At 38.9% G+C, this 144,179-nt stretch overlaps 3 protein-coding genes and 1 long non-coding RNA gene across 15 annotated transcripts; 2 read left to right on the forward strand and 2 right to left on the reverse strand.

Moving 5' to 3' along the window:
* Positions 1 to 1,202: 1,202 nt before the first annotated feature.
* ZBED4 (zinc finger BED-type containing 4) lies at positions 1,203 to 27,227 on the forward strand. Of its 6 annotated transcripts, XM_040549171.1 has the most exons (4): positions 1,224 to 1,432; positions 7,125 to 7,202; positions 16,387 to 16,636; positions 21,923 to 27,227. In XM_040549171.1, the coding sequence occupies exon 4, from the start codon at positions 22,329 to 22,331 to the stop codon at positions 25,845 to 25,847; it is 3,519 nt and encodes a 1,172-aa protein (XP_040405105.1). In that variant the 5' UTR covers positions 1,224 to 1,432; positions 7,125 to 7,202; positions 16,387 to 16,636; positions 21,923 to 22,328; the 3' UTR covers positions 25,848 to 27,227. The 6 variants fall into 6 exon arrangements, with proteins under 6 accessions (XP_040405090.1, XP_040405105.1, XP_040405111.1 ...); XM_040549177.1 differs by lacking the exon at positions 16,387 to 16,636; XM_040549165.1 differs by lacking the exon at positions 7,125 to 7,202.
* Positions 27,228 to 29,758: 2,531 nt separating this feature from the next.
* On the reverse strand, positions 29,759 to 48,125 carry ALG12 (ALG12 alpha-1,6-mannosyltransferase). Of its 7 annotated transcripts, XR_005817451.1 has the most exons (12): positions 47,846 to 48,036; positions 47,253 to 47,403; positions 43,583 to 43,772; positions 43,298 to 43,430; positions 42,606 to 42,779; positions 40,855 to 41,049; positions 39,470 to 39,573; positions 38,756 to 38,979; positions 37,855 to 38,024; positions 37,598 to 37,673; positions 33,944 to 34,277; positions 29,759 to 32,871 (listed from the first exon to the last, which is right to left on the reverse strand). XR_005817451.1 is itself a non-coding variant. In XM_040549209.1 (11 exons), exons 3-11 carry the CDS (start codon positions 43,745 to 43,747, stop codon positions 34,046 to 34,048), a joined length of 1,473 nt encoding a protein of 490 aa, XP_040405143.1. In that variant the 5' UTR covers positions 43,748 to 43,772; positions 47,253 to 47,403; positions 47,846 to 48,125; the 3' UTR covers positions 31,986 to 34,045. The 7 variants fall into 7 exon arrangements, 5 of the variants coding, with proteins under 5 accessions (XP_040405143.1, XP_040405192.1, XP_040405181.1 ...); XR_005817450.1 differs by having other exon boundaries at positions 47,253 to 48,036; XM_040549209.1 differs by having other exon boundaries at positions 31,986 to 34,277; positions 47,846 to 48,125.
* A 71-nt stretch (positions 48,126 to 48,196) lies between these two features.
* CRELD2 (cysteine rich with EGF like domains 2) lies at positions 48,197 to 60,191 on the forward strand. Its single transcript, XM_040549274.1, has 10 exons — positions 48,197 to 48,535; positions 49,759 to 49,841; positions 50,752 to 50,862; positions 52,878 to 52,969; positions 53,969 to 54,145; positions 55,338 to 55,436; positions 56,751 to 56,828; positions 57,083 to 57,178; positions 58,052 to 58,192; positions 59,618 to 60,191. Exons 1-10 carry the CDS (start codon positions 48,377 to 48,379, stop codon positions 59,674 to 59,676), a joined length of 1,095 nt encoding a protein of 364 aa, XP_040405208.1. The 5' UTR covers positions 48,197 to 48,376; the 3' UTR covers positions 59,677 to 60,191.
* A 50,317-nt stretch (positions 60,192 to 110,508) lies between these two features.
* On the reverse strand, positions 110,509 to 117,150 carry LOC121064101. The gene is made up of 3 exons (XR_005816339.1): positions 117,054 to 117,150; positions 116,015 to 116,118; positions 110,509 to 110,671 (listed from the first exon to the last, which is right to left on the reverse strand). It is a non-coding gene; the product is annotated as an uncharacterized LOC121064101 (long non-coding RNA).
* Between the last annotated feature and the right edge of the window lie 27,029 nt (positions 117,151 to 144,179).

Below are 144,179 nucleotides of genomic sequence, written 5' to 3' on the forward strand. Positions count from 1 at the left end.
GACAGCTGTATCCATATAAATGCATTCTTGTAACAGTGGAAACTGGGCAAGCTAGAGTAACTTTGTCTCAAATTACTTTGGCCTCAAAGTTACTTGGCCTCAATTTTCTATAGTAGCAGCTCAACTGCAAAAACATAAGTTAAAAAGTTATACTATGGAATGAAGAAAGACTGTCAGCACACTCTAATACCTACTTTATTTCAAGTCTGAGTAGCGTATGAACTTTGCAAGAGATTTCCCAAGGAAGCACTAACTATAACAGATCATTTACTTTATGCTGACCAGCAACATCCACTTAGAAGGCTGTGCAAATACTACAGAAGCCATACAAAGAGTGAAGAAAAATGATCAAGAGCTCCACTGTTTCAAATTGAAAAAAGATCGTCTGTTCCCCCCCCCCCCCCATATGCAGACATACATCCACTCAGACATTATTGCCTCAATTTGTTCATTTAAAAAAAAAATATAAAAAAAATCAGTTAACTGATGAAGACAGTTCAGATCAAGAAAGAGATTCTTGCTTAAATATAATGGTTGAAGAAAATAAATTTCTCTCTCTAAACACTGTCTCAATTTAAAACAAAGCATTGCTTTAAAAAACAGAACAACAACAACAAAAAAGGATTTTACCATCAGTGGTGCTACTGTTTTTCTCCTGCCAAAGGTAAGATGCGAGTTATCGTGACTGATGACACTGAAGTCAAAGTAATAGATGCCTATGACTGCCACCAGGAATCTGACAACAAATGCGAAAGCCTCACCAGACCATGTCTTCACTCTGCTCTCCATACATTAAAAACCAGCACCCACCCCACTTTACCCCCTGCCCCGAACAAAAAGCGTGGGCCACTCGGTCCACCTGGGGACCTTCACCAATCCTTCCCAACCACGGAAGGCAGCAAGCCAGCAACAACCAGACACCAGAACCGCAGAAGCTTCATCCAGGAGAGCGCTAGGATCCCAAGCCAGCGGGAACTGACACCACGGACACCATCGATCCTGAACGCCTCTCCTTGCGGTGGCCACACAGGAGCTCAGATCCAAACCCCCTGCCAGGCGCAGGCAGCAGACACAGCAGCGGCCCCGTCCCCGCCGCCTTCGCAGCCGCCCCGCCGCCGCCACCCGCGCGGGGGCGGCCATTTTGCGGCGCGGTGACATGTTGTGCGTCGTGCGTGCCGCCGCTCGGCGGGCGGGCGGGCAGCGGCGGCGGCCGCGGTGCCGCCCCTCGGAGCCCGGCGCCTGCGCAGCGCGCCCTGTGGCGGCCGAGCCGGGGCAGGCTGCTGAGCGCCGCGGCGACGGCGGCGGCAGCTGGAGACAAAGCGCCCGGCTAATGAATGGGACGGGCCCGCCCGGCCCTTCCTTTTAACCCCTTCGGGCCCGGCCGGGCGGCGGCGGCGACCTCCGGCTTCCCCTGCGGCGGCCGCCCGGGGAGGTGAGTGGCCCCGTTCCGGCACCGGGAGGGGGCCGGGCTGGGCCGGCCGGGGCGGGCCGGCTCTCCCCGCCCCGCTCCCCTCCGCCGCCCGGTGCCGGTGCCGGTGCCTGCGCGCCGTAGCTCCGCGCCCCGGGCCCGGCGGTGGCGGTGCCGCCGGTGCCCCCCCCCCGTCCCGGCCGGGAGCGCCAGCGGGACAGCGCCGCCAGGCCGGGCAGGGGGCGTGTGGCGGCGGCGGGGCGGCGCAGGAAGCCGGGGACTAGGCCCGCGGTGCGGGCTCCATTGTCTGCGAGGCCCTGGGAGGGGGCTCCGCCGGGCGGGGGCTGCGCCGGGGGTCGCCGCTCCCCGGGGGCTCGGCGGCTGGGGGGGGCCGGAGGCGGCCGGCTTTGTGTGCGGGCTGGGCCGGGCCGGGCCGGGCTGGGCCGGTGGCACCCGGTGGGGCTCGGTCCCCGCTCGCACCGGGCCGGGGCCTCGCCATGTGGCTGCCGCCGCCGTCCCCATCCCGGAGGGCCCGGGGCGTGTGGGCTGCAGGAGGGCTCCTCCGCCAGGGCTTCGTCCGCGGGGCCCCGGGGCCGAAAAGGCCGGGCAGTCCCAGGAGATGTCCCCCCCCCCGGGACCGGGGAGGCGTCCGCCGCTGGCTTCGGTGGCAGTGTAAACAGCGCATCTCTTCCTGTGAAGTTCGCAGCCCCGTCCTTCCTCGGCAGAGCCGGTGTTGGCTCAGGGGAGGTGTGTGTGGAGAGTCTGCAGGGCTGAACTGCTCTGCTCTCCGCTTTTTTTTTTTTTTTTTTTTTTTTTTTTTTTTACTTTTGGGGCCCTGGTTTTGTTTAAAAATGTCTTCTGTAACTCCTAGGGCTGCACCGAGACAGCTGCTGACAGCAGGCGCCGGTTGTGTTACGGTGCTCACTGGGTGCTGGAGGGTGCCGTGCGCGCTAGAGCTGTCTGCTGCACATGCTGTCTGCTAAAAGTGTAAAAACACTTATTAATCCCAGAGAAGTTAAAACAGTCAAAGACCTGTTTTGCTTTAATAACGATTCCGTATATTATCGTGAAGTTTAAGCGTTTGGCTTTGCAGCGTAGAAGGTCTGCTCTCCCCCATCCTTCTCCCTGGCACTTCTGTGTTAGAAGCGGCTGTGTGCTGTTTCTGGGGTGTATCTTTGAGAGGTTTCAGGAATTCAGCATGAGCTGTCATGCTGCAACTGTAAGCCAAGCAGAGAAAGTCTTTCAAGCCCCTCTAACATAAACATACTCCTCAGGCTTTCCTTGTGTGCTGTCTTCCGCATGGCCCATGGTGTATGTGCATGTTTTGCTTTTAAAGAGAGGGAACACAGTTGTTTCCTTCTGAAGGTTACCTTCAGGAATGCAACATTTCCCTTCAAACACAGGCACCCTTTGGGGGGACATTTGTGGAGTATGTGCTGGGGGTAGTGAAGCCTGGAAGACTTTATCAAGCATCCCCAAGATACCAACTTGCTTTTAAAAGTCCTATGCAAATACTGGGCAGGGGCTTTCTAGTTATTATTTACTATGGAGTTTGGTTTGGGGGAGGAAAAAAATCTTCTGTCACTTTATTGTCTGTTAAAAGCAGGAGGAATCCTTTTGTGGACTCTTAGAAATGTGAGTGCTGTCTGCTACAGATGAGACCCACAGTCAAGGAGCTGCAAGTTCCTCTATCTTCGGATATCTCTGTCCCTTGGGATTTACAGTGTTGCTGGTGTCTTCCTACTTTAACAGATGTTGAGGAATTTATGCTGTAGAAGTTCTCTGGATTAAGAATTGGTTGAGAATATGTGAAATGAAATAACTCAGCTGAGCATCTCAGAGGAAAGTGTTTCCTAAACATTTGTACTTTCTAACACCTGTCATCATTTACTGGTACTCTGTATCAAGCAAAATTCTTGCGGATGCAGCATCCCGAATGGTAAGGTGAAAGTCCAAGCCTGCAGTGGTGGAAGGCTAGAAGGTGATCAGCTTAAGAGTAGCGTCGTGCTACTGGTACCTGGCATGCTATGGCTTCTGTTTCTGTTTGGCTGTTCTGACACACCTTAAACATAGTCCGCAAATATCCTGAGCGAGAATTGTGTTTGCAGAACAGCCGGTATCGTGGGGTCATGGCTGGTTAGGGAAGGGGGGTAGCTACTTTAGTATGCACAGTACATCACTAAAACTTATAATTTGGGAATGTAAGAGGGCAGCTGAATTCCACAGATGTTTATTTAATATTATGTATGTCTTAACGTCTTATACGTAATGTAGAATGAATTACATCATTCTATCCATCAATTCTTAAGAACTAGGTATTGCCGGAGGAAGTCCTGGCAAACTCTTGGGCCGTAAGGAATAGTTGCTATTTTATGTGGCCTTTGAGCCTGCTGTATCTTTTTACCCCTTCCCTTTTTCTTGGAAGTTGTTTGATTCAAATTTTCTACAACCCTAACCGTAGTAACTTCGTTGAGATTTGTTTGTGGCTCTGAGAAATTTTAAATTAAGGAATGCAAATGTTTTGGGCCATATCTCTGAACACTTAGCTACATTTTACCACTATTCACCATAGAGTCTCTATAAGGGAGCATTTTGTAAATCCTATCTTTTGAGGCTTGCCTTTCATTTGCAGGAGTTCTCATCTTCGAAAGGAGCATATTGTGTTATGGGCTTGCCACTGTAATGTACAATTAAGATCTGCTTTATGCAAATAAATATGATTATACATGTATATTAGCTTACTTTTAGGCAGGAAGCACTATTATAGGCAGTTTAGTTGTGGATTTTGCACAGTGTAGGCCATAGTGTTTAATTCATCATTATCTGACTTTCTCTTAAATAAGGAGAGTTTAAGTGTTTTTATTAGTATCATCAGAAACAAATGTGATTTGCATAATGTTTGCTGTTCTGGTGCACGCTTTCCAAATAGGCTTCACAGAAAGGTGTCCTCTTGCATGTGGCAAAAGGACATTGTTTTCTGTACAGCTTCGGCTGCTTATTTTGTATTTGCTACTGGCATCTTCAATTTCTTTCAGCATTTCTCAACTGTGAGATTGTTTAATTTCATCCAATTGCTGAAAAAATGCTGTAGTTTCTGTGGCCTAAAGGTAGCTTTTAAGTGAAATATGGAATCTTAAGCACACAGAAGGACTAAGAACAATTAAAACTTTTATAATTTTTTCCCAAAGTGTAGAAACTGCTATCCTAAATTATGTAGTGATAAATAGTTTAAACACGGTAACAGAATTTTGTTTCTTTTGTGATGAGGCAGAGCATAATGTGATGGTCTGTTAAAATAAAAGCAGGAAAGGACCCTGTTTTTTAAGGTCCTCATTTCTGTTCAAATGTAATCATTCAGAACAAATTGTGAATTTTTGATATTGAACAACATGTTAGAGAGTGCAGCATCAGTCTTTCCTGTAACCTGTGTAATACTAATTTTCAGTGGATGTTGACATAAGAGGTATTACTTACCATTATCTTTATTTAAACTTGGAAGCTGTGTGCTCTTTAGCCACTACTGCACACTTGCCTACTGTCTCTCTCCTCTTTCCCCTCCCACTTTGCTTTGTAATGACAAAGCAACAAACAATCATTCGTTGAAGGTTTAGAGGTTTGCTACTTCATTTTTATGGCTTTCTGTAAGCTTGTCGAATATTTCATTTTTTCAAGTCATGCCTGGTAGTTTGCAGTCACTACATATATAACATACCTGCCATACAGGTATATTTTTCCCTCGGTGTGGTGGAGTCATTGTAGCTCCAAGTGCTCTGATTTTCTGTACATCTAATACAAAAGTCAGTTCTGGATTTCAGTAGTCGATAGCCTGAAGTTTCTGGCTGAAAATAGGCATGTTTTGGCCCATGTGATATATTCTAGAAATACTTCTTTGCAATTCTATACAAAATGTATGGAAAAAGGTATTTTAAGTTAAATATACTAGTAATTGTCTTGTATGACAGTGATCAAAGAATTTGTACTGGTTTTGCCTCAACTGTCTTCATTTCATTAGCATTTCAATAATTATGCTGTTTACCTGTTGCTGTGGTTCTGTATGCGGTTTTCTAAATTTGTGTTCTGTGCACAGAAAAGAAGAGCAGATCTAGCTACAATGACTTTTTCTTTGTTATTCTTTTTGCTAGAAAAAACAATGAAGAGAACCCAAATATTAATTTGAATTTAATGAAATGTTTGACCCAGCTTGAAACTTTTTTACAGGCATCTTTAACAAATGAAAGAATGAGAGGGGAAGGGGGTGGCTTTTTTTTTTTTTTAAAGACACAAGGAAGGATAAAGACACGTTATTTGTACCCTTTCTTGCCTGTAGCACGATGGCAGTGGCACTTGCGAGGAATGTGGGAGAGCCAGGTTAGCTTCCCTTCTTTGCCCTGAGGAGCTGAATCCACATCTCTGGAGAGTTCCCTAACCCTGCCTGATGAGCCTTGGGAATGGGGTGGGTCCTGGTCACCTTGGCTGACACTTTCTACCTCATGTACATTATTTAAATGTTTGCTGTAGAAGGGACAGCCAAAGTGTCTCTTCTTAACAGTCAAATTAGCTGGCCACAGAGCTCTGGAGATGTTTTCACTTGCTTAATAGGGAGTATGGACGTATTTTTAAATGGAAAATGTCAGTAAAAGAGGTTACGTGTAATTCATCTGCTAATGCACTGTAAGCAAGCAATCAGGACTTTCCTTCCTCTGAGAGGTGTTCTGCTTACCAAGAAATATAAATCTGTAGGCATGTGTTTCTGCCTAACGATCTGAACATGTGCAGGAAGCATTGACTGTTGGGAAAAGTGCTTTGCTGGCTTGAACCCTGTTGATGCTTGGTCCATATCATCTTTAGAAGAAAAGGACAAAGCATCTTCGTGGCCATTAAACTGCAGAATCCAGCTTTTTTTTTTTTTGGTGTTCAGATTTTGAGTAGAAGTTGCTGTACTGGATTTTCAAAGATAGCAAAAAGATGTCCTGGTGTTTTTTAATGCACTGGGGCAGTGAAACAGCCAGGGGGGTACTCTGGCACAAAGATGCTCAGGTCTGTGTAGTCAGTGGGGCTAGAGAAGCAAAACTCCAAAAATATGTCCTGTGTTGGACTGTTTTGGCGGGTTTTGGTTCTAAGCCAAAATACCTGACTTAATGTGCTCCACTTCTAGTCATTCCTTTCTTATACATGGGGAATGATAATCTTGTGCTCACCCTGTGTTATTGCATGTTGGTTAATACACATGCTGGGTGCAGTGTGTAAGCAGTGTGTTTAGCTCACGAAAGGAAGGCATAACGAGCTGCCAGATGAATCCCGTAGTGCATTAACAGGTGCCTACAAGCTACCTTGAAATGTAGTGTAGCTCTGACCACTTCAGTGTGAAGTGAGTATATTGCCTTGGTTTCTTTCATTCCGGAGAGTGAAATGCCACACAGTCACCTCTAAGCCTAAAAATAAAAATAAAATATCTATGGATCAACACCAAGACGTGTACAATAAATGACTTTTAATGTCGTTATTATTTTTTGCTTTGGTGCTCTAGAGTTGAAAATGTCTAACTTTTCTTGACAACTATGAAGACTAGAGATCTTGAAAAAAGGGGAGAGCTATTCGTATAAGTGCAGCTCCTGGAGCTATGACCTAAACTTGAAACATCCTGTGACTTGCCACTGTGACAGTTAACGTGACTAAAAAATTCTATTAAAAAGAGTTACCTTCTTCTTTTCCTTAGATACAATCATCATCTTTAAGTTTGAGTAACAAGTATTTAACTTGAAATGAATCCTCCTGCATGCAGTGGAACAGATGTGTAAGTTTTTGTTTTTTTTTTCCCCTCAGTGAACTAATTGACAGTTTGTTTGTTTAGGGTCTTGCGTGATTGTTGTTATTAGTATTAATTTAGAGTAAGCCGATGGATAAAGTGTATGAATAATCATATATATAAATTAGTTTGTATGGAATTTAGTAATTTAGCAGGCAGCTTGTGTGAGTATCTGAGATTTAAAAAATAAGTTTGGAAGCCTGGCTATCTTTACAGTGTTACAATAATAGTAACCAGCTTATGATTTATGGTGCACCTTCTACTCTGTGGTAACAGCTGGTTATATATACATCCTTATCCTCCAGACTACCCCTTAAAAAAGGGGGAAGTAACTTGTATGCCCTACATCCATCCTGTACCCCAGTTATACTTGCTTTGTTCACGTTTTTGCATCTTCGTAGATAGAATAAACTTCAGTATTTTCTTTACGGTTTTTGTCACAAACGTTTTTTTCTTTATATATTCAGTTTGAGCTGTGACTAAATATTTTTGGAAGTGTAAGATTATTTTTATGCATGAAAAAATCGTTTATATTAATGTTTATATGTAGCCTAACAATAGGTGTTATTCTTTTATAGTGTTTCAGATAATGCTCTTCCCTTGATTTGAACTGTTTTTTTGTTTTGTTTTGTTTTGTTTTTGTTTAAACTTTTAAGCTGTCTGTATCATTGGCTAACATGCCTGTTAGCAACAGGTCGACAAAAGGTTTAAGACAGGTAGAACACTGAGCTACAAAGTCTCGGTGGGGTCATCCAAGACTCTGGCTTCCATAGGAAAAGAAAAATAAAAGTATGATTCACATTCATTTCTTGAAGGAAAGTTTTTCTAGGTGACACATACAGAAGATGTGGGGAATTTTGTTACATACTAAGTCTGCTTGTGGATCTTTCATTGTCAAGTATAAGCAAAAATTAATTATTAGTGCTTTCCAAGCCAATAGCATAGCCAAATAACAGGAAAGTGTAGTCACCATTTGCAGCACCATCTCAAGTCAGTTTTTGGCCACTGTAAAGCAATCTGATAAAAGAAGCTATGTCGCTTTTGCCAGAATATCCAAAAGTTCACTCACGTATTTGACGATGAATCCTGATACGCTCATCGAAGGGTCGTTTCATGCTTTGCACTGTTCCATTATATGATGTCAAGCACTGTAGCTTTTTATAGTTCTACCTAAAGTGTCTTTCTAATGTGGCCCTCAAGGTTAAAAGCCTCCAATGAGAATATCCCCTTTAGTACTACTTGTCAACTGAAAATTAGTATCTTGTCTTAGCATCTTCAAGCACTGTTTTTTGAACTATAATCCAGTTGAAGTAAGCTGCATTGTTCTGGTAGGTAATAAAATCTGTAAGTAGTTGCTCTTAAAGAAGATAAATGCCAATATGAGCTCCAATAGAAAGGCATATACATTCTATTACCTACATATTGTCATATTTATGTAGTTCTTTGAAGTTCATATTGTGAACACTGTGGAATAGAGTGTAGGTAATTTTAGTCGGCCTAAAAGAGCATTCATACAGCATAGTCTGAGTTCCTTGCAACAAAGTGTTTGTTTTTCTTTATTTTGTTAAGGGTTAATAGAAGGCAGTCACTTTTGCATGATTATTTTGGGGATCATAAAATATATCAAATACATAATGTGTTAAGCGGTCTCATACTACTTTTTGCTGGGGATTGCTTTTCTGCTCTATCAAATTAGCTTGCACATAAAAAGATTTCTGCTTCCTGGCATGGTAGTCATAGGCTGACTTTGCTTTTCCTTTGCGTTTCAGCATATCAATATGTGATATCTGATGTGATTTACCGCTGCAGATTGCCCCATACAGCATATCGTGAACGAATTAGTTATTGCATACTAGTTCCTGGAGCTGAGTAGCATGGCCTGGAGAGCTAGCACTTTGCAAGTGTTTTTTTTGTTGATGATGTTTTCTTCATTAGTGATTCATTAGGCACTCTTAGAAGGATGGGTACTTAACACAGAGCTGAAGAGTTTCCTGAGAACAAAGATGGAAGTATTAATCTGTCCAGATGTTAAAATTTTGTTTCAGTAGGTTGGAAATATTACAGGTCTTCTGCATCCTTTAACATGCAGTATAAGAATTATAGCCTTTGAGCACATTTTCAATGCAGTAGCTTTTATGTGCAGTTTAGATCATTGAAGAAGATCTAGTTCCTGATTAAAGGGATCTCATAGATCCCTTGATGTGTCATGAGAAGGTGGAGAGGAAAAGGGCAGTTCTGAATACGCTGCCTATTTAGAGCTCCCGCCAAATTTTTGGCTCCTAGCTTCTGGCAGCCTTTCTTATTTAAGAAATTTAATTATTGACTGCAAAGACATGCTGAAATAGGTGATGGCAATCATATTGTATTTTCTTTTTTTCTTCTGCATTAGAGGTGGGAACATGATATGCTGATAACACTGTTGGAGGATATCCACAGGCAGAAAGAGAAAACAGAAGGCAATGGGGTAATCCTCATTACATGGAAGGTTTTTGTTTATTGTGACTCGCATCAGTAGCCACTTGAATGAAGTGTGGGCCAACTTTCAGAGAGCCGAGCAGTGGGCAAACCATGCTGTTGGCAGTATGTTTGCATTTGGTGCTGGGAAATCGGAGAAATTGAGGATGCTTTCTTCTTTTCCCTTCCTAGTAACGTGAAGTTGTCCTCTGTGATTTCGTGTGCTGTGGGGAGACTGTAATCTGTTTATGGCAGGAAACACAGTGATGCTCATAAAGAACAAAGAGCTTCCCCATCCTTCCCCTTGCTCTAAATGTTTTTATTAATTTCCCTTTTGCATATCTTACAAAACATTGGGTTTATTGAAATGATTATTTTGGCTTTTGTGTAATGGTAGAAATTAAGCAAATGGAAACAGCAGGGGCTGTTTTTCTTTACCTGCTCCTGTACTAAAAATGTCTTAGATTGTGCTCTGGAAAAAACACTCACGTATCTGTATTCTGTAAAACTTATTTAAATTACAGGTTGCATTACAGAAATTAAAGCTTTGCATTTGTTAGGGTAAGTTCTACAAAAAGCTTTATTTTTAATTAAAATTGTATTTCTCATTAGCTCCCTGAGCAAAATCCTGTTTGCTCAAATTAAAATCTGAGTCTACAGCAACAGTATAGCTCTTCTATAAACCATTTCTTTTGGGGGAAGAAGACTAAGCTATTTGTTTGCCAGGGACAGGAGTGTCTTTTTGGACTTCCTGCTAGTGCTCAATGTGGTGCTAGTGGAAACAATGCCGGCTTTCCTGGCTGGTTTGCCTGTCAGCTGCATCTTTGCAGCAAAATATCACCTTGTCTGGAAGAAGGCAAAGAGAACTGCAAAGAGGCTGAGGAGGAAAAGACCCTTTGTCACGGAGGCTAGGCGCAGGCTGGTTGGCAAGCGAACGGAAGGCCTCTGCACACTTCTCTCTCTTTCTCCCCCATGTTATGAATTGGAATGCCTGCTCTAAGAGGGTCAGAGTTGAAGTTACTGGGTTTTTAAACCAGGATATCAGATGGATATGTCAGTTCCTAATGGTGTTCATACAGTTTCCTTAGAAACACTGAATGACAAAAAATACTTAAAAGTAGCTTTAAAAAGTTCACCCCAATCATGGGTATGGTCAACTATGCCCGCACGTGTTATGGGACTTATTCCTGTTCTTGTGCTCATTGGCAAAACAGTACTTCTAAACTCATCTTGTAAAATTATCTTGGATGGTATTGTGATTGTTATTTTCTGTTATACTTAGTAAAGTAGATGGGTTTTTCTTTGCATCAAGTGAAAACTAGATGTATTTCTTCAAATCGTCATTTGAGGAAGAAAAAAGAATTTTTACATGTTTTTAAATGTTTCTTCAGAGAAGCATTTGCAATTTAGGGTAACTTGATTTGAAATAAAATTTTGTGACAAAAGAATGATTAAACGTGGCTGTAAAAATCCTTATGAAGTATGTAAACTACTGTTTGAAAATATTTTCTGTCTTTTCAGGGACTGTGAATTGTCCTCTTACTAACCTGCCTTGATAAGCGGAAGCTAACAGTTCTAGGATACACCTGTATGTTAAAAACATAGTACTGTGTCTTATTACATGTATACAAATAGGATGTAAGTAAATAATGGAAAACCTCTCCATAGCACAAGTGAAACTATCTGAGGACGTGTAGCTAACTGGCATTAATATGAACAGAAAGTTGCATTAATGGGTAGTTATATGTTCTGTTAAAGATCGTATTTATATTTTTTGAGGCTTTATTTCTCTTAATACTTAGATGTTTTCAGCAAGAGTTCCATGAAGTCTTACCCTACTCTAGGCATGGCATACATCTCCAAACTTCTCTCTCATTCTCTGCTATTCTACTTGTTCAGCTTTGTAACCGTCAGTTTTCTCCCTTTCAGATGTCTCATTTTTAACTCTTTGGAATAGTCCTTAAAGTTCTTAAGGTTTCACTCTTGCTGGGCTTCAAGATAGACATCCTAAAATATATATATATATATATATATATATATATATATATATATATATAACAAAAGCATATGTACCTTGCAAAATAGGAAGATAAACTTATCAGGAGGAAGAAAAAAAAAAAGAATACTGTCCTAATCCTATCTCACTTGTTTTCTCAGCTGTATACTGCACAGAAGGAGGAAGAGTAGAGACCTACGGGCTAGACGGAGGAATTGATCACTTGGGGGGAAAGAAGTGTCAGAGGAGCTTTGCTTTGAATTTTCTGATGCTTTTCTGAAAGCAGATTGCTCTTCTCTAGCAACACGGAATAAATGTTTTGTCTTTTGTCTTTAATTCTTTCAGAACTTATCTCTTTTTCCTATGTTTTTGGTTGTGCTTTGTTTCCTGTTCCACGATAATACTGATGCATGTTCCCTACTTCTGTTCTTATTTTATCTTCTGAGTTTTAACCCCATATTTTGTTGTTGGAACCTTCATTCGTCTTCCCTCCCTTCAGCCCCAAATTGTACAACATGAGATACTGAAAGCATCTCTGATGTCCTACACTAAAAAATACTACAGGCTAAACAGCACATACTTCAGCTGTTTAAAAAAAAAAAAAAAAAAAAAAAAAACACCAAAACTTTTTTTCTTAATGAAACTTTCTCCTAGCATTGTTTAAGAATTACCCCCATTTTATTAGCATGTAATACTTATTTGTCTTAAAATACAAATGATAATATCAAAAGAGAAGCAAAATCTGTTGTTTTCACTTGAAGCAACATTGAACTGATGCGTAAGACTTATGAAAATTCTGTTAAAATTATTGAAATCAGTACTTAAAGCATCAGCATTTTAACAAGTGACAGGCAGATCTGCCATTTGGTAGGTGTGAACAGTAGCATAGAAATGGATCCTGAAAGCATTGCTTCAGTAGCATCACACCAGATAATGAGAAAGAAGGTTCTTCAACTCGAGAGACAGTTTCGATCATAGACAAATATTGACATAATTTACTTACCATGACAAATCTGTCTTTTTTTTTAATGAGCAATCTCATAGTAAAAGCTGTGACAGAAATTATTAGCATATGTACAACCTACTTTTTTCTTATAGTGTGCAGCTATGGAAAGTTAGCAAAGGACATGTGAAGGAAGATAGCCCCATTTGAGATCCATTGGTATTTTTAGTGCACTAAGGAAAAAAAATAGCAACAATTATAGGCATATCAGGTGGTTGTAGGTATAAGTAGTGTTACTGTGTGTGGTGATGTGCAATATTATGTATGGTGGTACATACAACAAGGTGATATTTATTTTTTATATATAAATTTGGAATGGGATTGTTTAGACAGAGATGAAATTTGATGTTTTTGTTATTGTTAGTCTTAGCTGTGTGTTTTTATTTTGTTTTTGAAGTAAATGCTTTTTGAAATCATGGAATATGGATTTCTGTGCTATGGGCTTTATAGTGTTTAAAACATGGTGTTGCTTAAAGCTAGGTAATGGAGGCTGAGTGTTCAAATAGATGAATATTTAATAAATTGACAAATACGTGACGAAGACTGATGTTTTCCATAAGTCAATTTGATTTTTGGCCTATATCTGATGCTTGTTTTATCCTGAAATATGCTGAGCAGTCAGCCTGTGCCATTGAGGTCAGATGAAATATTTGGGTACTGCGCATGTTTAACAAATCTGGCTGGGCGCTTAACAGGGATGCAAGAACTAACGTCAGCTGTAAGTGAGTAATGTGCACACTAGCACAAACACCCACGTTTATATCAGACTTCAAAAATAATGAATAGCAAATGTATAGTATTAGAAAAACAATATCCCTATCTTTTGTAAAGGTAGTGTGATTGAGGATATGCTGGTACGAGAAGAGTAAGAAGAACTTTTTTTTTAATTGTATTTTTGAGAATGAAACCTTACTTCATTTCTGCTTTACGTATATTTTGAAGTATTTTTAAAAATGGTTGTAACATTGATCTGTTACCATACTCATACTGTTTGTTCTTTAGCTTTGCTGTTTTAATGAATTATTTTCACATCTTTTACGCATCAGTGTAGAGCAGGTATAGTTCTTTGAAGGGGGAGCTGGTGCTCACATCTTTCTCCTTACACTGAGATACAGATAATTTAGGGTTTGCGATGGAGATACATGTACAAAACTGGGGCAGGGGGAGCTATGGCAGAAACAGAGTTCCACTTCTTGAATCTTTCCCGAGGTTTCAGGGAATATCTGAAAATGATGGGTAAACAGAGTTCCATGGACATTCCATGAAATGTTACCTGCCTTCCATGTGCTGTTTAGATTTTAACTTGACACTGTCCCTTTAGCAAGAGCCTGAGACAAAAAGTGTCAATTCTGAGCTGTGCTGCTGATTATTATCTTCGTGCATTACTTTGCATTTAGTAGTGGCAGGAAAAATAGAGGGGAGAGAGAGGAGTCCAGAAACTTCTAAACCAAGAAGTGTGACTTGACGCTAGCTGGTCTATCATTAGGCTAAATATAAAATAATCCATATTCCCAGTAAAATTGCTTAATGTTTTGTGGGGTGGGAGGCAAGTAAAGGGGGAGTATTTACACGTAGCTGATAGTCTCTGTAACTTTTCAGTCTCTGTGCTTTAGGTAAATTCTTGCCTTTCTAATTAGGGTTGCGTACCTAGCTCTCATGATGATAGTTACGACTCTCCACAACATGTTTTTTCTCTGACAGGGTTGAATGACTGCTTTAGGCCGCAGCTTACACCAAGCACTGAGGATTTTATCCATGTGAAGAGGCATGAATGGTCTTTATGCATTGAGAAATCAGAGGTCTCTGTTTTGTGTCAGGACAGGGAGCACTGGAGCTCACATACCTTCCTTGGAGGGCTCTCATTCTTTCTGCCTTGTATCCCGAGCCCCTAAGCATGTACCTTTGTCCCATGACTTTCCGGAGCATATTTTCGTCTCCCTCCTTGTGCACTACTCTGGATATGTTACTTTCTCTTTGAATTGTCCTGGCTTCTCTTCTCTTCAGGGATGTGGGAGTTAAGGGCATCAGCTGCATTGCCAGGATGCTGTCCTGTTCTGTCCAGCAGGAGCTGCCTGGTTCCTGCCTTCAAGCCTGGTACAGCTCCTACGTGTTGCATCCTGCTTGGCCACCACCCAGAAAATCCTCAGTCTTGGGAAGTAATTGGGAGTTAACTGCATGTTTTTTTTTCCCCAACACCAGCCCCAGTCTGAGAGCTGAAACAGTCTTTTCTTATTTACGCAAGCATATAAAACTGTTTGTGAATGTCCCGTAGGACATAATAGGATTTTTCTATACCAAAATGTTTGTCTCAATCCAAAATAGAATTTGAAAAATATTTACAAAAACTTTTTTTATTATTATTTTTTGTCTTTTTTTTAAAGAATTGTATCTGGAGTACTTGAGTACTTAGAGACCCTTAGTGAGAATGAGACCTTGATGGATGAGCCATGTGATAAGGTGACTTCGTAAAATTCGAAATTCATGGTGGAATAGACAGAAGAGAAAAGAAAGATGGAAGATAAAGTATTACAGGCATCCTAAGTAGATTAGGGTTATGTAGGGAAAAATTTAAACTTTTGCAAGACCAAGTAGCTTGTGCCTGAACAAGAGCTAAACCTAGATACTATTATTTCTCAGCAGGGCTGGAAGGCTGCCCAGTGGAAAGGGACCTGGGGATACTGGTCAATAGCTGGCTGAACATGAGCCAGCAGTGTGCCCAGGTGGCCAAGAAGGCCAACAGCATCCTGGCTTGTATCAGGATTAGTGTAGCCAGCAGGACCAGAGAGGTGATCATCCCCTTGTATTCTGCTCTGGTGAGGCTGCACCTCGAGTACTGTGTCCAGCTTTGGGCCCCTCAGTACAAGAAGGACATCGAGGCCCTGGAGCATGTCCAGAGAAGGGCTACAGAGCTGGTGAAGGGCCTGGAACACAAGTCCTGTGAGGAGCGGCTGAGGGAACTGGGGTTGCTTAGTCTGGAGGAGAAGAGGAGGCTCAGGGGAGACCTTATTGCTCTCTACAACTACCTGAAAGGAAGGTGTGGGGAGCTGGGGGTCAGCCTCTTCTCACAGGTAACTAGCGATAGGACTAGAGGGAATGGGCTCAAGTTGCACCAGGGGAGATTCAGGTTGGTAATCAGGAGAAATTTCTTCATTGAAAGGGTTGTGAGGCATTGGAACAGGCTGCCCAAGGAGGGTAGCTGAGTCACCATCCCTGGAGGTACTCAAAAAATGTGTAGACATAGAGCTTAGTGACACAGCTTAATGGTGGACTTGTCAGTGCTAGGTTAAAGGTCAGACTAGATAAGCTTAGAGGTCTTTTCCAAATGAAGTGATTCTATGAATATTCAAAAAGGTTATATTTTCACTACTTCCATATATCAATCTTAAAGATAAAAGTAGAGGAAAAAAAAGTATACGTTGTTAAAACTTTCAATAAAAATACTTTGTTTTGACCACAGGGTGGTTGTCTTTTCCTCCAGAAAGAGTGCTTTTAAGAGTAATAGCTTCCATCATTTTTTTTCTGTTTATACTTTTTTTTTTTTAATTGACTTGGATACGAATTTGGTGATTGTTTCCCATTACATTAACATACACTGGATTTTTTTTACATAGTTTCTGTGAAGTACACAAATTTGAAGTAAACTTCAAATCTTTGATATGAAGTTAATAAAAATTTATAATATTATTTGTCCTAATTGTTATATTCTGTTTCAATAATAGGTTAGGGTGAAGAGTATTCCTGTCAACAAGGAACATTATGCAGCATCGATGGTGCTATTTCCACACTTTACTCTTTTGCGTCCAGATGGAGCATTTGGGGTTGCAGACATGAGAGGGTATTTTGCAAGCTGGAGAGAATACCTTCATAAAACCACAGAAGTTATGGGTTAATGTAACTTGGAGTGCAGCTCATAGACATTCTGGATTAAAGGAAGTAGCTGCAGTCTCCGGCTTTCAGGTGTCTAGAAAGGTAATGGAATAGTAAAGCTAGCTTTACTTCCTCTTTTTTTTCTCTCCCAACAATCCTCTACAAATCATTAGATCCAGAACAACTTGTTTCTTTTATTAAGTCTAACTTTCTCTACTTTGATCCTAATTATTCAGCTGCATCCACTAGTTCATGCTTGTATTTCTGTGCAGGTGCCTGTGAACTTCAGTGAGACCTGAGCGTAGGACCCACCTCCTGGCAGAGTATAACTAACATGTTAATTTTGCAGTCTCTTCTAATACCATGTCTTAATCACTCAGCATCTTGCAAACTGTATGTATGGGTGAGCTGTGACTGATTGTCAGAGTAAGTTGCTGTAGAAAAAAATCTCTTGCTGTTCTTGTTTCCCTACTTCAAGGGGTTTGTAATATGAAAGGCCAGTAAGGTTTCTCTAGGCTATACATTTATAAAAATTTGTTAGCTTATTTTTACGGGTTTTTGGTTAGTTGTTTTTTTTATCAAATATTCTTTAATTAGCATAGTACCTGGCATTGAAGTGTAAGCTAATAATAATTTATTAAACTGTCTCCTCCTCACTGCTTGTATGCTTTTAAGGATTTTCCTTTTATTTGACACTCTTAATGATGATGCCTGTACATTTCTAAAAATAAACAAGATCAGCACCATTTATTCCAAAACTGCCATCCATTTCTTCAAATTGTTTTTAATACATTTTTATCTATTTCTGACTCCCAAAAATCTATCGCTGCTTTTGATCTTTGAAACTAGTAAATAGTTTTGCTTTCACTTTGTCTCCACTTTTTGCATCTTTCTTGAAACCTCTACCCTTGCATTTTACAGGTGCACGCGTGTCTATATTTACATTACGCACTTAGGTAATAATTTGAAGTTCGTAGTTTTAAACTATTTTCTCTAGACAACTACTTTCAGTTAGTTGCATTCTGTAATGTAATCAAGTCCATGATTTAGCACCTGACTACTCAGTCTGAAATTGTTTTAAACTTGCAGGGCATGGTCTGCTTTACAAATAATCTGCTCATAGTTCAGTGTTCTTGTACGCTTTTCATACTTCTCTGTACAGTAACATGTAGACATATTAACACAATCCCAAGACACCAATGTTTTTCTTTTTTTGCCCCCCTTCCTTCAGTAGTGATTTCTTCAGGTCACGGCATTCTGATGTGGCACTCCTTAGATCAGTGACATTCTCCTGACATTTCTTGTCAACCACTGTACACTCTAAGTAATCCAATTTTGAATGGAAAATCCTATAAAATGTTGCTGCAGGCTTCTGACCACAGCAAGCCACTGACTGTCTACTGCCATTTCAGAACTAATAGTCTGAGAGCAGATTTGAGTAGATAATTGTTCTGTATATTTTCTTTCCATTTATTTTCTTTGAAGATTTTTGTTGCAAGGGGACTCTTAATTCTTTTTTTTTATTGCTTGCCTGTATCTAATTGAGGAGATTTCAAAGACATAAATCCATTCTAATTTTGAGCTGATTGCCTGTAGCCTTCTGTACCTTTGAAGAAATTTTCCTTCTCCTCGAATATCCTGTTTGTTTAACAGCAGTTCTTAACTTTGAGTAGTTTGTGTCCAATGATAATTAAGCTACTGAAGGTGGTAATAAGCAAATTCATACTTTATTCTAGGGTACTATAAAATTTTAAAATAGGATGGAGTGTTGTGTTTGTTTTTAAAACAGATCGATCCTTGCAAGGAATAGGCATGGGAGGCAGAGATTCTTTCTACACCTGCAAGTCCTGAGGACTATATTCTAAAGAAAATTTGGTTTGAAATACCCTCAGGGGTGTTTGAGGGGAGGGAGTTTGGCTTAATTTTACAGTCTGATGTAGTAACACTCAAAGTAACAGAGATCAGACTTAGGTGTTTGAAAGAAGATAGAAGACTTTGCATGTATTTTTTCCAAGGGGCATCCAACTTTGAGGATTTCCTGGGAAGGGATATAGCAGCCCTAACTGATCTCATCTAATAATCTTAGCTGTTCTGCAGACCTAGAAGGCAGCAATCGTGTCCAGAAAACTATGCAGAGACCTGTAACACATACATGAATTAGACTGGATATAACTAATTACTTCTTGCCTTAAACATAGACATAACTACACTACAGTAGTGTAACCAGCCACAGTACGCAAGTACTTTGTGACAGTGCTGATAGCCTAGCCCTCCTAATATCATGAAAGCATTTTACATCACAGATAAGCATAAGTATAGAAATAATATATAGCTGCAAACGGAGAGCCATGTTTAATTGCACAAACGGGACAGAAGAACATGTAAATCAACAATTCAAGAAGTAAAATCTTCAGATAAAACCAAAGGGTTCTGAATAAGCAGTAAGGATTTCTGGTGGAACCAGAACAGTTTCTGGTACTAAAGAAAATGAGATAAGTCATGCCAGGAGCAGATGGGATTGCTTTCCACACCGTTTTTTTGGTAAAGGAGATGACAAGCATTAGAAACCACAAGCAACAGGAAGGAACATTTGAGAAGAAAGATGTCTACCACGGTGATTATGATTCCTGCTTTGAGTCTAAATAGCTGCCTTGCCTGTCTACCTCTGCTTCAGCAAATGATCAGACCATCAGGTACCATAGCCATCAGTGTTTAACTGCCTGGCATCATCTCAGTGGTATTGTGTACTCAATGCTAATGTAGGATAAGATGATTAGGACCTAACTGTTTGAATATGTAGTGATAATGATTGCTAGTGATTAAGAACCAACCATTGCCAATGTTTATTGTTAATGAATGTCAATCTAGTAAGGTATTGTTACGAACCTTGCAGTTGGTCTCCTTTATCAGTCTTCCAAATCTTCCCATTACAGCTACCTTATGTTTAACTGTGTTAAGCAGTAAGTGGTTATCAGGACAAGTGAAGTATCTACATGGATTTATCTGTTAAAAGTCTAGAACTGTGTTTTTTGTTGTATTTTTTTTTTCCTCATACGAAAGAAATTACAAGCTAGAGATACCAGTACCTGTTCTTAGGCAAAGAAATTGTGCTCTACTTCTTCAGCATCAGCTTCTGGTGGATACTTGTTTTCTGTGGATCTAGCTAAAGATTTGTAATGTGCTTGCTGTAGCTTGGTGCTTGATGCATAATTTACGTTCTGTAAGCTCTGCATGGAGTGAATGGTTTGTAAGCCTTTCTGTTCTGTGATCCCATGTAACAACAATTTCCTATATATTCATGATTTTGCATGTTTGCAGTACAAGTTCCAGGTTCAAAAAATAGATCCAAATTCAGATAAAAAATATAAAAATCCTGTTTGATTTCTATTCAAAATGTTGACTGTCGTACACTGTCTCCCTCATCCCAGATGCACCTGCTTCCATATCATCAACATGTGTGATTACTAGCTTCAGTTTCAGTCATTATTATACTGAGTGATGTCAATTTAATCTCTGCTGCTGGGACTGTTCTTAAATGTAATTTTACAAACCTGTGGAGAGTATCAGGTAGTGTGATAGTGAGATAGATCTTCTTAGAAATGTAAGAAGGTTCTTCTTTAGGTCTCTTCCTTTACTTTTCCCAGAATTAGAGTTCTCTTTTGGTGTCTGAATATATGTGTTTTTTCTTTCCTTCCCCCGAGAAAGGCAGAGCAGAAACTCTAAAACTTTCACAGAAAGAAAAGGCAGAGTGGCTGTTTTCCTCTTTGCGAAAGTTTTGATGGCTCCATCTCCCTTTTCTTAAGATAACTGTAATAAGCTGATTGTTCCTCCTTTTCCCAGCCCCTTCTACTGCACAGGAAAAGAGAGAATGTTATTACTACAATAGGTTTTACAGAAGTCTGAAATCCACGGAAAACCAGAGTTCCTAGCTGTTCTTTTTGACCTCTCATGCAAACAGACCGTAGAGAATTACAAAGCTGATATGACATAGGTCTTGACACAAAGGAAAAAACTCTGTGCGAGTACAACCTCGATCTACGTATCGTGTCTTGTAGCTGTGACTAATCTCACCTTTTGTCTGTTGAAATCCTCCTTGTGTTTGAGTAACACATGAAAATTGTGCAAGAATTTTAAAATATCCAATTTAAATTTGTGTGTTTGATCTTCAGTTTAGGTGAAAGTCCCATAAAATCCATTTTGTACAAATTGGACTGGATAGTGTAGCATCGGCTGTGTGGTGAAAAAAATATTTGCCATCATTAATAAAGATATCAATAACTATGTTAATGATGCAAAGAATAAGTGAGGGTTTGGCAAAATTTAGAATCCTGGTAAAACTGTAGTAAAAAAAATCAAGAAAAGAAGGGTCTGACAACAGCAGACATCTTCGGGCTTGTGTGGGGCTGGTGGGGGTTGTTTGTTTTTTGAGTCTCAGTGATTGATTTTATACATATATATAAAATATGCATCTTCAATACCAGCTCTTTGTACTGGAATTGTTGGTGGGGGAAATCCTTGCCCATGAGGGAAATTAGCTGTTTTGGTGTCTTGGTGTAAATGGGATTTCTCCTATTAGATACATAGGGAACTTGAGCTGGCAGTGCTGCACTGGACAGCAGCATATGCACCTGTATGTATCTTTGCTTCTGAGTGATGTTGTTGCTATTGGGTGACCTCAGTGTGTATATATAGCATTTGCATAGCCCAGTTATCGTAAATTAAGCATTTCAGTTTTTAATCCTGAAAGTCAAAAAGTAGCTCGTTTCTATGCTATGGTGTTGTTTGGGAGCATTATGGCGTGAATATAACCATGTGGACCATGTCAGAGGAACAGAGATGAGTATAACTAAATGCTGGACACCCTTACAAAGGTTTATTGCAAAAGATTGTATTTTCTTAGACACAGCTGTTAACAGTGAAGGGTTCACATGTACCAGAGAACATTTACATTTGTTCTTAAGTGCATATTTTGTTGCTAACATGACTAAATGCCTGCTTGTCTTTCTATATGTATCTATGGATATAGTTGGCTGTATGGATATATGCGTGTATACGTATGTATTACACAGCGGTTGAATTAGGATGTAGGGTGAGGTGTATGTATGTACAAGCAAATGCAAAAGTGATGCTTGGACTCTAGATTTTGACAAAGTTGGTCCAGTGCTGTGTGTGTAGACATGCATTTGCCCACAATAGATTCATTGAATAAATTGTTTTGTTTTAGGGGGGAGGGGAAGGTGAATAGCATTTGGCTGAATTCTTTTTACCTTAAAGAAAGTGCGGGGAAAAAAAACACACAGAACATCTAGTGCATGTTTTCAGCTGATGTTTACAATAGTTATTTAGAATGTGTTAGTCAACTTTGTCTTCTGATTATTTTATTTCTAGATGGTGCAAAGGAATCAGAGTTGTCCAACCAAGATGAACAGAATGGCTTCCTTGACCAAGAAAATAGAACATTCATTCTTTAGGATTATGTCTACAACATGAAGCATTTAACAGTAGCTGTCTTTGAGAACAGTCATCTATGACCTGAAATGTCCTGATCCTGGGGAAAAAAATGAGATTCCATTAATTAAGTCTATAATTTTTTAATGCAATCTTATGACTAATCGTATTTGCTTGTGTACAACACGGATACAGAATTCATAAACCAGAGATTATTTTAACACGCACATTTGTGTCTGTGCACTCAGTATACAAGATATATTACTTTAATCAAAGTTTAAATAATCTTTTTAAATTATCTATATTTATTAATAAATGAAGACTTGGCAAGAAGAATTTGTCAGGCATGGAAAACAGTAAATCAGGTTGCCCCCAGATGGATGGTAATTTTGTCTTGGGTAAAATCAATAACTTAAAAGTAGAGCAAGAGGAAGACACCATTAACTGTACTCTAGAACGAATGGATATAAAGACAGAACAAGATGATTTCAAACATGCAGACAGCAGTGATGAACAAGAAGACAAAGAAAAGAACTTTATTAGCAACAACCCTAGCAAATATTTATCCACAGAAAACGAAGATGATTATGGATCTCTTTTTTCTCAGTATAGTAGTACGCTGTATGATGTAGCAATGGAAGCTGTGACACAAAGCCTTCTTTCCAGCAGAAACATAAGCTCCAGAAAAAAGTCACCTGCTTGGAATCATTTTTTTATATCTCCTAGAGATAGCACTAAAGCAATATGTATGTACTGTATGAAAGAATTTAGTCGGGGTAAAAATGAAAAGGACCTAAGTACAAGTTGTCTCATGAGGCACGTGAGGAGAGCCCATCCTACTGTACTAATTCAAGAAAATGGAAGTATGCCAGGTATATCCTCCTTTCCTTCACCTACGTTGTTACTGCCTCCTCAGTCCACAGATGTTGGAGATCTGAGCTCTATGTTATCCCCTATAAAGCTGGTCAAGAAAATGGCTTCTAAAATACCATCTCCAGATCGAATAATTGAGGAATCTGTTTCTATTGTTTCTTCTGAAGAAATAGCAGATCTCTCAGTTTCTGAAAAATGCAACAAAGAAGAAGTCATGGTTGGGTCATCTCCGCAGCTACCCAACAACCAGTATGATGAAACTGTGGAGAACGTAGCAGAAAAAACTGTTGTAATTCCAAAGAGCACATCGGGTTCTAGGAGGAGATCTGCTGTCTGGAAACACTTTTATTTATCACCTCTAGATAATTCTAAAGCTGTTTGCATCCACTGCATGAATGAATTCAGTAGAGGAAAAAATGGAAAAGACCTGGGAACAAGTTGTTTGATAAGACACATGTGGAGAGCCCATCGTTCCATTGTCCTGCAAGAGAATGGAGGTGGTACCAGCATACCACCTCTCTACACTGCACCACCAACTCTGTTGCCTTCTTTACTACCCTCAGATAGTGATCTGAATTCTATGTCATCCTCTCCTGGAAAACTAATGAAAGAACCAACTTCTGTTTGTTCTTCTCCAGACAGAATCTCTGAGGAGATCCATACTAATCTCTCTTCTGGAGATGCTCTAGTGGAAGACTCAATGCTGTCATCTTCTGATGATATAGGTGAAGTCTCCTTTGTTTCCTCACCTGAGAAACAGTGTGAGGGATTAGGTCCATTAATATTTGAACCTACTGCTGTATTTCAGCAAAATAAAAGGATAATGAAAAGACTTAAATCAGAAGTCTGGCATCACTTTTCACTGTCACCTGCAGACAGTCTAAAAGCAGTATGTAGATACTGCAGTTGTATGATAAGTCGTGGTAAAAAAGGAGATGTGGGCACAAGCTGCTTGATGAGACATCTATATAGACGCCATCCCGATATAATTGGAAACCAAAAGAGCTGTCTTGATGTTAGTTTGGCAAATTCTCCTTATGCCACTCTGGCTTCTGCAGAATGTTCATCCTCAAAGTTGACTGACTTGCCCACGATGGTTACACATGATAATCAAATTATATTTCCTGTTACTAGCAAGAAGACCTCAAAACTGTGGAATCATTTTTCAATTTGTTCTGCAGATTCAACAAAAGTAATATGTATGCACTGTGGACGTACAATAAGTAGGGGGAAAAAGCCAACAAATCTAGGCACAAGTTGCCTTCTTAGACATTTGCAGCGGTTTCATAACAATGTATTAAAAACTGATGTCTCGGAGACTGTATTATCCTCATCTACGGATAATCACATGCCACTGAGCACAGAATTATTAGCATCTTCAACTTTTGATGAAACCAATGACAAATTTTGTGACTCTCACCCAGTTGCCAAAAAAATCACAAGTCTTGTAGCTGAAATGATTGCACTTGACCTTCAGCCATATTCTTTTGTAGACAACATTGGCTTTAACAGGCTGCTTGAATACTTGCAACCTCAGTATTCTTTACCTTCTCCATCTTACTTTTCTAGGACAGCAATTCCCAATATGTATGATAATGTAAAACAAATAATTATTTCACATCTTAAAGAAGCTGAAAGTGGAGTGATCCATTTTACATCCGGAATATGGATGAGCAACCAAACACGAGAATATCTAACCCTTACAGCTCATTGGGTAACGTTTGAGTCTTCATTTCGACCACAGTGTGAGGATTACCATTGTTCAGCACTATTAAATGTATCACAGATTGATTGTGACTACAATGGAATCAGTATTCAAAAGCAGTTAGAGTATTGGTGGGAAACATGGATTACTTCCATTGGTCTTCAGATTGGGATTACTGTTACTGATAATCAGAGTATAGAAAAAACTTTAAATGAAGGTGATCATTCAAGTGTACAATGTTTTAGTCACACTGTTAACGTCATAGTAAATGAGGCTATTAAAAGCCAGAGAATGGTTCAGAATTTGCTTAGTATTGCAAGAAAGATCTGTGAACGTGTTCATCGGTCAGCAAAAGCAAAAGAGAAGTTAGCTGAGCTGCAAAAAGAGTACGAGTTGCCTCAGCATCAGCTTATACAAGATGTTCCATCCAAGTGGAATACATCATTTCATATGCTTGAACGTCTTATCGAACAGAAAAGAGCAATTGATGAAATGTCAATAGAGTGCAGCTTTCGGGAGCTAATAAGCTGTGATCAGTGGGAAGTTATGCAGTCAGTGTGTCATGCTCTCAAGCCTTTCGAAGCTGCAAGTAGGGAGATGAGTACACACATGTCTACTTTAAGCCAGGTGATTCCAATGATTCACATACTTAACAGGAAAATAGAAATGCTATTTGAGGAAACAATGGGCATAGATACCATGCTGAAATCTTTGAAAGAGGCTATGGTGAGTAGATTGTCCTCCACACTTCATGATCCAAGGTACATTTTTGCGACGCTTCTGGATCCCCGCTATAAAACATCCTTATTTACAGAAGAGGAGGCTGAACAATATAAACAAGACTTAATCAGGGAGCTGGAAATAATGAGTTCTACCTCAGAAGATGATAAACCTGTTTCCAATGGATGTGATATAGGTTCACCATCTACAAATTCATATGGGGAAGATAATCTTTGGTCACTCATGGGTGACATGAAGAAAACGAAAGACCTAAAAGAGAGAGCAAAGTTACCAGAAGACATGGTGCTTTCTTACTTGGAGGAAGAAGTGCTTGAGCATAACTGTGATCCTCTAACTTACTGGAACTTTAAGAAATCATCTTGGCCAGTACTGTCAAAATTGGCTGTCAGGTTCTTGGGTTGCCCACCGAGCATTGTTCCTTCAGAGAGATTGTTCAATACATCCAATGAAAGCAACAACTTTAGTCAATCAAGGTTAATGATTGAACACTTCGAAAAACTTATCTTTTTGAAAGTGAATCTTCCTTTAATATACTTCCAGTATTGAAAATAATGAACAAACTGCTAGACTAAATCTATTGTTGCTCACTGGATATTAACTATCTGTAACTTGGATTGTTAAATTGCTCCAATAGGGGCCATGTATGACATCTAATCAGTGACTATAATTCCAAATTTTAGTTCCTTTTTTTTTTTTCAGCTTTCAATATGTCTACATGTGCCTTATTCATAGTACTTCAGGCCAGATATTGTATATATGTTTTTTAAAAGTTCATACTAGAGATAGCCTGTCTTGTCAAATTATACAAAGTTATGTAGGTTTTAATCCATAATTGTAAATGAACTTTAAAAAAGCTCAGTCATTTGTTTTAATAGAATGGCAAAAAAAAAAAAAGATGTAAACAGTTCTATTCTGTAGTTTTTTATTCAATTATTATGTAAAAACCATAAACCAGGTACTGTATTTTAGTTGAACATTGCTTTAATTGCAACAAAACAGCTTTTGTAGTTGTCGAAAGAAAGCTGTAGATGAAAGATGGGGTTCGAGCCATCTTTTTATTATGTAATGTTCTTAACTGCAAGCCCAAAAGTACTTATAAAATTAAGAAGTGTTATGGACGAAGGTGTTTTTACAGGAGACTATTGACTTAGTATCTGAAAACAAATCTTAGATTTGAGATGATATGGAACATCGGTTATCCAGCAGTCTGTAGTAAAGCTTCCCATCCTGGCTTCTCCTGTTCAGGTTTTACATTTTAAATGAACTAAAAAAAAATCTCATTATTTATAAAAGCTCTTTGGAAGGTTTATCGAAGTTTATGAATCAATGCTTGTTATTTAATGCCATGTACAAAAAAAAAAAAAGCAAGGAATTTATGATGAAGACTGTAATGTCATTCTAAAACCTTTTCTAATCTGTAGTGCATCGAAACTTTAAGGTTCCCGATTGTAAAAATTGAGCTCTTATTCTTAAAGTAATTTCAGTTGTGTAGAACAGCCCATCTTAAAGCTCTTAGTACAGAAATAACTGATCTTCTGATTTTCAGTAATAGCCTTATGGATACGGTGCACTGCTTAGAATTTCATGTAGTAGGGTTGGTTCTTAACTGTCACAGTCCATCAGGCAAATGGGACATAGAGCCCTCAAAACTTCAAATAAGGTGGGAAAAAGAATAGCCAGCATTTTAATTTGAAAGGAATGTTCTCCAATGTTTTTTTTAACTCTAGAAAGATTAATCTCCTCATTTCAGTTTTCATTACTTTTTGGGAAACAAGTCATCATTTGTCTATGACCTTTTAGAAAAGTTGTAGCTTTGTTAAAATACTGTACCTATGCCTAATCTAATTTTGCATTTACTATGTTTTAGTGTATTTATAAATGGTGAACTCAGTTTCTGAAATTAAACATTTTATTTGCAATTTTCTAGTGGTAGTCAACACTGCCTTTTTTTTTTTTAAAAGGATTAAAGACAACCATTGAATAATTTAATTGTAATCATAAATATATAATCAGACCGTGCTATGTGAAAAGATTGGTTTTCCATGTATCTCTTTGGATATAAACACATAGATTCAAGTTCTCTTAATTTCACTCAAGGTAATCAACAAACTTATTGAATTCTTTCCCAGGTGACTTTTGGCTTTCCAAGATGTTCCTCTAAGCATTCTGTAGTTTCAAGTATTTTAATTGTTACTCAGTCAGTTACATTTAGACCTGAACTATTTCAGTAAATTATATAGTGCGCTTAGGAAGAACTAATACTGCATTTTGTCTTCAGTATTTTAAAAGGTAATTTGTAATACTGTCAATAGCCAGCATTTTTCTATTCTTGTAGGGTTACATGAGAACAGGTACAAGTTTTTTGTGCAGTAATAAAACAACTTGTTCTAGTTTATGTATAGCTTGAACTAGGTGAGTTTGAAGCAGTTTATTGAGAAACACGTTTAAATGGCTACTGGTTAATTATTATCTCAATTTTTTCCCCCTACATTTTAACTGTGAATACAGCCTTGACCTTTGTAAGATGTTTAATCTCTTCAAACCAGGAGAGAGGTAGGTAGAGGGTGAAGGAACTTTTTTTTTTTTAAACAAGGGATAATTTTCACTCAAGGCTCGAGTATGACTATGAATACAGCCTTAGGCTTAAAGCATTGTAGAGCCACGTCATACCAGCAGGAGCTTACCTGAAAGTCCCAGTTCTCTGGTAAGGAGTATCTTGGCTCCCGTGCTTTAAAGCAGACTTTACTGCACCTCCTGTGTTACTCTTGTGTGGAAAGCTGTAATGATGGCATTCTGAGATAGCCCTCAATTTGCATCTTCTCCTTCTTAGGGATACTTAATTGTATAGCCATGGGTTTTGTCAAAACTTCTCCTGAGAGCATGAAAACTAGTGACTATTTTAAGAAGCAAAACTTAGTCTACTTCATTTGCAAGTGCAATTTACTTTTTTGAAGGGCATTAGCTCTTAAAAATGTACTGTTTCAGTATCAGCTTGGTTATGAATGAATATTAAGCTTATGTTAGAACTTTTTAAAATACACAGGTGTAAAAAAAAATCCAGAGATGGAATCTCTCAAAACCAGGACAGAGTGAAAGCACAAAGCTGCTATTTTTTGGATGTAAGTCTTGATTCTTCTGTACAAGCTATTTCCATCTCCAGTTCAAGCAATGACTTTGAGAAATGAATGACTTCAAAAGCAGTGCTGAAAGCTTTAATTAAAGTATTGAGGTAAGTTGTTGTATGCATGGGTTTTGTATTGATTTTTACTTTATAAAGATTATTTTTAATCTTAGTGATTGCTAAGCTTTCATATATTCCAACTTTTTAAATATTTGTGATGAAACTATTAGAAAACTCCCTTATTTTTACATCATACTCTCCCTGACAGTAAGAAAGTGCAAGCTCTGTTAAGTGGGAGCTTTCATCAAGCTGAGTTTTTTGCTGGATCAATCCCTGCAGCAGCATAGTTCCCTAATGCATAATGACTTGGTGGATCTGCAACGGTGATACAAACTTTATTTAAACAGTTAATTTCAGTACATTAGCAACTTCCAAAATAAATTTGGAGCAGATGGTACTGGAGTTGTCATTATAAGGATCCTAATAGCTTCTGTGTCTTCTAAGAGTAGGCAGGTGTAACCACTAACTACATACTGCAGCAAGAAATATTTTGTAGTACTAAATGTAGGAAGGGGAAGAAGTAGATGTGTAATGGTCTTTCAAAAAAACTCAAGTCTTGCAAAGGTGTATAATGTATTTATTGATATATAATGCACAAGTAACCTGTGAATAATGCTCCTCCCATACTGCCATTTCCATTTGGCCTCTTTTCCTACCGAAGTAAAAATGAAGTAACCTGCTTGACTGCAGAATTTGGCCAGTGACCATTTACTAGGAATGTTCGTGGCTTCTCCCCACCATCCAAGAATACCTTCTCAATTTACAAAGAATAGAAATCTCAATCTAGAACAGTTTAATTGTAGCATAAGGATGCGATTAATAAAACGTAGATAGAAATGACAAGCTCAAAGCAGATGTGTACAGTTGTTGAAATACCTGTCCCTTAAAATAGTATTTATTTTCATAACTATACAGAGCTGACAGTAACAAACTGCATTTAGGTATTTTCAAACCCAGGAAAAATAAACCTGTAATTAGTGATATCACTTTCTAATTACAGATTTAGTGTTTTTTTTTTTTTAAAGCAAATATTTTAGTCCTCCCACAAGTACATTCATCCTTTGCTTTATTCTTAGCAACAAGGAAGAGCGATTCTTTACCTTCCTGGCAAAACTGACCCAAAACTGCCTTGTTTCATAAAATGAATATGCCAACCAGAAATGGCAACCACAGTGATGTCCCCAGCTTAAGTATCAGGTTGAATTCCAAAGGCTAGCTATGCCTAAACAGTCCTTATCACTCCCACCCCCCTGCTTTTTCTTGCCTTTTTTTTCCCCCCCTCTGTATGAACCAATACCTTCTTTTAGTCTTTGGATTTAAATTGACAGTTTTAAAGGAAAAGAGGGATTCCATTTCAGAAAGCATTTCTACCTCACACTTGGCTTAACTGGACAGAAATCAAGCCTTGCTATGGGACCAAAAGCAGTTGCAGCTGAAATAAAGCAGAATTTCTGAAAGACTGCCCATGACAATAAGATAGGGAATTTCAGGAGAAGAAGAAGAAGAAAAAAACCTGACTGTCCTTGCTATCTTAAACGAACAACCAAAAGTAGTTGTAATTGCTCATGGTAATCTAAAGAGTTGATTTAAGTTGCATATAAAACGTTTCATTTACTTAAGCATAGGAATCATATTTGAATCAAAGAAAATCTTTGCTGTGGAGTATTCTCTGTCACCGAACCAGCAACTTTTGCAAACACCATTGTAATCTGTGTTGTATGTTAAGCAGATAGTGACAAATTTCATTTTAAGACATAGCTGAGACTAATTATGTAACCAGCTAACTGAGAAAGCTGTGGCTAAACAGTCTTGCTGACACTGGTGATAAACTCAGTCTGTGGTTTTGTTCTTTTCCTGCAAATAGAAAGTGAAGTCATTGGTAAAAGAAAGACTCTTTGAATACTAAATTACAAGGAAACTTCTGGGGGGGAAGGGGGGGGGGGGGCAAATTTAAGAATGAACATAATAAAGTGAGGAAGGCAGCACTAGACTTTTGCGTAGCTTCTCTTATACCTGGAAAAGTGCTTAGATGCAAGGGAAACACACGCTTGCTCACTCCCATTGAAACAGATACAGTAAAGGAGTCCATAAACTTTATTATCAGCTTTCAGGCTCCTTAGCATTACAGAAAGAAGTAGAAGTGCTTAGGAATAGTGGTATAGTCCTAGAGCAGTTAACTATAGCACATTCTCCATCTTGTTCATCCAAACATGTAATCTATCTCACCAAGGGGATGTGTGACAGGACCATGGGTGGAGTAGAAAAAGGAGCATAATGTTTGTTTCCAAACACATTATGCACCTGTGTTGCACTGATGTTGTATTCTGATGGCTTGAATGACATGGATAGTAAAGGAAAGATCTTGAGTCAGGTTCCGTTCTCAGTGTTAACAGAGAAATATATTTTATGTCTGATCCAGGACAACCATTCTCCAGTTCTCCTCACCCCTGCATTCTCTCTTGAGACCCACAGCAGGTACATAGGACAGGTATAAGGTAAACGCAGTCTGTATTTTTCCCCAGCTGTAAATACTTCAAGAGAATCTGTGAACTGGAAGTTACTCCTTGATCCTTTTTAGTTTGTAATGGAAGAGTGAGCTGTTTAATCCTGTTTTGAACTTGCTTTTACTTTCATCATCCAAATATCTTCTACCAGCAAGTCCTGCAACTTTTTGCACGCAATATGCAACTACTTTTAGTTTTACACAGGCTCTCCTAAACCTCATGCTACAAGACAGTGATTATCCACCATCTCTGGGCTGCTCCTGGTGACACAACATTGTGACATTTGTGCCCAAATCATTTGTTAGCCTTGCTACTTAATGGAACAAATGTTGCTTGTAAGAAATTAAGTCAAGCTTCAAATGTGATGTTACACAACATTTGATGACCTTCAGGGAATTTCATAAGACATGCTAAAATCTTGTTCTCCAGCAGCATTATATATATTCAATGCATTTTATTTACAACTCCATTCTGTGTTTAACCATCATAGTCACAACATAACTTACAGATGGACCATACTATTTTTTTTGCTTTGTTTAGGTTATTTCAACCTTCAATTATTTGAATATGCTTATTTCATTCCATCTTTTATTATTAAGAAAAGCTATAATCTAAGCCAAGACTCAATCAAGAAAAAGGGAGTTCTTTGAATGGTAATGAGAAATTTATTATGTTGAAGTCCCTTTGTAAGTTCCAATTAAGGTTTCAGAGCATGTCTCTTTCCTGTACCACACCTGTAGTAACTCAAGGCTTCTTCCAACCCTAGCCCCTAAAAGCAAACTTGGTGTTTACCTTCCTTAATGCCCTGTTATATCTGAGGGGGCTTAAACCCATGCTTTCTTCCATGCAAATATCCTGACAATCTATATTAAAAGAGAAAAACTGTCACTTATGGAAGCTACTCGCTTTAAAGAAAGGCAACAAGACATACAGATGAGAGCATTCATTTAAAAGACGGGAGATAGTTTTATTTTCTCTTCCAAGGACTTTTTTTTTTTGTTGAAAGCAGCCTTTGGGGAAAAACTGCAGTAATCTTTGCTGAAGTTTGGCAGGTGCCCCTTTCTTATTCTGGGTGTGGGCTACAGTAACACTCCCAGCCTAGGTTGTAGGGGGTTACATGTACCCACTGTCACGTCAGTTATACAGCCACTGGTGCTACAGTGCTGCATGGGTCATGATCTACAATCCCAGGCAGGTTTCAGAGCAAAGAACTAAGCGCTTTCCAAGAACCACATATATAGCTCAAGATGTAACAGGACCTAAATAAACCTTAGAGACTGTCCAAAACTGCACTTCAGTATCTCTTTTCTGCCTTTACATATGCACTTTTATTTTCCTTTCTCTCCCCCCAACAGATAAGTCATATATATATATACACACACACACTAAACAGGCCAATTTGAGCTCATAGCTGCTACCTTCAGCAGCACCAAGGCTGCAAGCAGTAGTACATACTGCTACCACCGCCAGATATTTGTCTACACATTGGGCACGATAGATTTCACTTCAGGTTCTCGAGTTACAGCTTACGCTGTGGGGGAGTTATATAAAGTAAATGATTAGGCTTAACATATAAGGACTTACATCCTTACTCAAAAGTTTTCCTTCATAGCATTCCAAGTTCTCAGCTATTTGCACATTTACTTCCTTCTGTACCATGTGAATTATTTGATGTCCAAATTGGCTCTGAAGGAAGCTGAGTTTTCTTCCAAAGACAAGTCAAATAGATAATACTTCAACGATTTCAATTTCAAGAGGAGCCAGGGACTGGACTAACAAGTTCTGCAGGTCGCCTTTGCCAGATCTCAGTGTGAGGAAGCCTGCACAACAGCCACCCACAGTGGTGCAGGCTCCACCCCACCAGATCAGTTCCTTGATACATAATCTAGAGGATAAAAAGAAAACATGGTCCTAAAAACTGAAGCATAATGCAGGTAAATGTAGTTCCTGAATGAAATATGCTTGAAGAGTGGAAAAAAAGTTATTCAATATGAATTTTTTACTCTTGAGTTCTCAGTCAGTAACAAATAGCTTTCTGCCTATGCTTATTTCACAAATACTGAATTTTTTACACTAGTGGAGTCCCTGTCATATTATAACTGGTCCTAACTGAAATGTTCAGTTTTCTTCCTTAGTTTACCCCTTAATTTCTTCTATTCTGCAATCTAGGCAGACATCCCTAACAAAGACATCTAATAAAGAAGAGATTACAGAACATGCTAAGTTACAGCATTTTAATTCCAAAAGAGCTATTTAATAAAGAAACAAAACAACACCTATCATCTTCAAGTGTATTTGATTACATATTTTCATAGGTAAATTTTTGTACTGCAAATTAAGATACTGCAGCAGAGGGAAAATACTATTTAAAAAAAGTTTCCTGTGAAATCCAAGTTGTACTGCTTATTTATGAACTATTGGAATAAATATAACCATCCTTTAATGCTCAGGTCTGTTACAAGACAGTGCTTGCCAAGAGGTCCAACTGCTTTTTAGGAGAACCTTTCACTTTAATTAGTTTGCTAGCCCACAGGGCACAATTAGGTACCGTGATGAAGCTACAATGAATATGGCTTTCCTATGCTGATAACATCATTCAAGTTTCACACAGGCAATCTGACAACTAAGGGGGTTACAGTCCAGCAGATATATCAAGTAATGCATCTTTGCACATGTAGATTACATATCAAATTATTGCCATAGCACAATCCTGTTCCATAATGTATCTTATACAGGACAATTAGGACATACCTGTGCTGCATTATGAAACAGACAGCTACCCAAACCAAGTAGACAAGTTTTATATAATAGCACTAAACTTGGAGGTAGCCTCTCTCAAACACACCTAATAATATTTAACTTGGTATTTGAGTATATATGGACTAGGAATGCATTGTACTATTCATGTAAGAAAGAGGACGGAGCTAAATACCGATAAGTACAAAGATTTTCTGTACCTTTTCACAGAAGCTGAATTGCAGTGCTGGAATGACAATTTTCTGTTGTCATACATTATTCAGTCATCAGCAAAGTTACATCAAAAGACTTAAAATTCACAGTCAGGATGATAGAGGAAGTTTTTCCAACAGTACTAATTTTGGCTTTAAGTTTAAAGTAAAAGGAGGTAGTGCAGTAAGATTCAACCCAATTTTACTGATGCCAGGTATATTCGCCAGTGGTCTGTGGGTTGTCTTGTAATGTGATATTTGAAGAGGGTTTGTTTCCATCAGTATGTGTGTGTAAGAAAACATCAGTTGGTCTCCTGGTTTAACATCTTCTCTTTTGTCATACCTGTAAAGAATATAGAAGGCAATAATACAGTATATAACATATATAAAAGGCAACTAGTGAGTTTCCAAACTAGCATGTCCACTGAGTTATTTATTGAAAGGGTTTATATTCAGTCTAGCTGTAGAGATACTTTAAGTGGAGAAACCAAGTGACTTAAGCATTTGGCAGGGATGTGAAAAATTTACGTATAAGTTCAGTCACTATGTCTGATCTAAGCCCAGAACTGAACTGAAATTTCTTTCTCACAGAGATGCATGAACCTAATTTTCTAGATTTTGAGCTTACTGTCCTATGAAGACACTGCACTATTTCGCAACAGTTATTTATTCATTCACTGAAGATACAAGAAGCAGGCAGAATTTATAGCCCAAGGGTTAGGATGCTCATATTGGACACAGCAGTCCTAATAGAGTCCTCAATCCAACAACTTCAAAAGGGGAAAGAGTAAGGTAAGTCCAGCCCACAACACTCCATAGACCACAGTTTTCTGTGTTTCTTGTGCGAGACCTGTGTTCAAATCCTTGCTCTATATTCCAAAAAGATATTCTATACTAATGATGGGAAACAGTACAGATGACAGAGGTTAAGTTGAAGGTTACTTACCTTTAGTTTATGACATGACAGTCTCAGGTATCTAACTAACTATACAGAGTGTTCATACTTTGTAAGCCAAGTGAAGAGTGGTGTAGTTCTTCACCCTTTCTGCTGCCCTTTTCTGCAAACTACTCTCCACCAGCTTTTGTAGCTCCTGTTCTTAGGCACCTGACTCCTCCCACACATTTCACAAGTAACTTATTCAAGTCTGTGGCTTTTGTTACAGCAGGGGACACCGGTACTGAAGTGGTACAATCCCAACCCTAACCACTCATAGATGCACCTACGAGTAAATCCTGGTTGCATCTTACACATGGCAGAACTTTTTTTTGACCTGGCTTCCCACCTGCCAGAATTCTCTATGAAAAACTGGAAACAATAACCTCACTTTATAATTTTACAGCATTCCCAGAGATAGCAAAGTCACTAACATTTAAGGTATTTAAAGCAACAAGCACTCTACAGTGAACTGGAGGATTTGCGTGGATTATTAGCTAAACACAGAACTAGATCTTGCACACTAAGTGCTTTCTTCTAAAAATCTTGTACACTAATTTCATCTGCTATTTCCAAAAAGATCGTAATGCCAGTTAGGATGGTACATGTGTTCAAGCTGGCAAAAAGAATGATATACTTCATAACGGCTTAACCAACTACTAATTTTGCATTTTTTTCCATCAGCAAATAAAAGGCCTTTCATCTGGCTGCAAGCATTTCTGAATTTTATTTTTTAATACTTTAAGCTTACATAGCATATTTATTCCTGGTTCAAAGAGACTGCACTAATTGAAGACAAGATTGTAACACCTGTTCTGTGTAAGAATCTGCACCAAGCTTCTTTCAATCATCCTTTGAAGAAAAATAATGGATCCCTTGAATTTTTCTTGAGGCATATAGATCTGATCTAAGCACACCACTGAAAGCTTTTAACTTTTAAGACACTTCTATTTGTGGATTGTAGTTATCCTGATGAATCATCAGTCTTCATAGCCACTCCATCCATAAATCTGTCTATGAAGACGGTAAGTTAGTTTTCACCCATCTGAAAGACTGTCACATACTTATATAAAGAGAAAATGGACAGCTGGTTCCACTAACCCCTGCACTATTGTGCTGTCAGACATCGTGGTAGTCCCATGTATGATGCTCTGTTGAAGGTTTTGCCTGACCCTTTTTTTGTGAAACTTTATGATGAATCAGCCCTCCCTTGAGGCCTTTTTATGATGGGGAAAGATAAAACTGATAGAGACAAACTACCCTATAGCTGCAAAACTATGAACCATGCATCAGTGACAGGGATATTATTCATTCGCTTTCCAATCCCACTGCACTACAGTCTTGCAAGCAAAAAGTGAAGAAAAAAGAAAAAAAGAAGCCATACAAACAAACACCCTTGCCATCTGAAAAAGCCCATTGAAATTAAGCATTGTTTTAAGAGCAAAGTTGCATTTATAGTCACATTTAGAGTAGTATAAGTGTGTGTGTGTATATATATATATATACACACACATATATATACATTCAAAATCAGAATGTAACATTTTAGGTATCATACATGATCACTTGTACTCTAATAATTTAATATCTCCTCCTGACTGTTCATGTATTAAGACCTTCTCTAGATTGAAGATGCAAAAAAAATTTTGAAATAAACATTGGATTGGTATGACAAATTCAGCTTTTAGCTGTCAGTACCATCACGACATTACAAGAAAGCACAGAAATAAAATAAGGCATAGCAAGCTAGATGATTCCTAGCTGTCCCAGAAGCAGTTTTCCTTCCTTCTCTTTACTCCAGAATACTTTTTATCTCAAAACATGCCAGTAAATTAACTGTTTCTTCATTTTATCCTGAACACCTTAACTGGGAAGAAAACTCCATGTTCAGAGTACATCTTAACCAAAATCCAAAATCTGTTTGTACTGCTTTTGTTTTGTGCAAGTGTAAAGTGAAGCTTCTCATTAACATTACATTTTAAATTAGAAACCCTGACTTCAGCTGACAAGGTAGGCCTAAGATCAGGAAGGTGTCTTTTTTGGTATACATCCTGAAAAGCAAACAACGCCATTCCACAAACGTCCCCTACTATTCGTTTAAATATTCTGATTCTTAGTATGGCTTGTGTACATCACTGCTGCTCATGGTAACAAAGCACTCAACTGCTCTCCCTCAGAGCTAATGAATGTGACCAATAGTCCACATGACAGCAACTTCAATACCATCTATTTGAAGGATGTTCCACATAAAAATAGACTTTGAATATTAATACATAGATAGGCCTCACACTGCAACACATCAATTAAAAACAAATAAAATGAGATCTCCCCACAATTATATATGCTGTTCTACCAAGAACAACGTTCTTCTACTTCTGTTTTTCATAAAATCTAGTGAAATACCAAACATAGCTGTATTAAAGATACTGGGGGTTTAGTAAGGTACTTTTTTACACTGTTCTGATATCTTTAAAGATTCTGTTATTCAGGCAAAAAATAACCAATACAAATCAAAAACATTATGGTGATCAGCTCCTGAAGTGGCAGCACTGCATATATCTAAATTCTTTAAAGATTCACATTGTTCTTGACCTGGCTGAATAAATATGCTGCACCAAAAAACTAGTCTGTGATGCTTGCCCCTGTGCATATTAAAAATAAAAAGAAAAGAAAAAAAGAAAAAAAGCAGATGCTTATCTTCAGTTCAAAATACCTTGTTCATAACATACCTCCAATCTGAATTGATTTCTAGAAACCGAGAGACTCCTGTTTGTGCTGCAGCCACATCAATATGAACGGAGACCTCTACATAAACGAAAAAAACATTTTAAAATTACTGTAAGAACACAGATTAGTAAATAGAATAGTAACAGAAAAGATGCACGAAAACAGTACAAAGAAGCAATGTCCAATACATATAAAGATACACTATCACTAAAGTTACATTTGAAATTAGGTGAACGCACCTCAAAACAGCTTTACATACCTGCTGTTGAAGGTACCAACTCATGCAGCTTCTGAATTGCTACTCCTCCAGGATAATTGAAATGTGAAACATATAATGATGTTCCTGAATAAGCAGCATTAACTACAAGATGCATTATAACAAAAAAAGATCCAAGTTTGTACAGCCATGACTTCCGGTAGTTATTCAGGCTGTTGAGAGTGGAAAAAAATAAGACTAAACTGTTACTTTTGTTTCATAATGGTCATTGATTATTGTGATATTTTATGAAAAATCCACTGCTAGGTAACAAAGATCAGTACAAACTTAATTACAATTGTGTATAAGGAATGCATTTATTATTAATTGCTACACGACTAGCTTCTAGTGACAAACACATTTGAATATTCTCATTAATAAAGCTATTGAAAGCTTATCGGTAAAGCTAAGTATTTCTGTGTTTTTTTTAACTTCTAGCTATGAATGTATTCTCCTCCAAAGAAGTTCAGAGTTCAGCTTAAATTTGTTTACTCAGTATACCCAAGTTTAACTATTTAATACACACTCCATGTTTCATAAGCTCCACTCGTATATTAAACTATCTTCTGAGGAAAGTTATGTTGACACCACACTAGTACCCTGGGATGTCTTTTTCTCTGGTGGATAAAATAAACTGAATTGCAAGAGCATGACAGAAAAATCAGAACTCTGCTCTTGACTCTGCCACAGACTTGCCAAATTATCCTTCCAAATCCTATCACTTTTCTTTCTTCATTTCCCTCACTAGTAGCATGGGTACAATGATGCAGACCTCTTTTCTAGAGCATCTGTAGATCTTAAGATAACCCAGACTCCAAGATAGAAAGAAGTGCATAAAATTAGTAGTAACAGCTTTACTTCTTTTTTAAATTTTCAGAAAGAAAAAAAGTAATTTCAAACTTACATTCGTGAGCATACTTTAGCAGCCACTATGTTGAAGACGGGGAAAGTATACATGATAAAACGCAACTCTTTGTGTGGGAGAAATGAATACAAGAAAATAAAGCCCAGTGCTGGCAAAAGTAATATCCGAGTTCTCTTTTCTGCTGCACCTAAAGGTACAAATATAATGCTGCATCCCAAAGCACGAGGCAGGGCTGAATAGAAATACCACAAGAAGGGGGAGGTCTTCACGGTGAAAAGGAGAGGGAGAGTTAAGGATGCTTTCACTAAGAAGTAAACTATATAATCCTTACAGTAGCATACACAAACTTTGCAAATGTGCAGTAGATTTTTTGTGTATCACAGATATAATTTTTGGAATATCACAAATCACTTGGGATTTGGTTTACTCCCTTACTCTTTGAGAAATAAAAGCAGTTGTCTAGCTACTTTCATATTGTCCAATGGAGGTATATCAAACAGCACTAATGATAAGAAACAAAAAATTACAGGGAAGAAACCTGGATTTATACTGGTAGAACATGAAGAAGCAAAAAGTCAACAGAAGTTTAAATTTAAGGAAAGATCTAAGAAATAGACATTGCCTCATACACTTCAAATAAATTCAACTTTTCATTAAGTATTTCATCAACACCAAAACTGAGTCTCAGGAACAGGTCTTTGCTTTAGCTGACAGTGTTGAAGATCTTTTTCCCCTCAATGTTTCAAAGGATACTCCCCAGTTGGAACTTTTGTTTAAAACTGTGTTATACCAGAGCACTTTCCCTTCAGGCCATACAAGTTGTCTCCAGAATAGAGAATCCACAGCCACTGTTAGCCCTGAAAGAATTAAATACAAATCTGGGTGAACTAAAAAACAGAGAAAACCAAACAAGCACATCCACAGTGCACAATGACTGACAAGAATAACACAAACTGGAACATGCACTGTAAGTTTCACCCAAAGCCACAGAGTAGGTTGAATATATCTGTCTTGCAATGGAAATGCAGGAGTGGGAGGCACTTCTTAATGGAAGTCTTAATAGAAGCATGCCAGATAGGAATCTGAGATTTTCCCCCACTCCAATCCCAGGTGTGAAATACAATGGTTTAATTAAAGTTTGTTTTAAAAAGAATGTTAGAGCATTAAGTATAATGAACGGTAAGAAATATGTTTTAACTTCAAATAATACTAAGTGGATTTTTATTGTAAAGCTGATAAGTTAAAAATTCTGTTACTATTTATTAGGTGGGAGGGAAGAATGATGATAAGGGATTAAAGGCAAGCAAACAGAAAGAGCAGCAAATCCATCAGTCCTATCTCCTCCACTTAGCTCTGTGAGAATTGCTCTGGTATTTGCAAACTTTGCCAAGGTGAGATTGGGAGTACCAGTGAAATTCCTATTGGGCTTCTTACACTATGAGGTGCCTCCAAACGCACATGCAATGATCATTCATTGTTTCTACTGTGGAAAGCACAGCGCACTACTAGAGTTCATCATCAGCCATCTGATGACAGCATTTTTTATTAGGTAGGCTGGCAGAAAAGCTTACTTATGTGCACAAGCTTTCTGTGGATGGGTAGAAACAAAGTTTCTCAAACTATTGTGAATAATCACCTAAGCCGTTCAAGTTAATGTAATAAAGAAACAGGGAAACAAAGGAGACTTTTCTTAAACCTTAAGCATCCACAAAGCTAAACTGTGACTCTCCCCACAACCCTCTTGCTCAGTATCCCTGTCTGTCACACTTCTATTTTATCCAGGTTTCAGCTTGTCATCACAGCAACAGATACTACAGCTGATGATGCACCTGGAACTACAGACAGGTACTGATTATACTGAACTAAACACGCACATCCAAGCCTTTTCAAGACTAGGACTTTAGATACTGTAAGCATCTAAAGGCAGAGGTCATGGTATCTTTCTACTGCTCTGTGCACAATTAGTTCCTCACTCACAAACATTCTAAGAAATAATTATGTTTGTGGTGTTACTAGCAAATGGAATCACACAAAAAAAAGCCACAAGGACCAGGTCACCAGAGAAGACAGGCAAATCTCCAGACTTCTGCTAAATTTAGTATGTGGCTTTTTTTTTTCTCCCTTAAGCAAATACTTACCCAAACAAAAAATTCCAGCAGGAACAGCATGGGAAAGCACTTTTAAAACGGAGACTCTTTTAGTTAATAATGTCACCAGAAGCATGAGGCCTAAGAATATGGCAAGCTCTGATCTGAAGATTATAATTGCCAAAGCTGAGAACCAAACAAATGGCCTCTGCTTTTGCTGTATCCAATATGTCAATGCCAACAGCACTGTAAAAATAAAACAAAACTGTCTGAATTATTTGTTTTCTACAGGGTAATGCTTTTATTAATACAGGCACCTTGTTACTCAAACTTCCCACCCCTTGCCACCTTGGTCTTCCTATTATTTCTGGTCCAGACATTCTTCCTCATCACAGAAATGTGATTTAGAAAAACAAGCAACATACTATAGCTGATGCTTAAGTAAGTAGGAAAAGCATAACCAGTGAAGGAACATCTGGCAACTCTTTCTAAATAGTACATTTAATAGCTTTTGATCCTCACCTCCTTCAAACTTAAGGGAGTACTAAAAGCCTTTCAAACTAAGACTCATAATTATTATTGCTCAATATCTGCTGAAGAGTTAGGTTTCTCTCCCCAGGGAAGTGGTCATGGCACCGAACCTGCTGGAGTTCAAGAAGTGTTTGGACAATGCTCTCAGACACATGCTCTGGTTTTTTTGGGTGGTCCTCTGGGGGACCCAGGAGTTGGACTCCATGATCCTTGTGGGTCCCTTCCAACTCGGCTATTCTATGATTCTTCTCTTGGATGAGCATATCGTCTATTAATGAGAACTGGAACCCATTTCAAATATGAAAAAGAGACTACAAACGATCACTGAGGGAGAAGGAACTATTAGTCCATTTGCATGGTTAGCCAGAGATGCACCCTATCTCCACAGATGAAGTTACCTCTACGTTTTTGCGGTTCAAATCAATGATAACACTGACTACACTGTAAAGCAGTCATGAACACTAAGCAAAATACAAGAGAACAATACTATTTCACAAGTAATCAACAGGTAACAGCACAAACACATAAATGAACTTGTATTTTCTAATATCTACAAAAATGATCTGGAAAGTTTGCTACTATACAATGTTTATTTGACAATTCCATCATTCTTTGTACTGTTTTCAGTTCTGTTCTACACAGGTTCTTATACCAACCTCATGATTTTATTAGCTGAACAACTTCCACTGAAGCATTAAGTGACTAAGCTAATATCTGTCATATGCGGTTAATCTTTCCTCTCATCATCTCTGGGGAAAAACCTGTATGTGTAAGGGTAGGGTTTTGAACTTGATCTTTTTTTTCTGGCTCTTTAAGTGTACAAACTGCTACATTTAACTCCAGAAGAGGAAGGTGGAGAGTTTACTGTGTGAGTCTGTTACAGAGTCTCATGAGAAAGCTGCTTCCTGTGTAGATTATGTTCAGATTTTTATGGTGTTTTTTTTTTTTTTTTGAACTGCAGGTGTACCTACTGCCTTTTTTTTTCAATGCCTCTGTTTTATGCAGAGATGTGTACTCAAAACTCTTGACAAACTCCATGTATATTCAGATTCAATACAACTAGATTCAAGTCATTGCAAGTCATGTACAGTAAAAAAGAAAAAAGCCACAATTGCTTAAGTTTTCTCACCTCATTATCACACCATTTAACCAAGTGTATATATATAAATTTATATGTAAATTTGGTCTAACCATACTTTTTTCTATATTTTAACTATCCACACATTTGAGATTTTTTTATATTTTAAAATTCTTTCTATGCAAATACTCACCAAAAGGAAGTGCAAACACATTAGGAAGGGTTCGTGTACAGTAAAACATCAAATGAAACTGAGTAACAGTTATGAGACAGAAGACTGTTGATGTAGTTGCTCCAAACTGCTTTCTAACTTCTTTCTGCAACTTCCATAACGTGTAAATCACGCTGAGCCCCAAGCTTCCTCGGACTATTAGAAAAATAAGAGTGGGAAAATATGAGTAATATCAGATTGATCCCTGATGGACAAACATGTAACTAATGGGAAGTTATTAAGAATAATACAAAAGATCTCACAATATAAGCCACTCTAAAGAAGAGGAAAAAAAAAACCTACCCACATTAATTTATTTTAACCCACCTTTAATTTGCCTGATACTTTTCCACAGAGGTCAATACTTCTATGCCCAAGTCAAACAATATTTTCTGAAGTATTTACACAAGTATACATGGAATGTATTCTCTGAAGACATTTGCTTCTTCTACACTGTTAGACATCTGTTAGCAAAAACTTTCTCTGTGTTGTTAATTAGTCAAAAAGATAGAGGTGGAATTGCTGTGCTGGCTCTAAGTAACTACAGTTTGCAAAATCCCTCATTACAGAAAAGAGTTTTAACCACTGATCCAAACACTGACTGTTACAACAATGTTAAACATTAAAACAAGTTTGAATATATGTATGTTTACTACTGGACTAAGTTCTCATACCTATCAGCTGGGAGTAAAACTTGGACATCTTTAACAGAGAAAGTACGTATATAGCTGGGCTGGAAAGAGCAGCGATAAAAATTGGTCCAAGAAACGTTCTTGGGACAACTCCAGGAAATTCATGATGGTCATACTGCAAAAGGGAAAAACATAAGTAAGATAGACAAACCAGAAAAAGAGGAAAATCAGGATAAATCATATTCATGTTGCATTTATCCTACTCATAAAGGAGGATGTTGCAGGCTTTAACAGCATCCACAAAAGAACACCTTCTTTTCAACTCACCTTATCCAAGTCCAGCTGGTGGTACACAACATCGTGGATGGCCTGTAGGTTAAAGCTTTCCTCCACTTTTGTAAATGGACAGACAGTTAAATGAACAAAGGCCACAACAATCATCAGCAGCAGTAGTGGGAACGACCGCCCACTCGAGTTCCTCTTCTGAGCCATCCTGGGATTGAAACTTGCATATATTCTATTATCATTGAAGATTAAAAGACCATACATTAATAAAACATCATGAAGCAAACAAACAAACAAGATCGATAAGCTTGGTTCATACAGGAAGAAGTAGTACTACAGTACTGTACAAGTCTAAACAAAGAATCATTTGAATCATGTATCACAATTTCTGTATGCATTCAATGAATAAAATATAGTCAAAAACATATTCAGTCTGCATTTCAGGATTCATGCCATCTTCTGCAAGTGCAAAGACTTAATTTTCAATCTACAAGACATCAGACAACACAGACCCTACTTAAGGAGATATTTTCCTTTGTGCCCCATACTGCCACCACCGCCAAGAGCACCATCTCATTTATGTCTGTGTTTTGTGGGAGAGGCAGCTTTGTAATTTACTCTCACTTTAATCTCACACTGGAATTACACACGATCTTTAGAACATACTATCTCTCGTCTGGGACTCTGAAGTTCGTGGGAGAAGAAGCTTGAGGATGATTAATTGTTCAGAACAGAGTACTTTGAACTTTTGAGTTTGCTAGCTTGCCAGTGGCTAGGTCTGGAATCAGCAAGAAAAGGATGAATCCCCCTTGGCACCCACACCACAACTGTGTCAGCATCGTCCGAACCCAGTCCTTCGCACTCCTACCTGGAAATAAAGGCCATCTGTCCCCTGTGCTTTGTTTCACAACACTATGGTGACCCATACTTATGGTATTATCTGTGGTGTATTTTAGGCAACATCAAGGGCACTTAAAGCACAGGTATTTTAATGATTATGCAGCTCATCTTTACTAGTTTCAGTTTATAAAACAGTAAAAAGTTCTGTTGCATGCCCATTTTGAGCAAAAACACAGCAGTCTACTTCCTGTTAGCTTAAGCTTCCCACTTTTCTGAGTTTACAGTTTAATAAGAGAAAAGATTTTGTTTGTTACTTGTTTCTCTGGGAACAGAACAAGAATAAACTTTTAACATAGCACCTTTAAGGTACAACTGGGATTTTGGTTAGAGATGTTTTCTTCTGTGTTTTGGTAGACCAAACAGATGTAAGATAGCTGGCAGATTTATTAGGATCACTTAGCAACTGCCTCCTAGAGTTACCTTTTCCTCAATTGATATGTCCTGCTCATTAGTAAAAATAAACAGATAAAGCAACCTAAATGTTCCTTCTTTCCACAGAAAAGACCAGTTAATCCAGAAACTTATGTAATCCCTGTAAATTGTATGTATCTACATATTATACTATATATATATATACACACATATATATTCCTACATGTATCATGTAATAATTTTCTATTTCTTGTAATTCCTACTGCTAACTGAAGCTCTAATCTGAGGCTCAAAGGCAGAGTTCTGCGGTAGGTCTTCACAATTTTTGGATTGTTTTGCAATGTTAGGAGCCTAAGTAAACGCCACATCCCAGGAAGTAGAAAGTCTTTTTAACCTGTGCCTAGTACTTTAAAACAAAAACAACAACAAACACAGGGACGGATAAAATTGAGTTTTGCTAAGACAGAATCATTTTTCCACAGCAGCAGTAAAAGAAGTATTGAACTACCACCAGCAGCACTTAGAGAAGTGCTTGGTAGGATTTAAGCCTCTGTGCAGTGCATCTTATTCACATTCTTGCCTCTGGAAAGCTCTCTTGCTGAATTCTTCCATTAAGTACAGAGACATCTCACATTTCTGGCCAAATCCACCCAAGAGAAAAATGGACACTGAAGGATCTGTCTAGCTCAGGCCATACAGCAAAACGGGCATTTGAACAACTTGCCTTTCACGTGAAGCAGATGCAGCACAGCAGCAAGTTGGGTTTTCCTCAATGACAATTCTCAGCTTAACATTTCAGATATTCTGGGTCCTTTTACAAGGATTTTTGGGGTCTTAAGTGTCAAGCAGCTTTATCTTTTCATTCTTAATTATATCATCTGCTTTAAAAAAAAGTTACTAGTATAGACTGCTACTGCTATCTTTAACTGATCAGCACATAATCAACCCCTTACTTCTAAATGGCAGTGAAGCTGCATATCCCATGCACAGTTTGCACAACGTTCCCCGTGAATCTTTTTGACTTCAGTCCTAGCATACGCCTGAAGTAAGCAAGCTTGCCAGCATACTCAGAGATTTTCAAGATAACTATATGCATTATACATACTGAAATTCCTGGAAGGGAAACACACTAGAAGATTAAAAAACAGAGCATGAAGACAACACCTAGGTTTCTGAGATAAAGTCTAACAAATTTAGTGATCTTGTCAAGTCTCAAGATAACCAGCTCTGTCAAAAGTTGATGTTGACAAAGCTTGAATTTTAAGTGAAATTTATCAGACAAGTAGACGCCGAATGTGATGTTTAGAATAAATTTGCTACATAAACACGAAATGCATGCAATTTACAGCTTTTACTTTTAAAATGCCAAAAAATACAAAAACAGAATTTCATTTAATAAAAAACTTTAAACAATGAAGGTTAGAGGAATATAGTAAGCAAATACAAATATTTCCATATCATTAACATTCTGACAACTTTTGAAGAATCTTAATCAGAGCTACACAACACAGCAGTACTTACACCCTCCTCCCCTACGCATCCCAAAGGTCTGCCTCAAGATTGAATCTTGAAAGGCAGAGATTTTCAACGCAGGGAATTCACCCCTTCCTGGAATTAAGTTGGGTGTAAATTTTTTTTTTCCCCCCATAAAAAAGCCTAAAACATTTTTTTCCCCAAACAGACTTCTTAAATACTTTTCCTGTGGAAGTGTCATTGGTTTCAACAATGGACTTTCTAATCTTCTCATGAAAATCTATTATACTTGGCTCACTTATGTTTTTCAGACACTCTTTGGGATAATTATGTTAAGAGCTTGGCAGCCAACCTGAATGCTGAATCCATCTGCAGAGACTGCATTTCACCCCCTCACATGCTCTGTCTGGAAGCATCCAAACAGAACCAAGAGCATCCCAACCGAAGGTCCTCCCCTTTTGGCTTGGTCTAGCTTGTGTAAAATGTACACTGCATTATCTTCCATTTTCATGTTATTGCTATACTTTAATAGCTATTCCAACTTTGCTTTAAAGCTGACCTCCTTCAGAGGTCAACTTTAAGCCTTGTAGTTGCTGGGATTGTTTTTTTTTCTTTTATAAGAAGAAAGATGACAGTTGCTATTTTGTATATGTTTCCTCATGAGTCTGGGGACTTGGTAAGAGGAAAAAAAAAAGCAACGGAGAAGAGAAATTTGAGCCAAGAAATGAAGACTGTGACCGTACCAGCTATGAAGGTACTGCACAGTTATGTAGAAAATGTTAACTCTTGAGACTGAGGAAGTGACACACAGAACGCTCCCGATTCCAAACCCAACCAACAAACAACCCACCAATCCCCAACACACACCCGAACCGGGCCGGCCAGCCACCCAGCCGTTAGGTGACCACCAAAGCTATCCACAAAGCATGCGACCCCCCTCTAGCGGCCACGAAGGACACCAACCTACCTCTGCCGGCCGTTTCAGCCGGGCAGGAGCAGCGTGCTGAGCTGAGCCACCTGCAGCCGCCCGGGTCCCGCCGGGCGCTCCGGGTCTCTTCTCTTTCCTTGAAACGTTAGTGACCGAGGTGCAGACACGTCGCGGCTACTGAGCTGTAAGCCTAAGAATCGCCAATTTAAGGACACTGCGCGTCACGTATAAATTATGACAGCCTTAGTTAGTAATTTACACCTTCTTTCTGTCCTAGAGGTCCTCTGCCTTGCTAAGCGGTTGTTAGCAGTCACAGGGTGAATAATTGCAGCAGGTTTATGTGCCCTGTGTGTTAATCGTGAAGGTGAGAGACCGCATCCCCTGCGCCCCCAGGCCTCTCCGAGCACCCAGCTCTCTTCGGGGCTTCACCTCGCCCCCGCTGCCTGCCGCGCCCCGCACAGCCGGGGAATGCCTCGGAGGCCGTTCCCCCACCCCGGCCCACCTCAGGGACCCGTTTGCGGGAGCTCTCTGCCTCTACCCCCGGGGACCCGCCCCGGGGACCCGCCCCGGGGCCTCTCCGCCTCCTCCCGTCCCCCCGTGTCGCCTCAGCCTCAGCCCCATCCCCCGCTCACCGCCGCGGCCGCCTCACAACGGGCGCCGCCGGAACGGGGATGAGGGACGCCGCGCCCACGTCACCCGCCCTCCCGGCGGCCATGTTAGGTGAGGGCACAGCACGCCCCTCCCGCCTCTATGCGGAGCTATGCAGAGGCGGCCACCAAATAGAAATGGCGGCCAGCTCTGAAGCTCTCACGGGGTGCGCGGCTGCCCTCACCCATCATGGCGGTGCAGCGCTAAGCCGCTGGGCACCACCCCCGTACACCCGGCTCTCAGCGCACGCGGGGGGCTCCGATTGGTCCGCAGCGTGGCGGGCGCCGGTTGGACCACGTCCCTCCTCTCGCCCTTCCTCTGCCAATGAGCGGCGGCGGGCCGAGTGTGCGGGCGGCTGACGCGGAAATCCGAATGGGGCTCGCGGGCCGCTGCCTCCCCGGTTGCTACGGTGGCCGGGGCGGGGCCAAGCCGCGCCGGGCGGGCTGGGCTGAGGCGCTTCGCGTTCGGCGGTCGCTGAGGCGCTGAGGCGGCTGCGGGCTCCCCCCGGCCCCGCCATGGGGCCCGGCCCCGCGCCGCGCCCGGCCCGGCCTTCGCTGTGCGCTGCCCTGCTGCTGCTGGTGGTGCTGGTGGTCCTCCCGCCGCTCCCCGCCGCCGGTGAGCGGCGTCGCCTGGCGTGCTCCACCTGCCGGGACATCGCGGACAGGTTCAACCAGGTGCGCGGCGGGGATGGGGCCGCGTCGCGGCCCGCTGGGGGTAGCCACAGTGCCCGGCCGCTGCCCCCGGTCTGCCCCGGTGCTGGGGTGCGGGCACGGGGATGGGATGGTACCGAGCTTGAGCGCCAGCGGCGGGGTTGTTTTGGTGTTTTAATGGGGAAAGAGGGGCCTGCTGTGCTGCCTGCGGGGTGTGGGGTAAGCGTTGGTGGAGGGCACCGTCCCCTAAAAGTTGGGCCCATCGCTACCAGAAGGACATCGGGGCCCTGGAGCGTGTCCAGATAGGGGCTGCGGAGCTGGGGAAGGGCTTGGAGCACAAGTCCTGTGAGGAGCAGCAGAGGGAACTGGGGTTGCTTAGTCTGGAGAAGAGGAGGCTCAGGGGAGACCTTATTGCTCTCTACAGCTACCTGAAAGGAAGGTGTGGGGAGCTGGGGGTCGGCTTCTTCTCTCAGGTAATTAGTGACAGGACTAGAGGGAATGGCCTCAAGTTGCGCAAGGGGTGGTTCAGATTGGAAATTGGGAGACATTTCATCTGAGAAAGAGCAGTCAGGCATTGGGATGGGTTGTCCAGGGAGGTGGTGGCATCACCATCCCTGGGGGTGTTTAAGGAAAGGTTGGACGTGGTGCTTAGGGACGTGGTTTAGTGGGTGACACTGGTGGTAGGGGGATGGTTGGACCAGATGATCTTGGAGGTCTTTTCCAACGCTAACGATTCTGTGATTCTTTGTGTGTTGTCACCTACAACAGTCTTGCATTGTGGCAGAGGCAGCAAGGGACCTCTGTGGCTTGGGACAGATACTTAATACATATGCTTGTATTCACTGTTGTACACTTGAACTTCTGGGATTTTTTACAAGGTATATTTAGAGGAGTACTGGCTGTAACTCAGGGAAGGTGTGCTGGTCACACCGAATTATTGTGTTGCCTTTTTACATATTAAAGTTACAACATGGCAAAGATTGGGCTAGATACTACCAAAATGGAATGAAGCAGAGGGCCCATTTGACTTGTTAATAAGTTCCTGAGAAGTTAAGACTCTCCCATAGCCTTGTCTATGTGTTATAGCGCAAGATGATTCTTTTTTTTTTTTAATGAACAGTTTGATCATCAGCTTCAGAGTTTTACTGAAGTTTCTGCAATGTCATTAAAGTATTTACTGCTGCCGTTCACTTTTGTTAGAAACAAACTATGTTACTTAGATTCTTTTGGTGCTTTTCGTTTGCCAGGGATTAGCAGATACGGCGAAGAAGAACTTTGGTGGTGGAAATACTGCCTGGGAAGAGAAGACGTTGTCAAAGTATGAGTCCAGGTAAGCTGTCTCAGCGCTTCAGGTTCAGTAGAGTTTCATGTCTGCTGTGTGTAACTTTGCAGAACTGGTGTTAGTCTGGTACTTGAATATTGAATGTAACAGCTGAAGTTTCATATGTCCAAATCCTGAATTCTTTTTGACTAAAATGTAGCAGATTACATTACATCTGCAGTTTACAGTAAAGACTGACATCCCTTGTTAACGCTTCTATTTGTATTGCTTCTGAAAACAACAAAAGTGAATATGATTATTGGACGTGGTATTTTTTTATTTATTTACCCACTGGAGTCCTAAAGTGACAGTTTTAAATAATGGTCCATAGTTAATTGTTTCTCTTATAAGAGGTGGACTTCATTTTGGTGGACTGCAGTACTTGGTTTAGAATTAAACCAGTAACTGCTCCGTATTCAATATCTTAGCACTGAATAGGAAACTAGAAGAGGCACAGATTACTGTACTCCTTTGCATATATGTTTGATGACTGATCAGTGTGATCAGCCATCTTTTTTCCAAATTTCAAATTCAGTTTTTATTCTTAATTGGAACACTGAAATGCAAGGGTGGGATTTCTGAACCTCAGTTACTGTCTAGTTTCGTGGGCTTTTATCAGATATTAGCAATACTTGAAATTTACTGTTGAGCTTGTTAGAAAAATCTTACCAACCTACAGTCTGCAAACATAATAAGTGCAAGCAAGCTGAAGCGTTTCTTGTGGTTGTCCTAATCTTCTTAGTTACCAGAATAAAGAACTAATGAACTTTACTATATTTGCTGTGTCTTGGAACTAGTTCAGAACACACTCTAAACTGATAAAGTATCCTAGGCTGAAGTCAAGCTTCTGTAACATGTCTTGTGTGGTACCAAATAATATTTTAAAATTAAAATCATGACTTTCTTTCTCTGCTTGTAGTGAAATTCGTCTTGTAGAGATCATAGAGAATCTGTGTGACAGTAGTAACTTTGAATGTAACAACATGGTAGAAGAGCATGAGGAACATATAGAGAAATGGTGGTTCAAACTGTAAGTATCAATTTTTCTGTGTAGACCTCTGTGCTGATAAGCATCAAAGAGGATGAAATATTAATGGTATATTCTGTGCCTGATCAATAGGAATATATTTGTTGTAGCACAGAGACGGAAAGTGTATAATTAAAAGTCCACTTTATTCTCCTGTCAGTTGTGGAGTACAGGTAGCTGTGGACGTTCCAAGAGTCACCATGAGGCTACTCTGAGCTGTACATTCCAAATTTAATTCAGTGCTGCTAATTGCAGCCACTTCTGAACGAAAGTAGTGCTCAGCTATACAACAGCAGAAAGTGACGAGGACATCTAAATACATTTTGGATGAAAAAGAAAGCTTGATAGGATATTTTGTTTACTCAAAGTGAGTAATACTCATTCTCCTATTCAGAGATAACAAAATCATTAAGTGGGTGTTTTTTTTATTACCTTGAGTTGATAAGGTGCTAGACCAAGATTTTTTCCAGTCCCTCAGTTGTTTTTATGGTATAGAAATGCTTTTGGCACGGGAAAATATGACAATCAGATAGTGATACTGAGTGGCTTGTGTTGGGGATCATACAATGTGGATGAAGGAGCTGGAAATTCATGTAGAGAGTAGCTCATCTACTGTTTCTGTGTCCCTGCAGAGGTGGACTGCATCCAGTCAGGTGTAATTCAGTAGGGTGAACTGTCATTATACCACTTCATCACTGGATAAGGATTCTTGATAATCCATTTTTTTTAATGTTTGCTTTATTGCTTCGTACTTCTACCTTGCTGCGCAGTATTAAGTATACATTTAACACTCAAACTGAAGGAAAGGGGAGCTCTGCAAGCCAGATCAAACAAGATGACTTCAGAGAATGTGCTAAAATTTGCAGGACTGAAAGAAACTGATCTTAGACTAGAGAATTTGACCAAGTAGACTTCCTAAAATTTAAACAAAAAACATTCATAAAAATACATTGTTTTTGGAAAGCTTCCTTATTTAAAAGATATGTTGAGTGCAGTTGATCAACTTTGCCTCCTGTCCTTTAATCTAAAAATGTCATTCGGAATCTGTGGTAGTTTCCAAAGATGGTTTCTTTGGCTACGGATACCTTAGATCTTTTTTAACAAGGTCTCAGTAGGTTTACTTTTCAGGGTCTGGGCCTTGAAGTGAATACAATCATATCAAATAGTTTAGAAGGAAAAGCTGTACATGCCACAGGTGTTTCTGAAGACATCACTTCTTTCAGACTTCATAATTTCTAAACCTTCCTTATGGCTTTCCTTTGTTAAAGTTTCTGGAATTTCAGTGTCTGTGTGATACCGAGATCTTTCGTTTGTCATTTGAAACTATAGCAGTCCTTGTGCTTGCTTGCAAAATAATACTTAGTGATTTTATTATTAATTAGGTGTATATTCTAGTGCTAGAGTATCACATAACTATAAGTTCTTAATATAAAAAAATCCTTCTGAAATATTACTTGATTCATGCTAAAAAAGAAAAATAGAAAGAGGAATTTTAATGTGCACCTTACCGTGAAGTCAGGTTGGCTATAAGTTGAGCAAATGTTAATATCTGTCCTGGGTTCTCCTCTGTGTACTTGAGGTAAGCACACAACCGTTATCTTTTAAGAGGAATATATAAATATGACTGTCTAAACTGTATACAAACTTTCCCTTAAAGTAAGGTGCTTCAAAAAAAAAAAAAAAAGGTGGTGGGGGTCAAGGTGACATTAAAGTCATTTTGTTGGTCATATTTCACTTTTTCATAAATATAAAATTTGGGTAGAGTCTGATAACAAATAGTAAATTAAAAAAAAAAAAAAAAGACCTCATGTTAAAAAGTCCTCCAGTTACTAGGAGGCCTCCTAGTAGTTGATTCCTGAAATAAGGTAGTCATCATTTCAGAAGAGAGAACATAGGTTTCTAATCTCATGTCATACACAACAGATTTTTTGGATGACAGCGTGCAGGTTCATTTTTGTTAGTTGACTGTTAAAAATTTTAATTCTTTTAATTCGTAAATGAATGTCTTTCATACACAGAAAGAAGAAGTATCCTGATTTGTTTAAGTGGTTTTGCATAGAAACAATAGAAGTTTGTTGCCCAGCTGGAACTTATGGACCAGATTGCCTTGGTAATTTTTCTTTTAAAAAATACAGTCACAGATGTGTTCTTCACTCATTTGTTTGTCTCAGTCTTTCATAACAAGGACATATGAAGTATGATATTTTGCTTGAGAGAGCAGCTGCTGTGTAGTGCGTACCTGCGTGCGGCGTGGTACTTAGCTGCCTTGTGAGCTTCCTGCCTGAAGAAAGGTCTTTAAGGCATGAAGTAATGTATAAAGCTGTCATGGGTACTCGTGCAGAATCCATCTGATTAGCTTTTACATATACTCTTGATCTCTGCTTCAAGTTTCTCTGTGATGAAGTCTGTAGTTTAGGTGACCTTTCAGAGGTATGCAGACAGCAGTCCTTGCCTGGTTTCAAGACTAAATCAGCCAAAATGCTCTTGGGGATTAAATGAAGAAATTCACAACTGAGGATGAGTTAAAAAGAGAGTGAGAGAAATAGGTGGGGGATAGTTGTGTAAAAGTAAGGTCTGTGATGCAAAAGTGATTTAAAAAAAAAAAGGGATTTTGGCCACTGAAGTTCGTATAATTTATAAATCTGTAAAACCTTACACCTTGTTGGAGGTCAGTTTTGTCCTCTTATATTGACAGTTATTGAAAATGAAGTGCTAATTCCTGACATTGATCTAAGTGATTGCTTGCTAGTAGGTTCTTTTGACAGCAGTGCGACCATTCTTAGATATCTGAAATAAAGACACCAACTTTAGCCAGCAAAAATAGATAAAATTAGAAGTCACGGTCTTTAGCCATAATGAATTTTATAACTGAACTTCCCTGGAGATTGTTTTGAGTTTCCCTATACTTGGATATATTAGCATTTTGTGTTCCATGCCTTTTGGTTGCTCTCAAGAGAAAAAGATTTTGGAAATTGGATACTGTTACGGGTATATACTTTTACATTGTACTGTCTATGCAGAGGGAGGCACTTAGGGTGGTTGTGGCTGAGAATATGAAGTTATTTCTTGTAAGATCTGATTTTAAAAAAGTGGTTTTCATCCTTTCAAGCTTGTCGTGGTGGATCAGAAAGACCTTGTCATGGAAATGGCCACTGTGATGGGGATGGAACCCGTGGTGGAGATGGCTCATGTAGCTGCAACAAGGAGTATACAGGAGAATTTTGTTTGGACTGTGCTAGTGGTTACTATAGCACCTTGAGAAATGACACACATTCTGTTTGTACAGGTAATAAAATCTTTGATATATGCAAAGATCCTTGTCTTCTAATTTCACTTTTTGTAAACAAAAGTAGAAACAATTCAAACAGACAAGTTAATAACAGAAAGTAGTTACAGGAAAGTAGTTTGATTACTCAGCTTTGTCCATAAAGGACATGCCAGTGATTCTGGTGGAATTCTAAGAATTTGGTAAGTCACCTTCCCAGACTGCCCTTGGTATTTCCCCCCTTCCCTCCAATTTCTTTCTTTAAATTAAGAAGCAGAATTCATCTATATTGTGAGGGAGATGAAAAGGAAGAGCAAGCTTTGTGCTTTTTTTTTTTTTTTTTTAATAAGGTACTGTACAGTCATTTCAGTTCAAGATTTCCGTATAGTGAGTTTTAAAGCTAGTTTTACCTCATGTTTCAGATACATTAACTGGAATAAGCAGGTGTGGAAACAGCAGATCTGTACTGTAAACTACACAGCTTCTAGTTAAATGTATGTTACAGATTCCAGTTAAATATATCTAAGCTCAATTATGAAACAAAGTCCATCAGGCTCTAGGAATAAATTTCACCTTTTTTCAGTTGTCCAGATTTTTCATCTGTTTGTACATCTTGAAAAAGATTCTGTAGCAACTAAATCCTGACTGTGGGATTTAATGATTTTTTTTTCAATATTATCTTGTTTTTTTTTTAACCTGGACTTGTAGTAATTTTTCCGTATTATTTGTTTTATATTGCAATATAACAAGCATTCTGTCAGCTGGATTTCTCGTATGTTTCCTTGTTTTCTGAAGACTGATATCACTTCACACATTTGGTAGGAAGGAGTATTGAATCCTACAGTGTTTAAGCTGTTGTCCCAACCCTGAGTGGCTGAGCAGTTTACCTTCTTGATCTCTTTTTCTCAAATATTTCAGAAACTGGACCTGCCGCTTTTAGGCAGTACAATTTCTTGGCACTCAGTTTTAAGTGGCGCAGAAGTCTATTAATTGCCAGGTTTGGCTTCCTGTACTTTTGTTAGGACAGAACTGCATTTTTGTAAATGATGTCTCTGTAAAATCAAAATTTAATCCTGTGAATGCAAGGCTCAAAACACTAAAAGGTGATGGTTTCTAGTGAATCCTAAATAAGATTTTCTTTGAGAATTTGTGAGCATTAACTTGTCTTGGAATCTGTCAGCATAGCTCACAGTGTAGTTTTCTCTCATTTCAGCCTGCCATGCCGCTTGTAAAACTTGTACTGGTTCAAGTAATAAAGACTGCCAAGACTGTAAAGAAGGCTGGATCAAAAATGAAGAAGCAGCTTGTGTGGGTGAGTAATATTTAGTACACTTCAAACAGGTTTTGCAGCAATGTTGGATAATAAGATTAGATTACGTCAAGTTTTATAGTATTTTATGAAAGTGTTTTATGAAAGAAATCTGCTGAGATTTCTGCAGTCTGTAGTTTCTCTTTTCCAGACTTTTCACATTGTAGGAAAGCAGTATTTCTTCCCCATTCATCTATTCCTAGCTTCACATTTCAATTGGTTTATGAGGAGATACATATGGACACTTAAGGAAAAACCCTAATAATGAGTTCACTCCCAATGCAGAACTGGACTAATCTGAGAGTAACATACTCTACTTAAACTCTGTAACAGGGATCAGTAGATGCAATATCCCATATCAAACTGGTCAAATCAAACCAGCAAAAGACCCTTAACATAGTGTCTGGAAACAATATCTTAAAAGTTATGTGAACATGGCTTCTTGAGAAAAGTGTTAATGAGAACGAAGATTTGAATTACAGCTACTGCGACACCTGCTTAGACAACTGTAAAACATAGTAAGAGGGTTTTTAGATTGCCTAGTATTGTCTTCTGTACAGCTCTTTTTTCCAAATAGTCATTGCAACTGATCAAGTATAAGTTACTTGAGGAGTTGGTGGGAGTGATAACAGCAACAACGATGACTGAAATAGCTTTTCTTTGTCCAAATATTTCAGTATGAATACTGTTGTGCCCTTTCCTTGAATTGACAAGACCAGAGTATTTTAACTTCCTAGGTAAAACTGTTTTTCAGCTTGGCTGGTCCTAACCATAACTTGGCTTTTTTCAGTATGCTTTTTGTAGAAAACTATGCAGTTTATACGTGTGCTCAAAGAGTGGATTTTTTGTTTGTTTGTATTATACTTTAGAAAGTTCCATAGTTTGGTAATACAGGATAGAAAATCAACAGTATCCCAGAAGAGTACTCTGTTTTGCATGCATTTATGCTTTTTATGCAAATAGCATAACACTGACTTGGAAATGACAAGAATGGCAGGTATTCTGGAAGCTTTATTTGACTTGATCTCTTCTGATACGTCTGTTATCATCATAGAACAGCCTCTGTGGATCACAGTTTTGATTTGTTAATATAACCTTATGCTGAACAAAACAATAAATAAGTTACCATGTTACTTGTATTTGCAACATTGCATATCTGAGCATAAACTCATTGTGATGGTTACTCTGAAGGCAGTTTAAGTTTCTAGTTTTTGTGGGCCAGTTCTTACAGATTCTCTAATTATAGCATATAAATATTAATCTGTCTATTTAATCATGACTACTATTTTAGGTAACTTGTCACTTTTTATATTTCAGATTTAGATGAGTGTGCTTCTTCTCCTTGCAAAGATGAGCAGTATTGTTTGAACACAGAAGGATCTTTCTCATGCAAAGGTTTCTTTTTAATCTGCTTGTGTTCTGTATCATCTAGAATCCTAATCTAATGCTAGAGATAACACTAGAGAAGGCATTTAGTAAAATGTGGTCTGATCCTGACTGTGCTGGGGGAGGATGAGGCTTTAGACATATCATATGAGAAAGGTGAGAGATTTCTGGCTATTTCTTGTGGGGGTAAGCTGGCTGACTTTAAGGGGTGGTATTTTAAACCTAAGGTATTCTTATTCTTATGTTTAAAATGTTTTCTTTAGCATGTCATGCTAGCTGTGTAGGTTGCACGGGGGAAGGTTCCGACAAATGTAAGACCTGCGCATCTGGATACATGAAGGAAGATGAAAAGTGTACAGGTTGGTGGATTTAATTGTACATGGCAGAGCACCAGTTAGCTCACTCTAAGGTAGCCACACTGAGCAGCTCTTAAAGTGCTTTCACTTTAGTCTGGTTCAGTTTTCAAGCCTATCAAAATAATCCCTGTTGTTGTGGCATTAGCAATAATGACTTTATAATATTTTATTTATTTTATTATGTTAGTATGCATGACAAAGCTTAAAGGTGAAACACTTCAACAAAAGAATCAAAGTATTTTATAGTTGATTCATGAAACAAATGTGCAAGTTGTATCGGTTACCTATCACTTCATTAGAAGTGTGCACGTATATTCAGTTTGTATCAGAAAGGAAGGTATGCAGTACAGAGTCTTTCTGTTGATACATTAATCTCCAAATTCTAATGATACAAATTTGTAGTGAATTTTAACACAGTTTAAAACAACAGTAAAAGAGTGAAATCAGAGTTTCTCTGTGTGGGAGAGGAGAAGGTATACAATCTTAAATAGCTCTTAACTGTGACGATGTAGTATTTACAGGCTCCATTCCCTTTTGTTTTACCTTGGTGGCATCAACAGAAAATGACCATGGGAAATCTTGAGTAGGCTAAGACAAATGCTGTAGCTTAATTCACTTCCTCACATTGGACCTGCAAAACATAAAAATAACCTTCTATCTGAGCAAGTTTGATACACAGTCTGAAAGATGAAGAACTGTAACAGTTTATTTTAACAGAAGTCAAATCTGTTGCAGCAGCATTCTGCTCTTCAGTGCTTTTACTAAGCAATTAATTCCTGCGTTGGAAGTGGCCTGAGGTAGAATCTCGTTTGACTGAGCATAAGTAAGTTATATAACAAAATAATAGCAGTGGACTCTTTCTTTTCCTGTCTCTAGATATAGATGAATGTAATCTTCCTGAAAAGGTATGCATTAAAGAGAATGAAGACTGTGTTAATACTTCAGGTAGTTACAAGTGTGTATGTTCAGAAGGGTTTGAAGATAAGGATGGAACGTGTGTTCAAACTGTAAAAACAGGTAAGTAGCTTTTTAATGACGTTTTTAAATATATATATATATATATATATATATATATATATAAATCTACAACTTGGAGGTGTATTTCTTGGAGGTGTATTTCTGTATTTCTGTCTAAGGGTCTAGTCACTTGTGAATTAATCTGTATAATTTCTCATCTTCCTAAAACTCTAGTCTTTCCAAAGTTTTTGTGGTTGGCCATGTATTCTGGCATGCATGTTTTCTTGTTCAAAGATGAGTATTTGTTTTTTAAATGTCCTTGTGTTTAATTTTTTTGCTTAAGGTTGTGTAAGTCACTAGGTGTTTGGTTTCATTACATAATTAAAGTGAACTAGCAGACTACCACTATCATAAAAAGGAGGTCATCTTCCTTCCCACTTTTTTCTTTATTATTTATAAAGATTTAGGGGTTTATCCAATTGCATGCAAGCCGCTTCAACTTGCTCAAATTTCAGAAAACTAAGCAGAATTCTTTCTTGTTGGTTGAGTGAGCCGAATTTTGTTTATTTTGTGATCACACAAGTGCCAGAACTGGTGAATGAGAAGATGACATACATCTTTCAGTAGTAGAGAGCTGTTTGGCTAGACTTAAACTGTACAATTCCAAAGTGAAAACAAGATTATTTTTCAAAAAAGAATGCAGGAGGATATATGAGAGAGACTCATTATTATAACTTCACTTTCTTCATACTTCTTAGTGTTTTTTTTTCCCTAAGCCCTATGGTCTACTTTTTCATCTTGCATTAATAAATTGTAACAGTCTATGTAGTACTGCTCATTAAGGTTATTCAATTAAGACCTTTACTTTCAGTACATGGTGTTATTAGTCCATTTAAAAAAAAAAAGCACATGGTAACAGATCTCCTGCATAACTGCACAGGAAAACTACATAACTGCAGTTTCAATGTTATCTGACACTTCATGAGAATAAAAGCAAAATTAACAATTTACAAATTGACCTAACTTATTTCTTAGATTGCTCTGCTTTTTAAAGCCTCTTTTAACATCTGAAGCAAGCAGTTTGCAATGTAGAAAGTAATTCTGAATACTACTTGCTTTTTGTGTTCAAATACTCTGAGTGTCTTCTGACAGGTGATGTGGAAAAGAGAAAGTTCATTGTGAATAGTTGAAAACAAAAACTTAGAATAGAAATAGCTGTACTGCTTTTATCTTCCACTACCAGTATCAAACCAGTTTATTTCAATGTTTGTTTTTTTTTTTTGCATCTGAGATAAATTTCATAAGCTTGGATCCTGACACTGATGCAAGTAGCTCCCCTATATGACTTCATTCTCTGTGTGGTCTTGCAAAATATGTTGATTTGGGTTTGTCTATTAAAAATTCCTAATGTATTATTAATTATATCATATAATTTTTGACATGTTCACTTTTGCATTCTAATAATAATGATGCTTAATTTCACAGGAGAGGAAGTGGAGACTGAAACAACTGAGCCTTCACATACTGGACATGAGGACTTATGATGTGCATCCAGAACCAAAAGACATTCCTATCTCAAGTTTTAAATTATTGGACTAAGTCTCTGCTAGCTGACTTACTGTGGGAATGGTATTAAATATGCAGGTTGCCATTAAGATTTTTTTAAATGGTGATAAACTGCTCTTTAAGCTGCATTTCTTTATTCTTAAATACCACTTTTTTATAGTTCTTTAAGAACAACGGTCTAGATGGGTAAGTATAAAATTTGAATTAACATAACATTGTACCCAACAATTGTAAACAAATTGAAGATCTCTCATTCTAGTGCCTACTGGTAATAGTCATCCTTTTTAGGAAGGACTTCGTTGCACTTCATAATTCAAGAAAAAATCTAAACTGAAGCTTGGTGTTTCTTGACATGAGAAATATTTCTGTAACTGAAATACAGCTTTTAGAAATTGTCAAAGGGAATATCTTTGGGGGGGGGGAGGAGAAAGTGTTCCCTTAAACAAAACAGAATGCCTAATACTGCATTCAATAAAAGTTTATTTTGTTGGAATGTGCCTTAAAATTTTTAAGATGTTAATACCTTGCTGTGTTGTCATGTCTATTTTTCATTTGGACAGTGGGGAAAAAAAAATCCAGACACCTAAGCACTGTATTTCAGTTCAGCACTGAGCACTTCTTAAGTCATGCTGGGATGTAGATTGTGGGGAGGGAAATACCACTTTCCTCTAAAGGAAGGTTTATGTTAAACTTAAACAGCTTTCCAAAGGCTGGCAGACAAATCTTTCTTCCAGATACTTCCCATCACTGTATAAACTAGTTTACACACTTAATGCAAGTAAATTAATATCTGCACTCAGTCACTCAAAGCTGTAATGAGTGGCCTCTGGAACTGATGAATACTTACTTTTCATTAGAATCTACTGCTGCATGTAATAGTTTCTTGTCTTTTTCAACGCAAGCATACTACAATCAATTTTGTTGTCTCTTGTGCTGTTTTGGAGGTAAAGCAAATAAGCTTAGCATAGATACCGCTTCTTACATGTTGTCCATAGGCTTAAAGGCAAGTGTAAGAGCTAAAATGGGTATATTCTGCAGGACCATCACAGCTGTAAAATAAGGCAAGGACCATCCTGCTGCAGTATTTAAAGCTCTTACGGAAGTAAATGAAGTCTGACATACATTGAGGTGATGGATACAGGGAGCACAAAGAGCTAGTATAGAATACAGGTGAAAAGAACATAATTTAGGCTTGACTATGAAGAAACTATAGTCTGGAGGCCATCAACAGTACCCTGAGGTAAGTGGAAATGGAAAGGATAGACTTGTTGAGCAAGGAAGTCCAAACACTTTCTGTATACTTCTGAAGACTTCTGTGTTCAAAATGTCTTCATCACAGTTTAGTCTGTGAGCAGTGCATGTAGGATTTGTATGTGCAATAGATACTTGCACAAACAAGAGGATTCTGTTGGATTCTTACTTTAAAACCTGTCTAAGCTGATTTTGTGAGATGTAGTTTAAATACTCAATGGTATTAAAATGTGACAGTTTTCTTTAAGACAAGTTATTTTCCTTCAGCTAGTATACCTAGATGTTTCTTAGTTTGACAGTCTGAGAAATAAATCTTTTAGTTGAGTGCTTTACCTACTCTAAATGTCAGAGGTAGACCTGTATACTGCATATCTTTAGAGTTGTTGTGTAGGTGTTTTATTAAATAAGTGCTAAATTAGAGAGAGTAAAAAGTAGACAGTTCTGGGAACACAGGAAATACAACTTGGGGAATTCAAGTTTTTTTAGTGTTGGTGTAGACAATCATGGTAATAATATCAAACCTTAAGGATCATAAAGGAGTATAGCCTGTCTTTGCTGCTCGGTCATTGTCACTTAACTCCCAGGTGTTCTAGATGATGATCTAAATGCTCCTTGTTAACAGTGAAACAAAATGTTAATTCTGTTTAGGAACTACTGTAAACTCTTACTCAATAGAATTCTCTGTCCATTATAAACTTTCATTTATGTTTAATGTTAGAATTAGTGCTCTCTCATATGAAGAGGAATTTGTTATTCTAAGTTCCCTTCAAGTCGACTTGGCATTTTAGGGGGATATCTGACAAGGTGCTACAGCACACCTCAATGTGGAAGCATTTGCTTTCCTGTTTGGTGTTTTTTTGTTTGTTTGTTTGTTTGTTTTTTTAGATCTGGACAAAAAATCTGAGCTGAATTGATCCTAGTTAAGCTCACATATGGGATGAAATAATAAAAAGGAAAAAAAAAAGATTTTTTTTCTCTGGTGACAGAGAAGAGAAACTCTTCCTATGATGAACTACAAAATGCATCAAACTTTGAATAATGAGAATAGTCTGATATATTCAAATTGTTGTTTGGGTTCTGGAGCATGCTTTCAGCTCTCCATTGCCACATTAAAACTATCACTTGTGCCCTAGGAAACTTAAGAACACTGTACTTGCATATTACGAGTCGCTATTATCTTTCTGCGTAATCCTGTCACTCCCTCACCCCCTACTCCAGATGATTAGCTCCTGTTACTTTGTTAAATTATTGTGGATAAACTTGAAATGTTTAGGGTCTGTAAAAGTGAATTTAAGTATTTAGAGCTTTCTCTAAGGGAACTTTACTGAGGTATGTATTTGATACATATTTAACAATAAGTATGCTACTGCCTCAAGCCCTCTGACTGCTTACGTTATAGAGTTGGTACTCTTGTTTTGTTCTGTATCCTCATTTTACTACTTCAGGCTGTGACTGTAATTGTTCTCTGTTTTAAAGGTCAAGAACTAAAAATTGTTCTGACTGAATTCGTTCCTTTTTGGCTCTCTGACATGACTACAATGGGAATAGAAGCATAGAATCATTGAGGTTGGAAAAGACCTTCAAGATCATCTGGTTCAACCATTACCCTACTACCAGTATCACCTACTAAACTATGTCCCTAAGCATCAGGTCCAACCTTTCCTTGAACACCCCCATGGACAATGACACCACCACCTCCCAGTTCCAATGCCTGACTACTCTTTCTGAGAAGAAATGTCTCCTAATAACAGGACACATTTTTTTCACCTCATTAAAATGAGCATTGAATTGGGTGGGAAGGCACTGGCAATTAAGGTCAAGTGCTTTGTGTTAGCCAAGCCATTCCAGGGTGTGAATGCTTCCTATTATACATTTTTAGCTCTAAACGGTTAAAATGTAAGAGGAACAGCTTACTTTTGTCCTTACATTGTAGGAAGATCTGGTTATATAGTACAAGGCATGTTCTTACAGTTGTCTGGAATTACAGATCTCAAACTAATTTCATATCAAACTATATCAACACGTTGATAAATACTTCAGAAGTGATCTGACATATACAACAGACAAGATGTCTCTTAGGTGTTGGTTAGGTACCTTTATCATAAATACCAAAGGCTAAAGTTATTGGTGAACCTTGAACTTCAGATTCTTGCCTATTATCTTAAAAAGTTGATACTGTGTGCTCTCAAACTAAAAACTATATCCCTTTTGTTAGTTTGTCTTGCTAGTTCTCTGGGTTTTCTTGGCCGAAGAGCAAGCAGTTTTTGCAATGTGAGATAACCATCTTGTCAGTACAGGAAAAAGACCTCTGTTTAGGTTATAGTTGAACACCACAGAAGGTACAGCTTGTGCTCAAATAGGGGTGTTTTCAAGGAACAACAACAACAAAAAAAAAACAACCTACAAGCCAGTCTACTTCAATTAAAGCTCTAAACAAGGTCAAGTAAGTCATCGTAACTGTGCACCATGTATACCGCAGTACTTTTGCAGCACCTAAATGTAGGCATCTAAGCACGTGCAGTAATGTTTTCATCTGAGTATTAGAACATAATCTCACTACTGAATTTTTTCTTTGATGTGAGTTCCCACCATAACTATTGTAGCCACTGAGTACTCTGCAAAACATATCATACATTCATAAATACAATAAAAGAAGCCTCTTGCTGAATAATCCAATAATTTAGTTAGTTCATTCAGTAAGGCAGAGATCTGAAAGGATTCAAATCACTATCTTATTTCTCAAGAGAGATGTCAAAGCCCATAGGTTATAGATTATATAGATCAGGACACAAGTCACTGTAAAATATATAGGATAAATGGAAAAATAGTACTGGGTTTGTAAAATACATTGTTGACAAGGTTTGATTATATAACATCCTAATGAGCTGGGAAGAGGTTCTCTTCAGTCAGTTGTCCTTCCAACCTTTCAACTGCCATCTGCAAGTTGAAAAAGCACCAAAACTTGTGAAAACCTCCAACTCACACTTTGGTTATTAAGTGCTCAGCATATAGATATAAGACAATTAGCCCTGACAAACACGGTGCACCCTTCCCTTGAAGTTACTTTCAGACCATTCTTAATGAAAGCTTTAAAGATGTGTACAGCTAATCTTGTGCCATATTAACAAGTGACTAATTGAAAAGAATGTGTCAAAGGAAAGATTTAAAAACCCCAAGCAGTCCTGAATCAGGTATAGCAATAACATGAATGACAGTGCTCTGTAATGGTCCCAGCTGGCCTGTTAACACCCTTGCTGTTTCTTTCCTCCTGCTATCAGTCTGTCATGGGTTGTTTTCTGAGATTACACTGTACGTGTTCTGAAGTAAAGCTTCTAGAGTTACTCAGAGCAGCTGCCTTTTTTTTTTTTTCCTTCTTTGTATCAAAATGAAATTCTACCCATCTCTTTCAGCTACTTCACACCATGACTAGCTTTCTGGTTTCAGTTCTAATGTTAATCCAAGTATGATCTGTGGATAGATCTCAAACGTGTCTGCAAAGATACTCTTTTTTTCTATGATTTCTATTAGATTTTAATAAATGCTACAGTAGTAGTCTTTCGTAGTGTAAACCAGTGTACTAGATTTTCTTTCTTACTTGAAAGTAGCTTTGAAGTTGTATTAGTTGTATTAGATTTTTTTCCCTAGTCTGTTTGTTTTGTCTTGATTTGTCTTCTACACTTACCCTTGCTGCAGCCAGAACTCATTCTGCCACTTGAACAGAATTGAGCTTTGCCACTGCCAGGAATAGAAGCCAAAAGGATTTCTGAGATCACAAAAGCACAGAATGGTTGAGGGTAGAATGTGTCTTCAGGTGTTATCTAGTCCAACAGCCCTGCTCAAAACAGGGTCAGCTAAAGCAGGTTTATCAGGGCCTTGTTTATGTGGGTGTTGAATAAGTCCAAGGATGGAGACTTTACGACATGTCTAGGCAATCTATGTCAATTGTTTAACTGCCCTCACAGTAAAAAGATTTTTCTTATAAATACAAGAAAATCCATTTCATCCTGTTTGTGCCGATTGGTTTTTGTTCTGTCACTGGGTTCCATTCAGAAGGACCTGCCTCTACCTTCTTTACTCTGTTTTTTATGCACACTGCTAAAATCTACCCTAAGCCTTCTCCAGGCTGAACAATTCCGTCTCTTAGTTTATTGTGTAATAGGTACTCCAATCCCCTACTCAGCTTTGTGGATCACAGCTTGACTTGCACGTCTCTTCTCCTGGGGAGTACAGCCCTCCTGATGTGCCTCACCGGTGCTGAGTAGGTAGGTCCCTCGGTCAGCTGGCGACACTTCAAATGCAGCTCGAGATTTGGCCTTCATTGCCTCAAGGGAACATTGCTGTCTCCTGGTCAGCTTAATGTCTGCCAGGACCCCAAATTCTTGGCAAAGCTGCTCTCTAGTCACACAGCCTGTCCTGGGTTATTTGTCTTCAGGTCCAGGATTTGATGTTTCCTTTTGTTGAACTGCAGGAGGTTCCTGTCGGCCCATTTCTTCAGCTCTCTGAATGCCCCTCTGAATGGCAGGACAACCAACTGATGTATCAGCTACTACTCCTGTTTTTGTATCATGCAATTTTGCTGAGAGTGCATCCTATCTTATCTTCCAGGTCATTAATGAAGGTATTAAACAATATTGCCCTCAGGATTGATCCTTGGGAATACCACCATTGTGGGCCTGTAGCTATGTGTCTTGCCTTTGATCACAGCCCTTTGAGCCAGACAGTTTGGCCAGTTTTCACTCCACATCACTGTCTATCTAGCCTATACTTGATGAGATTATCAATGAAGATGTTTTGAGAGACAGTGTCAAAGGCCTTGCTAAAGTCAAGTGTGTTCTGCCCACATACATCAAGCTTGTCATTTTATTGTAGAAGGCTGTCAGCTTTCTCAAGTGTGCTGTAAATCTGTGTTGACCCAAGCTCAAATAATTTCATGTTGTTTATATGTCTGGAAGAGGCTTCCTGGAATATTTTTTCCATCACTTTCTTACCATCACTCTCTTAGGGACTGAGGTGAGGATGGTTAGTTGTCCTATAGTTTCTTAGATCCTTCTTCTCAAAACAGAAGTGACGTTTGCCTTCTGCAAGTCCTTTGGAATCTTTTTCAACCATTTTAACTTTTCAAACATTATCAAGAATGGCTTTGCAATAACATTGCCTAGCCTACACAAACCCTCTGGACTAGTGTCTCACCAGTTTGTTTAAACATTTCCTAATCTGATCCTCCTTCAGGTAGGTCTTCCTTATACCAGATGTTGACATGGACCTGGGAATCCTGAAAGCAAATCTTATTAGTAAAGACCAAATCAAAGAAAGCATTGAATACCTTGGCCTTTTCTGTGTCTTTTGTCACCTAGTCCCCTGCCCTGTTCAGCAGTGAGCCGTTTTCTGTCATCTTCCACTTGCTGTAGAGGTACCTGTAGCAGCCCTTGTTGCTCTTCAAATCCCTTGCTAAGTTCTACTCCTAAGTGGGCTTTGGCTTTCTTGACCACATCCCCTCATGCTAAGACAGTGCCTCTGTATTCCTTCTGGGTCACCTGTGCCTGTTTCCACATCTCGTGTTCCTATTTATGTTTTGAGTTTAGTCAGGAGCTCTGTATTTGTTCATGTAGGCTTCCTCCTGCTTTGCTTGATTTCCTGTACATCAGAATTGGAGAAGGCAATTGCTGAAAATCCACAGCTCTCCTGGACCTGTCTAGGACTGTCTGCCTCAGCTATTCCTTCCAAGCAGATCCTGGAGAAGGCCAATGCCTACTTTCCTGAAGCCCAGTGGTACAATCTGGCTATTTGCCTTGCTGCAAAATCCTATTTACAGAACTTGGTCTGTTTGAATTACAAATATTATCTTTCTTCTTAATGGTGCTCTTTTATTGTATTTGACCCTCCCAGCTTAGCTTTGCTCAGTAGGGAGACTATAGTCTCTTTGGGATGGAGGATCACATTTTTGGTCTAATTTTGTTAAATAGAATTGTGATTTATTCCCTCATTTTGCATCATAACATTTCATTTGTAGGATCTACATCCACCGCTATATTTAGTAGCGCAGAAATTTCTTGAATAGTAGCTAGAAGCTGTGCATCTAGGAGAAACATTCTTCTATTGCTAAATTCATCTGTACTCACAGGGCAGAATGTCTAGGGCAGGAATGGATTTCATACTAGCTGTAAGACAAATACCCAAGTTAAGTTTGTTAGTGTTGGGACATTTGTCTTTAAATCCATCTTGGGGTTGCTATTTCTAAGTATTACTAAGCATATTTAAGAAATCATTTGGTGGTGATGCTTTATGTTCTGAAAATCAGTGATGTTGGTGCAGTATAATATCATTTTGGTAAAGTTTCTATACAATAACTTTAAACTTAATACTTGTGTTTTGAGAGATCATACCCGAAACTAAGCATATTTATCATGCTTGAGGAGAGAAGAAAAGGAACCTTAAATTGCTTCACATTGATTTTTCAGTATCTTCTAGGAATCCAATATGGGTCCTGTTACTCCTGCCTGCTGTTTATGCCAGTAAGAAAGAAGTTATTTCCGGTTCCAAAATTATTTACATTGTTTTCCTTTAGTATTTCTAAGTTTAATAATAATAACAATAATAACAAATAATAATAATAATAATAACAAATAATAATAATAATAATAATAATAATAATAAAAGTTAATGATTGCGAGGAAGAGGAACACACACCTTAAAACCAAAAAATAACAAGGCCTACATATATACTTCTAGAGTAAGAAAACCAGGCTACCCAAAGAAAGAATGTATGAATAAACAGTTTGGTCTTCTAACAGAAGGGATCTTGTGGGTCATCTTATTCATCCCTAAGATAAGCCAAGTGGGATTGTTCTTTTTTGTAACACTTGGAAATGCAATATTTAATTCCAGAATTGCTGAGGCAATGTCTTTTCCATCGTTCCCTATAATTTGATCTATCAGAACATATTGTCAAGTACTTATTTGATAGTAGTTTTTTAATGAGTAGCAAAATAAGACCCCCCCTGCGTGCAGCTGTGATCCTTGCTTCATTTGTTTAAGGTAGTGTGCAAACAAGGATAGTCCTGTATAATATCTTTGCCTTGCAAAAGGTGGAAGAGCAAGTGTTTCAGAGAACTGAGGTTCATCTTTGACATCTAACAGAAATAATATGAAGTTTTTTAATTTCTATTTTTTTTTAGTTCCTGGACGGGGCAATGTCACATTACCACCTTTTCAAGCACTGAAGCAAAGGTGGCTAGAAACTACTATTTAGAAAAGCACAACAGCTGGAATTTTCATATAAAAATGTTGTTTCCTAACGGAAAGGGCTAACCATAAGCCTTGGCAGCAATGAAATGTACGGTTTCACTGCAGAGGCCCACTTCAACTTGCTCTTGGGAAATTCATTCAGAATTCTTGCTGTGCAAGTGCATCCCCTAGTGTCTTCATAACATTTTAATAATATTATTTCTTTATCGTGGTAGGAGGTTTAGCTTTGGCTGCTCAGCTTTGGTAAACAGATCCCGTGTCACTGGGAATACATAAGAGGGCAAGTCAGAAGTTATCAGGTGTTAACAGTCTCCGAAATGGAATGGTGAGGTATCTGCCATCAATGGCAATATCTTGGAACTCTAATTCTGCAGTCCAGGAGTCTGGACTGAAGCAGCAGCTTCTCCTTAGTAATTGGTTAAGAAATACAGAATTATGTTTTGACTCCATTTTCATGTTTATTTTCGAGTCTATAAATCTAACTGCTTATGTGTTTAAAGAAGTACTCTCATATGTAGGTATATACAGGTATATGCACAAATTGAGCCATATTATAGACTAATAAGCACCTTTCAATTGCAATACTTCATAATTATCTTTTGTTATCACTAAACATTATAATATATGTAGTTCTCTATTTTTTTCTGCAGTGAGATTAACAGAAATTCTTCCTATCTGATGTCAAAGATGCAACAAGAAATTCAATTGCAGTGCGAGCTGCAGATGGTAGAAGAATTTCCTGTTAGCTCACAAGGGCCTCCAATACCTAAAGGGGGTCTACTGGAAAGCTGGGCACAGACTCTTTGTTGAAGAGTGTAGTGATAGGACAAGGGATAATGGCTTTAAACTGAAAGAGGGTAGATTTAGATTAGATATTAGGAAGAAATTCTTTACTCAGAGGGCGGTGAGGCACTGGACCAGGTTGCCCAGAGAAGTTGTGATTGATTCCTCATCCCTGGAAGTGTGCCTAACCAGGTTGGATGGGACTTTGAGCAGCCTGGTCTGGTGGGAGATGTCCATGCCTATGGCGGGGGAGTTGGAACTAGATGATCTTTAATGTCCCTTCCAACCCAAACAATTCTGTGATTCTAAGGGAGAAAGATGAGTCATTAGGGCACAAGCTGTTCTGTCTTTCAGGACATTTTTCTCCTATCAATTCATTACACACTGGTCATGTTCAAAACAGTGTCTCCAGAATAAGTCTTATTTTATGTTAAAGCTCTTCACACAGATGGCGTTTGACAGGCTGTTTGACAAGACAGGCATCCTAATGGGATGACAGCTCCGGAATTCCTGTTGCTTGGGAAAGAGAACTCTACAGCAGGCACAGTTCAATGTTGCTTTAGGCATTCCCGTTGTAGATGACCAGCTGTTTGCCCCATGCAGAGATGCACAGCTGTGCTGCACCAGGAAAGAAGTATATCTTTACAATGCTATTTCATTAGATTGTGCTACAGATTTTCACAATTTCCATGTTAAGCCAGCAGAGGGTACTCTTAAACTTCCATGATGTTACGCTGCTTCAGGAGGCCAGTGTGTCAAAATGAGTTACAGTACTGAGGGGAGAAGACAGAAATGTCCTCCCTCCCTTTAATGACAATATATGGACACGATTGCATTTAAGTAAAACTGGTGAATATTTTATATGCTTAGTAAATTTGCTACACCGTGTTCTTTTCAAAAGCACAAAAAACATCTTCTCAGTCATATTAAAACTTGATTTTAAGAAGAGGAAACTTCAGCTTGGAAGAGACTTCAGGATGTCTCTTGTTCAACTATCTGCTGAAGTGGGGACAGCCATGAGGTGTGACCATCAAGAGATGCCTCATCTGCTCTTGAAAGTCTAAGGATGGAGGCTGCACGATCTCTTTTGACAACTGTTTTCACGATCAAACTGTTTTTCTATGAATTCAGTCTCAGCCTGCCTTTTTCCAGCTCACGCTGATTGTCTCTTGCCTTGCTCCCATGCACTGTTGTGAATCCTTGTACTTGATCTGCTGTCTCTGCTCCTGTTGGTACAGCCCAGGAGGCTTGGCTGGTGGCTGTCTCTGCTGCCAAGACACTGCTGGCTTATGGTTGTCTTGCTGCCCACCAGGACCCCCAGGGCCTTTTCTATGGAGCTGCTTCCCAGCTTGCAGTCCCCAGCCTGACTTGTTGCAAGGAGCTCTTCCTTATCAGGTGCAGCGTTGTGATTAAAGATTTATATATAAAGCTACTACAAATAAAGCTGCAAATTAGGTTATGGGTTTCTAACCTACTCAGCAAATAAGTGAAGAATGAAGTTTTATCTTTTCTTAAATAAAATAAAAAAAAAGAAAAATAGTCTCATATATTTCTTGTGTGATGTGATAGTCAAAATACAAGGCACAAATACACAGTTCACTACACCTGACAAGATGATATAGACTGCATAATAAGTAGTCTTCATTTTTAAAGGCTCACGATCTTTCTCTATAAAACATATATTCATGTCATTACTCACCTGTACAGATACAGTTTATTCAAATAAGAGCATAACTTGCTCCCTCACTGCTTTTCAGTCTTTTCTTCTGCCAGTCAGTTATATCACCAGTTGTTCCTATTGCCTACAGCTGAATGTTTTCTGCAATTAGAAACAGAGCAATGAGGTAGCCAGAAACACCTGGAACCTCTTCAGGATTTTTTTGCCACCACATCTGGAGCTCCCAGATTCATCAGAGCACTAGGAGTAATGGGACCACTTTTATGATCAATTTGCAACCTGGCACCCTCTGAACCAGATGTGCTTTAATGAAAGCTGATTACTTATTAGGAGCAGAAAAGCACTGTTTTGTAGATTCTTGACTTGACACTACAGCCAATTAAATTCTACCTCTTTCTTCCAAAAACTGTGGAAGCATACTAGGGCAGTAAAAGTATGGCTTTGTGAAGGTCATAGTCTGGTGTATTACACATTGTATTTCTTTTTTTTAATGATTTGATTGTTAGGAGAAAAAAAAAAAAAAAGCAAGGAGGGAATTAGGTAGTGGAATACGTATAGACCAGACAGTTAGCATTCTTGTTCCTGAAGAAAGATGAAGGTGAGGTCAGTCTTTTGCACCTTAGAGCTATTTTATTTTTTCACCATTACCACTTTAAATTTGCAATATTAATTTTTTAACTCTTCTTTGTTGCTACCATGAAGACCATTCGAATGGTATAGAAATGCCAAACATCACAATAACAGATGTAATTTCAGGTTGGCATGAGGGATATGCATTGCTTCAAGCATAAAATCCTTGTATATGTATTTTATATACCTATACATGCATATGTCTTTACATCTCACCTGGTATAGGTACTATTCATAAGAATATAAATCCAAAGAACTGTATACATCCATCCTTATCCAGGAATGTGTAAAGTTTAAGTAGAAAATACTCAATGTCAAACTTATAGATAGCCCTCTTCCCATAAAACCTGTGGTATTTAAGCATAGGTTTAACCAATTTGCTGAACCAAACACATCAGCATGGATGTGTGCCTGATGCTCTATGAACAATAACATGCATCGTTATAAGGTTATGAATAATCTCACTGTCTTCAGTGTGACTAATGCAATTAAAATTTAATACTTGTCAGAGGATTTGTCATTGGCTTGGAGAGTTCAAGTACATTGCAATATTGAAGACAGAGATCTATGTGGTGGTTGAATTGCTTCAGTCTATAACAAGGATCAGCAACATATGGTATAAGCGCCAAAGAAGGGGGAGAGCTCACCTGAGTGTTACTGAGGTATAAAGGGCAGGAGCTATTGAGTCCTGACGAGACATTTGGTGGCTCCTCTGACTTATTTCCGAGTTCAGAGCTCGGAAGTACCAGATTTATGTAGAGGTGAAACAATTGGCTGCATCATTCTTTTCAGAAGCCATATTTCCTAACTCCCAATGAGCTCCTTCCAGTGCACTTAGCTTCTTGTTTGGGAAAAAAAGTAGTCTGGCACACTGCACTTGAAAAGATGCTGACCCCTATTCTACATCTCACACTTCCATGGGAAACATCCATGGTTGTTGAATTTAGCTATATCAGAGCATGGGTTCCAAATCCTGTGAACTTATGTGTCTGTTAACAGCGATTTAAAAACCTGCCAGTTTTCATAGTATTCTATAAACAAGAAAATGTAGTACTTCTGAAGAGTTATCTGTCTGAGAGTAGTATGATATTTACCAGGGAAGTCATCACCAGTTGTAGTACAAGCTCCCTATTGGCTTGCATTCTTTATTGTAATAATATTTGGGCTTCCCATAATATGAAGTAAGAACACAATGTTTACATGAGTTAGAAGCACAGTACTGGAAAGGAGCAACTGTATGAGTTAATGTTCCTTGAATAGCAGTTGAATAAACTTCCATGGGAAATTTGTTTATTTCTGAACTTTAAAATGGTTCCAGGAAATATTAATGCTTTGACAAAGTTTCACTATTCTCTGGGGTAGAAGATGGATTTTATCATGGGATTGTGGCACTCCAAGTTTTCCAGTGAAGGAATGGAAATGCTATGTTTTTTATCTTGAGTCCTTTTGTTTACAAAGAAAGAGAAAAAAAAATCATAGTTCTGCAAACTAAGCTTGGCAATTTTATTTAAGATCCCAGGAAAGCATTAAAAACCTTACAACTCCTAGTAGCAGGTTGACAGAGGTAATGGGGATTCGTAAAAATACGCAGTTGTGGGTATCTGTCAATGTTGAGACTTGCAAATCTAATGCCGTTGTCCTCTAAAAACACAGTAAACATAAGATTTTAACTAAAGCATCCAAACTATAGATAAGTTACACTCCGGTATTTTTATTTTTAGACCAATGGGACCGTAGGAAAAGACAGATACGATGACAAGTAGAGCACAACATAGAATCTTATAAAAACTAGAATAATCCTGAATTTACAATGAAGACAATGTCAGTTAAGTGGAATGAGAAGACCCTTGCCATGGAAATGGTTTCAATGGCACAGCAACATTTTGCTTTTGGTCTTCTGAAGGAGGAGCTGTGGAACACATCTCCAAAGCTTTTTGTCTTGCGCTGGTATAACAGCAGCAAGGACACATGACTAATGAACTAAGATGGTGTAATGGTAGCACACCATGGCGTCAATTAGCTGCATCATGCAAGATAACAGCAACGATTGCTGTGAGTTTTTCCAGACACCTTTGAGGTACCTTCCTGAAAGCACAGGATGTTCAGATAGCATGTCCATAGACAAATCCGTGGGAAAGGACAGCCTTGCAGAGTGCTGTCAGGGTGGAGATTTCTGAGTTGTAGGTCCAGTTTTGCTGTAAATTTTGGGATCATTTGCTTCACTGCTGTGCACTTTATTCGTTGGGCAGGCCTGTACTTGTTAGGCTCAGTAGCCTGGCTAGTTTGGGGAGTGTTATCCTAGTGTGAAGTAGGATCTTAATATATCATTTCTCTTAATACACAGGGAATATGCAGTACCTTCCTTTGAATTTGGAAGCCAGACTTAGAAATGGAAAGCTTTGGCCTTAAACTGGCACAACATCAAAACTCAGTTGGCAGAGTGGCCCATAGCCAGTGTTACTGAGAGCATCCTCAGGGCTGCTCTGGAGAACCTGACAGGCCTGTGGCACCCTGGGCCTTAGATGAACACAGTGGCATCTGGTGCAAGCTGAACACCCCTAGTGAACACAGGGATCAAAAAAGTGTATGTGCTTCCTAGTGGTTCTGTGAAATCTGTATTACCATCAAAGTGTGATATGCACTCAGATACTCCAATGAGAAGTGGCTAAAATGATGAAATAGCTACAAGCATTGGACTGTGGAGTGTATCTCATATCAGTTCAAACAAAACTGAGGATTAATGGAGATTTTTTAAGGACAGGCGGCTGCAATTTTTGGCAAGAACTCAAGCAAAATACAAGCATGGAGAAAAAGTTGCTTTTGATTATACAAGGTTTGGTCGTGTGTTCATAACTGGAATTTACACAGCGTCTTGTTCAGGGAATCTCCGCTTTGCTGCGTTCCCACAGCAATAATTAAATAGATTTACAGAGAAAATGACAAAATGTAACATGGTGACTGTGTATCTTCTCTCTTAGAAATGAAAACTTCTGAATTCCCCCTCCCGCCCCCCCCCCCCCCAAACAAAAACAAAAACAAAAACAGTTCTAATAAAAAAAAAAATTGTTAGAAGATGGCATTAGCAGCAGGACAAATTGTTCTTTCTTCTTAGCAAAACCAACTCTCCCTTAAGAGGAGATGTGTCAAGAAATACTAAACTTCATGAAACATCTTTAACCTCTCATACTTTTATAGCAAGTGATGGATGTCCTGGTGACAAATGATGAATGTTTTTGTCGAATGCTTGTTTCTGCTAGCAGGAGTCTGGACATACCAGAGGGGGGAAACAAAAAAAAAAAGTTCTTAGATACAACGATTCATGTTTAAAGTAGAAAGTGATTTTCAGAGTCTCTATTGTAGTGAAAATTATTGAAACTGGACAAAAGGAATTCTTATTATTTTCCAGCTGCAAAAGCAGCTTGAGCTATTTTACTTGGATGTCCTTCTCCAGCTTCAAAGTTATGCCCAAGCATTTAACTAATTAGCAAAGTTGAACTTGCATGCAGGCGGGAGAGAAGCTGAAGAATGCTTTCCAACACCAAACTGATTCTCAAAATGACTGGTGATAGTGATTAAGCAGTGCTGGAGATCATTCTTTCTGGCTAACCTCTCCCTTCCCCAACTGCTGCATTCCTCCCCACTCCCTCCTTGCTTTTATCTCAGCCTCCCTCCTTCCTCTCAGACCACAGCTGTCCTCTGCTTGCTGCTTACATTTTTTCCATTCTCCATATCAGCTTACCTCACTTCTGTCGGCATCTAAAGAGACACATCAGCTGCTTTCCCTCCCCAGTAAAACCCTTGATGATTCCCCGGGATTCAACACTGCAGAAGGGAAGGGGCTAATCAGCACATAACTAGCCTGAATTGTGCAGCCAACCCCGTCGTTTTAAGATATAGCTGCAAGTAAGGTCTGACCGAGGCTGTGATCAGCGGGAATTTTGCCCAGAGCTTTGAACAGGACAATGTCTGAGACTGCAGAGCATTGAAAATGAATGAGAAAAACCAGCAATCTTTCTGCCAGTATTTTAAAGAGGTCTGTCACAAGGAGAATACCCCTGTCATTGGGGACTCCTCTGTATTGGAGTGAATGAGCTTTCAGAAATGGATAAAAACTCAAAAAAAAGAAAGGAGAGAAAAAAAATTAATTAGATTTTATCTGAATACTCTGTTTGGAGTGTTACAAAATAATTGGGAATGCTTTATTTAGTCTGATCCTCTCACAAAGAAAAATCTCGAGCTCCAAAGAAATGCCAGAAACAAAGAAATAGATATCAACTACTGAATAACAAAAGATTTCCCTTGCCCACGTGTAAAAAAAAAAGCACAATAGCTTTGCATACCAAACCTTCACATGGGAAGTTCTTGCAAATAAGAAGGATGAAATGTGACCTATGCCAGGAATTTGGATGATACTGGTAGCTGCATCTCGGGGCCTGCAGGTGCCAAACGCCTCTAAAAAAACATTCTTCTCCAGAAGGGCAGGGCTGGGGTGGCTGGAGAGCTCTTGGGATGGTGCCAGCCCACAGTAGGTGCTCACAGAGATACGGTGAGTTGTTTGTTATGACTGCAGGCTTTCTCCACATGGGTTAAGCAGTAGTAAGGGGGGTTGGCAGCGTGTCTGTATGCCTTAACCAACAGCCTGATAGTCTGCGGAGTAAAATTGCAAATAAAAATATTTATGAAACTGTCCTCCAAGTAAAGCATAGATAATATTTTTGAACACAAAGTCTATTACCCATCAGTGAATAAAATGATGCTATCTTGATGATTAATCGCTTATTTTGGATGTGTCAGTGGTTTAATATGAAACTCAGCTATTATAGCCTGATGAAGCTGAGAAAACAGAGTAAGTAGTGCTCAGCAGATAAAACCAGTCCCTCCCTTTTTAGAAATTTATAGTCTTTTGTCTTGTAGGGAGGTTTAATTTGGCTTGAATTAGCAGAGATGTCATTGTAATGGGTATACAGTGATGGAAATCCAGCCTGGCTGTGGAGTACTGCGCCACTTTGAATGCACGCTATCGCACACCCAAGGTACAAACGAGGCTTGGATACAAAAGCACTAAGACTTCAGAATCAGCATTATTTTTCAAGGTAGATCTGCATTGCAGTTTCACCAAGGAAAAGAACAGAAAGATATGTCCTTTTTTATTGGAAATATTTCTTTTGGCAGACTGAACACCCCTCGGTCAACAGATAGATGTATTTTATAGAGTGTATTTTTTCAAATTGGTAACAATTTATGCCTGCAGAAGTGTCATGGGAGAGAGCAATGACAATTAATCCTAAATCCCATTAGTTGTCTAGTAGCTTAAGTGCTACTATATGTTACCATTAAATAGCAAGCTGTTTCTCTGAGGGTGAAGCTTCTCATGCAAGGATTATATTTGCAATGTAAGAATCTACTGTTATGCTGCTTGAGTATGCTTACAAATTCAGTAAAATATATTTCTCAACCTAATTGTCCATTATCATTAATGAAATATTTTGCTATTCAATTGTGTCTTTTAATTGGTAATAACTGCCTGTGAAAATCTGTTTTCTGTACCAATTTCACAATTTCTCCAAAATTGACAAAAGATTTAATTACATCAGACAGTTTGTGGTAAGTCATCAGATGCCTTAGGTACCATTTAGGACCAGATGTGTATGTTGCAATTAAATTATTTGGCATTTATGATAACACATAAATTTTCTATGTGTCCAGCTTTGTGAATATTATATGGTGAACAGTAGTGGCAGCCTTTAGGTCTACTTAGGAATTCTTTGATCCTCTGTCAAGCCTCTCTTTTTTTTTTTTTTTTTCCTGAACTATGCATGTCATATATAGTTTATTCTATAATACTTGGGGTGCACTGTGCCATAGGATGCCGTATGGAGCTAGCTATACTGCTACGGCTGTTTAAAAGTCAAGAGATGCTGAGCATAAGGTGCTCAGGGGCTCCTTGCTGTAGATGTGTTGGCTCTGCATCCATGTTTGTGTTTAGCACTGACCCTCCGTCACTCTGGCTGTGGGCTCGCTTCAGAGAAGCAGCATGGGGACCCTAAGTCAGCTTTGTCTGTGAGCAGCAGCTGAGTTTAAGAAATCCTCATCCAGATGTCCAAGAGTAGAAAAAAACTTCCAGATTCACAGGTTGTAGCCAGGGAGTTTTGTGCACGCAGCTACAGGCTCTTGTGCGCTCCTGTGTTGCACAATGTGTGGTGATTTGCCCAGCTGGCCAGCCAAGGATTCCCTTTGCACAGAGGTTGCCAGAATGGATTTAAAACAACACAGCAGCAGCACAGATTTGTTTCCTAATTAGAAACATAGCTCTCAGTAGCAGATCTTAGCCTGCTAACTTTGAAGTAACCTTTGTAAACCTCTGCAGGAGCAACTTTGGCCTCTCATTGGGCTGAAGGTTATCAAATAGAAAAGTACATCCCTATTTTACATGTTCCCCAGCGTGGGAAGGCTGCCCCCTCTTTAATTTGTGGCAAGATGGACTTCTCATTACAAGGCCCCTGATGCTAAACGTGTCAGCCAAACTCCATAAATGATCACTATGCACAACCTGCATGAGTACCTTCAGTCAGAAACAGATCTGTCTTTTACAGATCTGCTTTAGAGGTTAGGGTTAGGAATAGGTGAAGTAATGTAAACCACCTGTGAAACACTAGACACTCACTCCTTATACCCAATCAGAACAGGAAATTAATATCTTCTTAGGATATATTCATCCCTTCAACTTACAACTAAGCAAAACTATCATCTAAACACCAGGAGCACTTCTGTGCTGTGCAGGTGACTGAGCACTGGCACAAGCTGCCCAGGGAGGCGGTGGGGTCTCCTCCTTGGAGACCTTCAGAAGCCGCCTGGACGTGGTCCTGGGCAGCCGTCTCTGGGTGGCCCTGCTTGGGCAGAGGTTGGAGTAGCTGGCCCCCAGAGGGCCCTGTTGGCCTCAGCTACTGTGTGATATAAGGTGCCCTCTCAGTGAGAGAAGAATTTGGTGAAATCTGGAAGGAGAAAAATAATTTTTTAGTTCTCTTAGACTTTAGAGGAATTAAACTATGCTGGGAAAGTGCTGTCCATGTTCTTAAAACCCAGTGTTTGCCAGGTGTTTAAAAAAAAAAAAAAAAAAAAAAAAAGATTCTTGCAGAATATAACAATTTATAAATCTTCAAACATAGGCCACAAAAGTAACTGAAACCACCTGTTTCCGCTTTCCCCCAGAAAAGAGTACCACAACATATAAGGTGCAGAGTGATGAATGTCCTGAAGAGGAATCATGGCTAAAAGACCTGCACAGAACTTATTTACCAGGGAAGTGGCATGTCCCCTTCTTTTCCACTTTAAATCCAAGCGTTTGTATTCAGTGTCTTTCGTATAGTTTCAGTTTACTTGACCAAAAACCTCACCTACTAGAAATTTGGCCTCAGATTATCTGTGCTGTTGACTTTGAGTAAGATGTAGGGTTCTTTCCAGGCTTTATATTAATTGAATTGTGTTTAGTTTGGAATCTAATGATGAAAAACATTACATGTTCTCACTGCAGTGCACAAAATACATTTTATTCTCACTCCAGCTGGAGGTAGCAAAAGCTAGCATAACAATAGCTTCCATTTCTTATGGTCTCCTTCTTAGGTACAAATCTACTACTGATGTTAAGAGGTGCTTTACCCTGTGAGTGCCCTGCCAGTTGGTGTTGACTTCATCTGTACACTTACTATGTAATTTGTAACCATGGCCAGCAGAGGACGCATTCCTTCTGTGTGGTCTCTTCTGTTGCTGGCCAATACTGAGGAAATGTTTTGGAACTTTACTCTCCTTGCATTGTTCAAAACCCCATAAAAGCATTTTCAGGGTATGGAATAGGTAGCTCTCACTAACACTATTGCCTTTATCAGGACAGTCCAGACACGTGTTCTCAGAAATGCCAGGTGTTCTTGTTTCCCACCACATACAGCCTTTGCTTTGTGTACTTTGTACTAGTGTACTCCTTACAGCAACTGACTGTTGCACCAATATTTGAAGCCACTGTCTCCAAGTATCAGGACCTCATTGCTTAGGCCCTTTATCTTTTATTTCTGTTATTTTACTTAATTTAATGAAATAAGTAAAACAAATCAACAAAACAAAGGGAAAAAAAAAAAGAAAAAAAAAAAAAAAGGAAATTTTTCCTTAGCTGTCAAAACTGCAAAATTGCATCCATTTATGGGGTGAGGCATTCAGACTCTTGAGAAATTGCCTCTGAGATGGTTGTATGCTATACACATTATATATAATGGTTTGCTGTACAATAGCTGCTAATTGATCATCGAAAAGCACTGTTAGTAATTCAGATATCATTAAGTATATTACACATTTGCACTTCTTGTTAGCTGCAATTATGACATTGCTGTGATTGACATTTATGTTGTCAACACTCACTCTGCAGCATGCATGGTTAAATAAGCATTAATGTTACAAAGTCTGGTTTTAATATCTGCTTGAAAAACCACAGTTATCCAGCCTGCCTCATTGTTGCAGCACTGGCCTGGAGTGAAGATGTAGGAGCTTGTTGTGCTGGGTGATGGGATGTCTTTGTGATTCAGTTCCTCAGAGCCAGTTTCCCTTCAGCCCTCCAGTGACACAAAGGTGACTTGTCAGTGCTGGGAGCCAGTGCAGCTATGCAAAGCATGTTTGTTTGGTGTCTCTTCACATTGCTGTTCAGGTTCCCCAGGGGGACAAAGTGGTTCAGGAAAAATAGTGAAATGACATATGCTTGAACTAGGAGCACATGGCATCTGTAAAACTTCCATCCTTAATGGCTTGGCAGTGGATCATTTGGGAATTAGGGATGAAAGCAACAGATGTTATGCATTCAAGCACCTGGATAAAGAAATGAAAACCCAAAACTACATATATTATTTTGACAAAGCAAAACGGTGAAACTTGTATTTGTCTGTGACGTTCCATCCTATTCAGATAAGGTGCTGTTTGTTTTTAAATGGAAATATGGCTTGGCATAATATGACAAAACCCTAAAGGCCCTTGTGTCCATGTTACATCTGGGTCAGATGTATTTGATGTTCTTACTTTGATCTCCTGTGTAATCAGTGTGTTTTCAGCTTAGATCTTGAATCCACATCTCCTGTAAACAAGAACAATTCCCAGACCTTTTGATCTGCAAAATGACTCATTCTTCCACAACTCTACTCCAGGACAGCACAGAGAGGGATTCCTGTTCCTGGGGGTTTCTTTGGCATGCTCTTCTGAGGCATGTCCAACTCACTCCTAAAAATTTAAAGGGACAAACTAAGGGCCCTGATGGATCTCTGGGAGCCTTTTCTTTGACATTCCTTCTATAACTTTTTTTTGGGACTTTAAAAGCTTGGATAAAGTTCCCTATGATAACTGAATGTCTTGACCACATTGCCTGAGACTTGTTAGATAAGGAAATTGGGACTCTAAAGGGAGAAAGGAAGCAGTTCATGGCGTAAAGACTGATAGATTGCGAAGGAAGCAAAGAAACAGGAGAAAAGGAACCTGTGAGATAAGGTTGGACAGAGGGAGAACAAGGAGCTTGGTGTTATCTCCCTCCTTGCAGATATTCAAATGCCATCTGGACACGATCCCCGGCAGTGGCCCTGCCCGAGCAGCGGTGCTGGACAAGATGGCCTCCGCCATTCTGTGATTCTGTGGTGGGAGATGGAGATCTGAGACTGGCTAGGCCAGGACAAGGAACTGAGGTGCCCAGGGCAAGGGCATTGCACTGGCTGAGGAGTTTGAAGGAGAAATTAGAAGTCTGAACTCTTGTGATCAAGACCTCAGGGTAGGGAGAAGTGACAGGATGGAGGTGAGATGGGACCCAGGCTGCATGAGTGGTCTGGGGCATGGGAAGCAGGCCTGGCATGAGAAGGAGAATAACAGCAAGCTTGAGGGGCAGGTGTGAGGAAAAGAAAAGACTGAGGCCAGTCCGAAGGGAGAGGGAGTCTTGGAAAATGGGCGAGAAGTAGTGACAAATAAAAACATACTGTTCACTGTATGACTACACTCCTGACCTTCACTGTTCATCCACACTTGATATTTTTAATGGAAAAAAATGTCAAAATGTACCGTTCCTTTCTGAGATCGTGGAAGCCTCTCTCTCTTTTCTGTGAAATTAGCTGGTTAGGTTCTATATTTAAAACCAAAAAAAACAAACGAACCACTATGAAAACAATTAGCCTTAATAAAAATTTAGGGTTCAATTCAGTGCAGAAAGATAACTTTTCTTTGAAATATTACAATCACTTTGGAAAACAAAACAAAACACTTTTTCCCACCGATCTCTCCCATTTGACCTGAGAGCACTACATGAGATATGGTTCTTACTAAAAATAGGAAGAAATCATGTAAGAAAAGACAATGCTGATGCTTTTACAGAAGTCTGAATCAGAATAATCCTTTATAGGAGTGCATTTTGACATTTCAAATCACCCCTAATTGTGATCTTCTAAAACACGCTTTTCCATAACTAGATGGAAGCATTTCTACTTAATACCCTAAGATGTTACCCATGATTTCTATTTCTGTCTGTCTTCTCTATTGTGCCTCTTTTTTTGTGATATACTCAGAATGTGGGTTGTAGCTGTGAGTCTTATTTCTGTTGTGTAATGCAATAGATGTGAGCAATGGATCCCATTACAGAGACAGAGAGGAATTCTGCAGAACATATTTCATTTGGTGATATTAAAAGTATATAACTCACAAATAATGTGAAATGCAGCAACCTCCTAGGTTGTACAAAACGAGGCACAAAACCTGTTTAAGTGCAAGCAAACAGAAATGGAAAACACGAACACATTTTTCTCCTTGATGGGTGACGACTACCTTCTAAACTCGTTATTTTTATGCAAAGTCACGGCACAGGCCCAAATCTTATTTTTGACTTCTCAGTTTCTCAGCAAAATTTCCTGCTGTTTCTTTTCTTTACTCAGCTATGCAGATAGTGAGTATATACATGTCCTTACCTTACTCCTTTAAACCTATGTGGTTTGAGCTTTAAGACTGCTCACTGAGAGCAGTGCCAGAAAACCTGCCGTGACATATTGTCCCCTGCATGTTTTGGTGGCTGTGTATCAGGGACCGGTGGTGTCTGCTAAGGACACAGATTCCAAGCCAATGACTTTCCCTGGCATCACTTTCACATAATGCAAAAACACATACTTAAAATACCCCCTGTGGGCCACGTCCAGCCACCCTATGCACCCTTTTCCTTACTAAAAGTACCACTGGCTCATCAGGTCATTTTTAGCTTTTGGCTAGAAAACTGCTCGGATTTACCAAGAGAAGCTGGGAGTTTCCCTGGTATTTTCCGTTGGAAGAAATCTACATCCTGTTATTGGAGTGCTTTTCCTCTTCCCTTCATGAAGTGAAAAATGTCCGGGAATATGATGTTTTGTTTACGAGCAGCAAGTGCCTAAATAAAAAGAGAAAAGCTATCTATCAAGGTGTTAATTTAAAATCCAACACAAAGTGAACAACACTACGAAATATGAACAAACATATATGTACATCTAAAGATATTAAATATGGTGGGTTTGGTCCTAAAAAGCCTGTCTTTCTGGCCTAAAATGTTTACATTCATAACTGAAAATGTATTGTGTGCATATATCCTAACCTATTTCTGTACAACGTATATGTGTGTGTTTGCCTATCTGTTGCTTTCACTGAGTTGCACAGACCTATGTGGACCAGACCCTTAGTCCTATTAAAATGTTGTTGGGGTTTCCATTATGTCAGATAGCCGCTAGAGGGGACTGTGACTCTCTGCTGGAGAAACCGGATTTAGGGGCTTTTGAGCACCGACTTTCTGTTCCTAATACGTTTGTTTAATGCTTCGTTGCCATGTCTGGCCCGTGTCTGTGATAAGTCTAACACAGCAGCGAGGCAGGTTGTGACTGGAGCTTTCCCTTTCACCCAGCTGGAAGCTGTGGGAGGAGGGATGGTGTTGTTGTCAGCCTCGCTGCGTGTGAGAGGCTGGATGGAGGGAGGCTGATACAGTCATGCCAACATCTGACCAGGCCTTCAGGAAGGCAACGGTGGCCCCAAGACGCCTATTGACCCCCGTGGACATCTTGTTCTGGATATTTACATGTGCTCAAGTGATGTGTTTGGTATGAGAGTACTGGTTTCACTAGGAATCTTGGTAGGAATTCACATAAGAAAATGAAATCTGATCAGGGAAAAAAATTAATTTCTACATATCTCTGAGCCCCAATTCAATAACCAAGATAGATGTGTGTGCATGCTTGGCTACACAAGAAGCCCATTCAGTAATGCTTCTGTAGATCATAAAGATATTTAGGTTTCTAATGGAAAGCAGAAAACTTAAAATATGTGTGTAGTATCTACATATACATGATATTGGGGATATAGCAGTCCTTCATACAGTTATAAGTAACTTTTGATATTTATTCAGAAACAGTCAGATGATGAAGTATGCCTGGACAGTAGACGTCCTGATAGAGTTGAGACACCTGATTCATGTCTACTGTTGTTTCTACATCCCTTATGTTCATTACATAGACGTGTTGGCTTCGAAGAAGAAACCCATGTTGGAGAAATACCTTTGTGTCCTTTGGGACAAAAAGAACACCGCTGAGCTTAGTGATCCTGCAGTAATGATACTAATACCTTCTCCATTTCTATCGAGCATAAATAATAACATCTTCTTTTCTTGCATCATTCCCTGTCAAGTCTGAGTCCTGTGCCAGGTCTTCGGCACATGACCCAAAAATTCCAGAAGCCTTCTCACCTTCCTGATTCCTTCCATCTTGCTTTACTGCACTTTCATGGTATATTGTTCCCTTGAAGCTTCTCAGAACTCTAAAATGCCTTGAAAACTTTTTGGGTAGTCTAGTTTATGCAGTCAGTGGAGTCATTTAGAAATGTTTCACTAACTTCTGTTAATTTGGGTAAAGCTTCCCTCCTGCTCTAAAAATTGTGATCTTTATCTTATGCTTTTCAGTACTTGTGAGATGGAGAAGCATGTTGATTAGCCTGGAATAAGCTTCCAGCTGTGTAAACCATCATGTGTTGTCACTAGAGTGGCTTTAATATATGTAATCCCCTGAGCATGTGGCGGTTGACTCTCAAAGTCTCAGCTAGCCAAGAGCTAGCTCCTAAAGCACCCTCCATGCTCTCAGAGCATGCTGGAGATTTCTTTACTTGTAAAAATCAACCTGAAGTCTTCTTCATCAGAGCTTCTGCTGGGTTTGGTCCGTGTGATGGATGAGGTGTCAGACTGTGAAGCTTTCAAAGCATCTGGTATAACCATGGGAGGACATGGTGTAATGCAGTGCCAAGTTAGAGATTGCCAGCCTGGAGCTGGACATGCCTGGTGGCATGCAGGAGCCTCTCGGCAGGGGAAAGTAGCCCACGAGCAGTGGTACTCATTTTGCCTGATTTGTGCATCTCCATGGGACTCTGTACTCTGAGATACTCAGAGGAGCAAAGAAGAGAAATCATCAAGATTTAGTGGTTTCTCAGAAACCAGATGATATAAGAAAATGAGCTGGAAATCCTTTCTCAAAAAAAAAAAAAAAAGGCAACTGCAGGTCAAATGTACAGCATCATTACAGGCAGCAGTGTGTCCAGGAAGGGAAAATGAGGACAGCCTGGAAAGAGCTCTTTTAAAAGCAATGGGAGAGGGAATCCCCTGAGTTCCAATTTATAAGGAAGTGTCAGGAGGGAGGAAGCAGGCGCTGTAGTTCAGCTGCAGTGAGAAATAGGGCTTTTGTGGCTTTCTGTGTTAACCGTGGGGTTCTGAGAGGTGACTTGACATCTTAAATACTGGTTGTGATTTAGGTCAATCACCCCAGGTCAGGAGAGAATGAAAACTCCACAGTCATGTAGACCATGTCCAGGGCTCTTGAAGCCAGCAGGAAATGTGTTATTCATTTCAGAGAGTCACAGATATTGCCCTTTTCTCCTCTCCAACAGTGAAAGGCATCAGGTGTGGTGCTGACTTTAAAATTGTAACAACCTACACTACAAAAAGGCTTCTAGTAACCAGGATATGTTAAAAAAGGTTTCAGCCTCTGGCTTTGAACAGGTGATTAAATGCTTTATAGCCTGTGGTATACACACCAGACCCCATCTGACTCATATCAACACTAACCAACATGTACTATTTCCCATTTTTCACTTATTTATCTTTGCAAGTTTTTATTGGTGTGTTTTCTCTGCTGCTTGGTTACAGATTTGTTCCGGACTGTGAATAATTGCTTTGAATGGTTTCTTGCTTGTTTGGCCTGACTGATCTCATTGATTTAAAATAAAAATAAATAAATAAATAATTAAACCCAAATGAATATAAGAAATAACCAAACTGACTGCAGAACAGGTTGTTTTTAATGTCTTCATTTTCACTTACTGCTTGACTTCGGTCTGGCATGAAGGGCCAGCCATCATGTGTATCTGCACAGACACACATATGCACACATAAACACACAATGGACTCTTTCACAGCCAGACTCTACCAGTAAATGGAGATTGATGTTGAATGCCTGCTGCTTTCCTGCTCATACGATTAGTTTGGATTTGATTGTGCTCGCTTTTGATTGCTGCCTGTAAGGTGCTTCATGACCTTGGATGTCACACAACATTCCTCTCCCGTCTGTCAGTCAAATATCAAGCTGTAAAGCATGCCTGGCTGAAGTGGGTTTCAGACTTACTGGGAAGGATGCTTTTTATTCAAACATTCTTCATAAGTATGCTTCAGTAAATGTGCCCTTTGGTTTAGACAAGGGTATGAAAAACTTCACTTAATGGTATTACTGAGGGCACAGAGTAGTGAAAAATGTAGGAACCCAAGAATTTTTTACAGCAGGGTTTTTAGCAGATTGAAAATCAAAAATGTATAAAAAATACAAATAAAAAATAAGGGTAAATTAATTCTTCTGTATAAACATTTCATAGTGCAATGGTTCAAGAAAGATCAAATTCAACAAAAATTTTATTCTTTAGATATAAATGTCAATTTCTGAGCAACATTGCAATGTTGCAGACAGATCATATCACTGTGGAGGCAAGGGATCACTTGGTTCCCATGTCTCTTCAAATTACCTGTGATGAGTTATGCAGACATCAATAATCAAAGCCCAGATTAATAACTGTCTAGGTGAATTTCAAAGCCCTATTACTCTAACTGGTAATTGTGAAGGGCTGGGCTGGGGGATGAGGAATGAACCAGATATAAAGTTAGCTGAGAACATAAATGTCAGACAATATCATACTAGCAAAATGTGTGTATCGAATAGAGTGATTTGAATTTGCATATTTGGCACTGTTTAATTTTTAGTTCCCTAAAACATCGAGGATAGTTATATCAGCCAAAGCTGATAAAACTGGCATGCTGTAAAACATGTATTTTAAATCCTAGTAGCAGCCTCCCTTCTGGTCTGTAAGTACAATGCCAGCTGCCACTGGTCAACCTGATCCTGCGCCTTTGTGGAGTGATCACCAAGTAGAAGGAAGGCCATAATGATGGAGAGCAGCTGGGATGATCTTGTGCCCAGTGCAGAGCCCAGACAGCATTGCTGTCCATTTTTCAAAGCATAGTGGCTGATCTGAGGACTTGGACATTCACCTCCTATTCTTGTTGAAGGCATATATGGAGTGTGTGTCTGTGAATCTAATGGCTGTGATCTTGTACTCTGTCTGACCATTTGGGAACAGGATATCATTGATACTTAAAAACAGATATGCGTAATGAGTGCAAATTGATAAGAAAAGGTGGAGAAAACACATATTCATTACATGAACGAAAGTGGTAGGAACAAAGTTCATCTTACGGAAGTTGTTCAAAACCCTAGTTACTTAAACTGAAGAAGTCGAAGTTTAATTTTAATTCATCCTAGGTTAGAATCACATGCATCTGGTTTTTGCTACCTAAATGTAGATGTCTAAGTGTCATTTTATATGCTGTGGGACATCCCACTTGGTCTCTAACTGCTGTTCCAAAAACATTTCAAGCCTTTTGCCAATTCACTGTTATATGCTAGCCCCTTGAGGAGGATACCTCAGTGGCTTGGAGTACCTAAGTATCTAAAGTAGCACAAGACACTTAGAAATATTTATTGAATACTTTAAATACTTTGACACCAAAGCCTAGTTGTCTTAATCTGTTGCTAAATCCCACTTCTAAAACTCACTGATATCAGTTCCAACCAACAGACCTCAGAACATCAGCTTTGCAAAAGTCCAGCAGTATGCTCACATTAGTAACTAGATGATCGGTGTCACACAGATTTAGTAATGATGAAGGCTTTGGAGAGGATCAACAGACTTACACTAAGATGAGAGACAGCAGATCTAATTATTATTCTTTGCAAATAGAAAGGAATCTGATCTGTCCTTCCTTGCATGGCTCAGGAACAAAAGAATGTCACAACTTATCAAATTTGGAAAGTAAAAAATATTGCTTTATGAATAATGATGAACGGAACAACACTAAGTATTCTCACACATAATAAGCTGTCATCAGTTACTGAATCCAGTCTGGAGATAGAGATGTTACTGTGGTTCTTTCTGTTTTATTTATGTAATGCAACATTTCATCCATCTATGCTGCAAAGTCTCCTTGAGCCTCAAGTTTGTTCTGAAATATAGCAATTTGCAATTGTTAGTGAAATGAAGTTTGAGATTCCCACCTGGGAATGAGACCATCTGCTGTTAAGATCTCATGGATAATGACCCCACAAGAAGGAATAAAGCCTTTACTGTACAAGAAGTCATCTCCTACTCTGGTATGTCAGTAAAGCACACTAGCGTGGGTGTGGCATATTCTGAAAATATAGTTTACTATTCCCTTAAATGACTTAAAGTAATCTGATAAAAGCTCTCTTCTCTTGTCACAGCTATACTCATGTTAGAGATTTCACCAGCACTTCAAGGATGTGAGAGTGGCATAGACTTTATAATTTCAATAAGCAGAAACTACTGTGGAAATTTATACTTTCTAGTGTCTGGTGAAGTTGGTGCAAATGGGAGTCCATTTCTTTACTTCTTGTTTGTGGACATGGGGGAAAAAAAATTGACAAAAAATAGTCTAAACCATACCTTTAAAAATCTGCTGGGTGCTCTCATCTGGTTTGCCACAATGGGAAGATATTAGTCAAGATATTAAGCACGAAAATCACTAGGCCGAATACCAGGAGACTCTATGGAAGAAAGAAATCACAAAATCACAGAATGGCTGAGGTTGGAAGGGACCTAGGAGACTATCTGGCCCAGCCCCACTGTTCAAAACAGAATCCCCTAGAGAAAAGTGCTCAGGATCGTGTCCAGGTGGACTTTGAATATCTCCAAGGATAGAGATGCCACAATCTCTCTGGGAAACATGTTCCAGTGTTTGACCACCCTCACAGCAGGTAAGTTTTTCCTTATATTCACATGGATTTTCTGTATCCCAGTTTGTTTCCAGTGACTCTTGCTTCGTTGAGCACCACTCAGAAGCATCTGACTCAGTCTTCTTTACTTCCCATTTAGTATTTCTATACAGTGAGTCTTCTCTTCTCCAGACACAAAAATCCTGGCTCTCCCTGCCTCTCCTCATCTGTCAGGATTGATTCTAATCTCCTAATCATCTCAGTTGCTCTCTGCTAGGCTTGTTCCAATATGTCCCTGTCTCTTTTATAATAGGGAGCCCAAAACTGGACACAGCATTCCTGATGTGCCTCACCAGTGCTGAGCAGAGAGGAAGGGTCACCTCCCTTCACCTGCTGGAAATGCTGTGCCTGTTAAAGCCCAGGAGGCTGTTCCTTCCCCACTGGCACACTCATGTTCATCTTGGTGTCCATTAGGACACCCAGGAAAGCTGCTTTCCGTCTGGTTGTCCCCCAGCATGTACTGGTGCATGGGGTTGTTCCTTCCCAGGTGCAGGACTTGGCATTTCCCTTTGTTGTACTTCATGAGGTTCCTATCAACCCATTTATCCATTCTGCCAAGGCCTTTCTGAATGACAATACAACCTTCTGGTGTAACAGCCACTCCTCTCAGTTTTGCGTCACCTGTGAATTTGCAAGGCTGTCACTTTGTCCCATCATCCAGTTCAAAATCCAACAACGTGTTGGCATGGCTCAAATAATTTTCCCTGATGCATTCTCTCACATGCACGCTTGCACACTTGCTTATCCTGATCACTGATGAAGATACTAAGTACAACTAGTTCCAGCATCCATATCAGAGGATGATCCAGCATCTCCTACATTCTGTAAAGGACACTTAAGCACTTTTTTTTTTCCCTATTTTTTTTCTTTCTATTTTTTTTTTCCCCTCTTTCTTTCCTTTAACAGATTTTCAAACAAAGAATTCTTCCTCCAGTACTGTTGCACCCTGATTTTAGTAACCTTTGGTGTGGAAGAGCATTAGTTAGTTTTTCTGCACTGCTGTTTGTATTATTTCATGTTTTCTACTTCTGACCTTAATCAAGATGGTGAGATTTTCATGGCATACACTATTTCATGATTTTGTGTGAATGGCATACAGCACAGTTTGACACCCTGCAAGCAGCTCCAATCTCCTTATTCATCTTACTGTCAGATGATCATTTCCTACTGACACATTTTTTAAATGATTTGCTGTAAAATCTAGTATGTTACAGAACCACTCAGACACAGGGGTCTGGGGCAGGGACAAGGACTTGCTTCCCACCAGAAAGTACAAAGGAGAAAAGCACCTAAGCACCTTCTGTTCCCCAAACAGAAATACAGCTGCTGGAGTTCATTTTATTACTTTGTGATGACCATAGCAATTTTAAACTTGAGCCAAATATGATCTAAGTAAGTAATTTAATTTGTTCATAAATGTTGTGCTACTTCTCACTTGTATATCACCACTGAATGTCACAGAGTCTGTTTTGGGCACTGTATGGTACTGCACGTGAAATATGTATGCTTCATGGTATCGGTTAAGTCATAACTTGCTTCTACTGAATTGTTTGAACCTTAATAACTCAAAGCCTTTGACATGAGAAGAGTTTTCTGTCTTTAACACTCATACCTTCTGTTGTCTTGGGTTTCACCTGGATAGTGTCAGGTAACTGCAGTGTTGGGTAAAGTGAGTGTTTTCTGGAGACGGCCCCCATCTGTGTGCACAAGCAGTCACCCAGCCTCAATGGAGCAGACTTGTCACCTGGGAGCAGCCACATTTTAATCAAGTTGTTATCAGCTAATCCACCAGATAAATTGCTGAAGGAGTATTTCACACCAGTATTTAGACTTATGTGAGAACACTTCATAGCTTGTTTTCACCATTTTAATTTAGTCTGTAGTAACTGACATAATTGGTTATATGTAATTAAACCCTTAACTTAGAGAATATGTTTCACATGTGCAAAGTAGAAGTAGCTATGAAGGATAGGATATGTATTTTTATTTTGCTTTGTGTGTTTTGTAGGAGGCAGTCTGTTTCTTCCTCTCAAATGTTCCTGATTTATTGTTGTCGTGGATAAACTACACCTCTAATTTTGTAAAAGGGAGGGAAAAAAACAAAAAACAAACAAACAAACAAACAAACAAAAAAAAAACAACAAAAAAAAACACCTCTTTTTGACCTTGACAGAAGTTAGGGCTGAATGGAATAACTTACTGAAACTTCTTCAAAAATATTTCGCCTTGGGACGAAAGTAGAAAGGGAAAATCTAGTGTATTGGAAAATGAAGGGGGTTTAACTCCTCTATAACTTTATAAACATATAGACATAGCAATCAGAAAGTAGTAGTTCCTAAAAAAAATCACAGGTACATTATATGATTTCTAGCAATGCATTTAAGGTAGCTGCATGGCCCCATTAACCATGTCTGTGAGCTTCACAACATTTAGTGTTTTCTCTCATAACATCCCTAATAAGGAGAAAATGCCTCTGTCCTCATTTTGCAGAGAGAAAACTGGGAGGGAGTTCAAAGCATTGCTTCATAAAGGCCACTGCACTGAACTTGACCGTCTGAACTTGTTCCTGAATTTATTCCAGCACACAAGCTGTCATGGCTCAGACCTATGTGCTGTGCTCCTCAGCCCTCCCTGCTGAGGGGACAGGAAATGTCCAGGCAACAACACATCTATAGGACACTGTAAGCAGTCATACCAATAGGTATAGCTATGTAGCTGAATAGCTCTGCTAATGAAGGTATCAGTCCTGGCTAATGAGGAGTAATGCCAGTTCATCCAGGCAAACTGCATGGGCTGCAGAACCTGGGACAGGTTGCTCTGGGTATGCCTGAACGCCTCCAGGTGACACTGCTGTGCTTGGCACCACCACCCTCCTTGCACATGCAGAGGTGGCCAAGGCTCTGTGGCTTGTGCCTCAAGGCATTGGGGTCACAGGTAGTGGAACTGTTTGGTCCACTGTCTGGATCTGTCTTAAACCCAGGTCAATCTGGGAGCAAATTACACCTGCCTAACATACATTGTGGGTACTGAGTTCACTGCAAAGCAAAGCAGTCATTTCCAGACCACAACTAATGAAGAAAGTGTTATATACTGCACAACATTTTGTATCAAGGCTAGAGATGTTAATAAAAAAAGGGGGAGATCTGGTCTAATATTCTGCTCATACCAAGGAGATTCAGATTATGTTTCCCAGGGGACTGTACTCTTTGGCAATCTACAGACAAGCCTGTGGTGATGGCCATCTACTCTACAGGCAAAATGCAAGACTGATGGGAGCACAGCAAGCAAAAAAGTCTAATTCTGTGGTCTGCTATTTCTAGGTAGATTCTTGACAAGGAGAAAACCTTGATTTTGTTTCCTGCTTCCATGCCTGTTTGTGTATTTCATCCAATGACTTTTAATGAGCTAAATTCAGTACAACATGGTAAGGGTTTTACGCTGTATGATGTAGTCATGGCACAGTGTAGAATGGAGCATTTTTAATTAATAGTCACCATGACTGCTAAGTTGTACCTCATGTTCAGTGTTGGAGATTGCTGCTAAAATATTACCAGTAGTCCCTGAAAGCAGGTGCTCAGCATGCAGGCAGACAGACCTATTGCTGCTGGTGGTGGCACAGGGCAAATAAGAAATGAAAGCCAGGAAGGAGCTCTGTCGTGAAGGGTGTTTGCAGTAGCTGTGCCAATGTGAGGAACAGCATAATGGGGAATTAGTGTCATTTTTCCTTGTTTAAGTGAGAAATGACAATAGCGATCTTTGCAGATGTCTGAACAGAAATATGTTTTTTCTTTTGTTCAGTGTATATGCCATTATAAATGACCACTGCTTGCCTCCTAGGCTGGGACTTATAATGGTAGTACTCCAGCTCTCATCCCCTAGTGTTGGGTCACATGAAAAGGGAAGGATCTGGGTATCATGCTGCTACCCCAGCTCTGGAGTCTTCTTGGACCTCACCACCGAGGCTGGTGCCACAGCTTCTGCTTGGCTCTGGGATCCCTTGCCCAGGCACAGCCACTTTGATTTCCAGAGTATAAGAGAAGCTTCATTCTGGTGCCATGGACTTGCTGGTGACCACCTCTACAAGCGGGGCAGGCAGATGGGTGAGCATAACCTGAGTGATTTTCAGCAAGTAAAGCCTGATATTCTGTAGAGCTGCATGAACTCGAAGACCTTTTCACTTCACTAGGAGGATTTTCCTTGGACCTGTCTGCATCCTAGCATATCTAAAACTTCTTTAAAATGGATGTCAGTCCTCAAAATATTTGAAGGGATTTCAGAAATTAAGACAGACTATTTAAATTAGTTGTTTTCATAAAAAATCGAACTCATGGTGCTAGTCGTCTTCTACTCCATGGGCTTTGTTAAGAAACCTGAGGGAATGCGTGATGCAGTATGAACTCATTGAGTATCCTATTCTTTCTTCTTCAGGTTTGTTTCTCTTCACTGGGACAGGAGAGGTGTTCTAGAGCTTTAGAAGTTAATTCTTTGTTCTTTTAAGTCATATTTGAAAACTACAGAAACCCAGGTCATTCTTTACAGCTCCAGGCTAGCAGAGAACAACATGTTTGAGGCACAAAACTAAGCAAATCAGTCAATCCGTCAGTCAGTCAAACAGCTAGGATCCTTCTCTTGTAGAAAAATAATACGTAAAACATCTTGCCAAATATTTTAAATAAATGTTGTCCCCTTACATCAGGGAATAGTGCAGGGTGTGCTGGTGTTTCTCTTTATACAGGATAATATTATTTGCGAGAATAGGAGACTTCAATGAAGAATTTTGGCAGTGCCTTGAGTTATAATCAGCTATCATTTATTATCTATGATCACAGTGGCATGAAACGCTTTTCTTAGCATTCTAGGCACTTTCAGAGGAAAGGTATTACAAAGATATTTATGTTCGGTGAGAGGTATTTTTTTTACAAACTACAAACATGTTGTACAAATGTGTGCAAATGAGGGTAGAATTTTGATATCTGGGGATTAAGGGAAGGGATGTGTATGATGACTCCAAACTACCACTGACTGGGTAAATAAAATTTAAACCATTTTCTTCCTGGTTGGTGGTCACCAAAGCCTTTCTTTTGGTGATCACCAAAGCCTGAGCCAGCAATACGATAAAGGTCTTTCTGCAAAGTGTTCAAAACTCTACTAAATAACAAACTTGAAGCTGAAATGTTATGAAACATTGAGACTTGTCATTGGCCAACATTTACATAAAGATTAAAGGGGATTGTTTGTTTAAGAAGGTTATATAAACAAGACTTCCCCTTACTACCACATTTGATACTAGTTACTATACCTCTGTCAAAATGTCAGATCAATCATCCTGAACTGCTGACTTTTAGAACAAACTTGATTTGTACTCATTATATCAAGTAGCATCCAACGACTGTTTCTTTGTACATTGTTTCTTAAGTAGTCAATTATCAAAAATAATTACATTTCACAATTTGCTGATAGCTCAATGCAAAGAAGCACTATATTTCCTTCTGGAATGTTACCTCAGTTTTCAAAGATTACTACGAAGTTGGATTTCAGTGTCTACATTTTTTCCTCTCTATAAAAAATGTGTCTAAGTGCAGAAAAAATACTGCAGAACTAAAAAAAAAATACTGTGGTACTAAAGCAAGTAGTTGTACAGTATATCTGGTGGTGAACAGTGAGTAGATGAAGGAGTAAGTTAAACATCAACAGTCAGCATTTCATTTCTGATCTTGTGTTTTAGCCTGCTATATTAGCAAGGCTATATTTTGCAATGGTGCATGCTCAAGAGAGCCCTAAGCTGGCTCTGAGTGAAAGATGTGTCTACAAAGGCTAACGCAACACTAGACACAAATGATGTCTCGGTCATAGGAACAGTATATTGTTGTGAGCATTGCTCTGATCCCAAACTAATTCTGCTTCTAGCTTAAACCCAGAGCTGCTCAACCATCACTACACTACTTGGGTTCTCCTAGCCACTAGGGTCAACTCTGCACTGAGTGAGCTGATAAGCTACTGATGTGTCCTGGGGGCTCTGCTAGACTCAGGTCTTGCTGCTGCAGGCCTGCACAGCTCCACTTACTTCTTGGTTATGTACTGAAGAATGGACAAGAAGAAGAGATTTGCTGGGGTTTGTTTTGTTGCTGATGTTTTTTGAAGGCTTTGTAGGCAATTCAGTCTCAGCTTATAGTGAACAGTGGTGAAGGACATCTTTGTGTCTCACTGGATGTATGTCAGTAAGGGACACTCATTAGCACACTAGCAGTTTTCCCTTTCTTTACAATTTGACTAGTCAGATATTTTTAAAAATAGATCATCTTCATAACCACAGTGCATCAGAGGAGAGTAGCTGTCTTCCTTCTTTCAACTTTGAATGAATCATGGAGATAATTGTGGATACTTAAAAAGCTGTATTCCCAAATACCAGGCAGCTATTTAAAACCTGTGATCAGCTGTCATGGTGTCCTGACGGAGGTTGGATGGCTCTGAAATGTTGACAAATGCACTATTTGAAAATAAAAGCAAGTTATAACACACCAGACTGCAAGCATCTGTACTGTGAAGGCTGGATGCAAAGCTCAGAAAAGAAAATGGAGTGGGATTTCACACTGACAGTTCTCGGGCGTTTTTATTCAAATGTTTCATTTAGGTTGATTTAAAGCCTTCATGAGCAATGCCAATAAAATAAATAAATAAATAAATGCAGAGAGGCTACGAGCATGCAGTTATCGTGGGAGAATGACAAACAAATGCCCACATAGCATGCTGTACTGGGGTCCCAGCTTGTTGCTGCCTTGAAGCGACAGGGTCTGTTGGGTTTCTCAAGTGGTATCAAAGTCATGCACTGGCTCCTGATGGTGTACAGATGTGACATCCCTAAACATGTGCAGGTGTGTACCTGTGTGCACACATGCAGACGAGCACATTCCCATGGATCTATGGTTCTGTTTGTGAGGACAACACATTATTAGGGCAATAAACAGCATGGGAGTACTGGGGATAAACACCTGGTGTACTGGGGTGGCAGGGAAGGTGCAAAGCAGAAGATGTAGCCATTGCATGATGCCTTCTTCCTGGTCTCCTGCCCCAGAAACACATTTGGTCCAGCCTTCTGTGCCCAGTTACCTCCCAGTGAGGTCAAGGTCAGCATTGCAGCAGTTAAGAGAACTTTGAAGACCCTCATCTTTCCTCCCTTCATAACATAGCTCAGATGCCTGAGTGATGCTTAACTGATGATCCAAAGATGGTACTAGCTTTCTTTGCCCTAGACTGTTTAAGATCCCATGGACTATTCAGTTGATCTCCAGACACACTGATTCTTCTGTAAAAGCACTTGAATATCTTCATCTCACCTCAATAGCATCCTTTCATCTCAGTATGATGTCATAGAAAAACCTAAGTATAGGAACAGGATAGTTACCCTGTGACAAATTTCAGAATATTCTCCCAGCCAGCCAGGGGCTTCTGTAGTTGGACATAGTGTCTTTGCCTTTAACAATAAATTCTTTTACATATTGTTCCATAAATTTGTCTAAATGATTTTTGATCCTATGTCAGAATTGAACATCCATTTTAACTTGAGACAAAACAAACAAACAAACCAACAAAAAATCCACCAGAAAAGAACAAGAGCAATGAAAAGGTGGTTTAACTGCACTGTCTGGAGACATAATTTCTTGTTTTCTGTTTTAGATTGCTTTTGCTAATGCTATGCTCTTCTCTCATGAATCTCCATCATACAGCCTTTCTACCTGAGAGCATGACCAGTGCTCTTTGTTCCTAGGGGTGTAGTTTTGTGTATGTCTCTGTTAATACATGTTTTGAAAGGTAATAGAGGAAAGTGTTACACAGCATCTCACAGTGGTATTATAGCAGATTTGAAGGATCCTAAGCCAAGACTGTGGCTACACTGTGGTCGACACTGTACTTGTATACAAATAAATACACAGACCTTTGGTACAGAGGGTGAGTCTTAGTTATAGGAAGGGTTCTTTTCAAGGCCAGGCAAAACCACAATGTTCTAAAGCTAAGAGTACTTTTTATTTCTGTATGGAGGTTTCCTAATATTTACATCTTATAGTATGACTGAAACCTTAGGAAAAGCAGATAAAAAAAAGTAGAAAAAAAGGATTATTAGCCATGTTTTACAGGTGGAGAAACAAAGCACAGACAAGTGCATGAATTTCCAAGTCGCCCAGGAAAATTTTGTGTTTCTGCTGACCTGTGTCTCTTGGTGAGCTGAATGTTTGCTGGAACACTTTCAGCCTGGGCAATTCCTGAAAAAGTGTCAGGATGCCAGAGAACATGGGAGAGCAGGCATTCACCACAGGGAACGAGCACCCACTGCTTTTGTCTGGTCTAGCAGGGCTCATCTCTCAGGAGACAACATGAGGGGAGGGAGCTTGCAAGTTTATGCAGAGCTAGAGAAAATATCTGAAGCTTGAAGCTGATAAGTACAGTGTGACAAAATCAAGAGAGAGTGGGCAGATGAGCATATCAGTAGAAGGTGTTTTAAGGTGCTCATGACACCTCCCCTTTCTTCCTTTTGTAGACCAATGGCATTCCTTTTCCTTCTTCCATTTTAAACCAAATTTCTGTTTCATGACATTAAGGACTTTGCAGATTTCTTCAATGTGGCTGCAAAAATCCAGCACTGGATAAACTGATTTCTTCGTCTCAATCTTTGTCTCAGTTATTGTGCTGGAAGTGCTGCACAATTCATTAAAAAGAGGGAAAAAAAAGGTTAGAAAAAATCAGAGGTCTAACCCTATGGCCAGATGGGTGAGACACTGTACAAGTAAGAAATTTCTTCTGGTCCTTCCTCTGAGAAGTTTGTAAATACATTATACCACAGAAGCAACTAAGAGAGGCCCATGACTTTATGCTGAAGGAAAAATCTCCTGGATGATGAGGATTTAAAGAACAGACTGGAACCTTCCATGTCCTATGGATGTCACTGTTGAGTATTATCTTTTAGCTTAACCCACCATCATCTTTGTATTCATCTCTCTCTCTTTCTCTCTCTCTCTCTTTTTTTTTTTTTTTTTTTTTTTTTTCCCATCTGAAAGTAATAAGCAATTCAACAGAATCTGCAATAGCTTCTGCAATGTAGCAGCAAAACTACTGCCATAGGATGCCATGCAGCACCAGTGTAAGGGGACAAACACAAGCAGGCTGGCAATTTAAAGGACAGGCCTTTCGGCTTTACATTTCTTTAACTTTCTTCCTTGTCATTATAATATCCATTTAATTGGTATTAATGTACACAATAACACTTGAACCAAACTAAGCAGTAGTCTTTTATAATGCAAGCTCCTTCAGTGCTCAGTCCCTCTGAAATAAGTTACAAGAAAACATGAAAACATGACCCCTGCTGGGGTTTATTAACTCATCTGATCCTACAGATGAGTTAAAAACTCCAACAGCCTACATTGTTGGCTCTAATCTTTGATTGATTGATTGATTGATTGTTTGATTGATTTTTGATGTTGTTATAATGAAGCTGAGATTGAAGTATTTCTGTGTGACATGTTCCTCTAGAATTTTAGCCTTTCTGCTTTGGCTTCTTATTGTGTCATCCCACTGATCTAAAATCTAAAACCAGCCTGAAACTTGCTGGGACAGGAAGCACATTTTCCTTTTGGTATGTAGCGTAGTGGTGTCTATGAGACAAACATTAAAAAATATAACTGTAAAAATAGTTGACACCCCAGAAACTCAGCAGGAGTCAAACATATTTATTTTCCAGACATTTCCGTCCTCTTCCCTTCCTTCCTGTTTTGGCCTTTTGAAGTGAGATAATCCCTGACATGATGGATAAATAATCTTCTCACTTGATAAGAAAAACAATTTATTGATTTGTAAGAAGGCTGTGCAGTAATTTCTAGGAAAACTTTTAGTAAAGATCTCACCATACTAGTTCTTTTTGGCATTGTGAACATAGAAGCTGTTTAATTTCTCTACAGTAATCAGGGTTACATGACTGTAATCATTTAAGTCAATACAGCTATAAGAAAAAAAAAAAGACAACATTTGTCATTCTCACTCCCAGTGTGAAAATAGAGAGGTTTTCAATCAACTTGTAAATTGATTTATATAAACTGGGACTCGCTCCCATTTGTAAGAACTCATCAATCTGTCTCTGTGCCTAAAATTAATATACATCCAACCAAATACGTTTATTTCTTAAAGAAGCAGGTAGGGGTTATGTCGATTTTAACTAAATCAGTTCAAAAAGTTTTAGTTAAATTGGCGTTATCTCTGCATATAGCTGGCCCTTGTGGCCCCCATCACAGAGCTAATCTAGACAACTTTTATAGGAACTTTGTTTCAACTTTTATCTTTCTACAGTGGTCTTATCTTTCTAGTGGTTGCATCGTGAGATGATTCAACGAAAATAAAACAGCCTTAATCAGTGGGACACATCTTCATTTGCATAAATGTAAACAAGTTTCCTGAAATAAAGTTAATATAACACACAAATTCACTAGGCTGTTGCTCCCATATCAACAGGTCATGGCACCCAGGCTTCTCACAGAAGTGACAGTCTTCCCGGTGTCTTTTCATACATCCTCATCTCCTCATCTCAGCTTCCTTCAAGAACACGCATAAGAAAGCAAAAAGAAGGTATTAGCACATAGCCATAAGCGAACTGGCAAGTATCTGTGTTCCTGATTCATGCATGGGGAAATTAGTGCTTTACCAGATGGTGACTGCCCATGTTAGTATGCGTGCTGCAGCAGCATGGCTGAGTTAACTACCTGGGGCACCTCGTGGCATTACACAAATACTCTCTGGTGTTCAGGAGACTGGTGACAGGTCTCTGATCTCAGGATGCCCGATCCCAGTGTAAGTTGCAGTGGGAGTTTTAATGGGCATTTGTCGAAGAAAAGTTTCCATGGGAAATGGGAAGCAACAGAGATCTACTGTGACATGTTGCCTCCCTTTTGACATCCTTCAAATCCTAACTCCCAAAACATCCCCTGTCAAAGGCCGAGCAGTAGAAGGCAGGCAGGCAGTAACAACAGGTCTAATGCAGTTGTGGGAAGGTACATGACTATGGAGAACTTTCCACAGCCAATCAGCATCTTTTCATGACCACTTTCTTCTGAAGATCACTCACATGCCCTACCCTAAAGAGACGTATGTATTTTAGGTGACAGAGACAATAGAAAGACCAAACGCTATTATTGGTGGATGTTCTTCTATCAACTTCAGGGGTGTTCCGTGAGAATGTGCTGAGTCCTGGGATAAAAGGGTCTTCTATTTATATTTGAGTTTGTATTTGAAGTCACTATTGTGTACACAGGAAATGTAGAAAATAGTAGTAAGATTGGCAATATAAATCATTTCATCATTATTATCATACAGGGCCTTGGACACTGTTGAGACTTTGCTTTCCCCTGTTGTAAAGAGTATAATTGAGGAAGATTCAGAATATTATGGTCTAAGTAATTCAGAGATGAGCTCAGGTTTGGATTTAGTTGCTGTGTTTGAAGGTGGTATTACATCCAGCTGTGCGTTCCTATCTCCCTCCTTGTTTAAAGGTGGAGCAACAGGGTGCAGGCTGCAAAAATTATCCTGTTGTCTGGCTACAAAAGCTGGAGCTTTTGGGAAAAGGAAAGAGTAGAAAACTTCATGTGATACACAGCTTAATTCAACTCAGACCACTTGAACTTTGCTTTCAGAGTGCTAAAATTAGATATTTATGTTTTTAAGAAGATATGCGGATAAAATGTAATGTGTGAGAATACGGATCTAGCCTTTTCTATGGAATCATAGAAGTTATAAATCCTGAATATACAGTAATCACTACTGTTATCATTTTGAGTGAATGGTTTAAATTTGTTCCACTCACTGCTTCTGATTCCCAAAAATGCATGTCTCTTTGGTAGAGGAGTGATGTAGTAGGGTTTGGATTGTGTGCAGCTGGAGAGTAGATCTTATGCTTATAAAGTACAGCTGGGATGCAGAATTTTCATATATTTCATAAATGAGTCATTCAAGTAGAAATAAGGAATCAGACAAAATAAAATACATGTGGTGTTTTTTTTTTTTTTTTCCCTAAGAATCTACTAGAGTTAATATAAGTTTTTTCTGAACACTAAAATCTCATGTATTTTTAAATTTAATTTGTAAAATATAGTTTGTTAGAAATTAAAATTACCAATAGCCATAAATATATTTAAAAACTGATAAGAGATAAAGGGAGACAATCTAAAGCAAGAGACTTACAGAAACAGTTTGGGCTCAGAGAAGCCGAAGACTTGCATGTGAGATCCCTGAGCTGCTTCTGCAAAGCTGAGAAACTGCCCAGAGGAAATGCCTTCGAAGAACTCCACCACTGGGGCTGTCTGCTGAAAGCAATGCAAGTTATGTCCAGCAGTTGCACTTTATCTCCACAGAGGTCTTCTTCTTGGGTCTTGTTCACAATGGGGGAGGAGATACATATCTTGTGTGTTGTGTGGAGCAAACTAGTCTGGTGTGAATAGAGACCATCCATAACCCTGCAGAAGCAAGGGAATAAAATTCTAGCCTGCCTGGCAGGTTCTGCTCTCTTGCAGCAACCAGGCTAAACCTTGAAGGACCAGCCCTGTATCAGGACAGATAAACCCAGAGAGAACTGTATCAGCTTCATATGTGTCTACTGGAGCATCTCTGTAAAGTGCATGGCAACATGACTTAGAGGTGCTTGAGCAGATGTCCTGTAGAGAAAACTGAAGTTCACCGTGGCTTCCTAACTATCATTCCTTGCCACCTAAAGCCAATTGTGGGCAGAGCTCCTCTTGTGTGCTTGGAGCCAGCCTAGTGCCGTGCTATGATGGTGGGATTGGCACAGGTGGTTGTGCAACCCCTGGGCACAATTCATCTGCCATGTTTTCTGATTAAAAATTGAAGAGACAAAACTGTCATATTGAGTTTCATTCCACAAAACCATTGATGAAATTCTCCACCAGACCTTCCTTGTGGATGACCTGCAATGGCATGTTGAGATTGATATTTAACTGAATGAGATTTAAAGACTACTTTAAAGGGATGCTTTCCTTATCTGCCCCTAAAGTGGAAGAAGTAGTGTGGCTTCATACACATATGTTGAGAAGTGGTGAAGAGCATCAAATAAATTACAGAAAAAAATAAAATAAAATCCTTCCCATAATTAGAGACAGACTGCAAAATACTCCCTCACATGAATAAAACAGATGCTAAATGAAACAGTATTATCAGGTTTAACAATTTATTACCTATTATTTTATGTATATTCTGCAAAATCAAGACTACTGCACATATTTAAAAATGACAGAAGAAGCTACTTACAAAAATATTGGTGATTAAATGGCATAGATGCAGTGCTTCTTTGTTGCCAAATCATGTGGATTCCTTTTTGATAGTTTGTCTGGATTTCATCCCTATCTGTTTTTGTTTTTATAGATATCCTTGTATTTCAGCTGGCAAAAATGCAGACCTCAGTGTAAATGCAGACACAGAGGAGTGCTTTAGAAAGGTTGTTCTGTTTTGTTTTGTTTAACAAGATTTAAGTAATATATTTTAGGCCATTTTAATCTTTTGAATCTTCTGCTCAGTTCAGTATTTTTCATTTTTTTTCAATATTTAAATAACCCTTCATTTTATTTGTCCCTATTACCCAAACATTCACTTGATGTTTTTTTTTTTTTTTTCTGTGTGCAAGCTGCTAGGTGCAAAATCATAGCTCTTCTAAAATCAATGTTTATCCAAAATTTAAATGAAAATTTTTATTTCTGAAACTCTTGGGAAACAATCTTGTCTAGCAAAGAACTGACATAATTTAACTTGTGATAGTGAATGCCAGTTTCCATGTTGCCTGAGAAGCAGTTTAATGCTCTTTTGATATTACTGTTTACTATTAAAAATATAAAGTCTATCACTTCTTTCAGTGTGAAGCCACAATAAAGCAGGCCAGACTCATTTATCCTTTCTTAGACTGCTGTTTTGAACTTTTGGCTTGCTGTGCTGAAGAAAAAGGGTACAGTTTTCTTTTAAACACAAAGCTTAAACTGATCTTTGATCTTTACACTTCAAAAAGTTTTTGCCTGGAACAGCCTTCCAGAGATGAGTTATAAATCCCTGAAAACAGAAATTTATAATGGAAAAGCTGTCACTACATTAATTATGGTAGCATAAATGTGGTGCTGCTTCTATACTTAATCACTGCTTAAAAATAAAACCAAGGAAAATAAGATATTTTCACACAAAGTCTATCTTGACAGTACTCAATGTCACATAGTCAATATTCAGTCAACTGTGTCTTAAAAAAGGGATAGCTATTGTTCATTCTCTTGGATTTAGATCTTTCATTTGTTGGTATGAGAAAGATTATAGAGTGAAGATTACATGTATAAAAAGCTTAATTGCATCCAATATCTTGAATGTTTACTTAGAAAAGCTATTAACCAGTTTACATGTGTTTGTTTATTTATTTATTATTTTTTTTCTGCCATCTTTCTCAGCAGTTTAGATTCAAAGACTCTAAATTTGAAATTTCCTGTTGATCTCCTGTAGGTCTTGGCTTCCTTCTGATTTCTTCTGGACTGATGCTGTCTTTTTAGGCTTCAAGTGAATTTAGAGGAGAGGAGTCACTTAAACATAATGTAAATGATCAAATATGGTAAACTTTGTAGGCATTTAATAGATTATGTGTTTGTGTTTGGTTTAAACACTATGCTGAGAGCATATGTTGTAGTATATTAGTATGTATCTATTTGGCAAAGGGAAAAAGCATAAATCATAAAACAGTACAAATTTCACAATGACAGTCTTCCAAAGAATATCCAAAGAAAATTCTAAAGGAAAAATTGTCTGGAGATACAGCATGCTGTGCTGAAAGGTTTTCTGGACTTCAAAAGACATATAAAACGCATGACAAATAAAAAATGCTTATGAAATGGAAATAGATACCTTTTGTGCTACAAAGTACTATCGCAAAGCTGACACTGCAATCCAAAGATTATGGCTTTGGTTGCAATATTTGCGATTCACTGAATTTTAACTGTTCACAGCATATATACTTAACCTTTTACATGAGTCAGAATGTGACAGAAGGATCTTTTAATATGGCTGAAGTTAAAGAGAAAAGAGGAATAGAGTGGCTAAATGTAGTCACTCCATTGAGAAATCTACTAAAATTCTGGATGCTGGACATAACAGAACAAAAACCTTTTTTTTTTTTTTTTTTTCCCCCCTTGGTTTGAGTTCTCCCAGACTACTCTCTGTGAAATTTTCTGTGCTGTTCCTTGAACTGGAGTTCTTTTTCTGCACAATTGCATCATGATCATCTTTTCTATTTCCTACTCTGTTTTAAAACACATTTCTTCCTCAAAGACTACCAAATGTTAAACCTTGAGCGGAAAGACGTAATTGTAGGGATTGTTGGAGAGAGCAGTCCTCAGTTCTGGTCCTGGGCAGTGTTATGGGATCTGGCAGTATTGCAAAACATGTTCATCTTGTTCCAAGCATTTCTGGGCTCAGAAAAACTGTTAAGTACATGTTGAAATTAAAGTGTTTTTGTCATTATCATCTCATTTACGCTACATTTTGACTGGTCTTCATTTTCCCTTCTTTGTGTCATGATACACAGACCAGCCAAAAATAACAGTGTGAAAAAATGCTGTTACTACCGGTAAAACCAGCATAGGCAAAATGAGGTGCTCTCCCATCGTTGCATGCCAGAGTGAAATACCAGCATCTTCTGCAGAAGCCCTTCGTTCTCCGCCAGGGTGCAGGATGTCCGATTGATATCTGTCATCCTGAGATCCTGCCTCTGACAGTGGGCAGTGTGCTGGCAGCTCAACCAAATGGTAAGTGAATTGATATTCAGTACTTTAATACTAGTATTTGTTCTGGAGGGTAGAGCTAGGCTTCGCTGGGTACTCGGGTATTTTTCTCACTAAAGAAAAAAATCTGTCAATAGCTCAAATCATAATAATACTCTATTGAAGACAAGGCTATTCATAGGTTTCAGATAAGTTAAACACTGAGCTGAAGACCAGGGCAGAACCAAATGATAACTGTGAGTTTCTTTGCCTTTGCTAGGATTTTACTTTGTTAACTAATAATAAAAAGAACACTTTTTTTTTCTTTCCTTTTTTTTTTTTTCCCCTTGACTTAGTGAAGGCAAGACCTTGCATCTGACATACCAAAGCAAAAGAACATTTAATTCAGGATCCAGATTTTGCAGTTTGGGTCCATCTGTGATAAGAACAGAGTGTGAATTCATGGAAATGCTTCTGTGAATTTTTAATAAATTATCACTAGCCCATTATGATACAAGATAGAAAACTTCACATAAACGTAACAAGGAAATACCATACAGAAAAGAGGTGCTTCCCTCACACAGAGGGGTCCAGCCCCCTCCAGCAAGGTGCTGGGAGTGCTCTGTGTTCCTCAAAAACACCTCCCTGCAGCAGCATTTGACTCCATCTCCCAGAACTGCTACAATGTTAATAGGGATATGGGCAGAAGCACTAAGTTTCTTAAGGACAGGACACAGAATAACAAACACTGGGTGAAGCTTTTCTTTTTAATCTGTTAACCTGATTAAAATTAGCTGTCTTATTTTAACAAAAAATATTCCATGCTAACAAATGCAAACATTTGAAGTAGGTTAAATATGTTAAAAAAGCCATACATTCTAAGGAAAGATATTTCATCACTTTTTGATCCTCACATTTTTTACACTGATTTGTATGTTTTTCCAAGGAAATGAGAAAAGTTCATTTTGGGTCAAAGGGATTTATTTATTTATTTATTTAATTATTTGATCATTTTTTGGCAACCAAACCATACAAACAGATCTTCACATAGCTCTAGTTTGTAGTCCTGGTGATGGCAGTTTTCCAAGAAGTGTTTGGGAATCAGACTCCCACAAGTCCACTTATTAGGAAGGGAAGTATATTAGCAATCTTGTAATTCTTTGTTACTTTACAATTGTATTCAGTTTTCAGGATTGCAAGGAAGGAAAAAATGAATCTCTTTAAGGTGAAGCACATAAATTTGAACTTCATACACAATATGAGGAATGAAAATTTCTTTTTTTGGGAAGAGCTTGATGACTCCTTGAGTAAATTCTGTGGAAGTACAGTAATAATCTGAATTATGTTAAGATACGCAAATAGTTTTCTATGGAAACTAGAAAAAGCTGCAAACTTTCAATCCCAGATGGAGTTCTTATTAAGGAAACCTTGTACTTTTGAAAATCCTGTTTCTCCATCTGCTTGTAATATCTTTCAAGTGCCTCTCTGTGTAATTGTAATGGTGGCTTCTTCAGGTCATATGCATTGTTTATTACATAATTCCATTCCTTCCCCCAGAATGCAAATACCCACCTTGTCAGGCTGCAAGGACTAAATTCAATTTCTATGCTGATCCAGGCAGGGGAGAGCAGCATAGTTACGATGTGTTAGCAAAGGGAGTGTACAGCATGTAACTCATCCTCCTCAAACCCTCCTCAGAGAGAAATTTTGTGCCCCTCTTCTGTCCTTGTGGTCTGACTCATTCTGACTCACTTTGGCTGAGAAAGCATTGAGCTTTACTCTTTTCTGGGAAAGTGCAAAAAGGAACAATCCTGCTCCCAATAAATGCAAATAATTAAGTTGTAAGCATCTGGGAGAAAGCAGTTAGAGAAGTGAGAAATTATTTACTGTCATACAGCATTCAACTGCAGTGTAATTTTGATTATCTTATTTCTATTCTGACTGAGGGAATGAAGTTCTTAGGTTGTGAATCCAAGCTCAGTAAATGCTTCAGGTAAATAATAGAATATATTTGGTTAAATTTCTATTTCAGACCGTCGTTCAGAGGTGCTTATCCAGTCACTTCAGTTTAAGAAAGCAAGCAATTTCATTGACTTCAGTACATTGTTCAAGTGCATTAGCTTAAGCCTTTATTGATTTACTTGAAGAAACATTAAGGTTCCCTCAAGAGCATTCTTGACACTACCGTTATCTGTTTGGACATTCCTGCAAAGATAACGGTAGCGGTTCACCATGATAACATAAAAATCCAAATTGGTATTTACTAGAAATGGCTTATGACAATTTTTAGTTGGGAACATCAAAGTGCTGTTGTAATAAAATAACAGCACCTGTCCTGAGAGCAGCGGTGAGAGGAGGGTGCAGGTGCCAAGGAGCCTTCGGTTCTGCAGCTGCTGCAGGGTGCACCCTGGAGGAGCCAGCTGCTCACTGAGGATCCCCCTCCTGGAACCGGGGGCTGAAATGCTCTATTTTTCCAGTGGTGGAAGCAGTATTTCACAGAAACCTGCAAACTCTGTAGTAGCCAGATGGTGTCAGTCTTGTATTGAAGCTTTATAATTATTCTCCCCATGGTGCTCAATAGAATATAATAAATTCTGCTGCACACATCTTTTTTTTTTTTTTTTCACCTGTACTTGCCTAACAAATAAAATAAAATAAAATAAAATAAACAGTGCCTGCAAGAATTTAAACGGACTAAACCTGCCCAGAACTGGGAAAATAAAACCAAAAACAACAGTGAATGACAGGCCATTTGAAGACAGGCAACTTTAACAATAAAAACTCTCATTATATGCAGAGCTGCAAGAGACCTTTAAAAAGGTAATTATTATATAATCCATTAGTTAATGCAAACATTATGGGCTTTTGGATGAGCTGTAAAACTGAGTTCTTGGCCACTCTCAACCTTCAGAAGTACCTTGGCACTCTGACCAAAAGCTGGGGTGTTAACACAAGGGCTCCGTCCAAATTCCATTTGGGTAACAATATTTTGCCTGATATTTGCATATAATTTAGTTAGATACATTATTATTCCCTGCTTGTCTCATACTGTAGTACAAAGCTGCTGTATTAAGAGCTGCTGCTCCTTTGCCAGAGGTTTTAATAATCCAGTAAAGGGATTCCTGTCAGTACCAGAACAGGGTTTGTGGTCAGTGTTTTGGGAGTGCTCTAAAAATAAATGTCCATAACCAAAGCTCTGTTTCAAATATCACAGATACTTTGGAAGCTATGGTATTTGCTAGTGATGCTGGACCCCTGAGACTGCTGGCAATGTTAAGGGAATTGGTTAACATCCCTGCCAGTCCCTGAATGAATAAAAAGGAAAACTGTTAAGAGGGCTCAAGAAATACATAGTGTGTCTTTTTCTGAGCTGAATTTAAACTATTTATTAAAGAAAAAGACATCAGTTTGGCAGTCTGTCCATAGTCTGTGTACTGCTTCAAATCTGCACATCTTCTGTCCCCAGAAGCGGACTTGACAGGGTCACTTTGCCATTCTTTGGGACTGGGTAGGGGTTTGTGTTGTGACTACATTGTTATTTCTTAGACAGGGTATTTTGGAAGGTGTCTTTAGGGAAATTTCCCCTTCTCCTCTGGAAGTTTACTCCCTTAGCTGGATTCTCTGGAATAGGAGTGGTTTGTTTTCTACTTTTCATGTACATCATCACAAATATTGTGCCTGGCACTGCTTCAGGGAAAGGCCACGATGTCTGTTGTGGCTGGTCCACAAAGCAGCGCTATGGTGGAGAATGAAAATTGGAGATGAAGCTAGGCTGTGAATACCAAACCGTTGTGGTTGTATCCCATAGCTCAAGGTTGTTCTTAGTTCCACTTATGATACTACCTCAGCTACTTCAGGCCTGGAAAACCAAGACAAGTTCTCCAGTTCTCCCTCCTGTATCCTGCTGCAGTGAAACACGTTTCTCTCTTCCAGCAGCAGTGATTTCCATTCCCCCGCTTCTCTCCCATCCTTCCACCCTTACAATCATTATATCAGGCTTGGCATTCAGTTATTTAGTCTTCTGTCTCACTAAAAATATCATGAAAAACAATCAAACAAACAAAAACAAATGGTGAAAACTGGTGCTGTGTTTTATAAGGAGAAAAAGTGATACTTTGTGATTGCGATGATTTGCTTTCATTCGGTAGCTCTCAGTTCATCATGTGTGTTGCAATACAAAACCAGAGAAAACCCTGGCCCTCACACAAATGAGTTCATGATGTATTTACATGTTATAAACTCAAAAGCACAACTTGTTTCCAAGTGGAAATAAATACAAAGAAAATCTATTATGCAGAATGGTGACTAGATGATTCTGATTTTCCCTTTTGCTGTGTTGGAGCTTGACTTCTTCTCCCAGGAGTGCTACTTTCAGAGCTATAATCATGTAGTACCCTGTTTGTGGTTTTGGTGGCTACATAGAAGCCCTAAGAAACCTTTGTCTTTCAGTGTTATTTTTCCATTGAGTTCATAAGTCTAAAAAAAACCTCTTCCCAATTCATTTGCACTCTTGAAAATGTGAGGAATTTAAACAAAGGGGTATATTCTTTTCTTGATTTACAGTGACACAATTCCACAATTAGTGCCTTCACTTTCATGTAATTTATCTGGATCTACATGAGTGTAAATTGGAGAAGAATTTGGCTGCTAAATATGCAGCTGATTTAGATGTTGATTTAGCATGGTTGGCATTAACGATCTCACTGTATTTAGAAATACAGCCAGTTCTCTTCCAATTTAATTTCCTTTTAATTTGTTTTATATCACCTGGTGGTAATATGGGTTGGGATGAGGGGTTACCTTAGCTAGCAATGCAGGATGTAGAATGACAGAAACCATTGAAATAGTGGGGGAGTGTTGGCTAACACTGAGGGTAGCAGTGCCATCCACACCCTGTGAGCGCCTGAATCAATGAAGACATAAGACATTTTCCAAAAACACAGTACAAATTAGAAAAAAGGCCTTTTTTGCCCTTGTTATTGCCAGTGCTGTAGAGAAAGGAAAATAAAAAATTGAAACCAAAGGCCTTTCCCAGATCAAGCTTTTCTTATCACAGGACACTTAGCCTTTGTTACATCTCAATTCACTTTTAGCTTTCATTAGTCAGAAGTAAGTTATCTGCGATATTTTCATGTTTACTCAAGCTTTCAGCTTGATAGTGATACACAGCTAGTACTTGGGCTGTGTCATGTTCCAGGAGATTTGTAAAGTAAATTAGAAAGGGAGAGAGAGTGACTTTTAATTATATAAAGTTAGGTTTGGAACTTCATTTTCCATAGCCATTTCTATAAAATCTGCAGGCAGTAACATCAGCCCCGCTCCGAGCCCTTGGTGCTCTGTTTCCCACCCAGAGGTTGCCAGAAGCTGCCATGAGTAGATACGTGGGGATTTTTTTCTGGCTGCAGGTTGCTGTCTGGCTTGATCCTTTGGTGGACAGAGGAAGGAGACAGCAGATTTGCCTATATGTCCTGGGATGGTTTTTATGGGGAGCATGGTGGGGAACACTGGCCAGTCAGCATGGGTTGGGCAGCCCTGAGACTCATCCAGATTACAGCTGGGGATGGGGTCAATATTGAACAACCTCTTGAACAAGAAAATCACAAAAATTTCCCCTCCTTTGTTACCACATGGCTCCATTCAGTGCTTGTTGGAAACAGTCAAGGAAGGAGCCTCACATCTACTATTAGCAGTTTCTGAAGTACTTCCAAGAAAATGTAATACGATTTTCCTACCTAATGACCTTGAATGACCATATGTTTTAGTTTATTTGTTAGGTTTTAAAGTAAGACATCTGACTGGAATTAATTGCTTCTTTAGAAACATGGATCCCTGATGTCTTTTGCTTTTATAAAAAATCCTTTTGTTACAGTGTAATTCTGAGAGCCTTGGAATTTCCAGGTGAACCTTGGGTTCCAGTTTGGCTGGACATTTATGGAGATGGATTTACTCTGAAAAAATTGAGACATTTTATTTATTTATTTATTTAAAGTACCTTTTAAAAGGTAATGGACATGAATTTTGCTTGGTACTTACACAAAGTGAAAAATAAGAGTATCCTTGCTTTTATTAAGTATTTCTTTGCAGTAGTGGTAAAAACTGTTTTAGAGTTATTTTCAGTCGTTTCTTCACATCTCCCCTAATGGGTGTGTTTTCCCACCTTCTAGGCGTGGTTGAGCAATGACAACACAAACCAACAGGCTCACTATTTTATTTTTCATGAGATCTGAAAAGGACAGAATAAATCAGATTAAATCAAAGAGGCCTCCTTTCCCATTCGCAAGATGGGGCAGTTGTGCAAAGTAATTCTCTTCACATGGTATGACTAAGAAATCTTCCTTTGGCTTGTCCTACCACAGTGTTTCCAGTGGCATACTAGGCACGAATTCTTTAATATGGAGTCTTCACAGAGGGTAACCTCTGGAGTTTCCTCTCATTGCCTTGGGATATATCAGCTGGTGTATCAAATGATCCAATCTCTGTGAACCTCCACCTTACAGCACCGTATAGGGTTACTCACAGGCAGAGTGGATTACCAAACTTTTAGCATAGTCTCTGTGATGCTCCTGTTAACAATCATTGGATCATTAAAATTTTCCTAAGAAATTCTTTACTCAGAGAGTGGTGAGGCACTGGAACAAGTTGCCCAGAGAAGCTGTGGATGTTCCATCCCTGGAAGTGTTCAAGGCCAGGTTGGATGGGGCTTTGAGCAACCTGATCTAGTGGGAGGTGTCCCTGCCCATGGCAGGGGGCTTGGAATTAGATGATCCTTAAGCCATTCTAATCCAAGCCATTCTAAGATTCTATGATTCTATGAAAATTAGAATGGTGAAAGAAATCAATGTGCTACTCTTCACCTTGACCATGGAGCTGCTGCCTTCAAACCAAACAGTTTGTCCTAACAGACCATTTGATATATGTAGAAAGCAGCCATGGGAACATTTACAGAACTCTTAATGTATCTGTGAACAGTGGCAGGAAGCCTGATTATGAGTAAGAGCATAGAAGTTAATAAGGGAGAAAAAAAGGAAAAGGGAACAATGCAGAAATAAGAATGTAGAAAGAGTATTTGGTACAAATTTAATGTTTTAGTACAAATCACTGGGACTATAATGAAAGTTGTCAAACCTTCTAAATTATGAACCAGAGTATTTAAGGTAAATTTTTTAATTATTTCCAGCAGTGCCAAAGAAATACTGAAGTGATTTTGTGCTGAAATGGAAGGTGGATAGACTGGTAAATTTGGACACTTTTTAAACAAAAGTTATTTATTTGGAAATTTGTTAAGGTATTTCTGATTTCTACTTGTGTGTTGTTAACTACAACTAAAAAAGTCTTCTATTTTAAAAACATATTAACCCAAACTGATTTTAAATTATGCAAACACTAATTTTGTCATCTGAGTTAATGTAACAAAGCTGATTTTTAATTTTTGGTGGAACCCCAGAAAGAATTACTTGAGATTTAAATACAAACTTTTCTTATCTGTCTTATCTGATGTTCACAAATACCAGTGGAAATTTAATACTTTTCTAAGAAATAGTGTTATAGAATATTCTACAACATTACAAAAGCTGTTGGAGTTGATTTCATGTTTTTGTTTGTTTTTTTTTTTTTTTTGTTTGTTTGTTTGTTTTTGTTTTTTGTTTGTGTGTGTGTTTTTAATAAAATAAAATAAAATAAAATAAAATAAAATAAAATAAAATAAAATAAAATAAAATAAAGGAGGGTCTAAAGACCATATTTCAGACTGTCTTCAGTAAAAAATAATTTAAAAAATGTTGTCAGCTTGGTTCAGAAGAGCTGTCAAAAAGTATGAGCAACACTTTTCAAGTGGTTACTTAGTTTGCAATTTCAGTAGCTATTGAGGGTTCTGATTAAGATCCAAACTTGGTGATGAAAAATCAACTTTGCCATAAATTCAAATACATCAGGGTCCAAGAGGTTTGTGGTGCTAAATTCAAATATCAGAATGAAGATTCATCTTTAAATCTGAATAAAGCTTCTAAGGTCTGGTTGACATCTCATAGTACTGTCAATAGGGAGTGACTTCATAATGCACTAATATAAAAGGTAAACTGAATGTGCTAAAGTAAAATCAGTGTAATGTCAAGAGAATTGGGTGGTTTTCTACATGAAGGCTTAAATAATTCATTTTCTTTTTCCATTTTTGACATCTCAGTCCAACTCAGGCAAAAATGTCGGCTGAGAAGACAGCTACACTAGGTAGGTAGCCAATTAAAACAAACTTTCATAAAAGAGCAGGATGATTTTTCAGGACAGGCAATGTTATTTTGTGAACACCAATATAACTTCCTAAATGTCTCACAGATGCAGTCTGAAAGAAATTGCATCCCCCTCCTAGTAAAAATATCTTAGCCACCTCAAAGAAGAGACCATCTGGAGGCTTACTCACTTTGGGAGATGCTGAGTTAATTGAGTGAAAGTCCAAATAACTCTTCAGGAAAGACATACTGAAGATTAGCACTAGACTCTAAAGTGATTTAAAGTAATGTATCTCCAAGTGAATTTGTTTCAGTATTGCTATTACTTAATTACCACATTATCCCCATACTGGGAATCCTAGCCATAGATCAGAGCTTATTTTGTAAGGAATTTGCTAAGTACTGTTATGTGGATAAAAGTCAGTCAAATACAGTAGTATTTCAATAATAAAATCGATACCATTAGGTAAAATTATTTTCTAGTAGATGGATTTCCCCTGACAACTCTTGTTTTCAGACTTGAGCAGGTAAGGTAGTTTAAGAAAATAATATTCATAAAGTCTCTGAAATTATGTCTGAATTAAGACATATGACTCCCATTAAAATCAACAAAAAGTTTCCAGCCCAGTGTCTACATGCTGCTTTGAAAATCAAAGAGCAGTGGCTGAAGCATCAGAGTATTAGACAGTTTAATCTACACGATTTTCATTAGATTTGATATAAGTCATATAGATCAACAAAATGTTCCTAAGAGAGGCCAGGAGATGAAATGTATATCAGGTCAACTATTGGTCAATCATTGAATCATGGAATGACTTGGGTTGGAAGAGACCTTAAAGATAATCCAGTTTCAACCCCCCTGCCATTAGCAGGGATACCACCCACTAGATCAGCTTGCTCAGGGCTAACCTGAGTCTTGAGTCTAACCCGGTCTTGAACACCTCCAGGGATGGGACATCCACAACCTCTCTGGGCAACCTGTTCCAGTGCCTCACCACCCTCTGAATGAAGAATTTCCTCCTAACCTCTAGTCTAAATCTCCCTTCTTTTAGTTTAAAGCCATTCCCCCTTGTCCTGTTATTATCTGATTGAGAAAGGAGTAGCTCTCCATCTTTTTTGTAGGTCCCCGTTAAGTACTGAAAGGCTGCAATGAGGTCACCCTGCAGCCTTCTCTTCTTTATGCTGAGCAACCTCAGCTCTCTCAGCCTTTCTTTGTAGGAGAGGTGCTACAATACAGTGGCCAATACTTTTTAGTCTCTTCCCTAAATGTCAGGATGATGGGGCAGAGTGCAACCTCAATAAATTTGCATATAATACATAATTGGGAGGAGAGGTTGTTGGACTAAGTATGTGTTCCGCCACCCAGAGAGACCTCATCAGGCTGAACAAATGGGCCAAGAGGATCCTAATGAAGTTCAAGAAAAGGGAAATGTCAACTCCTGCACCTAGGAGGGAATAATCCCATATACTAATACAGTCGGGGGGCTGACTAACATGAAAGCAGCTTGGCAGAGAAAGACTTGGTAGTCTTCTTGGACACTAAGCTGATCATGAGCCATCAATGTGTCCTTGGGGTAAAGCAGGCCACAGCACTCCTGGGCTGCTTTAGGCAAGGCTGAGAAATAAACAAGATTTTCAAGTGGAGAGGTAGTGGCAAAAGGAATGTTCTTCCTCTCTTCTCCAAAGAGGTGACTCCATCTGCCTGAAGAAGAGTCCAGACTGTGACTGAACAGTGCAGCATGTGCATCCAGCAAAGATACTTGGGAATAATACAATATTAGCAGCTGCGTGGTTCTCACCTCTCCTGGCTGCTTTCCTTTGGGTTTGCTAATTGTGTTTGGGAACTGTTTTTTGTTTCCAGACCTGTCTGCATATTCAGAACTACCATTTGTCTGAAATGGTTGGAGAGCTTTTGGACTTCAAAGTGGCGATATGGTGTTGAGGGGATGTTGAGATCTTTCAGTCGAGACTTCTCTAGTGTCATTTAGACAATAAGCATATAGTCTGGATATTGTCCTATCTATTTTACAAATCACTCCTCAGGCTGCTGTAATCTCCGGCCTGGAACCTCATCAGCCCTGAGCATTGTACATCCCTTGTGTTTGCAACCTCTACCATAGGACTTAGAAAACAGTCTTCAGATTAACTGCTAGTGCAGAATCCATAGCTTCAATATCTCTTTCTGCCTAGCTCCTTATTTTACCACCTTGGCTTGTTATGGGGTATGGAAGAAGTAAGTTCTGCCATGCCACTTACATATTGCTCTTTTCTAATCTGAGATCCCTCTTTGTTCTTTTTTTTTCTTTTCTTAACATAGCAATTCCTCTTTCATTGGTTTTACCTTGAATAAGTTGAATTGATCTTGTCCTAGTGACTGAAGATTTTTACATCTCAAACCTTAGCCTCATCTCTTGAGCATGCCCTGCCTTCTCCAGTACTGTAGTGGTATTTCTTGTCTACATTCATTTACTCTTTGACTCTAGTGGAGCTGGGATTGTTAAGAATTGGGTAGATTATGCCCTTTCCAATTCATGTGAAGTTCATACCAAAATAAATAGGAGTTAGGAACATAAGTATATTTAAAAATATATGTCTTATTGCTTCTGGGTGATATCTAGAAACTGGCTTAGGAAAAGAGTTTCAAAAGTATATTCTATTTCCAAACTGTAATTCAGAAAATTCAGTTTCATCCTGTATATTTTAATAGCCTAACGGTTAACATAAGAATAGAAATTAAGAGAACAAAGTACAGTTGCCTTTGCTGCCTGGCAATGTTGAAACCAATGACAGCTATTAGCTCTAAAAGACTACTGTGCATGCTTTGCTGCGCACATTAAGGATGGCTGTTCCATAGAAGACCAAGAATATTTTCTCCAGTGAGTGAAGACTGTCTATAAAATGGATAGAGCAGTTAGAGCTTTCAGTTGGAGGAGGAGGGTGGCCCTACTTGCTGAAAACCCTCTGTTACTTCATTGTTTTCTACAGCAGTCTGAATGTGAAGCAAATTCTGTTTTTTTTTTTTTTTTCTTTTTTTTTTTTTTTTTTTTTTTTTTCAGTTTTAGCAATCTTCCAGGCTTTCTAGAATTGAAAGTGTTGCTTCTTAACTCATTTGGCTCATTCAAAAGGGGAAAATGCACAATTGGTACACTTATGGTACCTTTCTCTTGTCCCTTTCCCATTCTTCAGATAACCTATTTGTTGTTTTTTTTTTACCACTTGAATATTTTCAAGCAAGAACTGTGATGTCTTCTGTGTCCTGTACACTGTGTAGTACATATTTAGTACAGTGAGAAACAAGCAGAGTTAACAACACAATTCATTCAAAGAAAATCAAGACAACCTACCTGGGGTCCACAAGTGCAACCTCCTTTCCCCCAGCTCAGCTGTCTTCACGAGCTGGAAAGTGCTTCTGTGTTCATGTGTTCTGCTGAATGGCTGCAGTCTTAGTCTGTTGCCAAGACAAAAAAAAGACCATTTGAAATGCAATAAATTTTGCTTCTAAAGAAAACTTGGACACAAAAGTAGAAGATTAAATAGATAGGTCTTATATTGACTTGAGATCAGAAGAAAGGAAGTTTCTCTCTACCACTTAAACTCAAAATTTTATTTTAGTGATAACCCAGTGAAGCCAGTGAAGAGCTGTGACACCTATCAAGATAAACATTCATAAAGTTCAAGGACTTTGAAAGGTTTCATGTTAAAGGACTTGTATTTTGCTTCTTTGGACTCACGCAGACTGTGTAAATACAATAAAAGTGGCCAATAATTTATAGAATGGTGAAATGAAAGGAAATGAAAAGGAGCCATTATAAAAACCCAACCCAACCTAAACCAAACCAAATACAAACAAACAAACAAACAAAACAAACAAAACAAACAAACAAAAACAAATAAGCAAAGCCAAGAGGAAGAGAAAGAAGACTTAGAAATGGTAAGAGACCTGGTGACTTAGAAGGGGCAGGCTGGAAGAATGAGAGTTGTGAGGGTGAAAAGACATCAGAGAGGAAAAATAATATATAGTAGAACAGTCAGGGGTGGAGGAAGGAAGAAACAAGAAGGACAGTTTTTCAGAGAAGGAGAAAGTAAAGGCCAGAAAAAGTAGGAGATGGAAAAGAACAGAGAGGGATAGTAGGGGGACAAGGAGGAGTAGAGGAGGGAGAAAGTAGAGGAAGAAGGTGACCAAAAAGAAAGAAAGAACTGTGTGTTGTAACAGGAACAAGGGACTGAGAGATCTTGAAACAACAGAACTAATGGGAAAAAAAAAAAAAAAAAAAAAAAAAGAAAGGAATGAATTATAGGAAAAGTAGGAATGCTAAATGAGAAAATAATCAATAGAAAAATGAAGAAGGAAAGAAAACAGGTATCATGAAAGAGGTCCTCTACCTTCAAGTAATGGAATTTTAGATTCCAAAATTAAGGTAGGTAAACCTCACTTTACTATATGAAAAGATTTTTTTTTTTTTTTTTTTTTTTGTTGGGGGGGGGGGAGTTTTCGGGGTTATAGAAGAAACACAAGTATTTGTAGGAAATATAAAATATCATGACTTTCACAATTGTTGAGCCATGCTACATATTGCTTTCTAAAAATGCCAAAGTGGAAGAAATTGCATTGAGCTATTGTGTAGAAATTAGAAAAAGAAAACACAAAACTGGTATTTTATGACACAGATATGAAAGAATATTTTATGTATGCTATGACTCCCATATCTGTGAAAGCTATTGTGACTGGTGTCCACCCCTCACTTTATACATTACTCACTGTAAAGGATGATGTCACAGAAGGATTAGTTCTAATCCTGGATGAGAAAGCCTTGTGACGACTCAACAAGGAGTAGAAAAGAAGGAGCTAAATCAGCTTAAAGTCAGGCTTGATACGTTTGGATGGAATCAGCATTTTATGTATGTGGTGATGATCTGCACAGAACAACTCACACAGCTCCTGATGAATCTCAGTCTATGACTTTCCTATTCCTGACTCATGTTTTATCACGCTGCTGGCCCAGTTGTTGGCTGCCACTAACAGAAAATAGGAGACCATGCTCCATGATCAATACAAGGAAAAATTCAATTAACAACAGAGCTCTCATAGTGCATAGTCTCATAGTGCAAAGATCAGTGCAAAGAGCTAATCTATATACCTAGGGCAGATCTTCAGTTGTCATGTAGTAAGAAATGTAGCTGCTAGATAAAACAGCTTGAATTCCCAAGTTCCTTTGGTAGCCTTTGAGTCTTCCATCTAGCAGAGACACATGCATAGTATTAAGTCACCAAATTTGCTTACCTGCTGAATGATTGGCATGGATTCCCCTACTGGTTCTGCCTGGTTTTTTCAGTCTCAGTGCTCTGCTCAGTCAAGCTGAATGATGGCAAGAGAATAAGTCTTACTGGAAAGGATAGGTTTGCTATTTGTGTAGAAGCTATCTATGAGCCATGGAGCATCTTTGCAACAAGTCTTTTAGCCAGGCCTCACTTACATGGGAACAAGATGGGCAGTAAAGTGCTTAGGGCACCATTGTGTCAGTGGTATCTGAATCAGAAGCAAAAGGTGAGTGATTTGAGTGTTAAGTGGTCAATTCAAAGCACGCCTATCTATAATAACTAGTTTAGTACCGAAAAAATCTGTCTTGTACTGAAATGAAAGCAAACCATTTGCAGAGATTTATAGACCATTCAATTTAACATTTATTGGAAAAGCACCAGAATCCTGCTTGGGGAGGAAGCAAATGGAAAAATTACTTTGCAGCTCATCGTGGCTCTGACAGATATTTCCTTATTTATTTATTTTGAAAAGTATTACAGAAATGAGTGATAATTATTGTAGAAATTAGTTTCTGTTTCAGGGAGGCACCATTTAAAATCATTCTTTAGGTCTGAAACAGATTAAGAAACTGGGACTGATATATCTCATTGCAAAGTTTCTTTATTCACACTGTTGTTTTTAGTCTCAGAAACAATTGCCACCTGCAAGGTGTTGTTTAGGCAGAATGGATTTTTAAAAGACTTGCAGGTTTATTTCCAAAGCTTGCTAAATAGTGGGGGCTGCAATGAAACCTCTGTTTTGAAACTCCCAATTTAAAACTTTAAAAAGGAGGGCCAAATCTGCCTCAGATGTAAGTCCCCTAACATGGATGTAACAGTTGGAATGAATTTTGTCCATAATTTTCAGTGCTAGTTACTCAGCTTTTAAATGACTATTGCAAAGCTTGAAGGTGTAAGAAAAGAGTAAAGGAAGGATACTCTGGAAAAAAATGTGAATGAGAAAAATAACATTTTTCCTACTTATGAAGTGCACATATATAATATTTCACATTTGAAATATTGTATAAACTGGAAAAAGATATATACATAAATCAATGACAGTGGTTATATGACAGTTCTTTGTCATCCTTTACATAACAGCTTTGACATCTCAGTCACTTCCCAGCAGACAGTCGTCAATCCAACCGGGAAAACCACATCCCAACTAGAACAGTTTTGCATAGAGCAGCTACAGGTCTCAGCCTGAGGACAATAGGGAATCCCAGAACCCTGGGCACATGGAGAGGAAGTCAAGCTCTCCTCACATGCCCCCTTGACAGAAGATAACAGGCAAAGTCAGTCTGGTGACTGGTGATCCTTTTTTCATTACAAAAAGTTGTTCTGGCAGGGGGCTTCTCTTCCCTCTTCCCTCTTCCCTCTTCCCTCTTCCCTCTTCCCTCTTCCCTCTTCCCTCTTCCCTCTTCCCTCTTCCCTCTCTCCTCTTCCCTCTCTCCTCTTTCTTCTCTATTCAGTTGTAAAGTTTTTTTCTTTTCTCATCATGAGTTTCTGGCATTTGGGAGGAGATATCATGAATATTCATCAGGAACATGCAAATTTCTGTGACAGAATCTCATAATCCTTCCTATAAAGCTTTCTTAGATTACTGAACCACTGTCACTTGTCAAAGTGTGGAGGACAAAAGAAGAAAAACACTTCAAAATGACAGGTTTCTATGAATGGTCTGAAAGTGATTTTGGAGCACTGACACTGAAAAAAAAAAAAAAAAATCAAAACAAGAGCAGATCCAAAAAAAAAAAAAATTGCAGTTGATCTAATACAGACCTGAGGAAATTTTGGAAAAACTTGGTGTATTTAAGTATAATGATGATTCCCAAACCAACTACTCAGCTGCAGTTAAGACAATATAGTTACCTAAGTTCACCAGGGGCCTCTTTCTTTGATGTTAAACATTACTATTATGAGAATTAGTTCTCCGCAGCCCGTCTCACAATGCCCTAGTATGAGAAGCTCAGCAGCTGGTTCAACACCTGATCAAGTTTCAGAAATAGGATTTTTTCCTTTAACTCTCTCTTTAACTTGTAAAGCATCCTCAGAGTATTCCTAACAAACACTGAGAACAATGCACAGCTTGCAAAATGCAGTTAGGCATATTTTTTAAAGGAACCAGAAGGGAACTTGTGCATCTCTTCATAATATGGTAAGCATAGCATTTCTAATACAAAAACTGAAATTTGGTCGCTAGACCTTCCTCAGGTAGACTGAGAAAGTTCAAAGTCACATCTTTCACCTTTCATTCAAGCATTTTATCTACTTAGATTCAGGTTATTCTGTAGTGTTTTTTTTTATTTTTTTTATTTTTTTTCCATCTTCTGTTGAAACTGGAATATGTTACCAAAAAAAAAAAAAAGAAAAAAGAAAAGACTAATGAAATCAAAAAGAGGGAACAATAGGAAGTTCAATTCTGAAACTTAGGGGTTATAAAATAAACATCACAGGGAGGGAAAAAGAGTTCTTGGTTCTGTTTGACAGTTCCAAGAATGTTTGTTCACCTTATCCATGACTACTTAGTATCAAAACAGGAAGAGAAATGGATTTGAAATGCCATTAGAAGAGGAAAATGAAGCTGTACCTCATACTTTGAAATTTTTTCTTTCTTTGGTTAATAGAATTTTCATAGAATCACAGAATGGTTTGGATTGAAAGGAACCTTAAAGATCATCTAGTTCCAACCCCCCTTGCATGGGAAGGGACACTTCCCTCCAGGTCATATTGCCCAAAGCCCCATCCAACTTGCCTGTGAACACTTCCAGAGAATGGGACGTCCACAGCTTCTTTGGGCAACCTGTTCCAGTGCTTCACCACCCTCAGAGTAAAGAATTTTTTCTGAATATCTAATCTATATCTACCCTCTTTTAGTTTAAAACCATTCCTCCTTGTCTCATCACTACACTCCCTGATAAAGTGTCCCTATCCAGCTTTCCTGTAGGTCTCCTTTAGGTACTGGAAGGCCGTTATAAGGTTTTCCTGGAACCTTCTCTTCTCCAGGCTGAACAACCCTAACTCTCTCAGCCTGTCTTCATATGAGAGGTTCTCCAGCCCTCTGATCATCTTTGTGACCCTCCTCTGCACTCATTCTAATATGTCCATGTCCTTCTTGTGCTGGGGGCCCCAGAGCTGAACACAGTACTACAGGTGGGGTCTCATGAGAGCAGAGTAAAAGGGGAGAATCACCTCCCTTGACCTGCTCATCATGCTTTTTTTTGATGTAGCCCAGGATATGGTTGGCTTTCTGGGCTGAAAATGCACATTGCCAGTTCACAATAAGTTTTTCATCCACCAAAACCCCCGGGTCCTTCTCATCAGGGCTGTTCTCAATCCACTCATCTCCTCATCTGTACTCATGCTTGGGATTGCCCTGATCCAGGTGCAGGACCTGGCACCTGTCCCTGTTAAACCTCATGAGGTTCGCATAGGCCTACCTCTCAAGCCTGTCCAGGTCCCTTTGGATGGCATCCCTTCCCCCCAGCATGTCAACTGCACCACACAGCTTGGTGTCATCAGCAAACTTGCTGAGGGGGCACTTGATCCCACTGTCTTTGTCACTGACAAAGATATCAAACAACACCAGGCCCAATACCGAACCCTGAGGAACACCGTTTGTTTTTGATCTCTACCTGGACACTGAGCCATTGACCACAAATCTCTTGAGTGTGACCGTCCGGCCAATTCCTTACCCACTGAGTTGTCCATCCATCAGATCCATGTCTCTCCAATTTAGAGACAAGGATGTCATGCAGGAAATGAAAAATGTAAGTAAAAGTGGAATTTTAACTGTCCTGTAATTATTCTGACAATAGTGCAATAGTAAGAAACTAATTACAAGATAGTTACTCTTATGTAAACTAGAAATAAGTACATTGTAAGGTTTTGTTTTGTCTGAGTTTAAAATGAATCTGTTGGTCCTGAGTGAGATATATTTCAGAAATCAGGAATTAATATGTAATTAAATAGTATGTTGGAAAAGTGTAGGTGTTTTTTTTTTTTTTAGGCTCATTTCAGAGTCCCATCTGGACTGACATCTGATAAATTAGGTTTCTCTCAGGACAATCTAAGGAAGGGAAGGGCTCTGCCAGAGGCAGAGGTTGATGAGAAGATAGGTACTGACTCATGACACTCAAAAGGGGGCAAAAAAGGACAGAACCATTCAGAAGATGTGAATAATGAATGGAGGGTGTAAAGCTCAGGGGCTGTAGGAGATGAAATAAGAATTGGGAATAGAGGGGAAAATTAAGGTCTGGAGAAATACTTGATAGAGTAAGAAGAAGAATGATGGCAGATGAGAAAGGAGGTTTGGGGTTCAAAACGGATTGGGAATGGCCTATTTCTCTAGTTTGATGGTTTGGGGATTGAGAAGACTGGCACTGGGGGAACAGGATGATTGCATTGGTGAAAGGTATGGCAAAATAACTGAGATATGAAGGAAATCTAAGCAGAGAGAGCTGGGGAGGAATATGGATGGCTTTGGTATGGGAAGAAGGTTCTTTGGAGTGGTGGAGACCTTGGGAAATGACAACGTGGAAAAGCATATTAGTCACTGAAAGAGTTTGGAGGAATTTTTAGGTGGAAAGACTCAGGAATTTGAGACCTGGGACAGCAGGGACTGAGGGCAGTAGGGTGTGAGGGGAAGGTTAGGGTTACCAATCCCTGCCAAATATTTTTATATGTGCCTTGATGTTACAACAGAGGCACATACACAGAACTATCTCCCTGTCCCCCTGCAAAGAACATCCCTTCCCTTATCCTCTGTTCGTAGCAATTACAATAGCCCTTTTTGGACTAAATAACATAGAGAATAACCCTAGAGTCATAAGTAACATGAGTTAAGAGTGATTCTGAGGAATTATTGTACCAAATGAACATTTTCTGCATGACTATTGATTTGAGAGACTGAAACTTAATGTTTCTGAACTTGTTTCTCACAGCAAATGTACCTAATAAATCCAAGTTTAAAACCAGACAGTCTTCCACACAATGACATGCATCACTTTCATCTTAGCTGTTTCCTAAATATCCCTGCTCCGTAGGAAATTGGTCCTAAATCCTTGTGTCAGATCCCACATCCTTCAATAGATGTCCAGATAATCCTACTCTCCATACACTATGAGCACTGAATTTGGGTAAGTTCCCATCAGCACACATAAGTGCTCTACTATAGCTTTAGTCTGCTTTTCTTTTTGGATTGAACTCACTTGAAATCCAGTCCATAATGCATGGTTATTTACAAACCACTTGAAACAGAAGTCACAGCACATATTTGTGTTGGCTGATAATCCTTGCCAATGATGGATGAAGATCAGGTGTCATTTCTGATTCTTTTAGACATGTCAGCTGCCTCCAGTACCATTGACCATGAACTGACCTGCACTCTGGAAGCAAAGACAAATGGGATGAATTGTGGAGCTCAGAGTTATGTGCAGCTTTGAGCCCTGAAGCAGGTTGGCAGTGGGCTGAGGCAGGGTTCTCTTCTATGAAAAAAATAACAATAATAAAAAATAAACAGCTGATTCATCACTTCCCAGCATTTTTGTTAATATGTTTACCTATTAATATTTTGATAATGTAGCTTTAGCACTTATCGAGGTCTCTGCTTGTTTGTCTCATGAAATAAAAAAAGTAAGCTTAGACAAAATGTGTTTTACAAATATTATATCCCAAAGTCTTTTGCTTTTAACTCATCCTTCCTCCAAATATCTTAAAAAATAGATGAAAAAGCTGTACTCAGTGAAGAATGCTCAGAAATGTAAAAAAACAAAATAACAACAACAACAACAAAAAAAAACAACACAAAATCCCCTCCCCCCCAAAACAAACAAAACCAAAAATACAACACACCCAAACAAAAACAGGAGAGCCAAATAATCTAGTCTCTGTTGGACCTGAGGGGGTATGGGACAGGTTTTTAACCAAAGGTAGGGGTAATTCTGCTTGATAGTTCCTCTTGTTGATGTTGATTTCCTCACAAGCATCTCTTCTGTTCTCAGCTGTGAGATGTTGCAGCATACTGGTGTTCTCCATTCAGTCAGAATTTAGGTTGTACACTACTCCAGGTGTACAACTGTTTCATACTGTATATTCCTATTGAAATGATGGGGGAGGAAAGAAGGGAAGACCTACACTTCTCTGCCCCCATTTCTCTCTGTGTCGGGCAGCAGAGACATAATCACATGTTGCCCATAGGCTGCAGAACCAAAACAGTTTGAAGTCCGCCTGGAAACATTCACCAGACACTCAGACGTGGGTCTGTGTGTATGGCTCTTCTCAGGAAGTCTACATGAACCATCAGACCGGGCCACTAGATGATCCCAGGATCTAGGCACACGCAGAGAGCTTAGCATCCCAAGGTGAAAAAGACATGGCTGGCAACGATGGCATAGTCTGAAAGGAAATAACTGCTTGATGCAGTTCCTATGGCAAAGCATGTTATGTCATGTCAGCTCAACCATGGGAGGAGTCCATGTTTACACTACTAGCCAGGTGCAAATATAAGATAAATAGATATAAACTTTTCTACCTTTTATTCACTGGCCTCCCAGATACAATTAGTCAGAGAGGTAGGTAATTAGGTGGAGCGATGATTTAATGATTGATAGCAAATACTGATCTGTGCAATACAGGAATCTTAGGTAAACACTATGAGGACAGAAATTTTTGCCGTTTACAAAGGGATACAGTAGAGGAATTTTCTTTTACAGATTAGTTACATGTCAGCAAAGGAGAAAAGCCTTTATTACATAGGTCTATGGTTACACCTGGCATATGAAAACCTACGCTAGTAAGACAGAGTTAAATCTGTGTCTTATACAAAGAGAAATAAGCCATTCCTGCCTGACTTGCATACATCATATTAATATCTCTTGTCCTTTGCTGGAGAGGAAAAAAGAACAAATAATAAGGTGGACGATTACACAATCCTGACATTTGTCCACTTGCTTTTGCTTTTTTTGGACCCTCTTTAGCCAAAGAAAGCCATGAGTGTCAGGAAGCAGACGGGTTTCCCCAAGGGACCTGAACTACTGCTGTGCTACAGCCAACAGCTTCAGCCACTTGGACAAAGCTCTGTGTTGTGTCTTCCAGAAACTGTTCCCAGGGCTTCATAATATTTGATGATTAGACCAGGGTTGTTTACTGTAGGGTGGCAGCTACACTCAGTACAAATTTCTTGCTTTATTATGCACCAGCTTGAATCTGTTTGTGCAACACTTTACACATAGTGATAAAGTCAGTAAAACATTGGTTATGGTGTAGTGCTATTTACTAAACTATAACTGTCTCTGCTTTGAAATTTCCAGTGTACTGAGGATAGATGGATTTCAACTGCCTTGCATTTTTAAAAAAAAGAAAATTACTGTGTGCAATCAGTTACAGTGAGAGTGGACTATTATCTGGCCTCAAATCCATCCTGTAATCTCACAGTACTCCACCCCAGCCTTTGTTCACCACCATCCCCAAACTTCTCTATCAGCTGTTAGTCAGCACCCCTATGTTTTTCCTCTAAGATGTCTACTCAAGGCAGGTGTAAGAGACAGATGCAGCTGCTCATGATTGTTTTAACATCATTGCCATGTTTTCCATTTGTAAAGTATTTCCAAAATTTGTTTTCCTTAGCAAAATGAAAACAACAAAAAGAGCAAATGTGCTTGTGTTCTCATAAAATAGTACCTAACTACTTTTAGTCCTAACTTTTTCTTACGTTTTTCATCATAAGGCTTTAGTTGACTGGGTTCCATTTTTTGTTTTCCAAACTTTGTTTTCCATTGTTCTATCCTCTGTGGCTGGAGACAGCAGGGATTGAGTTTCATTTACGTAGACAAGTTATACAAGGATCATTACCACAGCAACTAAAATACTAATTTATAAGACAAAACATAGCTCCCCCTTCTATTCAGACAAGATTTACAGGTATTTTGGTAGTCATACATACATATCCCTTTGATTTCCAAATGGAGTGCTGTCTATATTATTAATAGTGCTGTCACCTTGACTGGTGCAAATTCAACCAACTGTTTTATGTCAGTTGAAGAGTTGGCTTTTCGATTTCAGAGCTTCCTGTTCTCTTCTTCCATTGCCCTGAGCCAAAGAACTGCCCTAGAAGTGAATTCATTAAATTTAATATTTGCTTAAAACCCCTTAATATGACAGGATCAGTATAGCTGTCACTTTGATTTTCTTCTCTGGGTAATAATCAGGTAGTACTATTTCCCTGAGAAAGGATTTTTCCAACAAAGGTATAAGTATGTTGTTCTGGGAAGAGCTTTTATCATCACTGCCATTTTTTCATATCTGCTATATGGTATTCCCTGTTAACAGAGCCAGGAAAGAAGAAATCCCCTCCAAAACAAGCACAGGCCTAGGAAAACAGATTGAATCCTTGCTCAGGTTGAGATTTTCTGTCATGCGGGTCAGTCCACACAGTCTATATTTTAGCTCCTGAGCTAGAAAAGAGTGTTAATACTCCCCTCCTTTGTAGCCCATTTTCAGGCTCTGAAATGTTCAAATACCCTTCCCTAGTGTAACTGTGACAAGGGTAAGTGTGACGCCTGTACTCATACTGGGAGCTTGTGTGGATATCCCTATCACAGCAGGAAAACTAGGCCACGCTGTGTCTTGATTAAGCTGTGCACAAATGCAGGAGGTCTTGGACTGTTTGGGTGGTGTTTCTTGTCTAAGCAGTTGTTTCCATATCCTCCAGGGAATAGGTAGTGAGCAGACTGGTGTATCATTAACAATAATATGTCCTGAAGCTTGAACATCCCTGAGGAACTTAAAAAAAATGAATAAATGCCAAACAAGGTCTCAAATAAAGACTACATTCTGACCTCACTTATATGCAGAAAGATTTTTTCTAGCCCTTAAAGACAAAGTTTCAAAGACCCTGCATTAAAAATTAGAAATTAGAAAATCTAAGAGCTCACCAGAACTAACATCCCAACTCCAAAACTTCTTCTGTGTTGAGGCACTTCCCATTAAAATAGTAGGAAGAAAGATTATGAAAACAAACTCTCTATAAAGGTTGGAAAGAAATGCCTCAGCTGCAAATGAGTTACACATACTGCATTTAAAATATAAGCAGGACTAAGCTCATAGCAAAAACACGTTATAAGCCCAAATTGTTTGTGAGACTGCACCAGCTGAAAGCATGCAGGATTACTAGAAACAGGCCGGAGGGGCTTGGGGGTCAAGAGTCCCTGTCCTTGAACTCACAGTGAATTGCATTTTCTACATCTATGGGAAAAAGAGATTGTGACACCCACTACCTTCTTTTACTGGCATAAGAACACATGGTCCAGCTTGAGTAATGAAAGGCTCTACTGTATGTGTATCCCATGTCAGTATAGGCCTGAGCTTCACCAAGGCCAGACTGACCTCATGTGCAGGACGGTGACCATAGGCTTACAAATGTGAAGTGAGAGCAAAGTACCTACAAGCCTCCAGTGCACATGGGTCTGGGTGCTGTGTCAGCCTGGCTTCAGTCACACTGCCCACCTGCCTTTGTGCTGGTGCCATGTAATGATGGAGAGCTGATTCCTGGAACAAGAGCGCTGGGTCTCCTATCATTTGGACAATGAACTTTACTGATCCTTGTGTAACACAGCCTATCTATAATCTGAGCCATAGGTATTTCACAGACACACAAACTGGAGAGTGCACTGACTAGTTGATGACCAGGGTACTCAAAGTGAATTTCTGGTATAAGAATTGTAACACGGATTGATAAAACCTGGGTGAACATTTTCTATGGACCAAGTACATAAACTTCAAAAACAGAGGCTAGTTCTGTCTTCAGAACACATGAACATAGAGAACTTCTTTTTGAAAGTAAAACTATTTAAAAGAGGCTAAGAGAGATTTTTTCACTTTGTAGCTCTTTGAACATTTAAAATCCCTGCTGGCGCTTCCCATGCAACAGAAATCTTATAACTGAAACTGGCAACTAGCAACAGCAATACAGTACCTAATAAATTCAGTCAAAGATATGCTTTGACTGACAATACAGACAATACAGACAATACAGACAATAACTGTAGGAAGAAAAGAGATTAGTTTATTGTCAAGGCTAACAGTATAATTATATACTACACAAAGTATTTGTTTGTTTGTTCATTAGTTGTTAACTAGCACATCTCTGATCCTCTGCTTGCTGATAAATTAGACCATGGTCATGTGAATTCACTTTAAAAACATTGCACATTAGTTAAAGTACCTCCTAATGACCAGCAACATGAGATTTCCAAGAACAGATCAGATGAGTGTCTATGTTAATTTACTATCCTCAGTCCACCTGGAATAGGCTAGTAGCTGATTAAACACACACAGAGGACTAATCAATAGAGAGCCATAACTTTGATCTAGTTGGTGCTGTTTCTGATTACATAAAGTAATGCTCATAATGAAACATGGTTTGCCTGCCTTTCAGTGTAAAATCCTGTGTTTCAAATGGTTGCTTATTAAAAACATTATGAAATAGCAACAAGAAGTTGCTCTTGTTTACTTGTTTCAAACACTGCAATAGTAGCTTGCTCATGCTCTTCTTAACTGGTTTAAGCTTTTGTTTAGAGATTTTTACACGTGACTCTGAAGTCATGCTTTGATCTTTCTGTCAATAACAAATGGCACAATTTTGTAAAGATACAGTTAACTTCTATTTTGTAATGTCAGATATGGCAAATTTGTGTCCCAATGATACAAGATATGATTGCTGAATACTCTAGGGACTGAGTCCTGGCTTCAGCTGACATGAGAGGGAGCAAAGCAAGACCAACACTAGGCATCTGTGTGCTGTCAGTCTGCATTGACCATACCTCATGTATGTGTACTTTACTTCCTTGCAGTACAATCAATCACACCTGCTCACTAGCTCTGAACACCCTCTGATTTCAGCTGTCTAAACTTATTTTAAAATTGCAACTGACTGCCCCCACATTGCAATGTAACTGTAAGTACTTCCTCACTGACAAGCATTTCAGCTACCTTCACAGTTTGTTTTTTTTTTTGTAAATACCAGTTGAAACAAATGAATCCTTTACTGGCTTTACATTATCTTCTGTAAAGGATGCCAAGGTTTCTCTTGGACTATGTCTTCTGTAGAGAGCTGAAATATCACTGAATTTGAGGATGGAAGTAGAAATTCACCCTTCCTTACCAGGATTAATCTTACTTTGTGTTGTCAGATTTGAACCCTTGATAATCCTTTCCTTCTGGTGTTTCTGCAGTTTGGGGGGGACCAAACTGTTCTCTAGTAAGAATAAAAATGATAAAGCCACTTTTGATGCTTTTCCATACTTTACGTCTCATCACTCTCCTCTCTAAACATGCTCTCTACAGATGGCTTTAGCTATATGAGACGTGGCTTTACCGAGCCTTCTTGCACCCTCCAGAACTATTGTTTGGCTTACCTAAGTCAGAGTCTTGGCTGGAGCATACCATAACTCCTCATTTGTCTGTTTGGAACCTGTGGGAACAGGAGGGAGAAGGGGGGTGGTGGTGGCGGTTCTGGTTCCTGCTTTAACTACTAACAATATATATTTATATTTCCCAGTGACTCTCACTTGTGAAGTGGTGCAAAAGGAATTATTGTGAAACTTGAGTGAAAGTGTTTTCCCCTCCAGTCTCTCTTAGCTGGTACGTAATCTAGCTGTAGTAAGAAGGATATGCAACAGTTTAGCAAAGAGCCACATTGTGCTTACTCTTACTACAGGCATACTCTGCTATCTGTGCTCCTGTAAGGTCTAACGGTTAGCAAGCCACAAAATATACACAAGGTAAAAACACAGGGTCAGGGTATGTTATGGGGACGGTAGAGAAGCAGAAGTAAGATCCTTAGGATCATCACTCAGCTGGAAAAGAAGCTGATTTCTCATCAGCTGAGTTTCTGGCAGCTGAGAATGCTGATTAAAATGCTAATTTGCATTTTAAAACACAGTTCAAGATATGATGTAGACAGTGGCCTGAGATTTTGATTGGTACCTCACTTTATAAGGTGAGACTGAATCTTGCAGTGGCCTGGTGGCTCTTTCAGTCCTTGGAGCAGGCCACCATTCTGGGAACGTTCATCAGTTCATAAAAGATTGAATGTTTGACACAGATCTTTTAGTGCATGTTTTCTTGACTTCTCTTTCTGATTTGTTATATTTTCATTCCAGTCGTTATCATCATCAGTTATCTTCTAATCTAGGCCAATTAAATTAATCAAGGGTGAAGGACAGAAAAGTGGGATAATGACAACTGTTAGCATGCTTTATGACAAAACTCCCAAAATGACCGGTAGGGTAGCAACAGAATTTTAGTACACAAAAACACAGTAACCGTGTTTTACACTATAAAAACAGGGTGTTACTGTGTTATATCAGAACTTGGGCAACTGTTTGTCCCCTTACCAAAACACTTCTGGGCATCCACAGGAATAACTTCTGGGCACAGGTCCATGGGAACTTCGTGTTCTGATTTGAATGTCATAATTGATTTTTTATTTTTTTCCCCTGGGGTTGTCTGGTACTTATGAATAAGACTTACAAAAATTAATCATTGTCCATCAGTCAAAATGGAGTTAGGATCTCAGGCATTCCTAGGCAGGAGGAAACATTACACCCACCTCTTAACTAATTAGTATATTAACAGTCTTCTTGGCTACCCCGTCAGTTTTCCTCTTAACATTTACATTGACAGGATCCAGTTCCTTTCATTGGAGCTGTGGTCAACAAAGAAAGATAAAAATGACATGCATATTTGTATAGAACTGGTCATATTGAATCCAAATGCTTTACAAAGGTAGATATAATAACAACAGCCCAGGTTGTCATGGATATATATTGAAAAATAGTTAAACACTGAAATCAGACAAAAAATCTCCAAGTCACTGGGATGAGTCCAGTAATGTAAAAAGTGCATTCTTCAGTTAGAGCTTTTGGAAAGAATGACAGTCAATACATTGGGCCATAGGTATTTGCAGTACTCAAATGATCAAAATAAACAGCACATTGATAACGGCAAATTTCCTAAATGTCGTATAACACATTACTTACTTTTTCAAGAAAATCTTTAGCATTTTTACAATTACAAAAACTTCTCTTTACATTCTTATTTTCTGCAGTCTTTTTCATCAAAATTTACATACTTTTTAATTTGCTTGTCACTCACTCTTTCTGTTACTGACACTTGTGTTTATCCCCAAAGTAATCCAACAGGTGGTACATATGAAGATGGGGCACATTTTTATTATCATTAAATGATGTCTTTCTTTTAAATTCTTTCTTAACAGAAATATGTGGGGAAACAAACCTCCATCAAATACAGGAAAGTAATCTGGATGCCCTTTGTAATGATAATTGACACCACAATTAGCTCCTTTTAGCTGAAAATATTCTCCGTGATGAACAATGATACACTTGTTTATCAGTCACAGCTTGAAGTATATTATTGGATTTGGAAGAAGGTGATAATGGCTTTTATTGACTGTTTCAAACAGTTTAACTATCTTGACGTTTTATTTTATTTTATTTTATTTTATTTTATTTTATTTTATTTTATTATTTTATTTTCACTCCCATGGTGAATTTTGGTTATATCATGCTGACCAGTCGCATGCTTTTATAGCCTAGCACTTCAGATATGATAAAAAATCTATGAGCCCTTTTACATTTTTTTAAATACATGTTGACATGTGTTGATCAACATGTTTAAATACATGTTGATTTCACAGGTACATTGAGAAGTTTTCTTCCAGCCTGTCCATATTCCTTGTATTTAATACGTTCTACTATTTGCCTATGAACAGCCATTCAATTATAGAATCATAGAATCATAGAATCATAGAATATCCTGAGTTGGAAGAGACCCATAAGGATCATCAGGTCCAAATCCTGGCACTGCACAGGTCTGTCCAAAAGTTTAGACCATGTGACTAAGTGCACAGTCCAATCTCTTTTTAAATTCAGACAGGCTTGGTGCAGTGACTACTTCACTGGGGAGCCTGTTCCAGTGTGCAACCACCCTCTCGGTGAAAAACCTCTTCCTGATGTGCAGCCTAAACTTTCCCTGCCTCAGCTTAACACCGTTCCCGTGGGTCGTGTCACTGATGATAACAGAGAATAGGTCACCTCCCTCTCCACTCCCCCTCACGAGGAAGTTGTAGACTTATAAAAGGAAAGAGTTTAAAAGTCATCTAAAAATTACCTTCATTTATTCCTTGAGTAGTAAGGGAATCAGACTACAAGTGTACTCTCCTGAATGAGCTGTTTCCTGGGTACTGGTTATTTTTGGTGGTTAGAAAATGAACCTTTCAAAGATTGATTTTGAAGGTATCTATTCCTGTTAGGATTTGTAGCAAAGTCAGTGCACTCTCAATTAAAGATATATTAAAGTTGCCAACAGGTTTAAGGATCAGTATTGAATTCTACATGAAGTCCTAGTTCTGCTAAGTCAACAGAAAAATCCCACTGATCTCAGTGAGGCCATAACTGATTTCATCACTTATCTCTAATCATTACTAACAATAGTAAATTTCAGACAGTCTCGCTAAAATAACCTGATGGTTACATGGAAGGTTTCTCGTGGCACACATAATAAATACAGGGAGTAGAAAGGCAAAAGAAAAAGTAGAAGAAAGGTAGAAGTAATATGAAAGTGAAATGGGAGAGGAGCTGAGATTGCAAACATTAGGAAGATTTTATTTAAAAAAAAATTTAACAGTGGTCCTTTTATTACTCCTTCCACCAATAGAGATATTAATGATCTCCAGTGACAAAACTTGAAGAACCCATTTTCTATCCTTACATTCTTTTCCACAATAAAGTTTAATTTTCCAAGGGAAATATAAAAGGAATTAAAATTTATCTATATCTTGTTAGATATATATCTTGTTATCGATATAACAATTTATAAGACCTTCATTCACCAGCAGCAATTTTTTATTTTGCTCTTAGATACTTACACTACATCTGAATGCCTTGTAAATGTTAACGAATTTATGCTATAACCTCCTGGATAATTACAGAAAAATTATCTCTGTGTTATAGCTGGAGAATGGAGACAAACACTTTGTGATATGCGTGAGGTCTCTCACTAGATTTTTCAAAGTCTATGTTTAACCTCAAGGCTTTCTCAGCCTCTGATTATATTTGCTTTGGGGATCTTAGCTTATTTAAATTCTGTACTCTTGAACACTTTTCTGTAGGCCAGATTCATGTAAAAATGTTTCTTAATCTCAACAAATACCTGGAAAACCACTTGTCCAGGGGAAAACTTGAGTTTTTACTGCATGTTCACTGGCTGCTGTAGCTCACAAGACAATAAAAAGAGTGTAGAAACTAGATCCTGAAAGATCTCAAACCTTCTTTTAAAATATAATGAATGCATAGAGATTCAGATTGGATAGATTTCCTCAGACTAATTTTACTAGGAGTAGATGTTCTAGAAGCTCTTCCAACAACTTGCTACATTATTTGTACTACTAAAGTTTTTTGCATTTTGACTTTTTTTTTTTTCTGAAGCTCTCTCTTGCAGAATTAATGACTTTCATTTTGTAGAGCATTTAAGAGGGCTCAATTGCATTCTTATGATGCCTTTCCCTCTGCATTGAATCTACACACCTTATATATGCACCTTGATTCAAACACTTAAGAAGAAAGAAGCTGGCTATTTGTTCTACAGACTATTTTGTAAGAAGGATCAGAATGGTCAGATTTGTTGTGCCACTGGAAGGAGTTAATCTCTAGTAAACTACATTGTGCAGTACTCCTTGCTGCTGTCATAAGATTGCTTCCAGCTCCCAGCTGTCTTGCTACAGATTAGCCATGCATACTATACTTACACATAGCTACCATTTAGTAATTGTTTTATTTATTGTGCAATGATTTATATCAAGTTAGCTTAAAAACAAACAAACAAACAAAAAAACCCCAAGGGTGTAATTATTCTCTAATATCTGCCTTGCATAAACTTAACACAATACAGTTATACCAATTTATAGGTGCTTGTACAAAGATAGTTTATTCCAGATAGACAGAACACACTTATGAAAAAACCAGGCTATTGGGACATTTATAACATGGCAACCTGCATCTTGACAGAACCAGCATACCTTATGCCAGTATACACTGAAAACGAGTATAACCACAAAGTGTTCTCCAGACTTTACAAGCTGAGGGATGGAGTAAAATGAAACAAGACCAATGAAGCTTTTGAGAGTTTTTTGATTCAGAAAGGAGATCGATATACACTGCTGTGCACCCCTTCCCACCAGTCTTGGCTTGGAGAACCACACAGTGTATAGAGTTTAGGTAGAGCCTTGGGGAAGAAGACTAAGAGAGAAAACATGGAGCAGAACTATCTCTCCATTAAAACTACTGCCGTAAGCAGAATCCAGCTTTGTTTTTCTGTTTATACCCATTTCACATTATGGAACTACTTTTGACTTTAGTGGATTTATTACTGGCTTTCTCAAAACCAAGAAAAGTTAGAATTGGGTTCATTATGTCATGGTATGAAACAGTCTGCCAGTGAGGAGGCTGAAGGACATAATTCAGGACTTCTAGAATTTATCTCGAGGTTTTCCATTTTTATTTAATTTAAAGGAATTTGGACATACAGAAAGGCAAAAGTCCCAGGCAACACATTTCTTGGCTGGTTCTGTACAATACCCCGATTCTATGCAAACTGATCTATCTTCAAAGTTGGCCTAGCTTAGAACAGGGTTTTGGACCAAATGACTTCCAGAGCTCCTTTCCAAACTTCATTCAGTGCTCCTATGTTCTTATTTGCTGCTCACTACAACCAGATGCACCAATGGCTTTCTACATTTCCATATTTCCCAGTGCTTTGAATTCCAGGACTGTATGCAGCACCAGTTTCCAGGTGACTCTATATACTGGTCATGCTCTACACGTGAGTTAATTTACACTGAGCAACATGCTGCAGACACTACCTGTCACTTTCCTCTGCTTCCAGCAGCCATCAGAGCTGCTGCCATTCTTTGCTTTACCACCAAATTAATGAGGGTTTGTACAAAGTATAAATTAATAAACCCAATTGTACCTGTAGTAGTTCAGTCTGGAGGCAATTGGTTGTCTGTATGTTTTCGTATGGCCTCCCAGTACTGGGAAAGGATTTCAAAGCTGTTTGTCCTTCATAAAGCCACATAAGCTCCCATACAGTTTTTTAGTTCAGTCTGGCTGTCATATAGAAGATATAATACTAATGCCAGAGCCAAGACAGCCCAGAAAGCAGTACATCTATGTTTTTATGATGCTGAGCCAACCAATATCCACTGCACGGATAATCTGCCCAAGAAGGTGACTGTACATCAAAAAGAAGTGGAAGGTTCATGTGCATGCTGTTCACTGACATTTGAAAGATTTGCAGCTCCAGTGTCAGTCACTGGATGAAAACAAAGCAATTTGGTTTATTAATGTAGATGTCAAAACAGCAAAATATTTGGGACAATTATATTGGGAAATTGTCATCATTAATTTTATTTATTTTTTCTTATTGTGGCATTGCTTGAATACTGTATTTTCCACAGTTGAGAAAGTTGATAAACAGAATAACTGAGCTGAAGCTAAATCATCCATAAATCCACCTTTCAGCATGGTGATTTGCCATTAATTCAGGCACCAGAACAAGTAACTTCATTAAAGGCTATGTCGTGCTTCATCCAATTCCTCCAAAAAATAATTTTCTTAATAGTGGGTTTCTAAAGGAAATTGGTATCAATCAATCAAACACTAACATGCACCACTCTAGTTATGGATTATGCCAATATCATAAAACCAGTATGTTTAGTGCCTTAGGAAGAATGTATATAAAATACAGCAAAAATATTTTGTCTTCCTTATATGAGGATAATATGGACTACTTTTTTCATATAATAGTCAAAGGACACATTACCCTAAAAGAGGTGAAGAAGTATGGGTAGAACACGCTGAGGCATGGAGAGGCAAGCCAAGGGAAGCAGACTCAGCCATCCCACAAAGATCTGGACCTGGGTGCAACCAATTCTTGAGTTTCCCATTAGGCAGTGAGGTTCCATGTCACCACAGCCATGACTTGGGAATTGGCAGCTATCTGAAGTGATTTTGATCTGATGCTGATGAAGATGTTGTAGTGGTTTGACACTGATGAGCAGCTAAGCACCACCATGCTTCTCTCACTCACCTTCCTCAAGAGGATGAGTGAGAAAATAACATGAAAAAAAAAATATTAAAGAAAAAATCAGGTGTTGAGATCAGGACAGGGAGATTGTTCACCAGTTACCGTCACAGGCAAAACAGGCTCAGCATAAGGGAGATTAATGTAATTTATTGCCTATTGATAACAGACTAGAGCAGTAAGAACTAAAAGCAAAGTAAAAACTTTCCACCCATTCACTCACTTCTACATGCTCCCCCCAAGCATCACAGGGCAACAGCGTGGTCAGCCCCTGACGCTTTGTCTCTGCCGCTCCTTCATGGTCCCTCTCTGCCCCTGCTCCACGTGGGGTCCCTCCCACGGGATGCCGTCCTTCCCGAACTGAGCCTGTGAGGGCTGCCCACAGGCAGCAGCTCTTCAAGAACTGCTCCCACATGGCTCCGTACCATGGGGGGTCCATCCATCAGGAGCAAACTGCTCCAGCATGGGTCCCCCACGGGCAGCAGCTCCCCCCAGACCCCCTGCTCCTGTGTGGGCTCCTCTCCACGGGCTGTAGCTCCGGCCCAGGGCCTGCTCTTGCGGGGGCTCTCCATGGGCCGCAGCCTCCTCCAGGCCACATCCACCTGCTCCACCGGGGGCTCCTCCACGGGCTGCAGCATGGAGATCTGCCCCATGTGGGACCCATGGGCTGCAGGGGGACAGCCTGCTCCACCAGGGGCCTCTCCACAGGCTGCAGGGGAACTTCTGCTTTGTGCCTGGAGCACCTCCTGCCCTCCTTCTGCACTGACCTCAGTGTCTGCAGGGCTGGTTCTCACTCCTCGCTGTCCCAGCTGCTGTTGCACAGCATTTTTTTTTTTCTCCTTTCTTAAATCTACTTTCTCAGATGGCCAACCAGCGTCACTCATGGCTCAGTTCTGGGCAGTAGCAGGTCCCTTTTGGAGCCATCTGGAGCTGGCCCTTATCTGACATGGGGCAGCTTCTGGGCTTTGCTCACAGAGGCCACCCCTGCAGCCCCTCTGCTACCAAGCCTTTGCCATGTAAACCCAGTCAGAAGTGCAAAGCTACAACCCATGCTATCATTTCCTTAAGCACATATAAGGTATTGTCAGGTTTTCAGACTTAGTGGAGAGTAAAATTAGGGAATAAGTAACTGAAAATGTAAGAGGAGAGAGAAAATTCTACAGAATTCTATGTAGTAAATCTAGGATCCATTTCTAGAAACAATTTTAGTGTGATATTTTTACGACTTAGATCAATGTTTTAGATGTTGATAAGTACTAATGATACTATTACTAAAGCTGAAGAGACCTCTTTTTCTTTGAACAGTAGACAGCTCAGAGTTTTCTAATGAGTACTGTGTAGTGTTATATTATTAATTATTTGAGAAACATGTCAATGTATCTTTTTATCCATTTATCTTCTGGTTGGTCTATTCATTGCTCTACCTAATTTCCCCCTTGCTGTTTGAGAAATTGTGGGAATGGTCCTAACCCAAATAAACCCTTTCACTGAGTAATCTTTCATATGCTCTTGTGAGAACTTACAGGTTCTCTCCTTGATGAGAAAGAGCTTTTTGTGCAATCAATGGAAGAGTTAGGCTATGAGTTACTGATAAACTTGTTAGGGCACAAACTTGATCTGGCCTACAATTACCCCTGTTTAACTGTTAATGTTAGCAGTAAGCCAGCCCCATGGAACAGTTTTGGCTCACTGGCACTACCTGGAATGATGTCCAGGATCCATCTGTGGGATACTGTGGGCCAGGGAGCATTCCTTGCAAGCCGTATGGGTGAGATCACTCAGTTTAGGAGAGATAAAGGATCTTATCTGTATGGCGTGAGCTGGATGGCCCCATTTGGTCTCAGCTAGATAATGCAAGTTTCCCACATGTGCCAAGGTGTGCACTGTCTCACAACCATGCTGCTGGAGCAGGTGAGATTGGAAGGTGAGTCAAGCAGAAGATGACTGCAATAAAGAAGAGTAAATGGGCTTGATTACAGTCAATCTCAGCTGTTTCTAAATCAGTTGGTCACTCTCCTATGCCATTTCAGAGTTTGCAATACCTATGATGGGCATGTGATGGGAATGCATTATCAAGAGGCATGCCTTATGCCTCTCGTTTTTGTTAACATATGTAAATCTAAAAAGACTCCATAAAAATCAGTATAAGTATAAAATATATATATAAAAATAAGTATAAAAAATAAGTATAAGTTTTTCATATAAATATGTGGCCCATACATAGCAAAAGACAGAAACAAAAGCAAGCAGGTCCAAACCTAACTCCAGGTACCTTGACTGCACTGATTGCAAAACTTTGGGACAAGTGCAATTCTCCTCATTTCACCCACAGAGAAGAGAAACCTCTAACTCCCACAGCTCCTCTCACAGCCCTTTCTCTTTTTACGATGCTCTCAGGAGACTTCTGCCTTTGGTCAGTCATCCTTGCTGTGAGTATCTTTAAATCGTAATTAGCTAACCTTCCAGATTCTGGGGACCCCTTTGTCAGAAGGGTTCACAGGGATATCATGCCTATGTGATGGAGTTGAAAGCTGCTAAATTAATAAAGGACTGACTACAGATATGATTCTTTGTATATAGTAGAAACTCTGTCTTACTAGCGGGTAAAATGAACCCTATAATAAAATATGTATGCTTGTACACTTGTTTTCCTATATTTTACTTTCTGTCAATTAACACTCCATATTTAAGAATACCATAATCTGTGCATGTGTGTCACATGGGGAATTTACACCTTAGCCTGCTCACTTGTTACCCTCATCCTTTAGGATCCCCAAATCAATTTCATTTTTGCATTCTGTGTGTACGTGCCTCGCAGTCACATGCAAAAGCCCTACATGAAACAGCCTCGAAGGACAGGTCAAGGCCTGTTTTATTTACAGGATGAGATGGCCTCAGTCACTCAGCTTCTGCAGGCAGCTTGCATTGTCTGTTGTGTGTCAGTCAGCTGGCCAGCCCTCAGAAAGCCTTTAACTTACAAATAAATGTAAAGATGAGAAGAGGCAGGGTTGAGAAGATTACGAGATGGGACCTACCTGTTTTGAGGAAGATACAAGCTGCCTTGAGGAACCAGAAGCTGTCCTCTGGATAGTAGTAGTGTTTGTATCGAAAATGTTTGTCTGATTCTGTACTCCACTACCAAAACTAAGTCATAGCAGGATGAAGACACTGGGAACATGCTGTGAGTGATGGGAGAAGAAGCAGTATTACCCTAGAGCAGTCAAATTCAACCATCGGTTTCAGCAGCAAGGCAGTGAGATTTGCACCTGTGGATAGTGCTAAACACCCACAACACCACACACCCTTGTCACACATTGGAAAAGTGTGTTTTTGAGATTTTCTCCTCCACTGGGGTCGTGCAGTCACTGGGTAATGTTTGATCTCTGAAGTATCATGACCTTCCATTTCAGGGTAAGTTTTGGCCTCTGAGTTGACAAATCATCACTGTTTTTTTGAACTCTGCTTTATTACAGTAAAGTTACATCAGCTTACCTACACTGGCTTCTTGTACTATGCTAGGAAAAGGTTCAGCAAGAGCTAAAACCCTCTCTGGCCTAGGTTTGAACCTTATTTTAAATACAAATATCTCTCCTTTTCAACATAGGAAAGATAGGGTCATCTTTATACCTGATATCTCAAGCAAAGCAGTGGGTAAATATCAAAGATGTTAAGGCAAGGCAAACATATCCCTTTTATGTTTGTGGGCAGCACTAATGACACAGGGTGAAATTTATCCTCTTATCAAAGGTCAACATAAATCTAGGCACTACTTCAAAGGTGCATTGATCCTATAACTGGTTCCTGGCACTGAGCTGGATTTCACCAAAGTGCAAAACTTATGAGAGTCAATAAATTTTATATATCTGTGTAGAAAATACGAGTCTGTTTAGATATACACACATAGCAATACACACCAACTATCCTGATTTTGCTGGGACAATGTATAATTTTTTATCTTATGTTCACATATTTTGGACAATTCTTTCTAGCCAGCTGTCCCTCCCTCCCACTTCATCAGTCAAAACATCCATGCTTTCTGCAACTACACAATATTTACTCAAATTTTGTGTTTACCAGGAAGAAGGTGACAGTCCAGTGACTGAGTATTTAGTACTGCAGATGCTGCTTGGTTTGAAGGGGAAAATAACAACAAAGGAATTATCAAAGCTGTTATTTCAGGTCTTAGTGAATAATAATGGCAGCTGTTTATTGTTTCCAATTACATTCAGTTAAGGCTCCAAGATATCAAAAAGTTCTTGCACACAATGAAAATGTGAAAGGAGAGGAAGAAGGCAGCAAAGCCAATGCTAGACCAACTTAAAACTGATGTCTTTTTGGTCACAAGCATAAATGAGTCACTGCGGAGGTGGCATGGGACTTTTGTATTGTGAGTATGGTCACACTCGGTGTGAACCTTTGCATTATACATACTGTAGGAGAAGACATGGCATCTGCAGTTGGTGTTTTTCTTTCTTTTGTATTTTCTTTCTGTGGTTGTACTTGAACAGGGTGTGCCAATATTTGCAGTCTGAGGAATAGCATCAGGACATCTAGTATTTGAGTCTAGTATTAAAAGTAATGAAAACACTGCAGCTGCTTGCACTTTACCTTTATATGAATTAGTCACTGGTCCCTGCACTCTCTAATTATAGACTGCCTTGGTGTTACAAATGCAGGGCGTGATGGAAGGACTTCACTTTTTTTTTTTTTTTGCTAGGGTAATGGAGAAGACTGCTTTAAATTCGTGCTTGAAGCTGTCCTGTTCTTGGAAAGTGAGTGAGGAAGCAAATATGATTATAGTGTGTGGTATCAGCTGAGATGTATTAGGGGGTAATTTACTCAAGATACATAAGCTAGTGTGTGTGTCCTTTAGTTGTGAGAAAATCAAGATTTTTTTTTTTTAATCCATACAGATTCTTTACATATCTCAGCTGAATATTTTAACCTGAGTTGCTTTCTCTATATAAACCAATGGTAGTTAAATCCCATGTGCTATGACTCATTGTACAAGTTATAATTTATTAAACTGTTATATTCACAAGTTTAAATCCGAATTCCTTTGTTCAGTCATGTACATGATTGCTTTGGGGGCTCTGATAGGTCACACTCTGACAGCATCAAGCATAATTTTCTCCTGAATATTTTCACACCCCCTATAAAAGCCAATGTTTATTTGGTTTTGCCTTATTTAAGAGTGCATTCATTAGTTTATAACCTTTTGTGATGCTTTCTAAGATTCAACCGAATGACTCAAATCTGTAAGAATCGCAGATTCCCTGAAGATGTTATTATGACATAAAACACATTGAAAGAAAAATTTGTATTTCCATAAAGGATTCAAGACATAGCATTTATTTTTGTGCACTGAAGCAGCTATCTCTGTATGTTGGGGCCCACAGTGGTAAACCCACAGCAATGCACATTATCTTGTTTTTCTGAGTTAGTGGACTTATATGGTAAATTTATAATCCCCCATTTTATAATGCATTTGGAGCTTATAAGATGTGATAGTTACTGATGTTCTCCACCACTGAGTGGGAGTGGTTGGTTCAGATATAGCTGTTACTATCCAGGTGCAAGGTTTGCATATCACAAATGTGAAATATCAATAGCACAAGTGAAGAATTAATACAATGAGTGAGACAGCTGGCAACACTGTTAATAAGCTGCAGGTCACACAGCTGAACACGGTAGAGTTGTGGAAGCCTAACAAGTTATCACCTATCAATATACCTGACCCTGGGCCTGCTCCAGCTTTGAAGAAATGCATATTAATGTAGAGTTCTTTGACTGACTTCTTGCCTGACTATTCAAGAAATACCATTTTTCTTCTAAATTATATTAATTGAATTTCTGCTATCACTATGAGAACATATGAATAACTAAATAAATATATTTTTTCCCAAACAGTTAAAACCCGTGTAAGTAGCTTGATTCTGTCAGCTTGTGATTTTTGTTCTTTTCATCGACAGAAAATCACAGCTATGTTAATGGAAGGCACCCTTTGAGCTTGTGCTTCAGTTTGTATTATACAGAAAGTTATTTGTGAAAAGCCATAGCAACCTCCCCTTATTTATTTTAAGCCCTACCTCTTGCATCAGTTCTGCTTACTTTTTACCTCCTTATTAATTCTTTTGTAAAAAGATGTCTTTGTTTAAAGAGAAGATGTTAATCAAAACAAAAAATCTGCCAGCTAAAGACCAGACAAGAAATTGAGTTCATATATATTTTAATAATAAAAAATAAAGACATTAAATATATATATATATATATATTTAAAGACAGTGTGGTAAAATAAAAATTTAGCACCACATGAAATGCTGAAGAAAAGTCAATTACAAATGGCATATAAATACATTTATTTCAGAATGCCACTAAAGCACGCAAACGTTTCTGATTTCCATGCAACTATTGACTTTCACTAAGAAAATAAAAAAGGAATTAGTGAATAAAAACCCTTTCCTTATCAGTAAAGTGGACTGACATCTGTGAAACACAAGTAGATGCCTTTGAAATATTAGCAGGATTAGGGTACCTGGGAACAGGGCCAAGGTGAGGATTGTGCAGGATGCGGTCCCTCTGGGGGTACAGCACGGTGGGCTGAGCAGGGAGGATGAAGAGCAGCCTCATGTGTGGGTAGAACGTGGCTTCTGGGAGAGCTGGTGGGAGCACAGAGGAGTGGAACTGATTTTACTGAACCATGCAAACCTTCCTCTAGTAAAACCCCATATAAACATATGATGTATGTTTGGCACCTGGTCAGAAATCGGAGTGATCCTAGCTAGATCTGTTTGGAAAATAGAAATCTGTTGGGCTTAAAAAAGAGTTTGGAAAATAATTTTCTTCTGTTTCAGGGTAAAAAGTAAAATGAACAATCCCCCTCCCACCCCCAAACATTATATGTAGTTATTTATTCATTTCAGCAGAAAGAGATTTCTGAAAAACAGTTGTATACAGAAAGTTTTGGCTTGTTAGCCAGAAAGTTGTTGGCTGTCCAGAAAGTACTGCTCAATTTCCTCTTCCTCTTTCCATAAGCGAAATTATTAGTCTTCAGCTGGAGTTACTAGCAGCTAAATGTGAAGTCTTTTTGTCCTGCTCTTCTTTGTTGATGCCTAATCAGGGAGTTTTGTCAACTTTGTGGCTTTCCTCGAAGGCTGAAATGTGGGGGGCTATAACATGATCATCTGTAGCTCTCTTCTCAGTAACAGAACAGAAAACTGAAAATAAACACTGGAAAATTCAGTTTTATGGAACAAGCATTTTCTGTTTTAATGAAAATAACCTTGATGACAAATTTCTGTCTATTTTCTCCAAGTCTTCTCCAAATATGCCAGATACTCTGTTTAGATATTTACTTATGATATCACATGCCACCACAGGGTGAAAGCTGATTTCCCTATAAAGTACAGATTTTATATTAAATTATGTATCGTAATGCTACAATGACCTTTGGCTCACTGACATGGTGATGATTCAAGAGAAGCAAATTATCATAAAGATAATGTAGTAATAACTTTTTGTGACATTTGCCAGTTTGTCTTTGGATACATCAGGAAGGGACAAGATGCCTATGCTGTTCTTAGTCATTATTTCTAAATTGTATCGGATGTTTCACTCATCAGGCTCTGAGCATCCTGAGATGACAGATTAAGATGTTTCAATGTTTTATTTTGTATTTAAATATGTTAGTTGGTATATAAACACTCACATGTATATGTGTGTTCGTGTGTCTGTACTGCCATATAAAGGAACTGCAAACCTTTCTGTAGAGATTCCAGCATTTACATAGAAATTCTTATTAAATATTTGACCTTCTTGCATTTCTCAACACATTCTTTCTACATATGCTGCAGTTAAGGTTTCAGAACATTTTCCTTTTAAACCTTGCTTTCATATATTCATAATTGTATTGTCATTCACAATAATATGTATTTCTACCACGCTATTCAGAGATGCACCAGATATTTTCCTGAAATAAATATAGGAGAAGACAATAGAGGCTCATCTAGATGAATGTCTATTGATCATTTAATGCCAACGTTGGAGGAG

This window comes from Cygnus olor, chromosome 1 (genome assembly GCF_009769625.2).
Source record: "Cygnus olor isolate bCygOlo1 chromosome 1, bCygOlo1.pri.v2, whole genome shotgun sequence".
In the NCBI taxonomy this organism is placed as follows: Eukaryota; Metazoa; Chordata; class Aves; order Anseriformes; family Anatidae; genus Cygnus; species Cygnus olor.

Excerpts from the sequence above, each read along its gene's own strand:
- ZBED4 (XM_040549156.1), top strand. The coding sequence starts at position 22,329 with ATGGAAAACAGTAAATCAGGTTGCCCCCAGATGGATGGTAATTTTGTC.
- ALG12 (XM_040549226.1), bottom strand. The coding sequence starts at position 43,804 with ATGTATGGTCTTTTAATCTTCAATGATAATAGAATATATGCAAGTTTC. Across the intron at positions 42,780-43,297 it reads GTTTTACTCCCAGCTGATAG|TCCGAGGAAGCTTGGGGCTC; the intron begins GTATGAGAACTT and ends TTTTTCTAATAG. Across the intron at positions 37,674-37,854 it reads GTTGGTACCTTCAACAGCAG|AGGTCTCCGTTCATATTGAT; the intron begins GTATGTAAAGCT and ends TCGTTTATGTAG.
- CRELD2 (XM_040549274.1), top strand. The coding sequence starts at position 48,377 with ATGGGGCCCGGCCCCGCGCCGCGCCCGGCCCGGCCTTCGCTGTGCGCT. Across the intron at positions 49,842-50,751 it reads TTGTCAAAGTATGAGTCCAG|TGAAATTCGTCTTGTAGAGA; the intron begins GTAAGCTGTCTC and ends CTCTGCTTGTAG. Across the intron at positions 52,970-53,968 it reads TTATGGACCAGATTGCCTTG|CTTGTCGTGGTGGATCAGAA; the intron begins GTAATTTTTCTT and ends CATCCTTTCAAG.